At 50.4% G+C, this 143,310-nt stretch overlaps 1 protein-coding gene across 2 annotated transcripts; it reads left to right on the top strand.

Annotated features, from left to right (window-relative positions):
- Positions 1–31,342: 31,342 nt before the first annotated feature.
- CLNK (cytokine dependent hematopoietic cell linker) lies at positions 31,343–140,416 on the top strand. 2 transcript variants are annotated; one of them, XM_016128471.2, is made up of 19 exons: positions 31,343–31,479; positions 43,920–43,972; positions 73,687–73,758; positions 81,155–81,183; positions 89,274–89,311; positions 93,675–93,816; positions 94,970–95,076; positions 98,389–98,434; positions 109,706–109,731; positions 109,945–109,964; positions 111,021–111,131; positions 114,546–114,573; positions 117,073–117,091; positions 118,593–118,668; positions 120,714–120,754; positions 126,099–126,232; positions 127,700–127,777; positions 130,059–130,214; positions 132,606–135,697. In XM_016128471.2, the coding sequence occupies exons 2-19, from the start codon at positions 43,962–43,964 to the stop codon at positions 132,660–132,662; spliced, it is 1,191 nt and encodes a 396-aa protein (XP_015983957.2). In that variant the 5' UTR covers positions 31,343–31,479; positions 43,920–43,961; the 3' UTR covers positions 132,663–135,697. The 2 variants fall into 2 exon arrangements, with proteins under 2 accessions (XP_015983957.2, XP_015983956.2); XM_016128470.2 differs by lacking the exon at positions 132,606–135,697 and adding an exon at positions 137,459–140,416 and having other exon boundaries at positions 31,344–31,479.
- Positions 140,417–143,310: the final 2,894 nt, after the last annotated feature.

The raw sequence follows: 143,310 nt of genomic DNA, 5'->3' as shown, positions 1-143,310 counted from the left end.
CCCGAGGCCCTGTGAATTACCCCTTTACTTCTATTATCCACAATTTTTCGGTGACCAAGATCCAAACGTCCGCTCCCATGGCTTCCTTCTGTCCTCGGAGAGCAGCTTGTGCTAGAGGCAAACGTGAAGTCTGAGCCCGGCTCCCTGCTGGGACCCTCACCGATGCTAGTTTCTAGGCATTTCCCGGCTCCTGTTCCGATTATTCCGTCCTTCTCTCAAGCCTTACTTAATGTCTTAACGCTTTCGACCCCGATGCTAACTAAAAGGCAGCGCCAGGATCTGACGCCCTCGACCTACAGAATAAAGTCTTGACGTGTCACACACGGAGGGTGTGTCCGTGGCGACGAGGCCACCAGCAGCCTCTCCAGGCTCGTCCCTCACCATCGTCGGCCGCGCCTGTGACGACCCGAGCCCAGCACACTGCATAGACCTGCCCGAGCCCAGCAGTCCATTCCTCCCACTCTCCGCGCGCTTTCCTGGAGATGTGGGGTTTTTTTTCCCCCCACTTGGTTAAACTCCTTTTCATCCTTCAAATCTAAAATTACGTCACCTCCTCGAAGAAGGCGAAAACCACCTGCCTTTGACAGAGAGAATATGTGCATTTCTACCGTCCACGGCGAGTCTGTACTGACTCTGCTCTTTTCATGAATTTCTGTCTTTCCATTCACCACCTTTCCCCAGAGTTCCATCCAATTTTGCTGGCTTCTTCCAGGGCTATAAAACGACAGTCCGGAGGGCCCTCCTGGTTGCCAGACATCCTTAATAGATCGTGGTGCTTTTTCCTACGGAGCCTGCGCATGGTCTCAGGACCCTTTGTAAAGCAATGCTCCCTGCGACCACCACTCACCGGTATAAAACGGAAGCTGAACCTCTCTGGGCATAAAACGGAAGCTGAACCTCTCTGATCATCAGCAAAAGTGCGTGAGGACAGCAGCCGAGAAGGGGAGCCTTACCCTGAGGGAAGATATCTGTAATGTGCATCACGAAAGATCGGCATCCAGGTCTTATGGAGAGCGCTGACAGAGAAAGAAGGAGAAGAAAGGGCACCTGGATACCTTCAGTGCGGGAGGGAGGATTCCTGTGTTGGGGGAGGGGGAGAAAGCTCCACATGCAAGAACTGTTTGGTGTCAACAGCAGCTGTGAGTCAGCCTCGCGGCCACCTCGGCTCTGCTCACCTGCTCTGTCCCAGAGCCAGCAGACGCCAGGCTCCCGCCGGCGACCTCGCATCTTGTGAGTCGCCAGCAGGGACTTCTGCCTGATTCGGTTCTCCCTGACCACGGCACCCGTCAGCTAGACCAAGATGGTTCCAGACCAAGGTCCTGACAAGGACGCCAGGAAGGGATGAGCTCTCTGAAGGGCTGCCATCTTTCTTGCTGAATTTCTGTGTCTGCAATGGTGAGTCCATCGAAACTTTTCTTCCATTAAGCTTCCCTCGTCTGTGAAAAGGACGAAATTGGCAACAGACTGGTCCCCAGAAAAGGGGACCTGAATCAGAAAGGAGGAAAGGATCGGGCTGAGGGAGGTCAGGGTTCCCTCGCCTGATGCTGCAACGCTCCGTCTTTTGTTTCGCATAATGTTCTAAGAGCTCATAAGTGTTGGCTCAGACCGGAGCAGGGAGACTGGAAGATGCTTCGCAGACGGTCAGCGTCGCCGGCCGCGGGACGGGCAGGCCCCGGGGTCAGGCAGGTTCAGGCTCATCGCGTCCTAAGGCCGGGGGCAAGTTTCCTAACTTCTCAGACCTTCTGCTAACGTAGTCTCTTCACACAGCTGCTGTAGGGAGGCAATGAGATCAAGCCTGTAAAACCCCACTATGGTGAGGACATGGTCGATGACTCTCACAAGGGGCCTGTCCCCTCCCCTTAGAAGCTCTCCTAAGGAAGAAAAGGCGGGGAGAGGGGTATGATTACCGACGGGGCTAGTATTGAAAGCCGTAGACTCACTTAAAAACGCACTGAGGAAGTAAGCAGTGCCGACATGCCTCCAGAACTGACTGCTGAGGAGAATGCCGCCTGTGTGTGGCGGACATGCAGGAGGGTCTGCTCTCTGGGGTCAAGGACATCTCTCTCCATTCCCTGTGGCTGTCTAGCGCTTAGCTCCACGGCAACGCGAAGCTAATATTCTCTGAAAAGGGGTGAACGCGTCTTGGGACTAATATGACAGGCATCGGATAGACAGCCCCTCTGAATTAAGGGCCCAGCTTGAGAACGTGGGCGACGTGGAGCCTGGAATAGAGCAGAGACTCAGAATCAATGCGCGAATGAGTGGGTCCTTCAAAAACACGCAGAGGCAAGGTCGGCCAGGTGGCGGATCAAGATAGCAACCACAGACGGCAACATGCTATCATTCCTGATCTGCTAGGAACTTTGATACACTCATTGCTGCAACACCTAACCTGGGGGGGGGGGGGGAAACCCATTTCATAGATAAGAAGACTGAGGCCCAGAGAGGTCCCTGGCTAGCTTACCCGGCGCCGCAGAATCAATACATGATAAAGTAGGAACAGGACTGTCTCCAAGGCCATTTTTCTTGAAGCCTCAGCCAGGACTGATGGGGACGTACTCTGGAGGGACGGTGAGGGGAGAGGAGCCCGTTCTCAGGAATGTCCGGGGTGGCACTGGCCTACAGGGACTTGTTCCCCGGGGGACAGAGGGTTGTGCTGGCTTCAGGGCTCCCGTCGGGGGGAGATTTGAGCATATCCTGGCAGAGGCACGCCCGAGATAGGCAGTCGTGGAGTCGGGCCCCTGTGTCCGACACCTAGAACGCAGAGGGGGCTCTGAGAGGACAGCGCCTCAGCCGCGGCCACGTGTAAAAGGGGGTTCTCCGGCAGACGGTGGGCCCTCCCATTCGAGATGATTCGTCAGCTTTCCAGACCTAGGGGCGTGCGCTCTGAACTCTCCTGCAAAGGGATGGCCTAAAATGAAGTGTCATTGTAGCATCGACTGTCCCATTCGGTCCCGCCAAGAGGGAATGGCATGAATAATTCACACGATCCTTTTTAGGATCATGTCGGCGAAAATACATCCGCGGATATAATTGTCTGACACTTCGAGGAAGTGATGTTTCAAAAATAGGAACCCGTGGGGAGGGGCGGGGTGGGAGAGCAAACACCTGACTCGCTTCGCTTCCTGTGGCGATTTACTTCAAAGAGAGGCTTTTTTTTTTCCCTTTTGGCCTCGAGTTGCCGGTTTATTTATATATCTGTTTCTCATGTGCAAGACACCGTCTCCAGGCTCTTAATTTGTCAGTTCTCACCTCTTCTATCTGTCCCTAAAAAAAATAAAAATAAAAAAAAATAAGTCGGTCTTTCTCTGACTGTCATGGAATTCCAGGGTTGAAAGGGATTTCAAGGGCATGTCGTCCCCATGCAGAGCTTCAGTTCAGAGCCTCCTGAGTGTTGACCCAGATTCGACCAAAATCGCTCGGGGACGATGGGCAGCCGCCCACCTTCCCCGCCCTCCTCCCTCGCCAGGCCTCCCCCAAGCGCAGCCTGACCACCCCACCTCCGCTCTCAGACCTGCAGGGCCTACGTCCGGCATGAGGAAGGAGAGCTGAACGCCTTAGTGAACTCGCCCAGCTCCCCCTCGGCACAGGGCCTTTGCACATGCTGCTCCCTCTGCTCTCTCTGCATCTCATCAAGTCCTCCCGGCCTCCAGGGCTATGTTGGATGCCGCCTCCCCGGACCCACGGGGCTGACCGGTCCACATCCAGGGATGTCACGTGCTGTGTGTTAAGCACAGCTCGCATTCAAAACAAAACCACATCAACTCCCGACTGAGTTATGTTAAAACGAAGGGAATAAATCCTGGAAATGCATCGCTTCCTGATCATTTTACTAGAGTCCTACTTTCAAAGCTTTTCCCGTCCACCTTAATTGGGATACACTTGACACATGACTTCATGTGAGTACCGGGAGTGCCACACCGCGATCAGCTACACTTACATAGTGCGACGTGACAACCACCACAGCGCTAGCTCTGTCTCCACAATGTCACATAATTGCCAGTTTTTTCCTGTCGCCAGAGCTTTTAAGATCTACTCTCTCAGCAACTTTCGAGCATATAATAAGTACATTGTTGTTAGCCACGATCATAATGTTGTGTGTTAGATCACTAGAACTTTCTCCTCTTATAACTGGAAGATTTTACTTTCGATCTGTACCCTTCTCCTCGCCCCGTCATGCCCCGTACCCTTTAGCTCCTGGCAACCACCGTGAACTCTTCGTTTCTATGATTTTCCCCACAGAAGCGATGTCACACGGAATCTGTGCTCCTCAGGTCATTTCCGTGTGACGGAAATGCCATACGATGGCTGGCACTGCACCTGTCGTTCCCACGCCACGCTCGGATGCGCCTGCCGCATTCAGAGCCTGAAATCAGACATAGAAGGCTCGTTCCCCTCCCCCATCCCCACCGGCCAGAAAGCCAGTTGCTAAGCATTTAGCAGCACATTGCCACTCCAGATCACCTCCGTCCTCACGCCTCTGGGAGCCTGACCTGGTCCCCCCACTCAGATCCTTACGCGGCGTGATTTCAGAGGACTGCATTCCTTCCTTGTGAAGTCTTCTCTTTCCGTGATGACGCGGTCATAGGAAATGGCGCAGCTAAATACGTAGGTCCTACGCGCTACGAGAGCAGCGTCCTCGCCGGGTTTTGCACACCATGATGATGCCCCGGACGACAGAATGATGCTAGCTAGCTCTGAGAAAGGTCCCAATAATCAATAGTTAACTGTAGGATGGATTGCAAACTCAGATTATTGGAAATGCTTACCCCAAGTTGAAATCTTCAGCCCCTTTTAAGGGATAAACGTTTATTATCTTAACACATGACTGAGAATTCCTCTAAGAAGTTCTTTTGCTGTGACCTTGACAAGCTATCTGAGGTTAAAAGGAATGCCTCAGCATTGGGTGTTAGCCGAGGCACAAAGGATGTGGCTAAACCCCCTACGTGAGAGGAGGGGCTGGTGGCCTGATAGCCTGAGGCTGCTGCCCGCTGAGAAATCCCCTGTGGCTGGCCAGAGAGTGCTTAAGAAAAAGCATGTCTCTGTTTCATCTGAAGTTTTTGTGGATGCGAGGTAACTGACTCAATTTAGACTTCCTCCCTAACGAACCCTCAGTAAAATCTCTATACACCGGTGCTGCGCATGTGCACATGAGTACGCACTAAAGGAAGACCTGCATTTTTGTGCTTGAATCGATGCAGTAGTATGTCCATAACCTGAGATAACTGAACGCATATTGGAAGTGAAAACTAGAGACGATTCTAAGTAAGGGTAGGAAATTCGAGGAATCTTCCAGTTCATGAAGCACGTGAGACTTTGCGGTGGTGGTGGTGGTGGTGGTGCTGGTGGCTGCTTTTTCTCAGATCTTAAGGTTCTGGAAAATGGAGAAACATTTATTTCAATAGTGGTCCTGGTTCTAAACCTAGAGAACAGAATAGATTTTTCGTTTCTGGCTGAAAGTTCTTTCCGAGGAGGGGGAAAGGAAGAAGGTTGGAACCAGGCAGCCCTGTCTTTCAAAGCAAAATTAAAAATGTACGGCTCCAGTTCAAGACCATTATACTTACCCAACAAGAGCTAATGGAGGCGGAATTTACCGAGAGCAGAGAGAAAGGCGTGGGCAGATTTAAGATCTATTTTGAAGACAGCGCCATCCATAAGACCTGTTAATAGATTACTACTGAAGGTGAGGGAAACAGAGGAGTCATAAAATGACCCTCAGATTTCTGGCTGTAGTGCCTGAGGGGATGGCGGTATCGTTTAAAGAAATGGCGGGGGTTGGGGGGGCTGCAGAAATTATAATATGCAGTAAGTATATGGGTTGAAGTTTGCGATAAAAGTATGGCTGCATGGAATAACTGCTGCATAAAGTGATCAAACTTGGATATGTATTTAGTACACAGTAGAGAATGACATCATGTACCTAGGCCAAAATTATGAGGCGGGCTGTATCACAGACCGGGACTGGGGAGAGTAAGTCTGCGGCAATTAGCTGGTGGACGCGCCTGCTGACCAAGGCGGAGCCTGGGCGGGCGTCTTGCTTCAGGCCTGAGACCAGGTTTTTTTCTTAACATCAAGGTCAACTGCACAAATGAATTTATACCTTGTGTCCAACACTCTCACACTTTAGGGTGAAATGATGCTCCGTTGATGTTTCTTCTCCCCACAGAACACCTGATTCAAAACCTGCGGCAGGCAGGTATCCTCCTCAACACCATTTGGCGAATGTTGGCTTGGAGGAGACAAGACGTTTTGTGTGTGGGTGGGAGGGAGAGGTATATCAGGCTTTGTCGACGTCGTCTTTAAGGCTAGATAACTCAGCTGTGTGGGGACGTCCTGTCCAGCGTAAAATGTTTAATAGCATCCCTGCCCTCGCCCTCAAGATGCCAGGAGCCCTGCTCCAGCTGTGACCACCAAACCCATCTCTAGACATTGTCGAATGCCCCCTGGGCGGTGAGATCTCTTGAGAGTCACTGAACTAAACCCGAAGCTGGAGAAGAGCTTGAGAGACGTATCTACAGGTCCTTCACCCTGTGACCTGGGGCGATTTCCCAAGCTTTCTCGCTTCGGTCTCCTCGTTACTGAAGCAGGGCGGTGTGAGTAGGCGTGCCCGTGGGATTAGGGGAGAATCCAGCCAGGCAGTGCATGAGAAAGACGGACAACCACATCTAGCACGAGGTTAGAATTTGATCGACGCTGTGTTTATTGTGAGTTTTCTCTCTTATTGTGTCGGTTTGTGTAGAATCTTGGGTGCAGACAATTGAACGAAACCCACTTTTCAGGTGATGGCGCGATGTCAGCATACATAACGCTGAGACAAGGCTCAAAGCCTCTTTCCTTCCTCTTAGCCCTCATTCCTTCTCACGTGGAAGCCAGTCGTCAGAATGGGGGTCTCTGTCATCGAGTATTTTTGTGCATGTGCGTGCTTTTAATTTAAACAAATTCCGTTGAGCGGTCAGTCTCATTTTCTCTCTTCTTTTTTAACTCGAGACTAGGGTTTACTATCTACCCATGTGTGCCTCTATTTCAGTGGTGCTCAGCCTCGAGTGCACCCCCAGAATCTCCAGGCAGGCTTGTTAGAAAAGATGGTTGGACTCCACGCCCAGATTTTCTGATTCGTTAGGATGGGGGCGGGGCCCACGAATTTGCGTTTCTTACGAGGTCGCGGTTGACAGCGATGCTTCGGGTCATCGGAGTCCGGGCCCCGCAGCCTGAGAACCAGGCTCTCGCGCGCCTGCGCCTCTTCCAGTCCCTGCCTCATGATCCGCTATTTGCATCCTCAGCATTTTTATTCGTTCACTCCGCGAATGCTCCACGACCCGGCCGGCTCTACTGCTTTGCCCTCGCGATCAGCGCGGCATCAGCATCATCCTCACGCCTGTCCCCTGAGACACTGAGCGCGACCTTCCCCAGGTCCGCAACCAGGACCGGCCTTGCTGGGCTCGAGGGCGCACAAACGCTCTGACGCCGTCAGGACCGCCTGATCCAGCGCACTGCAGAATGGCCGAGCCCGGCGGTGCCTAAATAACTGTACGCCCACTTCGCAGAGGAGGGACCGTGAAACAGGAAGTGAGGTCACTGACCCCTCCCACCCCTGCCTTGAACGCGGGCAGCGAGCCAAGCGTTGGCGCGGACCCTGCTCCAGCTCCACCTGTCCTTACCTGCTTCGCAGCGGCTTTGCGCGCCGCCGCAGAATCCCCCACGGCTCTCAGGCTGATCTTTAGTATTCAGCTCGTCCATTAATGTGCTTTCTCGCCCTTCCTACTAGACCTCACTGTCTTAAGCTGGCAGAAACGCATTTCTTTTACTGAGAATTTTGCCAGTTAAAAGCACGAAGGCGGCTGGTTTCTATGAGCTGCGCGCCAGGTGAGGTTGCATCTCTCAGCCTGGTGAAATCCCAGTTTTTCAATGGCATTAAAGTAGTTTGCCGTGACACATTCCAAGGGAAGAACTCCAGACTCGATGCGTTGCTCCACAGATACCCACGGCATGTTGGCCCGTCCCTTGCATCTTAAGGACATTACCTCAGCGTTTGTAAGGCACCTTCGCGGCAATGGTCTCATGTGACCTTTATCCCCACCACCCGGCAATGCCAGACCATGCCATTTCCAAGTGGAAGGTGACGTGAGGTCACACGGCTCGTAAGAACTGGAGTTAAAATCCTGAAGCGGGCAGGTCCCTCCCGCTGTCCCTGACTCTGAAACACCTCCGGTCTTTGGCTTTTCCTGCACAAAATGCAAAGGTTAAAGAAGCCGTTGGTTTTTAATCTTGAATGATTTTTACAGCTGAAATCTTAGTCACACCATCTACAGGCTGTTTTGCGTCTCCCCAAAAGTCACACGTTTAAGTTCTAAACGCCGGTGTCTCACTCTGTGGCCTTATTTGAAAAATCAGAGTTTTGCAGATGCAACTGGCTAGGATGAGGTCACACCGGAATAGGGGGTTGCCTCCTCTACTAGGATGAGTGTCCTAAAAATGGGGAATTTAGACCCGGACACACCCATTGGACAACGCAGCAGAAGGCACGGAACCCCAGAGATTGCCAGCAAACCGCATAAGCTCGGGGAGACGCACTTCCTCACAGCCCTCAGAGGCAAACCACCCTGCTCGCCCGATTTCAGCCTTCTGGTCTTCAGAACTGTAAGGGAATACATTTCTGTCGTTCTAATGCCCCTGTTCATGGTCCCAGGAAACAAATGCGTACCCTAATATATTCACGACACCGAATTGGTTGGCCTCCTTCTTTTTAATTCTAGTTTCTACGTGTTCCGGAGTGTCTCCTTAGCAGGCAGTGGAGTGTGGGGGTTGGGGGCGGGGGGCGGAGCGGGGGAAGAGGGTAGAGCTTTCTCTTCCTACAGGTGCAGACTAAGCAAGAGAAAGACATGTATATGACCTACGTGAGAAATTTATATATATAACATAAAACCTTTATACGGTTTCCTTCCTAATAATAAGTAACTATGCCGAAAGCCCACCCTAACCCCTTTATCGCTGCTCTGAAATATTTCACAAAGCGTCCCACACCATAATTCCTGGACAAACGCATATAGCCCCCTCGTACACAAAAACGGGGAAGCCACACTGCCTTCCCTCCTCCCGCTCTCTCTCTCTCTCATTCTCTCTCTCCCCTCCTCCCCGCTCTGCCCATCCCTCCACCTCTCTCTCTTTCTCCAGCCCCCGGCGCCTGGCATTTTCTCAGGCTCAGTAGGATTTCAGGGAATACAGATTAATGTGATGTAACTGGAAGAAACACAAGAAGCCCGGCAATTTAATACTCCCAAACAAGCTATTTCAATAAACATTTATTATCTCCTATGTACCAGTAAGTAATACGTTGATGGCAGGCATGGTTAATATTAGCAGCCTTATTATCACTGTACAAGAGCCCCAAAGCTGGGAATAACAAAATGAACAGGAGCTAGACCCCGCCTCGAGAGAAAAAGGAAGCGGACAGAAACGCAGGAAAGATTTCCGCGTAGAAGGAGAGCGAAGATCTCCTCAGGGCGGCCCAGAGTCCAGGTCGTTCGCTGGGCACCATCCGCACGTTATTCCTGAGTCCTCATCTCGCTTCTGAGATAGGATCCCATTTCCATCCATAAAGTCCTAAGGAGAAAGAGATTCTGAGAGGTTAACAAGCTTCCCTGAGGTAAAACAATCAGTAAGTGGGAAAAGTGGACTTCAGCCTCTATCTGCTGGAGCTGTGAGCCCGCGAACACCCCCCGCTGGCATACGGCGACAACCTTTCTGACCCGGATACTTGAGAGCTGCAGGGACAGAGAGGACGGCCACGTGCTCTCCGTGAGGAGTGGCGGGAAGGCGCCCAAAGCTACAGAGCAGGGGGGCTGTGGGTTCGTTCTCGTGGAGGAAACCCATGCAGAGAACGCAGACGCCGTCATGAGCCTGACGGAAGGAGCAGGGGATGGGGAGGGAAAGGGAGGTCGGCCCGCCCCGCGAGAGTCAGGCTTGGGTTCCCTCCTGGGGCTCCTCGAAGATCCGTGCATGACTCACCCCCGCCCCCAGGCGGGTGAGGTATTCCCCCCTCCCGTTCTGCACCTGCCTCGTTCGGCGCCCAGCTCCGAACATTCGCTTCCTTTACGTAGCCAGTGAACAGTTATAGAATTAATGGCATCATATTTTTTATGCCAAACAACACGGCGGGACTCAGGGATAGAACAGGCACTTAGCAACCTCGGATGGTCGGTCGGTTGTTGGCCGGGTGGTTGGGTCGATCGTGTGTTTGGCTAACGGAATGTACCAGTGAATTACTGGAAGCTCCCTAAATTCAGAGGCCATGCCACGCTCATTCTTCCCTTCCCTTAGTACGTGGTATCATACCTCATCTACAGCTGCTCTCAGTAATTACCATTTTGAACAAAAAAAATAAGATAAACGAGTGAATTAAATGTTTGTACATGAAGGCGTGTATAAACGTATAAATGAGTGGATAAACTGGCCACATAGGTGAATGAATGAATGAATGAATGAATGAATGAATGAACGTGTCAATCCCCGCCCAGCTACGTCTTTCCCTGCGGAAAAGAGAGATTTTACCTGCACATATCACATTCTCTCTACACTTCTGTCAACCTTTTTTCCCCAAAACACAATCCGGAAGTGGCCCGCACTCCCGGGGAGAGGAATACGTCAGCGTGTTCTTTTTATTTTTAATCGTACTTTTTAAATTTGAGATCACTGTGGAATCTCATGCAGTTGTTAAAAAAACTAAAAACTAAAAACCAAAAAAAAAAAAGCAAAAAGCTGGAGCGTGCACCCGCTCAGTCTCTCCCAGTGGCGACAGCTTCCAAAAGTGCCGTGAAACGTCACCACCAGGACGTCGGCACAGTGGAGACGCGGGACATTTACGCCCCTGCAAGGAAGGGTGCCTCCGGCCCCGCCCGCCCCACCCCTGGCAACCACTTACCTGGTCTTCACGTCTGTAATTCTTCTCGTTTCAAGAGTGTTGAATAAATGACTCACACAATAAGGAACCTTTCGGAACTGGCCGTTTTCAGTCAGCATCGTTCTCTGGAGATTCGTTCACGTCGTGCACGTCAGTTAATTCGTTGCTTTTCGTTGCCAGCTAGTAGTGAATCGCATGGATGTGCCACCGATGGTTTTATCAGTCGCCCATCGAAGGACATGAGTGTTGTTTCCGGTTTGTTTGTTCGTCTGTTCGCTATTACAAATAATACCCTATATCTGCGTGCATGTTTTTGTGCAAACGTAAGTTTTCGTTTCTCTGGGATAAACACCCAGGACTGCAATTGTTAGATGTTAGTGTTTTTAAAAAACTGCAAAACCGTTTTCCATTGGCATTTTCACTAGCAATGCATGAGTGGCCGGCAAGGACCCGGAGAGGCCAGATCCCTCACGCGGTGCGCCGGGAACGTAAACTCTTACGGGCTCGCTGGCCAGCGACTCTCATAGGTGTGTGGTGACATCTTATCGAGGCTTCGGTTTGCATTTTTCTGATAGCTAACGGCGTTGAACATCTTTTCACATGCTTGTTTGCCACCTGCGAATCCTCTTCCGTAAAATGTCTGTTTCTGCTGTGAGACCATTTTCCAGTTGTGTTTTTGTCTGTTGAGTTCTGAGCAGTCTTAATGTTAGTTCTTTGTCAGATACGCGGTTTATAAATGTTTCCTTCCAGTCTGTACTTTGTCTTTCATGCTCTTCAGAGCCTTTCGCGGAGCAAAAGGTTTTCATTTGGATGAATTTCAGCTTATCAATTCTTTCCCTTATTAACCATGGTCGTGGCGTCAAGTCTAAGAGCTCTTTCCCTAACCCTTGATTCAAAGACTTTGTCCTGTATGTTCTGTTTTATAATTTTGCATTTTACATTTAAGTCTTCGATTCATTTTGAGCTAATTTCTATGTAAGTGGGAGACGTAGGTCGGGGTTCTTTTTTTTTTTTTTTAATTGCCTCTGGATATCCAGTTACACCAGTAACATATTTTGAAAAAAACATTCTCCATTGATGCATTTTAGTACCTTTTTGAATAATTCGTTGGGCCTCTTTCTGGTTTCTCTGTTCCATCTCATTCATCTGTGTGTCTGTCTTGTTCCCCAATGCCACACAGTGTTGATCGCTGTAGCTATAGAAGTCACATGATCGCATCAGCTGATTCCTACCTTTCACTCTTCTTGCCTCCAAAATCGCTTTGTCTATCCTAGTTCCTTTGTCTTCCTATATAAATTTCAGGATAATCTTATCTATAGCTACAAAAAATAAAATAAAATAAAATCTTGGTGGAATCTTGATAACAACTGTGTTCAGCAAGGATCCAGCATAAAAAAATATGAACACCATTGCGGACTGGCCTGTTTCTTCCTTCGTTTCTGTCAGGTCGGTCCTCATATTTCGGCACCTCTGTTTTTTAGTGCGTAGCATTTAGGGTCGCTGTGATTCTTGGCACATTGGCCCTTGTATCATATCTGGTACTTTCCTCTGTCTGACGCTAAGATTGTCAATCCTGCTTTCCTTCTATTGATATTTGCAAATTAATTAAAATCTAAAAATTAGTATCTTTTTCCATTTTTTACTTTCGACCTACCTGTATCACATCGAAAGCGAGTGTCTTGTAGACAGCATACAGCCATGTCATCCTCGTGAGCTGAGCTTTCCGTCTGCTCTGGCAAAATACTTCCAGATTAAAGAAAATCTGACCATTTATATTTAATCCACTTATTTATACGTCGGAGCTGGACACTCCCATTTTATGTCTTTTGTTTTTGGTTTGTTCTATTTGCCTTTCCGTTTTCTTTTGCATACCTTCCTGTGGGTTATTTAAACATTCGTTTTAGAATTGCATTTTGATTTATCCATAGTGCATTGGAGTGCACCGTTTTGAACAGTTTGTTCAGAACTTGCTCTGGTATCATAGCAGATAATATATAACATATGTAAATATATCTTGGTCTGCTGCTACTGTCCTTTGGTCAGTTTTCTACCAGTTCATGTAAAGTACAGAAACCTTTTACACCCCTCAACCCAACCTCGTTTATAACTGTCCTGGACATTTTCTCTACATACACTCAGAACACATGTGAAATCTTTTTTGCTTCAGCCAAAGAAAAAAGGTTTAGCTTACCTGCATTTGAGCTCACCCTGTTCTTTTGTCCTTCACGGTGTTTGAAGGTTGCTTCTTTTAACATCTCCTTTCTGCTTAAAACATTCGTTAGAGTAGGTATGCTCTTAAAAGATTCTGTTTTTCTTTATCTAAGAATGCCTTGACTTCTCCCACATTCCTGAAAGATATTTTCACCGCATAAAGTATTTTGGTTTTCTTTCTAGTTCTTTTTTTTTTTCGACACTTGAAAAACTGCCGCTTCCTTCTGTCCTCTGTGATTCCGGAGAGTAGCCCACTGCTCTCTGAGCTTGTCTCCCATACAGTGAAGGAATAAGTAGCTTCTCTCTCGCTGCTTTAAAGATACTGTCCTCGTGTTTGGTTCTCAGAAGCGTGACTACCCTGTGTCTTGGTGAGGATTTCTTTGGGTTTATCCCGTTTGGGATTCGCTTAGCTTCTCGAATGTTCAGGTTTTCACCTTTTACAAAATTGGGAAGTCATCCCATTTCTTCGAGTATTTTTTTCAGCCCTGCCCTCTTTCTCCTCTCTCTCTGGGGACCCTGGCGATGCAAGTGTCATGTCCTTTTGTTACGGTCTCACGGGTCTCCGAGGCTCCCTTCGTTCATTTGTTTGTCGTTCATTCGGTTTCTGTTTGTTTGTTTCCTGCTCGTTGTTCAGACTGGAATAACGTCTATCGTTCTCCTTCTAGTTCATCGATTCTTTCCTCTGCCCCTTCCGTTTACCATCGAGCTCATCCACTCAGGTTTTTATTAGTTATTGTATTTTCACTTCCAAAATTTCCATTTCGTTCTTCTTTACATCTTCCATTTCTGTGCTGAGACCGAGCATTTCTTTGCTAAGATTCTTCTTTTTTTTATTGGTTTCAAGCATGTTCTTCATCGCTCACTGAAGCATTTCTGCGAGGGCTCCTTAAAATCTTTTGTCAGAAAATTCTAGCATCTCTGTTATCTTGCTGTCGGCACTTACCATCTTTTTCTCATTAACCAGAACTTTCTGATTCTCGATGCGATGAGCAGTTTTCAGTTGAACATTTACGTTCTGGGTATTACAAGATTCTTATGTTTGAACCGGCTTCCTCTGACGCCACTCTGCCCAGGGCAAAGAAGACGCCGCCTTATTCCTCCCAGGGGCAGGGAGGGTGCAGATGCCCGAATTTGCCGCTTGGCCTCCGGGCTGCCCAGTGTGGTGTACCTTGCCGTTGTAGGCAGGGGTGGCATTCTTCTCCTCACTAGCCCTCACTCGTTCCTCCCTGCCTGGGGGTGGAGGCAGGAGCATTTTGCTATGACTCCCCACTAAGCCTCCTTTGACACTGCCCCCCGCCAAGTGTGAGGATGGGGGAAGAAACACCTCATTACTACCCAGAGAGGTGAGAAGCCAGGTACCCTGCATAGTCTGCTGACACTGTGGTGGGGAGGGGGCTCACTGCTGCCCAGCTCCCTCCTCCGACACCACCCCAGCAGAGGGCTTGGGGGACCCTTGTTACACCTGGGAGGGTAAAAGTTCGGGCTCCCCACTCAGCCTTTGCTGGCATGGATGGGTCACGATTTTTTTTGTGCTATTCAGCTACAGTAGAGCAGTGACTTTCTAAATGTCCTCTGTCCCTCCTGCCCTTTCTGCTCCTCTAGGTAGAGAGGGCAAGCTTTTGTTGAGGCTTTTTTTTATTTGTGCTGGTTGACATTTCTGGGTGGCTGGCCTCTTCAGCCTCAAGTTTTGGAGGTGTGAAGCAAAAGAAAAAAAAAAAACTCAGGGAACTTATCACCCTGCTTCTTGGGTCTAGAGGTCCCTAGCCAGTCTGGCCTTTTCGCCCACATTTTGCCGTTTCCTTGTGTTTTTCTTAGTGTAATGTGTAGGGTATTTACTCGGACCCTGGAAAGAACAGATCAAAGCAAATCTCTTCCATCTTCTGAAAAATCTCATGGTGTTCCCGTAGAAATATTAAATTGCTCCCGTACTTGGCCTCAAGTGAGACGTTTTTGTATTTCTTATTAACCTATTTACTTGACTTTACCAGAACTCTAAACCTCAAAACCAAAAGAAAAAAAAAAAGTGGGGAAAAAGGGGAAAAACAAAGATATAAAAATGTTCCTAAGCCAGAGTGTTCATGCTGCCACTTAGCAGGAAGATGGCTCTCGAGAATTCATGCAGTTGGAAACTTGCTTATTTTTCATTTAATACTGCTGAAACCTCAATTCTGCAGCGTTCATTCAGGAAGCCCCATTTTAAAAATAATCTCACAGGCTCGACTTTTGGTCAGCTGTCATTAAAAACCTCCCTACCTCTTCAAACAGCAGAGGCTCAGGAAAGGAATTCACTTTTTCTTGATGACTCAGACGCTCATTCTGAGCAGTGGGGGCAGCTTTCTCTGCCAGACCATTGCAGACTCTCCCTGCGCTGTCTGCAGCCTCCTCCCCACACCCCTCATGACTGCCCACCCCCTTCTGGGGCGTTGCAAATGAGCTCAGCACGCCAGCCCCAGCCCAACAGAGCTGCAGGGGAGTAGGAGTCAAATGCTCCAGGGAGGACCCAGGGCAGGTCCTACCTGGCAACAAACGAGCAGGAACTTTGAGTCACGGTGGTTTGGATAGTAATTTTAGTGCCGCTAAAGTAATGTCAACTTGATTGAAAGTCTTAGTTATATTCTGGGTGGCTGCAATTGCCAAACAAGGAGATGTTTAAAAAGTTGTTTAAAAGGGGGAAAAAAGAAAGAGAAACTAAGCCGTTACTTTGACAATCGTGGGTGCACCGTTATCTTGTTGGAAATGAATTTGTGGGGTGTCAGTATGAAGCACACTGGAGCCGTTACAGCCACCATGATTTTGAATATGGCCTACTTTGCAGAGTTGTGGTGGAGAATATTATCCAGCCTTTAAAATGAGGAAACTGGGGGCTGGAAAGGTGAGTGACTTGGCCGAGGTCACGCACACGGCAGGCGGTGAGCGGTGGAGCTTGCTCGGACCTGGTTTTGCTCTGATCCTTTCCCGCCTGACAGCACGGGGAGTGCAGGGCCTCGGGATGAGCGAAGCACACAGACGATAACCCCACCCTCGGGGCAGCTCGGCGCCTGGGAGAGCGCCTCTCGAACCCGGCAGGTGTGCGGAGTCCAGCCAGGTGCGTCTAGGCAAAGGGCTCGTGGTTCTGTGTGTCCAGCAAGGCCCCAGAGCGATCCGGTGTTCCTGGTCTTCCGACTACATTTTAAAAAGCAGAGGTCTAAAATATCCACTTCGATAATATTTGAAGGGTAGGAATATGGATTCGCTCTTCGATCAAAGGCATTTTAGGCAATTCATTGTTTTTTTTTTCTTTTAAAAAATGCAGTGCAGGTCATTATGATACTAAAGCTGGACAGAAATTTTGATTTAAGGCAGAGAAAGACATCATTTACTTCATCGATGAGTTGAAAGAAGACATTTGAGTAATTAAAGGAACACTAATTCCTTGCCTATTACCAGCAGTAACTGTTACCGGTCGCATGGGCCAGAATTCCTAGATCTAAAGTCAGGACATATGACATGGGGGTTTGACAAAAGATTAAAAAATGAAATTAGGATTCTGTTAAATTGGGTGACTTTCCCATTGAGATCAGGAATATCTCACTGTCGAAACCATTAAATAAATATGAAAATAAATCCTCCCCCACCCCTAACACACACACAGCTAGGAACACGTTATCTAAACTACTTTATATTAAAGAGACCTAAGGACCTATGTGTGCGTACATCCCAGCCACTGTCCTGATTTTTGATTTTTGATTCTGAATTTGTATTGGTCAAAACGATAGTCTTCTGCATACTGATCAAACAGAAAATAATGAATCATTTAAACAACATACGCATAAATATGTTCCAAATGGTTCTATTTTTCCTGGTCCTGCCTCTAGCCTCTCTTAAGTAGCACAAACTATCTCAGCGTTAGAAAGCAAGATCATTCACACTCTCGCTTTCCTCTTTAAAAAGTGCGTAATTATCTAAAAAACGATCTCGCAACCTCGATCCTGAGTCTCAGCTCTTCCCACCCGTCTCTCCCCGTGGGTGCTGCCGTCAAGGCAGGGGCTGGAGTCGGTTTTCCCTGTCCCGGCACTTTCTCCCGCCGCACCCCCAGGTTTGAGAGCACCCGGTGAAAGGAGAAACGGAGCAGGCGACAGGAATGTTCTGGTTTGGCCGATAATGTTACGAGCTGGCGGTCTGGGGTCGGCAGTGGTAGAAAGGGCCTTCAAGTGCCCAAGAGGGCCGCCTCAGACCCCTATCTCGCACCCCCGCTGTGGCGGCCTCGCCCTGCGTCTCTCGGATGTGGGAGGCACCCTCACCTTCCTCGGGTCCTACTTCTACATTCCCTGCCTTCCCTGGCAGAGGTCTCCAGCCCTCCGAGCCCCACCTTGGCCAGGTGCAAAGGTGACTCCACACCAGCTCCCTCCTGCTCTGTCTACAGGAAATACTCACTAACCCATCTTTCTCCCAGAGAAAGTTTTGGGGTGCCCACCCCGTCACCGTGCGTGGCTGATTGGCACATGTTTACTCTCTAGATTTGTCAGGGAAGACGTGGAATCCTGGGCCATGGTGCCCACGCCACACCGGGCTGGAGGCGGGGAGCAGGCCCCTCTGCTCTCCCCTCTTTGGGAGGTGTAAGGCTCTCAGAGTGCAGCAATATATTTTTCCAAAAATATATATTCCACAAAATTCTCCTTACTCTCTACTCTGCTGGCCCCTTTGACGCCCTGGACGCAGGCGAGACATCTAACCAGCTTCTGATCATCTGCTCTGAACCTTCTGCATGTGACCTAGCGTCTCCTGTGAAATACAGCACCCTTGGCTCCTGGAGTCTCTGCCGACGCTCTCCAATATGCTAGTGGACCTCCGGACCGCCTACGAGTATATCTGAAATTTTCCCTGGCTCCTAGTTTTTTCTTCATGGAGCGGCTCACAGGACTAGTGTGGAATGCTCCTTGTCTGTACTGAGGTAGGAGGCCGGCATCAGACGGGACCTCAGAAATCATCCTCCCCAGGTCCTTCTTTTGGGAGAGAAGATGATCTGGGCCCCGAAAGGCTCGCGGTGAAGTCAGGTCGCCTGGGTCGGGCTGGGGTGCCGGACCCGGGCTGGCACCCCTGTCTCTTCAAGGCCAGGAAAGAGAGGTTTCGGGATTTGAATTCCTTAAAAATCGAATGAGAATAAAAAGCTCCTTCCTTTTCGAAACGAAAGGATTCGGCGAAGAAAATACGAGCAGCGTGTGTTTCCAACACTGTCCATTCCGATCTTCTCTGAGACGTCTCGATGTATGGATTAACATATGCTTTTTACGTTTCAAGTGACTTGGCGGCTATTCCCTGGGAAAGAACGTTCTGTGACTCGGCGGCCTCGGGCTGGGAAGTCCTCCGTGAGATTAAAGACCCGAGCCGGGCAGCACTCCTGTTCTGCTGAGAGGAACCGACAATTTATGCTGCCTTTGGACGCCAGGCCCCAGAGCGTCTCAGAGGAGGAGCACGGCTCCCTCCCTGTCCCTCAAGCCCACGACATCGGTGCCACCCAGTTGTCAAGAGCAGGGTTGCTTGAGGGTTCAAGAAAGGTTTGGCCACTAGCTCGTGTGAGAGGCGAGTACGCTGCCCACAAATTCTGAATTCGTTCGGTTGGGCTGCAGGTTTTCCTCTTTGCTGAGAGGCCAGGACCCTTCACAGCTCGAGTGGCAAAAACCACCCGTGAGGCCAAGCCGGACTCTCGGGCTATGAATATCACTTCCTTGAGACGATGGTCAAAGGCCTCGAGCTGGGAGGAGGCGTTCCTACGGCATCGGGTCTCGCATGCGAAGCAACAGGCTCTCCCTCCCTCCTGGCCATTCTGCTCTGCTCTCTCCTCTAACGTTCATCTAGCTCGTATCGGGCAGGCGCCATGAGGAGGGGACCGCGTGCACAGTTAACAAGACAGGCCCTGAGTTTTAAGAGGTGACAGTAAAAGGAGACACAGACAGAACCAAGGATAGCAAGGGACAGACATGCAAGGCCGGAGCCCTTTCGGGTCTCTTCGAGCGCTTTCTTTGCCCGCTTTCTTTCCCCTCCACATTTTAACTGCAACCAGCTTCACTTCTGCCCCTGTCCTAGGAGGCTGGACGGCCACCTCGCTTCTGGCCAGGCCCTCTGGGTCCTGTCCCTCACGGCCACTCATCGCTCTTAGGCCGAGGAGCGCCGAGAAGCAGCCGCTCTCAGTGCCTGCTCCTCTGCCCAGAAGTCTCGGGGCCTTCGCACTGCCTGGAGCCCCGGCCCAGGCCCCTCCCGGAGCTACAGCCACCACAGGGAGAGAGGCCTGGGCTAGCCCTTTGGCTTTATCACATAATCATCACGAAGTCGTCTCCGTGGCATTTGGGAAGGCCCAGGTAGAATCTTGGTCTCTCTTGCTTGACAGGCTGTTCTCTTTCTGTGATCCTGTAAAGACTATAAATGAAGGCTTTCGATTCTCTTTTAACCAGTTTAAAACATCCTCCAATATCCTGAAACGGTAATAAATATGGTGCCTTCCTGAGCCACCCGAGGCCTTCCCATGCATCGTCACCAGAACGATCATCCCAAAACGGAAACCCGACCTGGGCGCACCCAGCCTTCTTTGGGCTCAGCGGCCTGTGGAACGAGGGGTGAGCCGAGCCCTTCGCATCCGGCCCCGGCCTGCGCCTGCGCCTGCGGCTGGGCGGTGCCCGCTCTGCCCCGCGGTGCTTGCCGTGTGTTCGGTGCCCCGTACCCGCTCTGGACCCGCCGGGTAAGAGCATGGCAGTGTCTGAATGTGAGCTCTGCTGCTAACTGGCACGTGGCCCGGAGAAGCTGCTTAAGCTTTCCGCGTCTGCATTCCTCGTCTGTAGAAGAGGGGACGTGGCAGCGTCTGAAACAAAGAGTTGAGATGAAAGAATGAATCCTTTAGCGGGGCGTCGAGGGACGATGGATGCCTTGCTGGTCATCGCACTGCGACGCGGCGCGATCGTCACCAAGGGCCGGGGCGTCGCGACTCCGCCTCCTCGGGGCGCAGGACGGCCACGCGGCAGCGGCAGGCGGCCCGGTCGGCGGCCGGCCCCGGCCCCCCGCTGTCCGCTGTGCCAGGCCCCCTCTCGCCAGGCCGTCCCCCGCACGGGGACCACCCGCCTGCTCTCCTCCGAAAGCGCCGGGGCCTCGCTCGCCTCCGCTCTGCCGCCTGGGAGCCTCGCGTCCCGTCTTGGCCCAGGGAAGGCCGACTTTGCCTTCGGAATTCGCCGCGGCTCTCGCTTTCCTCCCTGGAAACGTCTTCCCCTCGGCACACGGGCCCGGGTGGCTTCCCCGGGTCTCACACGCCCCGCGCCTTCCTCCGCCGGGACCCACGCTGTGCGTACCATCGGCCGCGCTTCTCCGCCTCCAGGCCACGAGATGCCCGCGGTGGCCTCCAGATCTTATTCACCCCCCTCTCCATGAATGAATGAATGAATGAGTGAGTGAATGCACGAACCTGAGTTGTGTCCGAAGAGAGCCTATGATCCCCAGCTCTCGACGAGGCAGCTCAGACACCTCCCGTAGGGAAAGGAGACGCTCGGCCTCTCGGCCAGGTGGACGGCCAGCGGAGTAAAACGAGCTTCGCTTTCTCTACCTGTACGAAAGTGACACGAAGACCCCTCTTGGGTACAGTTAAACCTTCGGAGGAGAGACCAGAGGAGAGATGGCAGTGAATGGGACAGCCCGTGACGTCCGTACAGATGCACGCGAGAGACGTAGCCTCTCTTTGCCCCCTGAGGTCCCCACAGCTCTGAGACTCTGGATATTTGCCCAGGAGGGACTGAAATAAAGTCTATCCCTTGCCCGGTCACACCCCGATGTTTATGTGGCCGTCTCTGCTCATTCATCAGCAGACCCTGGTGTGCGGCCACCGGCTGGGAACGTCCGTGTAGAGTCAGCTCAACACAGAAACGAACCCCAGGACTGTCCCTAGGTCCCCCCCTCCCACGTGGGTTCCTTCGGCCTTGAGTTTACAGCAGGAGACGCACAGCCCTTCGGAGGACACTGGACGTCCAGGAGTTCAGACCCTACGCTCGAGGACCCCACCGAGAAGCAGGGAGGGGGCGACCGTCCAAAGACACACTTGGCCTGAAGCTCTGCGACTCGGAGACCGTTGAGCATCCCCCTGTACCCGTCCCCTGCTTCCTTCCCTTTTCGGGGGTGATGTCTGGAACGTTCGCAAACATGCGAGTGTGTCCCTCCAGCGAGAGAGCCGGGCCAGACGAGGACACTGACCCGCCCACTGCTTCCTCCTCTCCCCACGCTGCTCCGTCTCCAGACGGGGCTGCGGACGCACAGGCGGAGAACGGGGCCACACAGCCCGCGGGCAAGGACGCTGCAGCCCGCGGCGCCCGGGGCCTCGAATTCTCCTGCGCCCCTCGGCCAGGGCCACAAGCGCGTGCGAGCTTCTGTGGCAGAGCCGACGGAAGGCCGGCGCACGGCCCGCGCGGTGTTTACGGCTCGACTCCCGGAGCCGATGAACGTGTTACGTTGTGTGACGAGGGAGAATGAAGGTCGCCAGGCGGTTGACCTTACGAAAGGGAGATTACCTGGTTGGGCCCAGTGCCATCGCAAGGGACCGTAACTGTGGAGGAGGAAGGCAGGGGAGAGGGGAGAGGGTCGGGCAGCCTGGAGACTGCGGGTCGGACGGTGCGGGACAGGGCCACAAGCCAAGGGACGCGAGCAGCTCCCAGAGGCCGAGAGGCAAGAAACGGATGGTCCCCTAGAGCCGCCGAAAGGGGCCACGGCTCTGCCCACACCTGACTTTCAGCCCAGGGAGACCTGTCCTGAGCTTCTGACTGACAGAACTGCAAGATAAAAAGTTGGCTTGTTTAAGCCGCTGATCTTTCTGGCACTTCGTTATAACTGCGAATCATGAAGTGATACAGCGTGTCTAAGTGTAACTGGATTTCCCAAGGTCGCTCCGCCTGGGGAAGGACGAACGGGCCCCAACAGTGTAAACGAGCGTCTGGTCCGTTTCGCTCCCCGTTTGCTGTAGAAAGCGTCAGCCTCAGACCCCGCCACCCGGTCACCCCCGGCGGTTCTCAGCCCGCGGGTCGAGGATGCTAATGCGGCCCAGACACGTTCTCCTCACTCTCTTCCTCCCCTTACTGACGCCTACGCCAAAGGCCACCCTGTCGTCTCTGCTCCGTGGAGGCATTCCCTTGCACGCACACACCTGCCCCTGGGCCAGACCATCGTGGGGTTTCTACGATTAGATGCCGCTCTGACCACGCTGGTCCCACTGAGGCACTGCAGCCCGTGGTGCCCACGAGGGGCACGCTGTCCCCTCCCCGCTGAGCCTCTCATCCGGCCCCCAGTGGACTCATGGCCAAGAACAAATCCGCACGGCAAATACTGCTGCCTGATGTAGGGTGCTCTGCTTTCTGACCCCGGAAACGTTTCTGTAGACCGACCGTATGTGCCTGACCCCCACGTGCACCTGGGTGAATTTTCTGGAAGTTTCCTCCATTCTTCACAAGACCAGGGGTCTCAAATCCAGAAGGAAATGTTCGGGACTGAATTTGAGAAAGGGAGGAGACTCAGCCAGCAGGGACCGGCTCTGCTTTGGTTTCTCTGTGCTGCAAACCTACTGTGTGCCAGGCATTCTACACCGCAGATAATCGTGTCACGTATCTTTCCCAGTTCAGGGCTCTGGGCCTCAGACAGTGAACTCTCCCCGAGTCTCACAGCCGAGAAGCAGTGGCCCCGGAACTCCAGGCACAGGGAGACCCCACGCCACGGGGACCAACGCTCCTCCTGCACCCGCCGCCCAGGGCAGAGGCGGCTCGTCCCAGCCCCAGGGGCAGGCCTGCCATCCTGGCAGCCCCCCCCCCCCCGCCCAACCTGGGGGCGGGAATGGGCCTCCCCCTGCATACAGCGAGGGGGGTGGGGAGGGGGGCTGAAGGAGGGAGGGGCTCGGGGCAGGCGGCCGACACCGAGCCGGCAAGAAAACATTTATTTTTAAAATGGCATGAGAAGAATTAAACGTACAGTCCTGTCATTTAGTAGTTTAAAAATCCAGAAAAAAAAATCAGGAATGAAAATAAATATGCTTCTGTTATTTTATTCCGAATTTATTTTTAGTGGCCATGACAACAGAATAGCTTTCACAGGAGTCGCTGCCCGAAACAGAAGCACGGCTTCCCGCATCGGCACTGCGCGGAGGCCGAACGGGAACCGCCGTCTGACGTGAGCCGGACGGGATGCGACTCACTCCGCTCACTCGGGGATCCCCCCCCCCGGAACCCCCAGAGTGCGCCCCCTCTCTCCCCCCTAGCTACCGCCCTGTTCCTGCTGCGCATCGTGCCTGAGCTCTTGCTTCCTCAGAGAGGTGTTTTTTCCCGGCCACTTCCTCATTTTAAGGAGACCCCGAGACACGTTCTCAGAGGAGATTGTGCTGTTTCTCCTTTGAACTTCCCGAAACGGCCCTCGGGGTTGTGTGCGTGTGCACGTGCCGGGAGGCACCTGGGGCACCGTGACACGGGGACCCGGACGCGACCCAGCTCCCCTTAAACGCGCAGGCGAGCAGGGGGGCAAGCCAGTCCCCGCGGGCCTCCCTCCGCCGATGCCGCTAAGGGACGCAGAACCCCAGAAAGCGACAGCCTTGGGGCAAGGACCGTGGGGGCGCGCAGCGGGGCGCGCAGTGGGGCGCACGGGCAGCCCGCGCTCGGACGGTAGGCGAACAGCCAGGCGCGTGAGGCTCCCTCCAGCCGCCGTCCGTCCGGTTAGTTCATTCCACGTCCCCCGCCCGCTGACCCAGTGCTGGGTGCCCGCCGAGTGCTCAATAAATGACCATCGCAACGCTTAACGAAGTGAAAAGCAGCCCTTTTCGAAGTGCGGGCCGTGGTGCCCTCAACGCCCGCGGCCACTGGTTCAAAGCCAAAGCACAGCGGATGAGCATTTGGACTATTATTACCACGAATGACCCTTCAAGACATATGGTGCCCCTCACCCTCGAGTCGGATTCCAAAGCCAACGAGTCGCTTTCTGTCTTCGGCTCACCCCTTCTCTGGGCTGCGTTCCCACTGACTCCGTCTCTGCATGGAGTGAAGGCGCTTCTGGCTCACTGAGGCTGACGGCCCCCCACTTCCCGTGGACCGATCCCCGCTCCTGCAGACCGCCATCTGAGCCGCTGCAGGAGAGCGGCTGAGGGTGCTGCCCACAGAGCCGGTCTACCTGGGTTCAACACTCAGGTCGCGTTCCTGCAGGGCGACCTCACGCAACCCGCCCTTCCGTGCCTCAGTTTCCCCATCGAGAAAACAGGGGTGCTTGGCGACCCGCCTCGCAGAGCTGTTATTGCAAGGACCAAGTGAACGACTCTGTGGGGCGCCCTTACGACAGCGGCCTGCGTGGCAAGCGCCGTGTGGGTTTGCGTCATGACCTACCCCTGCACATCGCCGAGAGCATTCCCGAAGCCTCACACGCGTCTCGATTTTTCCTTCGCCAGTCGACGTGCCTGGCCGCCGCTCTCTCGCCTCACAGCAAGTGTCTGGAGAGCAGGGACAGGGTTTTATTTGTCCTTCCAGCCTTTAGCACGGCACGCGGCGAGGAGCTGGAGCTCAGGGAGGGTTTTCAGGAGGTGGGGAAAAACGCTGGTGTCCGGCTGTGTCCTCACACTCGTAACCTGGCCCGCGCATTTAAGGGAGGACTCCCAGCCACGCTCGTCAGGACAGAGACGAGGGAAGGCGACATTCTAAGGAGGAGATTTCCGTTTATGGCCACAGGCAATAGACGCAACCAAGCCTGAAATAGACAAGGTCTGCTTGCAAGATCTCTGGCATGATTTTAAGCATTTCTTTGTCAATATTTTGACAAAGAAATGAAACAAATATATCTTACTCGTGGCCGGGGAAATTGAACGGTGAGAGCCCCATGGACATCTCTATAGAAGAAATGGAAGAATGAATCAAGGGCTTAGAGGACTTTTGACTAGGCCAAGGTTAGAGCTGGGGAAACCTTTGACAGACGCCGGAAGGGATCATCATTCTCCAGCAAGTTGAAATCATCCCGATTTGCTGAAGCGTTTTAAGGAGTATCACAGTTGAAAGATTTAATTTCTAAATATAAAGCCTCTATGTAATCGTATATACATCACTGTATACATCCCCCGATGCCATTTGCATATTCCAATTTGCCATTGTTTGCACAAAACCACGCTTCTTTCACTGTATGAAAGACATAGAGATTTTTTTTTAGGTAATTTTCCCCAGAGGTGCTTGTGGCCTTACCAGCTTATGCAAGACCCTTAACTCTGTTAGGAGCCAGCTCTGCTGAGTACGGGATGAAGTTCACGGCGTGCGGTCAGGGGGTCTGAGCTCCAGGGTGGCCACTGCATCGAGTTATGATTAACAACTCCCTTTACTTAAGTCTCTCCAGCTTCCTCGTTTGTAAAATTAAAAATAGTGCCTCCATCGCAGGCCAGATGCTGAGGTCTGAAAGGCATAATGCGTGCTGAGCGGCGGAGACTGCGAAGCCCTGGGAGTGAACCGTGCAAACCCGCCTGAGACTCTTGCGCAAACAGCGGGTCGCCCCAGGGGCTCTGTAAAGTCACGATGGACATTTAGTTGGCTCTGGCGTTAGATCGCCTTGGATTCCTTTTCGAACCCCGCGAACTAGAAATCTTTTTAACCACAAGACCCTCGGTTTCCTGTCGCATACTCATATTAATAGCAAAGCATCTACTGAATTATTACGATGTCCGATGTGTCTCAACGACCACCTCAGTTCTCGCTGTTCTTGCCCCGAAAGTCAGGGCCGTGGCCTCCACCTCACGCCTTAAATTTTGTAACTGGACATGTTCTCTTCCCCAGACCTGTTCCTTCTCTAATCCTTGTTGCAATGCAAATACTTTATATGTGAGTATATTAATTAGGATTCTCCAAAGATAAATAGATGATACATAGATAATAGATAGATAGATGATAGAGATAGATAGATAGATAGATAGATAGATAGATAGATAGATAGATAATTGGCTCACATGATTAGGAAGGCTAAGAAAAGTTCCAAGACATTCTGTCAGCAGGAGGGAGACCCAGAGAGTCAATCTGTCATTTCAGTCTGAGTCCAAAGGACTGAACATTTTAAAGATGGAAGAACCAGTGGTTAGGGCAGGAGACCTGAAAATTAGAGACCCGAGTTTGCCCTTGCTCAATGATTTACCAGCCAGGGATCCAGGCAAGACTGGAAACTTGACTTCTCCGAGTCTCAAAAACTATGCTGAGGGGTTGGTGCATTATAGGCAGAGAGCAAAGGACGAAAAACAAAGTTCAGGAAAAGACTCTGAACGTCGTCAAGGCACTCCGCTTATACCAGCATTTATTATTCCTATCTGCCTCCGAGAGAGGAAAGTAAGTTTGGTTTCCTTCTCCTTCCTCCTAGAAAAGAAAAAATTAGAAAGAAAAGGGGGAGAGAAAGAGACAGAATAAAAAAGAGAGAGCAGAAGGCGAGTCAGGGTCCCATGTTAGGTGTCAGATTTCACTTCCTCCCTCTCATCGTCTGCTCTGAGTCCTGCCTCGTCTCCCCGCCCCCCGCCACCCCACAGACAGTTTATCAATCAAGGACTCTTCCCGGGGTTAAGGGGTTAACGCTGTTTTCTTCTTTCGCACTCTGATTCTCGCTTCAGCACCTCGCTTCGACCTACGCGAGGACAGATGGTGTGGGGCCCTTTGCCCTGCCAACCCAGCGACCCTGGCAGGGCTCCGGCCCCCGTGTGGCCAGGTCGGGATTTTGCCCACATGGTTTAAAAATACTACAGTGTGTTTAACCTCCGGGAGAAGTGCTGGGCAAACAACCGACAGCAGATTTGTGTGTGTGTGTGTGTGTGTGTGTGTGTGTGTGTGTGTGTGTGGATGATGTCACATTTTTAGCCAGATTTGTCTAAACAAGGCTCTGCTCGAGATAAACAGCTGACCGTGGCCGCCATTTAAATGCAGAATGCTGGTCTGAACGGAGACTTGGCTCCGAGTCTGGAAGTGGGTCACGGTCTTGGTCCTTCCCCCAGCTCACCACGGTGGGCCGTCACCTCGCCTCGGTAGGACGCCACTTCCTCATTTGAAAGCCAGAGCTGTAGGCTCCAGCCGGTTCAGTTCGGTCGTTGCTGGGTGAGGCGCGATGGGTTTTTGGTGTGGCGACCGGTTCCGAGATGAGAAGCAACTGCAGCCAGCCTCGGAGGATTGATACCTTATTAAGGCATATGCGCCCCCAAGTTCGTGCCTTTCTCGGGACCCTCTCGTGGGGTGACCCCCACTGGGAAATCTCGTCCTGGCCGGGTCCTTGTCTTCACTCAGGCCTCAGCTCAGATGTCCCCTCGCCAGAGGCTCGACCCCAGACCACCTTGCGTAAGGAAGCCGCCTCTCACCTCACGCAGCCCAGGCCACCCCCGTCCCACTAGCCGGGGCTCCTCCCCATCGCTCCGCACCGTCCCTTAGGAATTTCTCTCTCACGGACATGTCACCAGACGCAGTAGCCTCCGCCGTCACCTGCGCCCTGGGCCTCAGTAGGACAGAGCCATGCACGGTCTCGAGCTGCCACGGTGCCGACGCGGTCAGGGGACACGAGGAAACGGGGGTGACGTGCGAATCCGCCCCCGGCGTGGCGAGGACCCGCTGCCTCCAGGGCGCCGCGCCCTCCGGCGCGCGATGGTGATAATGACGCCAACGCGGAGGCCCGACTGGGGCGGTCGAATCGGGCGTCTGCGCAAAGCGCCCCGGACGGTGCGCGAGCTGCCGGCCCCCCGCAGCCCGTCGGGGGGAAGGCAGAGGGAGCCTGGCAGCGGCCTCGCGTTCCGTGGACGTTTGGTCGTTGGCACGCCGCCTCCCACTCCTGGGAACAAAGAATTAAAAGAACCGAGGAAGGAAGCCGAGCGGAGATCTTCGGGGAACGCGCTTTCCACGCGCGCCGGCCTCCTCCGCCTCTGCAGTTCCCGGAGGACTTAGCAGAAAACCGGCGACACTCGGCTGGGACATAAATCCCGAATCAGGAACCACGTCGTGCTCAGGATGGCCTTTCGCCTCGGACCCGGAAGCTTTCACCCTGAGGCCCGGGTTTGCCTCTCCTGGGTCTGCCATCCTGTAGGTGCGTTAGGGCGGCGAGGCCAGGAAGCCGGGGCACCTGACCGTCCTTCCCGCAGAGCGCGAACGTCTACGGGAACGACCCCGCCGGCTAGTGTCCCAGACACGACCCGGATGTGTTTGAATGCCAGCTGTGTTTTTACGTTGGATTCCCCCCCCCCTCCTTCTCCTCCCCAGGAAGCTACTTCTTAGCAGTCGCAAATTTGTCCAGCTGGTGACGAGGACGCCCTTGAAGCCGAGCCCATCCGAAATCCGGCAGAGGACACGACTTAAGCTCAGGCCTCGCGATCTCCCTTTCGAAAGCACTGGAGGGACACGAGAGGCCACAGCTAACCGGGGGTGGCTCCCCACACGTTTCCTGCAGGAGGCCGGATACGAGACGAGGCAGGAGAGGCCATTAGTGTGAGGCGAGCCCGTCCCGGAGACCCGGAGTCAGAGGGCCCGAGGACCGACAGAAGCGGGTGCTAAGCTGTAATGAATCAGAAACGCTGCCGCCAATTAACGCAGGTCTGCATGCAGGAGCTCCGCTCTCACATAATGTATAAAAAAAAGAAAAGCGTAGATTTTGATCTATTGCTGGAGATGGCGCCCCCAGCTAGGGATGTGTAATGCAGACAGCACGCCCGCCGCGATAACGAACAGTCTCTTGTGTTTTGGGGGCGTGAGTCTGCGCGAGTTGGACGGGGCCACCCCGGGTCTTGACGCCCTCCCAAGGCCGGCTGTGTGGTGAGAGCGTGAACTTGGCAGTCCCCACCCCTCGAAAGGATGACGCTAAGCGCCACGGTGTCACCAGGCTTCCTAAGACCAGCAAAGTTTCTCGTCACCTCGAATTGTTTGGCTCAAAAAAAATTGCAGAAGGAGAGTGAGGGGAGAGAAAGGAAAGCAGGGAAGAGGCAAGCGTAGGCCGCCCTCCGCCCCCGCCACGTTTTCCGGGCTTGAGAGAGAGAGAGAGAGAATACGAACTAAGAAGCAAGTCTGTTTCTGCACAGAACGTTTATTCATAAATACCAGTTTCTCTGAGGGAAAGTGGGTGACGGGTGGGTACTCCGGGGCCTTCTCTCTATAGGTACTATTTTGGCCATTTCTCGCGAGTCTATAATTATTTCAAAAGGAAAAGTTTACAAATAAGAACATAATTTTTTCAAAGCACGGATAAAACGCTCGGTTTCCGCTCCTGCGTGCGCTGCATTCGCAGAAGTTGACACGATGGTCGAGGAGCTGTTCAAACGGGCTCCAGACGGCGGGCCCGTGGTTACGCCCACATCTCCTCGTCTACCTGGAATCCCAAGATGATTGTGTCATCTCGAGCCCCGGAAAGTGGGACGAGGTCGGCGGTGTCACGCTGCTCTGCGAACGTGAGAAATGAGAGTTAAGCGAGATAAGTCGCTGAGACACGTCCCATCGGAGAAGCCCGGGCCCCGCGAAGCCCGGCAGCCTCGCCGCTCGGCCGGCCGACCAGAGGCCCCAAGGCCACGGTCTTATTTTAACATGATCCGGCCCTAAAAGTCCTGCCTTCCGCTTCTCTGGCTTCTTGTGTGTGGCTTCTGTTTGTTTTGTTTGGTTTCGTTTTTGTTTTTGCCATTCTTCCACTAACCTCACCCAAGGGCTTCATACCCTGAGTGGAAGAGCCAGAAAGAGAAACCTGACCAACTCGCGGTGTCGAGCCGTGACCCCGAGACGTCCCAGCCGGACCCACAGGCGGCGTGGCACATGCGGCATCGCTCGTCCTTGACTCACGCGCGCGGTGGCTCCCCGGCCGTGCCTGGTGGCCCCATGTTATGCGTTAGTGGCGTGGGAGAGGGCCCCAGGGAAAAACGGAGGACCTGGTTGACGAGGCGCCAGGCACGGAACGGGGAGCTCCGTGGGCGGGAAGTGATGTCATCCTCGCCGTGACCCCTCCGCGCATTCTCACTCCCTTGTACGGAGGAGACTCAGAATGGCCGAGTCCTTTGCTCAAAGCCACGGAGCCTTTCAGCGATAGACCTGGGTCATTTTGACCCGGCCGCCAACACCTGGAACTCCCCAGCTTTTCCCAGCACCCCCTCCTATGCCTCGGGGCCCACGGGGCCCATAAACTACGCAGGTGGGAGGCGGGCCTGGGGGGCAGAGGGCGAGAGGTAAGAACCCAGGAAGCAACTAACACACAACGGATTGTCCCCCGGACAGAAGGTGAACGTGAGGGATTTCTCGGGCCGCGAGACGCAGGGCAGGCGGCGAGGAGGAGGAGGAGGAGGACGTGGGAGGGCGCGTGTGGCCCCGGCGCAGCGAGGCCGTGGCCCGCCTCTCTCGGTGCCTCCGGGCCGTGCTCCCACTGTTCCTCAGGAGCCTTTCACTCCGCGGAGCCCTGCGGCGCCCGCCCCCAGGCACCGATCGACGGCTGGGTCAGCACTGCCTTCGGCGTGCACGTCGGGTCAAAGCCAGGGGTATTTACCCCAGAAAATACGAACTTCTAACTGTGCATTTGTCTTAAGTGATATTGGGCTTATTATGGAGTTTCATATCGATTTACATAAAACTCGAGTGTCCAGTGGCCAGGACCGAAGGGGACAGACAGCAGATACTCACGGGCAGCGTAAATGAGCGGGGCTAAGGCAAAGCGGAATCAGGACGCGCTGAGGACCCAGCGTGCACCCCAGACATTGCCGAGTGTCCTTATTTACGCTGCGACGTCCATTTCTTGGAGTATCTCCAAAACGTAAATATGATTATTATCCCTCAGTCGTATACATGGAAACTAGTTGGGACGTCAACCAAAACTTGCCCAGGGCCCCATAACTGATCATTAACGCAGCAGGGATAAGCCAGGCGCGCCTCGTCCCAGTCACGTGACTCTGGGTGGACCCGGCCCCTGTGTCTCAGGAAGCCGCTGGCAGCGTCGGGTGATTAGGGCTCCGTGTGCTCGTGAAACAAGCCTAGCAAAGCCCCCCTTTCTCGTTTGAACGTCGCTCTGCAATCCGTGTCAGTGTTTTCTGGAAATCGTGGAGTGCCACACAAGGACACTGTGTGGCTTTAAGGACGTCCTTCGGGTTGGGAGCCCTCAGCCTCCGACGGCCTCCTTTAGCTCATTTACTGCATTTCAACTCGAGAAGAGGAAGTCCCACCAAGCACAGGTCACACCGCCCTCGGTCTGTGGCCGCATGTCACAGGAAACCAAACCTAAAACAGTCCTAGGAGGAGCTTCTGCCGAAGGACATTGTGTGGCATTGAGCGTCATTCAGTCTGCTGCCTTACGGATCGCCCGCTCCTGGCTGGAGTCCGCCATGCCGCCGCAGGCTCCCACACGGGACACCTCAGCACGGGGCCCCGGGCGCTCCGCACGCAGCTCAGGTAAACTAAGCGGGCCGGCTCCATCTGAGCAGGCATCTCACTGTCTAAATGATCATTCAGGGAAGAGCTGACCTCAGGCAAGAAAGGGTTTTGCAAATGTGGAATGCAGGGCCTGCTATAAAGCATCGAAATGCATGAAAAAAGGCCGGCTTTCTTCACTCATTGTTTAAAGAGCCTTTCATTTTGCTGGAAGAAAGGCTGGAGACACCCACCCACTCCATTCTCCTCTTTCCGGAGTTGGAACCCCTCCAGAACGTTGGCTGCAAAACTCTGGAGGCTGGGCCGGTCGCTAGCTTCCTTGGCTGCCCATCTCAGGGACAGCCCCCTAGGAGGGCCGCCTTGATTCAAAGTAGGTCACTTGAAAGTGGAAGTTACCTCCAGGAGCCCCTGTGGAGATGTGTATTTTTTTTAATTTTCTAAATCGCCATGGCTTTATTTCTGCGTTGATGTGACTATAGACTCGTGCAGATGCGGCTTCTGCTTCATGGGGACAAGGAGCCTGAGTGAGAGGAAGTGGGGGTGGCATGCTCACCCCGAAGGGTGCCGGGGGGCGTCCCCGCCAGGTTCTCCTTGGAGAGAGCAAACGAATGATAAACTGGAGTGAGACAGGAAAGAGGGCGATCGCCATCTGCGTCCGTATACTTAAAAAGATCCCGAGGCGTCAGAACTTTCAATACCGATTGTATTATTTTACGCTAATGTTATTTACCTAATCATCCTCTTTATCTAGCCTGTGGCACAGCCCCTCAGTGGTGTCGTTTGTCTGGATTCCCCGGGTCTCCTCGAACACCAGGGAATAGTTATTTCAAAAATCATGAAGACAATGGTAGGTTCATCTAATTGGAGGTCTAACAGAGAAATGACAAAGTTTCAGAAACTTAAGTTTGAGAAACTTAAGTTGAAATGTGCCCTGGAGAACCAGGAAGGGCGGCCAGCACCTGTCACTCTGCCCTCGCCGGCCGCTCTCCATGCACTGACTCCCTGCGTTCCCGACTCCCAAAGTCGGGGAATGCCCCAATGTATAGATGAAGAACTTGAGTGGCCAAGTAAACGGTCAAGGTTGGCCAGTCACGAATGGCACAACAAAGTCAAACCCGCAGCGATTTGCACCTGAGCTGACCGGTAGGGACGATGGCCAGCGTTCCTTGGCAGCTTCACGGTTATCTCTAAATCCGTTCCTGCTGTGGTCTTTGACACTGGCCATCGTCATGGTGACTTGCCTCTTCCTTCTCTCCAAGGAGCTTTCTCAGATGGCTCTATGAACGAGACCATTCTGAAACCAAGGGCTGTAGTTCTCTGCACCATCTGGCCAGCTCTGCCCTTACCGCCAGGAGACCCTGTTTCTAGCTCACTTCGCCATGAGTCAGGTGCTGCCTTGAAAAGACTGTAAAATTTGATAAATGACCAACTTATTCAGGATCCAAACTCTGCCTATTGGACCAGGTGTGTTACTTTATCTCTTCTGATCTTTGATTCGTACCTCCTTATTACGGATCACGTAACATTTGTACTGAAAACTATTTAGCCTCGATAATACAATATTCATATTAAAGAAAATACGTGCATATTAACATTTTAAATGTACTCAACAAACGTAGGCTCTTTCTCCATCCCTTTCCTTTCCTCGCCCCAAATCAGCTCTGGCCTTACTCCTAACTCATGCCCATAATCGCCACGGAATTTATTAATACAGATAAGAGTATGAATATTTTATTTTAATAATCTTATTAGAGAATAGCGATATATCTCAGTTGCATAGTCTTGTATGATCTACGGAGCCTTCGGACAGGTTTTCTTATTTAATGAATTTAATGATCTTAACGGCTCGATGAAGTTGGCAGAGTAATATTAGGTCGAAACCGGGGCTCAGAGAAGTGCGTGAAGGCGGGCTCCAGGGAGACGAGGAGAGGGAGGAGGCTTTGAGGTGAGGCCAAACCAGAAACGAACGCCGCGCGTGTTTGGCTAAGTGGCTTCAGCCTCTCCGAGCTCCGGTTAGCTGTCGTCTGTAGTGCCGCGTCATTGGAAACTGAGCGGAATAAGACGTTTCACGGGTTGCCATGAGGATGCGAGCGAATGCGCTGTCTCTGTTCGTACGCGGTGTCTGATGAGGCGGAGGCGTGCGGGAAACGGACAGGCGGTGGCTCTGCAGTGTCGTCACCGACGTCACACAGGGAGGGGCACAGGCGGATCTAGAAGTACCCCTTTAGGAATACCGGTACACAAGGCAGTTACGCCCGCCATTGTGGGCGACTGCCAGGGTCTACCTGCCTTCCGGAGAGTTACCCGGGCTGTGCCTACCCATCCTCGTGTGAGAGAGAGAGAGAGAGAGAGAGAGAATGTTCAAAGGGCTGAAATCATTAAACAGAGATAAGTAGTTGAATCTAAGTTATACGTGAGATTTTTAACGGATCGAACAAAAGCTGCTGGTGATTTTGCAAAGTAAGGTATCGATAAGATAGGATCAGGATATGCGGATCAAATATGAGTACGTAATAAAGAAAAATAACCGCGAATAACAAAATTGTGGGAAACAGCCATCATGGAAATATTTGTGTGGTGGTGTTGTTGTTATTGTTACTTTTTGGACAGAATACACTGGGAATTGTTATCATGATTATTCAGCTTAAGTTTAATCATGTCCTCCAAATAGCAACGTCTGGTAAATTATCATTAGAATAACTGATACATGCTGAACAAGGAATAGTAAATGGCTTCTCATTTTTTTAGATAAGCCTACTTACATTTAGTCTATAGAAGAGGATGCTGAGGGCCAGAGAGACTCCGTACACCGTCCATTTCACACAGTGAATAAGAGGGAAAGCCAGAAAAGAGACCCAGGTCTACCAGAATCCCAAGTCCCCACTCTTCGCCCAGCCCTCCATCCGTTCCCTGCTGGATGCGTTCAGGGTCACGACCATAACAACGCTTTCCCTCAAGCTAACCAGCTTTTTGGGACTCCCGGATAAACCACAAGCAATAGCAAAATATGTGTGTTGGATTTCGTGTTTCATTTGGCGATGTGAATTGAAACATTGTCTCCCGGGTACATAAGCCTGAGAAATGGAATTCCACCACGTTAAGTGGCCCCGGGCATCGCTGTCGGCTACGTGAGCTAGGATGAGCCAAACACTCTGGACACACCGTGGAAATTTAATATCCACGTGTCCGAGGGCACAGCCTTTAATCACGCCGGGTTCTCGGTTAAATTTAGTTTGAGACAAAGGGGAAAGTGGCTAATAGCCCGAGCTCGACCTCTGAGAGGACGGAGCTTTGTGGAGTCCCCAGGGACCGGAGTTTGGCCATCAACTTTGCAGGTTCAGAAGGCTCATGTCATACAAGGCACTCGGAGTTGTGGGGCCCATGGGTGTGGTCTCGCTCCAGCGTTCTGGCCCATACGTCCATGTTCTGTGACTTTGTATACTCAATTATGAGTCCCCCCCTCACACACACACACAGGAGGCAGATCTACACAGGAAACTTGACGGACACCAAGTCAAAGCTGCATCATTGCAAGACCTGGACCGGCCAAGCTCCTGATGGTCTGACGTATTGATAGGTGCCTAGGAGCCAGTCTGTCACATGACTACTTACTGACCTTCATGGATCAGGGCACCCTTACTCCTGGGCAAGTCTTGGATCTGCTGACCAGCTCCAGCTGTCTGGGAATTCCCGGAGAACACCCCCACTCTCTGCTTACCCCTACTTTTGTTCTCAAGCTCTTTGTAATGTACCATTTCACCCAGTCTTCGAGAAACAGATAAGCTGGGATGGGGTTCAGATCGTCACTTCTTAGCAGAATGCTTTGAAGCAAATTATTTAACCTTTCAGAATTCCTCAAGCTAACCTTTATAAAATAGAATTACAATACCTAACGTCTTAATTGGTGGTGAGAGATGAGATGCAATGCATAAAAAATTACATGTTATAGTATGTAGCAATGAAATGGTAGTGTAGATGTTATCATTTTTGTACAATTATCATGAGTTTAATTTACCTTCAGACAAACCATCGTTAGATTGTTTGGCCTTTGGTCCCTTGTTAACTATTTTGACCTAAAGAAGGTGATTTCTACAGTGAGCTAATCATCATCTCTGTATTTACTTATTCATCTATCAAAGCCTTAGTCGTGTCTTACAATTCCCCACGTGTACCAATCCTCGGAAAATACTAAGATTTAAAGAAAGTGATAGAAATGTTTTCAGAACATTTCCTTTCCCATTTCACATCCTCCGTGTCCTTCATGGTGCAGACAACATCGAAACTGCTCATGAATTACCTGTCGACCTGCACTTGCCTCACAGCTTAGAGTTTACGAAATGCTTTCGCTTCCGTCACCTCGTTTGGCCTTCAAAGAAGGGCGAGTGCTTCTCTCTCCATTTTTCAGGCTGGAGATACTGAGACTCAAGTCGTACAATGCAGCATCGCCGGGCTTAAAGGCCAGCCTCCCCGACAGCGCGCCAGGGGACCCCTCCTGAAGAAGGGACAGAAAAAGAGCTAAAATCATTGGGAGGAAGTTCAGTTCAGGAGTTAGGTTCTAAAATGCACTTGATCTTACAAATTAGGTGATGATCTCATCTGAATTCATACTGTGCGTTTGCTCACTGGGCAGATTTGGCTTAAGAGGACTCTTGCTGAACAAAATGACAGAATTGTTTAATATTGAAAACCCTGAGTCATCCAGATCGTTGCCTTATGGCAGGACCTAAATTAAACAGGATGTCCTACATAGGCTTCTGGCATTCGGTAACTAGTATTATTATTGTCGTTGTTGTTATCATCACCATCATCATCATTATATCACTCTCAGTTCATTCTTGGTTCGATGACCCGGTTTTTCGTGCCTCTTCTTTAGATTTTAAGTTTCTCTCGAATTTCTTTGAGGCCCTTCTCATCATGAAACGGCTCCTCGGGAAATGACGAGGATACAGCAGGTGCCTAGCAAATGACTATTGAAAGAATGGCGCTGGGCCTGCAGTGTTTGAGATGCCCGCGGGCGGCAGGGCTGGCCTCCGAGTTGTGGCACACGTATCTCAATCCCTGAATCTCCGTGTATTTTTCTTACACCCCCCTTTTTTTCCTAACACGCGCCGTCAGCACTGCCCCTCAGGCGTTCCTCAGCCAGGGGAGAGTCGGTCACCGCCGGGCCTGGCCTGCCAGGGCCTCCCCCATTCAGCATGGTCCTGCCCTGGTGTGAGAGAGCCCAGGGAAAGCAGGGGCCGGGTAAACAGGTAAACTTCCAAAAAAAAAAAAAAAAAAAGAAGAAGAAAATTTCTAATGAGGCTCTCGATCATTTTTTTCCCCCTACGGTCTCATTTTATCTGAACAGTAAAACACCTTTAATATCAGAGGACAGAAAGAAGGAAGAGAGGAAGGAGGAGGAAGATTGAGGAAGAAAGGAGGGAGGGGGGAGGGGAGAGAAGAAAGAACCTGAGGAAACAGAATGAATGAGAAAAGAGAGCGAAGAGACTCTTCACTGCAGAATGGAACAAAAGGGGAGGGAAAACAAAATACTGAGGAAAGGGAGCCTTGTCCGCAGAAGCGAAGCGGAGATGGCTTTTGAAAACAATTACCAGGAGTACTGAATTCCAGAACTGGAGGTTTCATCGGCTGGTTAAGGTTTTTTTGCAAAAGCATTTAAGATAAAACGTGAATGTACGCACACTTTGCCTCGAGATACTTAAGGGAAGTTACTGGTTACCAAGACGGTTGCAAAGAGAGAATCAGACGTATGCCGCATGTACTTTACATTCGGTCCTTTCCTTGTTTTCCTGTTTTAACGAGAGAAAGCACCGAGTCTTAATTTAGATCCTCTCTTCCAGCCTTGACCCAGTTCGAGCGACACAGCTACATCTGACCTTCCCGATTTTAATATTCTCTTCGGCGATTCTTTTTAAAAAATGCCCACACGTACTAGCAGAAAAACCGGGAGAGGAAAATAAATCCGTAACCATCCATTTGACTTCAGTGCCTCCATCCATCGGAAATCCAATAAAATTAAATGTTGTATTTAATCCAGTTTAGCTGATTGCCCTGACCAGGGTATAGAATTAGAAATCCAATCAGCGTATTTCTTTTTCCAAGTAAGAGCATCTCTAAAATGTAAGTTAATCATTTTGATATGGAAATAGGGAGAAATACGTAAAATTCTCACCAAATTGATAGATCCCTGAGAAATCTTGATTTCAAAATGTTTACTCAAAGTTCATCATGTGTGTCCCCTCTCTGCACCCCCCTTTCCCTCTCCCCCACCCCCTGACCCTCCATCCCAAATATACACACTTTACTAACTCCTTCGACTCCAAACAATATCCATCATTCTGGATTTGCTCGATATAATTGTGCAGAGAGAATCAGACGTATGCCGCATGTACTTTACATTCGGTCCTTTCCTTGTTTTCCTGTTTTAACGAGAGAAAGCACCGAGTCTTAATTTAGATCCTCTCTTCCAGCCTTGACCCAGTTCGAGCGGCACAGCTACACTGACCTTCCCGATTTTAATATTCTCTTCGGCGATTCGTAGTTAGCTCCCAGTCATTTCCTACCTCTCTTTGGGTAGACCGTCATGATTAGAACGATGGTTCTTAAACTTTGAAACGAAAGGGGCTAGTATTTCTATCAGCTTCATCTTCGAGGAATGTTTGAGAGCGAAAATATTTCCTGACTGGAAAGCATTGTTTTCCCTTCATGAAATGTTAATTTCAGATCGGGTGAAATGCAGCAGAAATATTTATGAGCAAATGCCTCGTTGCGAGCCCAGTTTGGTAGCGTCTGTGAATCCCCAGTGGAGAACCAGTGTTCCCCAGGATAAAACGAGGAAATGTGATGTGTTTCTTTGCATTCTTCCAGTTGTGCAAACCGCTAATGATACCATAAGGGTATTAATTATTTTCGGATTAAGATCCGCACTAAAATCCAATCTGTTTGCGAAATGGCGTCTTTTCTTCCTAACACGTCTGCCGAGACCTCGCAGGCGGGTCAGAGCTCGGAGGCCGCCGTCCCGGTTTTGACACCCAATGCGATGGACGACCTTCAGATGTCTTAAGCTCCCTCTCGAACTGGAGCACCCTCCGTCCTTTATTCTAGTTTTCTGAAATATTTATGCGTTTTAACCACCAAATTCATGATCTCGACAAAGTGCTTTTCAACTCACCAAGTGATCGATCGATCGCCTCCAGCACCATGGGCTCGTTTGGCTGAATGGGTGGTTGGGGCAGGAACCCCTTGCCCACAGGCCCGCGGCCACGCCGTGCAGCTCGCTCCCGTGGCCTTGGTCACAGCTGGAGGGGAGCGAAGTGAGCCTTACAGGGAGACGACGTAGGCGAGAGCAGAGCTTCTCAAACTGGGGTTCCTTTGGGCAGGCACGCAGCCCCAGCTCCTTACGGCCTGGAAGCCCTGTGGAAATGCCATCATCGCGATGCAAGCATAGACTGCCGAGCCAGACGAAACCGGGCGTCAGCGGGTTCTGGCCTTTTTGCCTGCGCATTACAGCCGCGTGGTTTTCACGCCCAGGTTGGCGTTTGTGGTTTGATTCGCATGGGCATCTGACTTGTAATACAGCGGCATTCTCTCTCGTTGCAGAAATGAACAGGCATCGTGGAAAGGGCTGGTCTCTCCCTGTGCTCCCCCGAGGGCCCGGGGTCTCCTCCCGCCCCGCCCCTCCCTGACGCTGGGCCCCTGCAGGCAGGGCCCGGTCTCCTCTTGAGCCACCGGAGTGTGTCTGCCAGTGTCCCCACAGCAGAGCCAATGCTGGAAAGATTAGCACCATTTGCACCAAGTGCCCTGCTGTGAGGGACAGATGGCCCTGAGCGTCACTTCGGCTAAGAGCCATACTTAGGCTTTATTTCTGTGGCTAACTGGGAAGAGAAGCCAAAAATAAGTGCCCCGGTTCCCATGTGCAGAACACGATGAGCCCGTGCCCACGCCGGGGGGCTGTCTCTCGCGGTCCCCAAAATCCTTTTTGATCTTAGGCAGTCTCCGGAAGTCCCGTGAAGAAAGACCTACAGGCTGGGGGCTCCTCAGCCCAGAGGTGATGCCTCTCACGATCATGCCCCAGGCAGGGAGCAGGCTTGCTCCTAAGAGGTGACTTCCTCTGCAAGGCAATATCACCTTTTGTTCCTCTGTTATTTACAAGTCCCTGTTTAATCTTCCTCAGTGCGATCATTTACAGCACTAGGGAGAAAACGCTCCAGTGCTATGAGGGCAGAGCCCTGCTCTTTGGTCTCTAAACCCTAACATCCAGGTGGTGCCCAGCACGTAGTAGATCTTCAGCAAAAGTCTGCAGCCTCCCCGGACCAAGCCGACCTCGATGACAGGTGCACGAGCCTGAGTTTTGCTCGCTCATCACCCGTAGACTAGACTGACAGAAATGGCTGCCCGGTGAGGTTAGACGCCATTCCCAGTCTCATCTGTATCGTAAATGTTTGGATGTGGTCCATTTTCTTTAAACGGTTCACTGAAAGTTAACTCAGAAATAACTCTAAATGTAAGGAAGAGTCTTTACGAGCAGCAGCGACGGTTCCTGAATTGTCATTGAGGATGGGTTTGGGACGCCAGTGCAAATGAGTGTGGTCCTTTGGTACTTTCCCTAAGACTGAGAAGACCTCAGTGAGTGGAGGTGGGCGGACGGGGATGGGAAGGACCGATACCTTCGCTTCCACTGCCTTCCGCCTTACTGCCCGTTACAATACCTGGGGCATCGAAAAAAATATCAGTACCTGGGCTGCATCCCAGGACAACTGGGTGGAACTTCCCAAGACATCAGCGGTTTTTAAAGCTCCCCAGTTAATTGTGAGGGACAGACAGGTACGAGACCCGCGCTCGCCCCGTGAACAACAGGTAGACGCTTCTCACTTCTGGAGACCAAACCCCGAAAGTTCTATGTAGGGCGCTTAATTCATCTGAAAGCTCAGGTCGTCGCTAATCGCTACTGCTCCACGTCTTAGGTATCTTAGGTTCTCACGCAGTCCCCGCAAGAGCCCTCTGGACGGCTGCAGTGTTATCCCCATCTTAGAGATAAGCAAACGAGGCTCAGAGCAGGTAGACAGTGGCCCTAACACGGACGACAACGTGTCAAGGCCGACGGTTGGCAGCACCAGTTTATTTATCCCACAGTGGATGTTGCTCAGCATCTGCGAGCGTCACGCTGGCTTGGTATAAAATAAGAATGACCATGCGGATCCTACGGGGTCGCTGTGGCAGGGGCAGGGGACACACAGCAGGCGCTGCAGGTTCATGCCACAATGTTTGACCATAGCACAAGGCAGAAAGGAAAGAGCCTGGTCTTTCCCATTGCGTAGTACCTTCCTAAAACGACTGAGATCTGATTTAAAAAAAAAAAAAAAGAAGAAGAAGAAGAAGAAGAAGAAGAAGAAGAAGAAGAAGAACAAGAACAAGAATAATAAGAACAAGAAGAAGAACAAGAACAAGAAGAAGAAGAAGAAAAGACAAGACTCTGATGCTCTTAGGTCTTAGAGATCCTGAGCAGAGCGGGGAGCTGTCTGCCTTAGAGAGAACCATTCCTCTGTCAGGCCGGCGACACCGCCCGGCTGTCTCCTACTCCCCTGTTGGTCACCAAAACCCCAAACTCTGCTTTTTAAATGCCACCAAAGTTTGGCCCCTCTTCGTGACATTTTTCAGTTCTTTTTACATGAAAGATCGCTCACATCTCTCAAAAGCTGCTAGTAAAATACCTTTTGTGAACTTCTGTGAAGATTTTGAACTATAAGCCTAATGTGCACGGAAGTTACAGATAACATAATTTGCCAAGGTGTAAGCGCGAGGCAGAGGGTCAGGGTCCCCTCCCCGCCTCCTCCCGCCCTGTCCCTCCCCGAGGTCCTGTGTGTTCGTGCTTTGCCAGAACCTTCTCCGATTCTGCTCTGCAAGGAAATTAGAGATGACAATAAAATACAGGAAACGTGATAACCTATTTGCAACTTTTTGAAACTATTTTCACCACCAAATACCAAGGGATTGTAGTTTTCTTAAATGAAACTTTTTTATGGAATCTTTGAGCTGAAAGGGACCAATGGGGACCAAACGGCTTGTTTTTCAGGGGACAAAACTGAGTCCCAGAGCGTCCCCATGCTTTGTTTGAGGCCACTCAGTGGGTGAAGGGGGCAGGGCCAGAAAACAGCTTCTCTGGCCAGCTCTCCAGGCCTCGGCTCAGATCCAAGACCGTTTAATCCCTCTAAATATCAATCTCCAAAAGTCAGTGCCAGTAAAACCCTAGATACCCAGGTATACCACGACCGACGTTAAAGCAACTTGCAAACTTCACTCCATTATACAAGTGATTGTCTATCCCTATTTCCACGGCACTTTACAGCTTGCAAGACATTTTCATATGCATCAGCTTATTTCGCACTTAAAACAGTACCGTAAAAGAAAGATTACGGATGCTCCCACTTATAAATGAGGAGAGACGAGGTGTTCACACAGCTCGTTAGTGACAGCACTGGAATTGAACGCAGTGCCTCGCCTTCCCATCCAGGACTCACGGTATCGGGTGTGCATCGTTCGGATGATGCTGGCTAAGATTCAAGTCCTCTTCTCGCCGAAGGAGGCCATGACTGGACACTCCGCACTCCGGCCAGAGAGGGTCTTCAATGAATGAGAGCCTCGGCGCGGCCTCCGTTTTCCCGCTGTCATTCACTGACCCGGAAGCGTAAGGCCGGGCACGTGGGGTAGTACACAGGATGTTCGGGGACCTGGAGCTGAGTCCTAGCTCGTTAGCAGCCTTCCTGCAGTTCCTGTCCAAGATCGCACAGCTCAAGGCCAAATCTCGCCCCCGGGCATGCATGGTCTTTGACAACTGGAATCCGGTGGACCTTCCCACGTTCTTTTCCACGTTCTACCAACATCCAGACTGCTGACCTCTGAGCGAAGCCCCTCTGGCACGCTGTGCATTTTAACACCTTCATAGCTTTGCACGTGGCCCTCCATGTGCCCAGACACCTGCCCTGAGTCTGAGCCTAGGACACACAGACTTAGTCCACAAGACCCAGCTCAGGTACAGTCTCCGTTCTGATGATTCCCCTGGCTCTCCGAGGCAGCGTTGGGCCGTGTTCTGTTTTGTCTTATGTGCATGTGTTTTCACAAAGCACTTTGATGACAGCCATCACGGGGGGAAATGGTATCCCCGAGATTTAACCATGCCTACAGGGCAGGGACTGTGTCTTATGGACACAACATTTCCACAGAGTAAGGTTTCAGGAAACGGCAGTTGGCTAGATGGCTGGGTGAGTGGATGGACAGGTGGACGCGTAGATGGATGGGAGAATGAGTTGGTAGCACCTAGAGCTCAGTGGAGCGCGATGGGGCGACCGGCTAGGAAATGGGATTTCTGAGTCCTGTGGGTCTGGGCTTGCGCTGCGGACGGCTGCTCCGGAGCACACGGCTTAATCTCCACGGGCTTCGTTCCCTTTAACGGCAGCATCTACTGTCTACCCAGCTGCACTCAGCCGGGAGCCGCAGGAGGCTGTGGGTAGATTCCGTGACGGTGCCTCCTCACCCCCGGCTGCCTGCTCCCTTTGCCCGATGGGGCACAGCAGCCGGAGGTCGGGGCCAGGGGAGCGTGAGATGGGGGTGTTTATTCCCTGCGCCGCAGCTCCCTTCCTGTGGGTCCCTAACCGGAAGCCACAGTCCCCTTTCCACCAGCTCTGTCTCTGTGCCTCAGTGGCTCACCTCACCCCTGCAAGACCGGGCACGTGAACAGCACCTCCAGGTCCTTCACTGTCCTTGGTGGCTTCCCAACGCCCTGTCCACAACTCTTAAATGGTCTCTTTATTAAACTCTTCTCAAATTACCTCCTTTGAGGGTGCCATCTGCGTCTGGCTGGAACCCTAACTAATACAGTGGGGGATATCCTTTATACCTCCCAAGGCCTTGGTGTGGATTAAATATGATCGCTGAGTGACATGCAACCCTTATGGACCGCTCCCGGGGGCTCCAATGCTAATTTACACGGTAAATGGGGCTCGCCATCTCTCCTCCGTGGCAGACTACAAGCCTCAAGCGAAATGCTGCGTCCTGTGCGGAGCGGCACATAAATGTAACTCCCAATAAATATTTCACGGCCGAGTCACACTTTGAATGGAAAAGCATCCCAGCTCCGAGAGCAGAGGCGGCTGAGGGCCCGGGGGAGAACATGCCAGGGTAAAGCGGGCTCAGGAGAGCTTTGCCCTGCTCCCCGGGGGCAGATGGGATGAATGCTGACAGAAAGAGGACAGCCCGTCAGCAAAGAACCCCCCACCTTCTCCCCCCTCCCCACCCCGATCCTGCTCCAGAAATAAACCAATTATTGACCTCGATTGATTCTCTCCCCGACACGCCTCCAGGCCGGCACCTGCATCCTGTTTTAACAAGCAGCAGCAGCAGCACGCTCACCAGAATTAAAACATGCCGTGCGCGGCGCACTGACGGGTCTGCTTTTGTCTCCGCAGGCTGAGTCGAAGATCCCTCTCATTTGCCGGGTGCCAAGAACAATGAACAGGCAGTAAGTACGTCCCCGTCGCCGTGAGCCCGAATCCCCTCACGGGAATGGGAGTCCGAGCCTGGAATCCCAACCGAGGAAGGACACCACGGTGCCCCTCGTGGGAAGGGCTCTTCCGGTGCCCAGACCAGGCCCGAGAGGCCGGGGTCCGGGATGTGTGCGCCGGGGTTCCGTGAAGACCTTTCTCAGTAAGGACATATTTTGGGGGGGCAGGCCATTTGTCGTCACAGGTATGTGGTTGGGGCAGAGACGAGATACCCCACCACAAAAATGCCCAAAGGGCACCCAGAAATACCAGCCATTATTTCACATTTCGGTGAAGGTAGAACTAAAAAAAAAAGAAAAAGAAAAGAAAAGAAAAGAAAAAGAAAGAAATTAAAAACAGTGGTTTGCACACTTATTTCCATAGCAGAAAACCTGGAATCCAACCTCCTCCTTGGGGACCCCCCAGTCAATTTAGGCTTTGGGAACTCCAGAAAAAAACATTCATACACGTTCTGGAGGGCAAGAGCCCCCAAAGCATTCTCTTTAAAATATGCCGAAAAGGTCTAACTAACAGTAAACTAGCTTTGTGTGTTCATTAACTACTTCTAGTCCTCATGGAAATTCTAGAAAATACACAAAAGTGTAAAGAAAACAACACTCGCCCACAATCCCGTTGCCCAGAAATAACCGCTCTTTGGCTAAAGATTTAAGTCATTTTTCTGTATTTCTGTGCAATATTTTAAGGTTTCGGGAAACCTACTTTCAAAACTCTTGTCGTTTTCCGTGGCTCATTCAGTAAAACTGTTTTACATTATGAGCATCGTCCCCTCTTCATTAAAAACTTCTTCAAAAGCACAGTGTTTAAAGGTTAGTATTTAAATAAAGTTCATGACCCTTTAGCCGTAATTCCAAAGTCAAAAGGTTTCCAAATACTGAAAGATTTTTGTAACTAATTTGACAACAAAGCTTGACCTGCAGTAAGGCAAAGTTGGGTACGTTCTTCACTGAGCCCACTGAGTGTGAACGTCCACGCTTCACGGCAGAAACACTAGTGTGCTTAATGACCAGGTGTTGTTCGAGAACTTACTGTGGCTGTTACATGGTGCCCAGTCCATGCACGATATTCCTTTTCTAAAACCCAAAAGATTCTGAACCCTTCCAATTCGGATAGAGAATGGCAGACCTGCATTTTATCCTGTGGTTTACATTACCTTGACCTTGGTGTTGGACATTTCAGTTGTTACCCATAAAGTTTTATGAGGTGGTTTTATTGCCGAGACTAAACTTAATACTCCATGCTCTGGAAGTATGAGAGTAGGCTGTGTCACTACGGTCCCCTGCGTGGGAAGCCATGTGGTCTTGTCACACCGCGATCATCTGTTATGACACAGGAGCACAGGTTCCATCAAATCATCTGGCAATAGCCTAGTTTTTTTCCCTTGCGTCGGGAAGCTTGACTTTTCTATTCATTAATTTGGGAAAGAGTTTTGAGGGTAAACAAGGTGTAATGACAAAGTAGTTTGAGAGCCAGGGGAGCCTCCGAGGTATGCAATTCAAGCATCCACGCTGGGCGGTAACTGGGTTGTAACCCCTTTAGCAATATCCGCGGGAGACAGAACGGAGACTTGCCGAATGCCCTGACAAAGGGCCCACGACACCCAGCAGTAAGTTCCTCTTTGCATCGACACCAGCAGAGTGGCTGCAAGTCGGTATCGCTCCTCGAGCCGTGCGCTTGGCTAAGCAAAAGGACGACACCTCCCTGTACCGCGCTCTCATTCGAATTCAGGGTCTAATCTGGAGGACGGAAGCGTCCAGAGAATGAAACATTCTACAGGCCGGACACCCTGCTAAGTCGCTTCGCGTGGGACTCTGAGCTCTGCTGCATCTCCACGCAGCACTCGACACCCTTCCCGAGCCTCCGCATAAACACCCACCCGACCTTGAGATAGCACTGTCTGACCTCAGAGCCACTGCTCCCTGATTCCAAAATCTGTGCCCTTTGCCCTGTACTGAGCTGCTTCGAAACAACTAAGGAATTCTCTTTACGTACTTCTCATCAAGCAAGGACACACCCCGAGCTGAAAGGCCGCTTTGCTTAGGAGAGGCGTATTCCTTCTTTGAAACCTCGCATAACAAAATTCACTCAATTGCTGGGTGAGGAAGGATATCGGGTCCTCTCAGAAGGACCCAGCTCGATGTCTGGCACACAGGAGATGCCCCGTAAATATTTCCCTCTCTACATGTGCATGATAAAACTCCTTATAAGCTCCAGGCCATTACTTTCCTTCATGATAGATGTGAACAACCCCTACTTTCGACCTCAGGGAGTGAATTCATTTTGATTTGCAGGAATTAATAAGTATAAATCCGATGGAATCTCGGGGGCAGCGAGAAGCAGAAATCCTGCGCCCAGCGGAGTAGTCAGTGGCTGCCTTCCTCGTCACCCAGGAGTCCTTACGAACCAAGCCTCGGGCCAAACAGACGCATCCTCTAGCGCTCTCGAAGTCGCATCGCTGGGACTCAGTTTCGTGGTTGGCTGGTCATTAAAAAGCTACCAGCTGTGCGAGAACACAGCCAAGACACAGGGCAAGACTTCTCCGGGGCTGCGGACGGGGCCGGTGGCCCCTTTGCGCAGGAGCGGCAGGTGCGTCAGCCCTGGGACTCGTGAACTCGGGTGTGACGGGACAACGGGGAATTTTGAGACAGCATTCCTCCTTCTTGTCATGGCAAGATCGTCAGCTGGTGATGAAACTAGCTGACTTAACTCACTTGAGAAACTCCCAGATGAACGAAGTTCTCCCCTGCTGACTGTCCACAAGCGTGGACTTTTCATGATTACGGCCTTTAAAAACGTCACAAAAAATAAAGAAGGCTGTGACTTATTTTAATATTTGAATTTTTCGTTATCATATGAGTACTGCATATTCATGTTAGAAAATTTAAAAATACAAAAAAAAATGTACACAAAGAAAAACTACCACTAATCAAAACACTAAAAAGTGGTCAGCGTTACTGGATATTCCTTTTTAGGCTTTCTTATACAATGGTGCACCCTCTTTTTGTTCTTGAACTTTAATACATCGTAAGTGTTTTTCCTATGTCACTAAAGTTGTTTTGGTAGCTATGCAGTATCCCATCATTTAGGCATCTCATGTTTTCTGTGAATATTTTTATATGCTTCTGCTACTAGAAAATCAGCATAACAAATGTACAAGCCCTATTAATATGATCACGTCTAAATGTGAAGATGCTGTGTTTTATTACCTGGCAATAAAAAAAACCCAAACACCTTGGGGAGTCCTATAAGCCAGACCAGCGTTCAAAAGACCTGACCCACGGTGACAACGTGTAACAATCGCGTAGCATTTGATTATGTAAACGTACGGAGAAGTTGGAAGTAAGGTCCCACATGTACGGCTGGGGACTCCACACCATCGGTCATCAGCGTGGTCTACTTTCCATGTACCCAACGCCCCTCCCCACCAAGATAAGACACAGGAGGAGAGGAAAGTTGACCTCATGAAAACCTTCGGTCATGTCCAAATGTACCCAATACCAAGAGGTAAAAAGGTTTCCAAAAGTTCGAGATGGATGTGACCTGGGGCCATTATCAGGAAGTCCTGGAAAACACGTGCATTAGAAAGAGAAAATAGGGTTTCCTGGAGGCCTGGCGCCTGGAACTTCACGATTCCTGGTGAAGAGAGGCCAGAGGTCACGACCAGGAGCAAAGCAGTTTTGATCGGGTACTAAATATCACGTAGCAGACTTAAGAGTATCTCCTGCTCAGTTCTCTATTCTTGCTTTCCCGTCTTCTCTATTATTTTGGGGTGGGGGGGGGAAGGATGTTTTTTAAGATGTATATTCTAACAGCTTAAAAGAACCGTGGTGAGTTAATCCGAGAAAGAAGGTGTCAAGTTTGAACACTTATTTAGCTCCCACGGTGAGGAGGCCAAATACCTCGGCGATGAAAAGCATGTGCTCCGGGGCGACCTAATGGGAGCGTCCGCTCTGCTGCTTACCAGCGGTGGCATCGCAGGCATTCATTGAGCCTCTCTGAGCTTCATCTTCTTTACCTACGAAACAGAAATAGCTCTTACCTCAAAGCGCTCCAGAGAAGAGTAAGTGACAATGACCACAGTAGGTTCTGCTCTGGACCTGGCACATCGGGAGCTTTGCAGGGAAGTTGTCACGGGTTTCGCCCGCTAAAGATGGCCACAGCAATACCACCCATCTCATAAGCTCGAGTGCAGCGGGACCCGGGCAGTCCCCATTCAGAGCAGAATCTGGTTCTCCAGCTCCTTTCGCTTGCATGGGCCTGTGGCAGTTTCGTCAAGTGAAGTAAGACAGAAGGGACATCGTGTAGTCTGGACAGAGGCTTTAGCCACCGGGTAGCTCTGCCAGCTTCTGCCAGTCTTATGCTATGACCGCCATGTGGTGGGAAGCCCGAGCCTCGTGGAGAAGCCCTGGGGAGACGGAGGGAAGCTGGCGGAGGGGCACGAGGTCCCAGTCACACAAGTCAAGGGCCGTCTTGGACATTCAGCCCGGTGCAGCGTTGATGTAACCATCCGAATGCAACAGCACGAGGGAGCCTAGGAGGGACCCACTCAGCTGAGACCCAGGAGAGATCCAAATGAGTCACTGTTAAGCTGCTGCTTAGGTGTGTTGGGCAGAGAGATGACCGGAACAGACACCATCTGTTATTTTTATCATCATCTCAGTTATTACTTCCTGCAGGACCTTCGCGGTTAGATATTCAGGATACATTGTGGAGATCCGTATCAGTTGATAGTCCACCTTGAAGGACGTCCGTGCTCGATGAGAGGGGCGATAAACCACTCACAGTGGGCAGGCAGGGGCTCGCCCATGCGGGGTTCTTTGTTCCGAGTGCGTGCAAAGTACAAGGGGACACAGAGGAGTGACTGGCTGTTCTCTTTGGGGACAAATCTCGGGTACGGGGATGGTGGTATTAGAAGAGACATCCTCACAGAGGAGGTGACAGCTGGCTGAGCTTGGGGACGGGGCGATGGGCTGCTACCGAGCAGCAGAGGTTGGAGAGAGCAGGGTTCGACCCTCTTTGCATAGTTACCGCAGCTGGAAAAACGCTGTCAGGGTGTGACGTGAAGGGTAGCACCGAATTGACTGATAATTTGAATTTTGCTGCTTAAAACTGGTTCTAAGTAACTGGAGAGACCATTTCTGGATGACTATGATGGATGCTGGAATTTTATTTCCCATATCTCTATCGGCAGCAAAAGGGAAGAGCTGTGATCTATAATTAGGAGGATGAAGGCCCGAGCCGGGGTCAGGGGCTTAAAGCCCCGTGTTGGTGTGAAGATCCTTTGGACGAGATGGCTATTAGAGGCGTTTGTTGCCATTGTTGGCTGAACAAAAGTGTCCTGAATCATAAAACCTCTGCGTCTAGATGAGCTCTGTGGCCTTTGCTCGGGATTCTGTCAGCAAAGATCCAGGACGTTGTATGAGAGAGGAACACGAAGTCCTTCTCTGCCGTCTTCGGCAAGGTTTATTTTCTCCATTTGCTTCAGTTGTCTTAGATATGGATTAGAAAGAAAAGAATCATCGCAAAATATGCATAAGGTATAAACAATAAAATAGTTCACACATAGTTCCGTTTTTAAAAATTACCGCTATTTTTGAAGTTTTCCTTCTTTCTCCTGTGATCACAGCTCCTTGCCCACCCACCCCCCCCCCCACCGCAGGGAATAATTGTCTTGAATTTTGTGTTAATCACTCACCTGCTTTTATTTTTCACGTTTTATGTTTGCTTCGTGAAAGGTAATGCGTTTAGTTTAGTTTTGCTCGTTTTTGAACTTTAGGTCAAAAGAATCGCACCCCAGGGTGTATTTTGCGCCCAGACGAGCTGGGTTTTGGTAACTGGTTCCGCCGGTGAGGAACTGGCATTCTTTGGCAAGTGAGTAAACGTCACTGCACCTGCTTTCACGGCTGCAAAACGGAGACCCTCGAGGTGCCTGCTGCTGGGTGTTCTTGTGAAGACTGCGTGAGCTCACTCACGTGAGACATCTCGACGGCGCCCGGAACGTAACGTAGGCTCTGTTAGCTATTATCCTTCTACAGTCTGTTTGATGACTGCTCCAAGTTGCATCCCAAAGACAACCCACGCTCTTGTGAATAGCCATAATTCCTTCATCTTCATGGCTAAATAATATTCCCTGATGTGCATAGGATGCCGCTCATTTATTTATCCACCATCTAGACCTTTGGGCTGTTTTCCAGAGTTGGCTTACACCAGTGCTGCTAAGAACATTCTAGTTTGCATCCTAGAGCATATATTCAGGAGTGTCTGTATGTAAGAGTGCATTCTCAGAGCCGAAATGTCTGTGGCACAGAGTGTGCGTAACTCCAACTTTACTGGACAATGTCACCATCTCCAAAGCCACCAAGACATCCAGCACCCCCACAAGCATGTGCAGGTGGCCCAATAGCTTCACGACCATGTCAACTCTTGATCCTGGCAGTTTACATTTTTTCCAGACGGATGGGTGGTTCTACTTTACCTTCGTTGGCTGTGGATGTGCTTAAGCATTTTTTCAGGTGTTTATCATCCATTAAGTCTTTCTCTCATCTGTACACAGAACTCGTTTGAGACTTTTGCCCATGTTTCTGTCAAGTTTTCTCATCTTTTTAAATTTTTTTTTGTATGAATTTGTATGGGTTATTTATTCTGTACACTTTTCTCAGTTGGTGACTTGGATTTTCATTCTCTTTTGATGGTTTCTTTGGGCGATCATAATTTTGAGGCAGATGAGCATATCATCCTTTTCTTTATGATTTGTCGATTTTGTGTATTGTTTAAAGAAACTTGGCTTACCCTGAGATCATGAAGATACCCTCCTACATTGGATTGCAAGCATCATAAAATTTGCCTTTGGCATTTAGGTCTTTAATCAACCTGGAGTTGATTAATTTGTGTATGGTATTAAGTAGGGAGGATCAACTGTTTTTATACAGATAAACAATTTACCCAGCACCGTATGTCAAAAAGTCCGTTCCTTCTACGCTGATCTGCAGTGTCAGCTTGGCCATAAACCAAGGTCCCCACACAGGAGGATCTTTCTCTGGGCTTCCACTTCTGTGCCATGAGTACAGCATCTATCCCACGTCAATTAGGCGAACCCTAATTAGTATAACTCTAGTAATTCGTGATATCTGGGAATTTATACCTCCCGGCTTGCACTTCATCAATGAACTGGCTCTCGAATGTTGACTCTTTAATGTAAATATTAGGATTGGCTAGTCAATAAATAAATACACACAAAGCCTTTGGGGATTTTGATTGGAATTACTTTGAATCTATAGATAACCTTGTAGAGAAATGGCATCTTTTTAATATTGAGTTTTCCAGTTCACGAACAAAATATGTATCTCCAGAGAGAGAAGGAAAAAGAGACAGACAGATAAAACAACAGACAGACAGAAAACTTCATCGACAGAATTCCATAATGTTTTATAGTTTTTTCCAAAGGACTGGACTTTAACCCCTTTTGAGAGATGTGTTTCTGGGAACTGCACATATGGTAAAGATGTTGTAAAGGTTAAGACATCGAAATCTCACGTTGGCATGTTTGCTGTCAGTGTGTATATTTTTATTCGCGCGTTTCATCGGTTCTAATGATTTGTCAGCTTATTCTTTGGGGTTTGCCAGGCAGATAGTAATGTCATCTGTAAAAAACTGGATTTCATTTCTTTCCTTACATTTTTATATACTTTTTTGGCCTAATGGCACTGGTTAGGACCCAAAACGCTGATAAATTAAGATGGTGATAGCAAGGCCTTTGTTCTTTTTAAATGGGATGCTCTCAGTGTCTCAGCGTGAAGCATGAGGCCTGTTTTCTGGTTTTGGTAAGCTTCGGTAAGCTTTGACCTTCAGGTAAAAGACCCTCAGTTGAAAGGTCCTGTGCTGGCTGCTGAGGCCCGAACTCAGTAATCCAGCAGAGCCAGGGGTGCGATGCACCGGCCAGGAAGCGCTTTCTAAGCCAGGGCGCATTTGAAGTGCTACAGGAAAGTGAAGAGCCTTGCGCGAGCATGGAAGGAAGGAAGCGCACCCACCCGTACCCGGGCAGAAGGCATGTGTGGGAGGCGGAGAGACGCAGAAAGTCTGCAAAGCTTGTGCCGAAGACAAAGGGGTTTTCCAGGTACCCGTAGAAGGAAAATGAGTGCCTAGCATGAGACTGCCTAGCGAGGTCTGGAAGAGAGGCTTCTGCCTAACACAGCAAAGGTTCTGTCCCCCGGGAAACCAGAACCACCTTGTCTGAGGGATGAACATAGGGCATTAGCAGGGGTGAGTAAATACAGCCCTTTCCGCCTCTCGCTCTTAGAGAACCATCTTCTCGATCCTGTGATGTCGAAGGTCTTGAGACATGAAGCGTGAGATGTCTCAGAGACATGTCCGAAAGGACTGGCGTTAGTACAGAACTACTAAGTTTTCTCAAGTTTTGGCAGTAGGGTCTAAGAGGCTTGGGACAATGGGGCAGCCACTGACTCAGGACTGGAAAACCCGAAGCCTCGCCCTCTCTCTGCCACCCACGAGCTCGTGGAATCCAGGCAAGACCTTCACTCCGTGAGTCTCAGACCCCTTACCTAAAAAAGATCACGGCACCAGATCTCAGCACGTTTGTTCGTGAACACAGAGAGCTGTGGCCGCTGCGGAAAGACATTCTGCGGAGAGAGAGACTAAGCCTTGGGATCGGTCTCAGTTCCGACCTTTCTTCCACCCCTCGCTAGACGGGGCTTCCGCGACGTAACGATGTAGATACACGGGAAATGGCTGGCATGAGGTGCCTCTTAATCGTTAGTTCTTTGAATTGAGGACTTAAGGCAGTAAGAGCTCCGGCCCTGAGTGGCATGAAAGCCTCAGATACACCACCGAGTTTCCTCAGCTTTAGAGCAGAGCCGTCTCACGGGATTGCGGTCACATGACGTCCCTCCAGATACTACGCGGGGAAGGTCTTAATCAGTTCAGTGGGACCAAAAGGGTGTGATATCTCATTACGTGGTAGTTTGTACAATGGGACGCATTGCTGAGAAGGTCAGTAACGAGGCGAAGGAGCCGGTGAGACACAGAACTCGGTGACGTCCAGAGAGGAGTCCCAGCAGAATAATCAGATCGGCCCAATTGGATGCAGTGAAGTGAGTGAGCTCTGACTTAGGGTCCGGTTTCCAGGCGGAATCGGACACGTGATGGCCTTCCGGGGGCCAGGGTAGGACACCTGTGGGCATTAAGACAGCTAACATGTCTATGTTCGTCATCCTTGCACTGAGTTACCTCGAACGAGTCTCATAGGGGTCAGCGGAGTACGTGCGTGAAGTGCTTTTTAATAGTTAACCACCTGCTCTGCGAAATTCTACCTTTGAGAATCACTAGGTTAGACAGGAAAAACCTCGCCTAGGACAGAGCAGGTGCTACATATAGAGTGCGACTCTCCCTGCCCTGCCGAGAAGAGGCTCACCTCTGCGTCGGTGGATTTGATATGGCCTTCTTCTACAAGTCCCACCAGAGAGCTCAGCAGCACGTCTATAAACTACGTGCCCTTCCAGCTTCCAGCAGGCTCTATCTTAAACTGCTGTTAGGAAAAGGAATATTCTTCTCATGGACAGCGAGTTGATGGTGGTGAGGTCAAGGCCAGCCGGGGATAAGCCATGGCTCCTGTGTATCACGCAGAGCCAGGACTTACACGGTAGGCGGCAATGAAGCCCCTGCCCCAGTCACCGACAGTCTATAGCGAGTCTGGGAGGCGAACAACGACAAAACTTCATGGCGAGCGCTGGGGTCGGCATGCAGACAACGTCCCGTGAAGGCAGTAAGAAGAGTGTAGAAAAATCTGCCTGAGGGTAGAGAGCACGGTCCAGGAAGACTTCCTTGAGGACCTTCTTCTTCGGCGTAGCTCGGTGACAAGAATCTTAGTACAGCAATTTCTTCATGTTGCCAAACCCATGACCTTGACAATAATTCTGGCCTTGACCCAGTTCCTGTAGAAACGTCTGCATAAAGTGGATCCGAGGGGGCAATAAATCGTTGGGAAGAGTGGTTTGAATGCTGGCTCTTTGGGCTCCTGTGAATCCTAGAGAGTTTTATTTGGCCGTGAAAATGCTCGGCGTTTCACTCAGAATAACAAGGAGGATGCGGGTGGGAGCGGCAGCCTCGGCCGTCACGCCCGCACGGCTCGGAGGGGGCGGGCCCTCTCCCCCGCTCGCTCTCGACCGCGCCAATGTCATGCTCCCTGCCCAGACGCTCGCCGGCCGACTTCTGTCTCCTCTGCTCGTCTTCCGCGGGCCAGGTTCACCGACAGTGACAGCTTCTCCCTGACAAAACGATTCGCCTGGGCACACGTGCTCTAAAGCGGGTCACGTGTCGCGGAAACTCATCGTTGGACCATTTCGCTTGGCACTTCAAGTTCGGGTCCATTTCCTGAGCTGACACTTACGTGCGCGGACTGTCTCTTCTTCCAAAGCTCTCTGGGTATAAAAATCAACCTTAACCTTGCAGAGTTCGGCCTCTAGTCCAGCCTCGCTTCGGGTTGTATTATAACAAAGCATTAAAGTCAGCAGACATGCAGTTAGAGTTTGAAGATTTCAAAAAGGGATTTCTATGCAACCAACCGCAGCGTGTGTCTGAGCGTGTCTGTGTGTTTGTCCACGTGTGAGCCATGTTTAAAGGCCCCCTGTGTGCCCGGTACAATCATATGTCACAGGATCATCCTAAGAATTAAACGAGGGTTAAATATATCATCGTCTCCAAAGTTAGAAGTTAAATATGTAAACTCGGTTACATCTGACTTCAGCGCTTGGGTCGCTTCTGCTTAGCAACGAGAATTTATGAGGTTCTTACCCTCAGAAAGGAGAAGCATCGAAATGTCAAGAGATGCGTAGGATCCTCGGACAGCAGAGCCGTGGGCCCCCTCGCGGCTCGTGCACTCACTCTGCGGCCGCCCAGCGAGCCCTCTGTTCCAGGCTGGGCACCGGCGAGACCCTGGAGACGGTGACGCGACCACACCACGGCTCGCCCCTGCGGCATGTTGTCACGCCGCGTCCTGAGCTGTCGGAGACAGCAAGCGCGTGGCGGAGGGCAGCGCAGGGCGCCCGGCGAGCGCGTGACGGAGGGCAGCGCAGGGCGCCCGGCGGGCGCGTGACGGAGGGCAGCGCAGGGCGCCCACGCCCGTCTCAGGCTGGGCCAGGAGCCCAGGGAGGCAGGGGACCACCCAGGCTGCTTCCTTTTCCGGCCGGAGGTCTCCAGCACCACTCGCAGTAGTCAAGCCATGGAAACAACCCAAACGGCCATTGACGGATGGACGGATAAAGTAGATAAACGGCTCGTGCAGCAGGATGTTATTCGCCCCGGGATCCACTGCAGAAAGTCTTGGCATAGGCCGCACTTCATCCCCAGGGCGACGGGGGCGCCCCTGGAGTGAGAAGGGTACCCACGGTTTACCTTCCGCCCACGGAAATCCTTGTTTTCCGTTGAAGCCATGCCGAGCCTTGGCGCGGGCCCTGGTTTAACCAGCGATGCAGACTTTGGGAGCCGTCTGGCTGTCTCTGCCCACCCCGAGTCTTCTGCTCCATCCCGTGCAAATTCAGTCAGGCCACTGCAACCACGCACGACCCTGTGCCCGCCATCCCCTGCCTGTGAAACCCTCCGGGGAGCCCCCAGCAAAGCCCCCGGCCGCCCACCCCAGCTGTACTGCGGGAGGCCAATCCTCTATTTAGATATTTAGAGGTTCACATCGGGCTTGAAAGCATGATCACCTTCCCCTATAGTTTAAGGACACCCAAGGCAAAAAAAATCATACGTTTTGATCTAATACTTGATTTTATTTTTCACTTGAAAAATGGCCCTGACACCCTTGGAGGTGAGGGGAAGGGGGGGCAGGCTTCCGGGCCCCCCCGCCCCCGGTCTGCCCCTGAAGCCGCAGTGAAGGCCCCCGGGCGAGTCCTCCCGCGGCTTTCACGCACCTGCTTTTCATCCGCCTCTACATGGGTTTCGCGTTGCCGTTTACAGTTCTTGTGACAAGGACAGTTCTCGGGGAAGCAGGAGCCTGCGGCGCTTGGGACAGGGCAGAATCATGACGCGGGAGGAGTGGGAACAATAGCTCGTCCTGTAAGCTCTGTGCGGGCCGCGTCGCGAGCCTCCCGAGACGGACCGATGGCCGAGCCGCAGGGCTCCCGACTCATTAAGGGGGCGAAGTGAAGAATGTTTACGCAGCTTGTTTAAGGCTGCAGAGCAGTGGGCAAGCAAGGGAAGACGATGATGCACGAGAGGTGCGTGTGCGTGTGTGTGTGTGTGCGCGTGCGTGTGTGTGTGTGTGCGTGCGTGCGTGTGTGCGTGTGTGCGTGTGTGTGTGTGCGCGTGTGCGTGTGTGCGTGTGTGTGTGCGCGCGTGTGCGTGTGTGCGCGTGCGTGTGTGTGTGTGCGTGCGTGTGTGTGTGTGTGCGTGCGTGTGCGTGTGTGCGTGCGTGTGTGTGCGCGCGCGTGTGTGTGTGTGCGATAGAGAGACCAAGACAGGGGCCGAGAAGCGAGGAGAGGCCCTTGAGACCGCCTCTAAAAGCTTTAGCCCAGATCCCAGTGCCCTAGGCAGAGGCGTCCAAAGACGAGTCTACTCACTGCTTCGCAAGTCAGACCCCAGGGTCGCTGACTCTCGTGCCCATAGGAAAGTCCCCTGCGTCTTCATGGGTAATGACCCGAGCTGGAAATGGGAGGCAGCGTGCCACAGTGGACGGAACCCACGCTTCAGAAATCGGGCCGTCTCAGAGCCGAGTCCCTGTCGCTCTACTTGACACGTGCTGTGGAAGGACCTGAGCGTCACGGGAGTCGTAGCCGTGACCTTCGTGGGGAGGTTCGGGAAGCCCGTGGCAGTGGCCCTGTCCGGCAGTGCTGTCTGGGACGGTGGACATGCTCAAAGTCCGGACTATCCAACGGGAAGGCCATTCGCCGCATGTGCACAGTGAAAATTTAAACGGTGACTGGCGCGGCTGAGAAACCGCATTGTTTTAAATCTAGGACGTATGTGGCTGCCGTATTGGACGGCGAAGATCTAGAAGCTCCCAATCCACGGTCGCACGCGCTCTCCGTGACGACGTCGCGCTATGAGATGCAGAAGGTCTCTTCTCGTTTCATTGACAGGTGCGCCCAGTCTCAGAGGAGCTCCCGCCGAGAACTCGGGGGGGGGGGGGGCCCTCGCACCACGGGCTGGCTCCCCGCGCAGGGAGCGATGGGCGGCCCCACCCGCCCGGCCCCGCGGGGCCCGTGCAGGCCCCAAGGCCAGCCGAGCGCGGCCTGAGCGGAGAAAGTGCTTCGCACAGCGAGCCGGAGCCGCCGCCGAAGCATTATTCACTGTGGCAGGGCTCAGGCGTTCTGTCGAAACGGTTTCCCGTCACCAGCGGGAGAGGGCCGGCCGGGCGGGAGGCTCAGGGCCATTCATTCCACCAGCGCATCCGGCCTCACTTGGCAGTGCATGAAAGAGCCTGGGAAAAAAAAAAAAAAAAATTTTTTTTTTTTTTTGGTGGCTCACTGGCGCTCATCAAATGCCTCTGTTTAAAAAAATTAATTTAGTCTCTAATTCCGGTTGACACACCGTATCATTTTCGTTCCGGCTGCACAACAGAGTGATTAGAGCCTAAAATGTGATGCTACAGTGTGCTTTGCATTGGCCAGAACTGACTCCAAGTCACCAGAGCGAAGACCATTTTCGAAAGTTCTTCAATGCAGTGAATGAGAAAGATAATATCTTCCCATGGGCGGGGAAGACATCTCTTATGGGCTGAATGGTGTCGGCACTCTCCAAATTCATATGTTGACGTCTAACCCTCAGCACCTCAAAATGTCACCGTATTTAGAGAGAGATGCTTTAAAGAGATAATTAGGGGGGAAAGAGGTCTTTAGAGCGGGTCCTCATCTGGTATGACTGGCGTCCTTATAAAAAGGGGCCGTACAGACACAGATAAACAGAGGCATGGCGGTGAGAAGACAGAGAGGAAGATGGCCATCGACCAGCCGAGAAAAGAGATCTTAGAAGAGAGAACTCTACCGACGCCTTGATCTTGAGCTTCTAGCCTCCGAAACTAAGGTAAAATAAACCTGGTTAAGCCACTGGGCCTGTGCCTCTCGGTTACGGCAGCTCAAACACACCAATGCAGCGCGAACTTGATAAATCTTCCCAGACGATTCTAGCAAGCAGCACAGGGAGAGAACCCCAGCGTTAATCCACCAATAATCACGCCAGTGCCGGCAGCGAGGATGACGGTAATAAATTAAAGCGCTATAGATTTCCGCAGTCGATGCTCCAATTTCACAGACAGTTTCACGAAGCTGTTGTCAGGATCCATCACTCTTCCCCATTTACAAATGAGCAACTCACCTCGGGAAGTAAAGGAGTTTGTTCAAGTTCCCGGTCCGTAATTAATAAAGCCAGATTACAGACGCCGGTTCCTGCTCCCCTCAATCCTGAGTTCCGCCACACCGTGTTACCTACTTCTCACCAAAACCGGCTCTGAGCAGGGCGGCCACGTGTCCCAGTGTGCCCAAGACAGTCTGTACTGCCTTCCTGGATTAGTTACGGATAGTGGCCCTGTCACTCTCAAATTGGATTTACACAATTTATTATAGGGTCCGCCTCCATATAAGCCTGCTGCGATAGTGAATGTTTTCCCGGCATGCTTTTGAATCCTGAAGAGAGAACGGCACCTGTCAGCACGGGGAACGAATGTCTTCGTGCAATCGGTGGGGTCACGGGCGCCACGAGTAGGTACAGACAGGGACCGGACCACGAGCCGTGGTGTAGATGACAAGGTGCATACATACCCTCAGCGCCCAGTTCAGAGACCGGTGATTTGATTTGAACCTGCCGCCGGTTTGCAGAGGGAGCTCAGGCAGAAAAGAGGGAATGATTTTGACAGCCCCGAGCAACTCTAGTGTAATGCTCTGGCTAATTAGCAAGGGCTTAGTATGCGTAAGCGACTGTGGACGGCGGTGGGCAGGAAAGAGGAATGAGAGCCCTGTTCTTCGGTGTCTGGGAGAAGAAGGACCTGTGTGCAATTCTGAGGTTTTGCCACTAAGCACCTGAAACAGGAAATTTGTTCATTTGTTGCAGTAACAACCAACCCCTAAGAAGATAGATTGCTATCACATAAATGTTCATTATTTTGTTCACACAAGCGTTAGGAGCAGGCACTTCTCCAGGGCAGAGCCTTCCCACTCGGTGGTCCAGGAATCCAGGCCTCGCACCTGTAGCTTTGAGACTGGATCAGGTGTCTGGGACCGGTGGGCAGAGACGTGGGGGGTGACGGCACACTTTCCTTTTGTTCACACCCCATTGTCCGGAACGGTTGCATGGCCCCGCCTAGCTGCAAAGTTCCCTGATAAACCCCAGCCTTCAAAGTTCAGTGCCAATCTAGTAATTGAACCTCCTGGCCTACACTCTCCTGCCTACACAGCTGAGCTCCTAGCTTCTGGTGGTTGCCGAGAATTCTGGGCATTTCTTGGCTCATAGCTACATCATCCCCATCTCTGCCTGCACCGTTACGTGGCCTTCCGTCTATGTGTCTGTCTTCACAGGGTGTTTTCCTGTGCGTCTATCTATCCCTCTGTCTCTGCTCTTACAAGGACACCACTCATATTGGATTAAGGGTCTACCCTACTCTAGTATGAACTCAACCAACATCCTCATTACTTCTGCAGAGACTCAACCCACCTTTCTTGGAGGACACAGTTCAACCCACACTACTGCTTGAGAAGTCTCCCCGTGCACCTTGGATAAGAATTACTGCCTCTCCTCTCTGGTTTCTTGTGCATCGCATGCCACATACCATGAGCATGGCATTCGCACCAGTGTGGGAGTTAGTGGTCTGCACGCCTGCCTCTCACTTTGTGGGCGGGGACAATGTCTTAAGTACCCTTTCCGTTCCCCTGGCAACACTTGGTGATGCCTGATGCTGTCTAGACAGCCCAGTCTGGAAGAAAGATCACAGGCTTCGGAGACATGTATTGCTGCTGTACCCTAACCCTGCCACCTCCGACCCGGGCGACCGCGAGAGAGGTGTTTAACCTATAAGATTTCCAACTTCTTAATCTTTAAAATGATTGTAACAACCAAACCATCTTTAAGCCACAAAAGGAATATACTCTCCCCTGAAGAATGCCCAGTGCAACAATGCGTTTTATCAAAGTTCCTTCCAGCAACTGTATTCTCTCTCTAATGACTTTCACTCATCTGAGTGAGCCTGAAGAGGGAAGTCACATTGTTCTCCTGAGCCTGCACGGGAAGGAAGCACAGAAGCTTCGGGAGGCTAAGCGACAGATGTTTCACAAAACCGAAGTCTGACTGGGAAGCTGGAGACGTGGGGGCGACCCGGAGAAGCGGTAGGGCAACTGAGAACCCTTAAAGTAATTAGCGCTAAAAACACAGTCTTTTGGAGAGCAGTAAGCCCGGTAGACTGAACCCGGGCTGCACGTAATTTTCTCTTCCATTAGATCAGACGTGAAGAGGTAGAAAGCATCAAGCTTGAGTTGCAGGGGAAATGACAGGCAAATGCAATAAATAGAGCTAATTAACTTGAGCTCCATTCCCCGGGTTACCGAGGGCTGGCTGCACACCGCGAGCTGGCGGGGAACCGTGGCTCTCTGGGCCTGCCCACTGATCCAGGAGCACCTTGTAAGACACCTCCCAGAGCGGCTGCCCTGGCATTTCTTTTTCTATCCAAAGCCTCTTGCGGGCCACGTTTTTAGGGCCCGTATTCAGCCTTCCTCCCTTAGTCTCTCCTCGGTGTCCCCTCTTTTCTCAGAGGCCTCTCCCGAAGGCCCTCATGGCGTCTACCTCCCTTCTCTGAGCTCCGGCCCCTTCAAGACGCAAGTGTTGGCCATTGAGCGGAAGTGCCACACAACAATCGGAGACCGGGCTCAGGGCGAGCCGGTCGGTCTGGACCCAGCTCTACCTGGGCGACCTTGAAAGGTACCTGATCCAGCCTGGGTCTCATTTCCCTTGTCTGTAAAATGGAAGTTCTCGTTCTAACCACCCCCGTTGTCCTAAGTATTGACAGGAACATGCGAACCCAAAACACAGCCGTCATCTCGTCCCGTGACGGAGCATCCAACTTTGCCCAACTCGTCCCGTCACCACCAACCTCAAAGAACAGACCCGGGGAGCAAAGGAGAGAGAGTATCGAAAGCAGAACGCTATCCGGCCCTTCTTATGTTGGGGTTGCCGATCCCGTTACCCTACTCTGTGGGGTGGATTCTTTGCATCTTTCCTCCCAGTTACGTTCCCGCTGTTTAGTATGACATGTAGCAGATGTCAAAGCATGGCGCAGGAAGATGGCAGACACTCGGTCCTCAAGGACCTGCAGACATCCAAGGGGGCACCATGGCCCAGAGGAAAGAGAGTTAGTTGGAGGGTCGGATATTCCTGGGCGAGGTGTGGCATCGCCATCAAGTTGCTTATCTCATTTCCCGCCCCTCCGAACGGCAATCGCAGCCAAACTTCCCACGTGGGGAATGAGAATTCGAGGAGAGAATGTGGGCAAAGTGTGAACGTCTCACCCAGCACGTAGGAAGTACTCAGTAAATGCTCGTTTTCGCCAGATCCTCCGAGGAAACCACAGCCCGCCAGCGAAGGTGATGAGGATGGTGCCCGGAATTACCAGCAAAAAACAGCCCTCTCCAGCTAGGAGAAGGCACGAGCCTCACTTAAGAATGTTTAACTTAGCTTTAGTTCTATAAATGAAAAAGAAGCTCCCGATTTAACATGCTCCTGCTGTGGGTGGCCTCGCTGTGCTTGCTTATCTGGACCCCAGTTGGAGGTGCTTTTTAAATATTATTTAGTTCGTGATATGTGATGAATGCAAAAGTAGCGTGAACGTGCGAAGTGGTAGAAATCAAAAGGGAGTTTTTATGTGAAAAGTGAATTAAAATGATGAACGTCGCATGGTTTCTGTGGCACGAATTTCTTAACAGCAGCAACGCTGTGGAAGATAAACAGTGAATCCGTTGTATTTGAAAAGTATGGTCAATGTGTACCAAAAACATTCGTTGATTGAAAGAAGAGGAAAGTAACTGCCAGGCACTGGGCTAGGCCCAGGGGTACATGGCACAGAGAGGGGCTCCCCGCCTTCGGGGCATCACAACAGGGTAGAGGAAGCACATATTCTACAATAGTCACACGAAAGCTGGGCATGTAAATGAGAGTTGTACGTTGGGACGTATATGACATGCTTCTTTCACGCGCCTTTACATGGGACCCCGATGAGGGCTTACGATATCGTCTGTACCCTTCACGGACCAGGTGACAGGCAAAGTGATGGCTGATGGTGGGTGTGGTGGAAGTCACAGGAAAAGGACTGGGCAGATCCAAGAGGGAGTGTGGAGAGAAACTCCCCAAGATCGGGGATGGCTCGGTTGCTCTGGGACGACCCCTGGACTCCCCTGCTGCACACCTGGGTAAACGAAAGTGCCAGTGATAAACCCAACGAAGCCCAGGGAGGTGGAGATTTGAAAGACAAGAGTTAGGTTTTTGGACGTTTTCATTTTGAGATGCTCGTCAGGCATTCCGTTGGAGAATGATTGATGCCGCCCTACGCAAGGACTGTCCATGCAACCGCCAGTAATACCGCAAGCCAGCCTGCAAATCGGGCGTTGTACATATTGAGCCCTCCACCCCCCAAAAGAGGCTAGGGGTTCAAATGCAAAGACCTCAGGAGCAGGCACATCTGGCCCCTTCCTCTCCTGTCCATTAGCCACGGGCCCTCTGAAGGACAGAGCGTCACTAACGCGTAGGAATAATTCCTGTGTCCCTGAGGAGCTCCGAGAAGGAAAAGAGATAGAAAACATTCTCATTCCGGGCGCTACAGTTCCACTGTGTCCCTTTTCCCTTCGTGATTTCCCTCTCTCTCTTCTATCGCCCTTTTCCTTGGTGACGGGGCTGGAGTGAGTTACAAAGACATGCAATTAAAGATCATCGAAATCGTTATGTAATGTTAAAAAAAAAATTATGTGCTTTACTCCAAGTTCCTGTTTCAGAAAGATGAGAGAGGTGGGGGGGAGAGGGAGAGAGAGGGAGGGAGGGAGGGAGGGAGGGGGAGGGAGAGAGGGATCAGGTAGATGCCGCGGGTGTAGACATAGGCCACATATTCTATTGTTTTCTGGCCCCCTGTAGTTGTGACCCTTCCTCTCTAGCCTTTTCCCGTCCTTTTTCTTCGTCTGAGCTCCTGAGGCAGAGGCGATGTCTCTCTCCTCTGCCGCCTGTCTCTGGCTTCCAGCCTTGCGCTTTACCCGCTGCTGCCCATCCTACAGCAGGACACGATTAAATGACAACCTACCGAGGACGCGTACCTTAGGCAGCCTGGAAATGCTGTTCGATCGATACGCTCCGGGCAGGGGTCACTCAGACAGTGCTTGTGTCCTGTAGACTTCTTCGGGAGCTGACCTCATCTCGTCGACCCAAAAATAGCCAGACACCGGGAGGAGGAGCAGAGGGTAAAGGGAAAGCCGGAAGAGAAGGCCAGCAGCATGCTACGACAGGAAACGAGAGTGGGCCGGGAAACGCTGGTTCCCCAAAGACGCCTCTGGCTCCATGGATGTGGCTTGTGAGAGAGGAGGGGGCATTTCTCTGTGTTTCTCTCCTCTACTTTTTGTAAATACCTGTCTGTCTCTAAAAACCCTTCAAGTCGGAAGCTCATTAAATCAAGCACTGAACTAATTGAGTTAAGGAGGGTCTCTGGAATGGGAACTGGGTACGGTATAGCTATTTTAATAACTTTATGAAGGTCTAACATACGTGATAAAAGTTATTCAACTGCATACGTGAAAGCAGTGAACTTCACAGTATAGATTATAATACGCTGTTGTCCTCTGGTTCCTGCCACCAAACTCTGACAAGCGGTTTCAATGCCAAAGTCACGCCATTGCTGAGCAGAGAGCTGGCGGAAGCCTCCGGCGTGTGTGGGGGAGATGTCTGAGCCACGATGTGAAGGCCCCTTCCTTCCCCATGGTATTTTGCCCGAGGGTCGTGCCGAGACCCTGTTCGGTGGGCTCGGGGCCCCGGCGCCGGCGTCACGAGCAGCCATGAGCTACTGCATTCGGTCACGTCTCCTCACGAATGGCGAGCTCTTGGAGAAGCCCAAGAAAAACCCAAGAAGGAGCAGTCACGTGAGTGTCTGTAGGGCACATGGCACTTCAGTCAGACGCCCCAAGTTCGCTTCTCCGCATCACCCCTTTGAAGCCGGGCGGCTCCAAGCCTCGCTTTTCCTAGCCTCGGAACGGGAATGGTATCTAGAACGAGGCCCCTCACGATTTTGTGGCATTTACCACATAAAAGAAGAGCGTTCAAGGACTTTCAAGTCATTTCTACTCCCTGGAATCTTGTGCGATGGCCAGAATTAAGGACTCCCCTTTGCAAACAAAAGCTTCTTTTCCCAGTCTCTAAGCAGCTATTGTTCCCAAACCGCTCTCGTTTATGACCTAGATTCCGCATTCCAGGCCTTGTTTTGCCGAGATGAAAGGTCACCTGAGACCCCTTCGGAGGTATAAGTTTTCTCAGCATCACAACCAAAAACCCCTGGGCTAAGTGGCTCAGCGCTGTGAAAATCAGTGGAGTGTTCAATTACCCGCAGGGGTGTTCGCCGGTTACCTGCGCCCCAGCCTCTAATCATGGGACGATAGCCTGCCGATGGGAAAGTCTTCCCTGCACACAAAGAAAGTTCAGCGGGAAACTGCGGACCCCAGACCCCAATTAGAGAGTGCCGTATCCTTCCCTTGTCATTACGTGATTATCTTTTTCTTGACATTTTGTTCTAAAACATCTTCCTGGAGAGGAGAATAATGCCAACTTACCTGACATTGATTTGGGCGATCTAAGAACAGAATGATTTCAAGGCCCGGAGAGTCCAGTGGCTAACGGTCCTGGGTCCTCGCTGGATGTGATCACTTCCGACGCGTGGCCCAACTCCGCGTAGCAATGACTACGCCCTTAACTCAAAGGACCCCATAACAGAAAGGCCCCCATGACACGTAGCTTTCTCAGATTGCGTTATAGACTTATTCATCCCCCCTTTATCCCACAGCTGTTTAATAAACATTGATTATGTCCCAGGAACTGCTCTTGGGGCTGAGAATTAGAAGCCAATGAGATACAGTGTTCCCGTCTCTCAAGAATCTCCCTGTCTCAAGATATATTGCTGCCTTCCTGCGCCCTCCAGGACTCTCCCAAGAGACAGACGGGCAAACAAGCCCGCAGCACGGTTTCATACATGAAGCCTTAGGAGAGAAGTAAGCAGAGACCCACCAGACCCGGGAGACAGCCGCCCGACGGGGCAGGCAGGCAAGACTTGCTCGAGGAGGCAGAACCGGGTCTCGGTTTTGAAAGATGACCGAGAAGCAACCAGCCGAGGCAGCGTGGGGAGCGCCACAGCCCGGACGGGAGAAACCCCACGGCTCCGAGCTGCTGTATGCCACGGGCGCGGTGGATGGCACGCCTTCACGGGAAAACGAAGCTGGCGAGAGCCTGGCCGAGCAGCTCCGGGCGCGGTCAACGGCGCTTCTGAGACGGTTAAGTCAGCGCCCGAGTGAGCGACTTCATACGTGGGCTTCTGGTGTCAGCGGACACCCTGGGTACAAAAAACTCATTAAAAAGGATAAAATAGTTGGTTCCCACCCAACCCCTTCCCCCGCCCCCACACCCAAAAAGTCACAGAAGTCCAGTAAAATGGTGCCTCCCGGGGACAGTGGCGCCTCTGGCCACTGCCTAAAGGCGGGACTGGGGTACGTAGCTGTCCCTTCCGGCAGGACCAGGCTCTCCTCACAGTGAGGACATGTGCGCTCTGAGCTTCTGGGAAAGGGAGCAGGTATAAGAGGTCGGAGGAGGAGCCCGGAGCTCTTCCCCTGACCTCCATTCACAGAATTCCCCCCTTGGCCATGAAAGCCAAAGAGGAGGAAGGAGTGTCCAGGCTAGAGAGTTCTCACATCCTCCTGTGGGAAGAAAACCAGGGCTAATTACCGAGGCTCCCTCTTTCCACAGCCCTGAGACCCGGCTGGCGACTATCCAGACAGGGAATCGGGGAAGAATCCAGAGCTCGAGCCGAACGCGAAGATGCTGGGCTCACAGCTCGCCCTGGTCACTGCGGGGCAAGGTGTTCCGCCTCCTTCAGCCTCAGTTTCTTCACCTGCAAAACGGGCCTCAGAATGCCAGCAGTCTGGGAGGGGGACCTGAGACTCTGCTGTTAAACGCCTTTTTTAATTCATTCGTGTTTTGATTGTGTGTGTTTGCCCGTTTTCTTGTTTCTGAAGATCACAGAATTCCATCCTGCCCCATTCATAATGCCGAACCCCGTCTTTCCTTCCGTTTTTATTGGCTTTCCTCTTCTTTCTCTTCTGGTTCATGCTCCGCCCGCCCCTCCCTCTCTCCTCTCCCCCCCCCCCACCCCCCGCCCCACACCACATCCCTGTGATGCCTGCAGAAGTGAAGCTAATTCTAGTAACCAGTGAGCCAGGCCATTGTCACACAGAGCAGCCGGGGTGCTCTGAGAAAGACAGCAGCTCAGGACGCTGCATTTTACTTCCAGCCGGCGCTTGACCACGTTAGGGTGACCCAGACGCAGTCCCGAAGGCTCCATCCGTCTCCCAGTGATGTCTATCCCTGGTTCGCTGGCGGCCGCTCAGGAGACGAATGGGTTTGAAAACCCAGAGCTCCCAAAACCAGAGCGAGTTTGCTTTCCCGGCAGGTGATTACTACACTTAACTCTACTTCAGCAGGAAAAGGCTCTGGGGGTTGCCTCGGGAGACAGCTGGCTGTTGCCAGAAGGAACCACAGCCCTCGCCCACAGCTACGGAAGGACCAATCAATCCATTATGATGGGTCCCGCTTTAGAGAGGAGAAACATGTGACTCAGGACACTAAGATCCTCGCCCTGCGTCAGAAACCCCGGGTCTAATCACGGATGTGCCGTGTACCAGCTCTTCCCGGCACCTAAGCTGGCCTCACCCTCCACGGGGCACCACAAATGGCGATGGGTCAGGGTGCATCAGCCTGTGGTGTTCTGGTAAATTTTATAAATGTTTAATAAACAGCTCTTCGGGGAAAAAATATGCGCGCGCGCACACACACACACACACACGAGTTGGTTATAAGCGTTAAAGATATAAAGGATGCACAGTATATAATTTTTAAATAACAATGACAGATGCAGCATTCTTTGCTGTAAATTTCTGTACAGCCCGTTGATTCTCACAGAATGATTTCGATTTTTTGCTGCACTCTTACGTCTGCCACCACACACAGCCCTCGCAGTATCACCGACTACGTTCCCTGCGCCTCACACCCCCGCGACCATTCGTAACCGGAAGTCTGTACCTCTCGTGGCCCTTTACCCTCCGCGCCCCTCTGCCCACGGCCCTCTCCTCTGACAGTCTGACAGCCGTGAGTCTGTTTCTGTTTCGATTCGTTTTGTTTTTGTAGCGTCCGCATAGAAGTGGTATTCGTCTTTCTCTGTCTGACTTATCTCACTTAGCATAGTACCCTCTAGGTCCATCATTCTCAGAGTCGACCTTCGTGTGACTGAGTAATAATATTCCATTGTGTATATATAGCAACTCTTTGTATTTTAAGAGGTTTCCGGGGCAGGGACACGAAGAACAGGTTGATTCTGTGCGCGGGTTGGGAGAGGTGGCGTGGGAGGCTGCCACAGAGTCTCAGCCGTTGTTACGTCCCCCGGGTGCCCCCCTCAGTGCCCCAAGCCCGAGGGCCCAGGGCCCAGTGAGCATCGGTGTCTGCTGAGGTTACTGCAAACCTTCCCCAGAGGTCTCCCTGCTTCGACCCCGCCCCACACAGTCCATCTACTCTCCATCCCGCTGTCAAAGAGGTCCTGTGGGGACATCACCCAGATCGGCATGTCCCTCCACCCAAGCCCCTGCCATGGCTTCGCAGTTCTCTGGAGCCCACGTCTAAGGCCTCGCCCCGCCGGAAGCTCCTGATCACCTTCCAGGTCCAGCTCTGGGCTCCCGTTCAGCCGCCCCGGCCCCCTCCCCGGGACTCGGCTCCCCAGCTGGGCGCCTGCTCCCTGGCTTTCCCCTCGCTGTCCCAGGGCCGGGCGCTCTTCCCGCAGGCGCCCCATCGCTGGCCCTGTGGTGACCTCCCCCTCCCCCGCTGTCACCTGCTCAGGGAGGCCTGCCTCGGCCACCCCATGGAAGGGTCACCTGCCCACACGCCCTTCTGTTTATCGTGACTGTCGGCCTTTTCCCCCCGAAGACAGAGATCCCTTTCTGTTTGGTTCCAGGCAAGAATCTTCGTTTCGTTCACTGAGGTATCCCGGGCGCTGGGAACAATTCCTGGCCTGCCCTGTGAACTCAGACGGGGAAATGACGTATCGTTGAATTAATTGTGATAAAGATTTCCAGCCCAAATATTTACTGAGAACTTATATTCCAAGCAGTGTTCTAGCCATTTTGCAAGCATTATCTCATTGATTTCTCACAATGCTCTCAAAATCTAGGAAAATCCCAACACCTCCCATGCCGAGCGATGCTATTCGAGAGCCCCTGGGAAGCGCGGATGAGCGGATGTGTTATAATGATTAGCTCCCTGGGTTTGGTTATTTTTTGATAAGCGCTTTGGAAACCCACGTCACCAGACAATATATAAAGATAGTTCCGCTGCAGCTCAGAGCTCATCAGGGCAGGAAGGCGACTGGGGGAAAAGAACGGCATCTAAGCCCTGAGGTAAGGCTGGGATCCTGGCCACTCTCTGTTTCCATGACACCCGCCATGATGCAGTAGAAAGAAACGGTCCTTGAGTCGGACGAGACGGATATTAATGCCCTCACAGCTGTGTGGCCACGGGCGATGCGTGTGGCCTCTCTGGGCTTCTTTTTCTCCATCCGTAAAGTATAACATACTGACAGAAATAACTGAGAAGAGTAGCTGACATTCTGCAGGCTCTTAGGCCGACGCGTCCATCACGCCAAGTTGTAGGGACCGATTGCAAGCTCATGCCTCTTCCTCGACGGTGACGTGGGACAGAGCTGGCGCAAAGTCACAGCTGCACACCCCGAGTCCCTCCCGCCTCTGCGGAGCCCTTCCTGCGGGAGGCGCCTGTCACTGCGAGCCGGGCACGCAGAGGCACAGTCATGTCCTCCTTCTACTGAGGGACGGGAGCAGGTTACGTGAGCTCTCTCGGCGCTCGGCTGCTGAGGGAGAGAAACCAGAGGCTCCAGAAACGAGAGAGCGCGCACTCGGTGTTACCCCGCGAGCCTCGTCACCGCGGACATTCCGAGATGCAGGGGGTGAGCTCATGCTGCTTCCTCCGCTTACGGGGGTAGATCTGAGGAACCAGGCCGGCCTGGAGTGGGCCGATTGCTCGATTGCTCGTGGCAGCTGCCATTGGGGTGCGAAGCAGGGGCCACAGAGAGCGAGCTGTGAGGAGAGGCGCCGGGGCCAGACCACGTGGGACACGTCCCGTGGGTCGCGGTGACTGCAGGTGGGCAGAAACGCCGGGTATTAGGAGGAGCACCATGGCAGAGAAGAGACAAGCGCCAAAGGCGCCAGGGGTTCCCAGAGCAGAGAAGGGGGGACCGGCACCCCGCCTCGCTGTCCTCCCCTTCTCCTCCCCGCCTCGACTTCCCGTCCTCTCTGTGGACCTTCTGGAGGCAGGCCGTGCTGGACCAGGAGGCGGGGAGAAGCACATCGCCTTGAGGGGCTCGCTCCTCCCGGAGCCCCTCCGACGCAGAACCGGGAGCCCCGCCCCCGTTCCCGCAGACCACAGGAGGCCGGCGACGTCCCTTTCGCTCTTGGGCTTCTGCTGGGTGTGTACTAACCGGGCACAAATCAAGGTTTTGTGCTGAGGCTTTTTTTTTTTTTTTTTTTTTTTTTTTTTTTTTAAGATACGCACCTTGCTTTTGCCATGTTTTTTTCCACCACGCTCCCAGAATCTTTCGGGCATGGCCATCTATAAATTAAATTCCACCGTGAAGAGATCTAGAGACCCAGAAAAAGGGGCATTCGCTGTCGTTATTGTATTTGTTTATTACGTACGTTAATGGTCTCTCAGAAGCTGCAAGCCCTGACGAGAAAAGCAAGCAGCAAGCTTTTGAAAAGATGGGATGTAAGGCTCTGGCGGTTCGTTTTGTCCTATTTTCGTTTTCTTTTTTGGTTCTTGGTTCATTTGTTTCCTTTTGCCGAACCCAAATTGAAACAAAAAAGGAAAGAGGGAACCATCCCCATGAAGAGTAACAAGACTGTGCAGTGTGTATAGATATCGAATTATAATGTTGCTCACCTGAAACATACAATTAAAAAAAAAACTCTTAAAAAGGATAGAGGGAAGACGTTTTCTGGGGTTTCTTGAAACCTGAACATAAAGGATTCAGAATTACTTTCTTGTTCTCTAAATTACGTTATCTATTGCCTTCCTTTACCTCGAGAAAATTAAAAAGAAAAGGGAGAATTTATTTAGAAAGACACACGAAAAAGACTTGTAATTGGAAGACGAGCCCTGGGCAAGCCAAGGCCAAGTGGCGGGGGCCACGAGCAGCACGCTGGAGCCCTGCCAGAACCTTCCATCAGCTTCCGTCCCTCTTCTCGGGGCCTTCGTGTCCTCGTCTGTAGAACTGACAGGTCTGAGCAGATGACAGCTACCTCTCCATCGAGCCGCATGCTCTGAGAAACTTTAAAACTCTAATTCTGAGACAGGAAGGAGCTAAATGCAGACACCGCCCTCTACTCTGCATCTGCAACCCGTAGGCAGAGCCGGTCTATTCTAGCACGTTCCGGATCCATTTTCTGCCTTAATAAACAAGAATTAGTAACGCCCTCAAGAGAGTCCTGCGTCCATCTATGGATCCTCTCATGCACAAACATTTTCTCTGCTGCTGTTCTGTGTAAGGGGCATGACAACAGCTCAGGTGGTACCTGTGCACACCAACGATGGCCACGCAGGTGGCGGTCCCTGAAAACTGAAGCCTGATTCATCTCAACAGAGAAGCTAGAGCCTCTCTCCGAGTCAGCAAAAGCCGGAGTAGGGGATGCAGGGGCCTGAAGGAGGTTCAGAGAGGGGCTACACCCTGGGCAGCGGCCAGAGCTGTGCCCACAGGGGAAGTCAGGACACAGCCAGGTGGGCTGCCCTGCAGCCAGGTAGCCATTCAGATCGGGAGGGAAGGAAGGTAGGAAGCTGTGGGGGCAAGCGGCGGCAGAGGGGGTGAGCCCTTCCTTCACTCACCAGCTTGGCTCCCTCTCGCGTGGCTGCCAGCCTCGTGCGAGGAGGACCGCTTGCATCTCGTCCACCTGCCTCCCCAGTCCCAACACGACACCCGGCACACAGCGGCGACTCGGAAGATGGCACCAGGCTCTGCTTCCCATTTCCAGTTCAGTTCAGTAAAGGACTCGAGTGGGAGAGGGCTTGGCTCGCATGACCAGAGTCAGCCTTTCAGGGGCTACTGAAGAGCATGGAGGATGAGGGGAGCCCAGGACGGGGTTGGGGGCCTGGGAAACAGGGCTGTCACCCAGAACACCTGGGCACCATCGCCTAGCCAAGCTGACACAGAAAATCAATCATCACAGGGTAAGAATAGGTGAGGGACAGCAATTAAAAGATCTCATTGCGGTCAACTCATTATTGAGTGGCCATTCCTCTCAAGTTCCTCTAGGAAGGGTCACCAGCCGGGGTCAGGGGCCAGTCACCTAACGTAAAAATGTAAGATAGCAGGGTGTGACTAGCGAGGCTTTATGAGCGTGAGCAAATGGGCCGTACGTAAATATACTCAAATTCAAACTTTAAAACAACCCAGTGGCAAGGGGCCTGGGTGTGCCCTTGAATTCTTCTGGGTTCAGCAGTATGGACATAAAAGGTGTCCAGCACCCAGCTACAGAGCATCAAGTCCCCAAGGAACTGGGCCTTGCTCTGGTGCTCGGGGACAGGGCTAAGCTCCCAGGTTTAGAAGAAGTTGTGTACAGGAATATACAGCCGGAAGGAAGTTTGCACACAGCACCCACGCAGCTTAAGGACCAATTGGAAAGAGCAAAATGGGACGCCGTTTGTGACTGCAGATGTACTGACCATTTTAAGGCGGTTCGAAGTACGGCATTCTGCTGCAAAAATGATTCTAATGGCCTGTCACACGCAAGAAGCAAAAAGTTGGAGAACCAAATGATTCTGGAATTTGCTGGAGTCTTCTGGAATGAGCTAAAAAAAAAAAAAAACTTTTGAAAATTGCTCTGACATTTTCAGGAGCCGTGCACGGAAGGTTAAAAATTTGGCTGCAGAAAGAGTCTAGCTGATTTGGTTTGGAGATTTGCAAAAAAAAATAATCATCATCATCATCATCATCATCATCGTCCTTCCGGATGTTGCTTAGGAGCCACCGCTGCTCACGCTTCCACGCTGAGGAAGCAGTGCGTGTGGCAGAGGGACTTGCGCATCTCACCTCCTGGTGCTCACGTCCCTCTCCTCACGGTGAGCGAGCCCGCGACGGCTTCGAAACAATGCGGGATGCCGTTCCCGCGACTGCATTACGTCCGACTGCAAACGTCCCTGTCTCCCGGGTTTGCACGTTTTCATGAAGCAAGTGGCCGTGTTAGGGGACGCACACCGCAGGCCAGGCACCGACCCAGGCCCCGCGGAGGCCACGGCCTGCAATCCCTGCCCTCCTAGAGACGGTAGATTGGCAGGTTTATCCAACAAGTTCCGAGTTAGAACAAAAGCAAAATCGCAGCTCAGACACATGCTGCGAAGGGGCCCGGCGCAGAGGTCGGGGAAGGTCTCGCTCAGGAAGGGACCTCTGCCTGAGCTCAGAGCCCAGGCTAGAGTAAAGGAGGAGAAGGAAGATAGGGACATCTCAGAAAGGGGGGACAGTGCCTGGAAGAAGGGGCGAGCAGAGAAAGCCCAAGGGCCAAGAAGCAGCGAGTTTGGCCCCGGCGGCGAGAGCCCGGGGACGGTGTGTCTGAGGCGCTGAGCAGCTGTCCCGAGACACAGGGAGGAGGGTCCCTCAGCAAGCAGCGGGTAAAGCTCGTCCAACGCCTACGAAAGAAAATAAAGTATATCCTAATATACAGCTAATTAAATGAACTAAGGTGCGTAATAGTGACGGTCCCTGATAACGTACACCTCGATGAATTTTAACAGATCAACTCAACGTAAAATAATTGAATCTCTTCACAGAAAATGCCGTAAGGCAAAGTGCCTAAATTATATAGGAGTTAAGTACTTATTATCTGAATCCAAGTGGCTATCGTTAAACAGCCTGCCTTCCTACCCCGGATGATGTTTGCCAGTTTGGGGTCAGATTCAACTAGCACAGGAAAGCGGCTAGAACATGCCGTGGCCCACGGGCACTGTGGGACAGCCTCCCGTCAACCCCGTAGTGAAGGTGTGATACTCTTCGCTTTACAGAGCAACGTCCCAGAGACTCAGAGGCGAAGGGGCCCTGCCGACGTGGGGCACTCCATCCGAGGAGTTTCTCCCACCCCGCGCCACTGCCCCTTGTGAAGTGAACTCTTACATTAAAAAAAGAAGAAGAATTTAAAGTAATTAAATTACTTAAAATGTGGATTTTTTTAAAACCCTAGTGGAAATGCTAAGAGAGATCTAGAAATATGTGTGAGACATTAATTCCTGAAATCTGACTGGCTGGTTGTTTCTAAGAAAGGAAGCAATTAATTCCACCACCACCCCCACCACTGCCCCCCAGCTTCTTACCCCGTCCTGACCATGCCGTTTCCTTTCTTCCCAGGGGCAATAGAAGGACCACCAAAGAAGGACCCAGCGACTGGAAATTCCAGAACTTCTCTCTGCCGAAAAATAGGTGAGAATATTTTGTTTATTAAGAGAGGAGTGAAAAGTTTGATTCTGTGGCAAATCAGCTGACCATCTCACACACACACACACACACACACACACACACACACACACACACACAAATGTGATACTATTGCTGGTAGTGATCTTAGTGGTTACATGGAGAACAAGGTCCAGAAGGAGAAGGGACTTGGCGAGGCTGACCGTCCAGCCCGAGTGTAATGCAGGTCCAGGCCGAGACGCCCCAGACGTCCACAGCACCTCAGACAGGGGCTATTTCCACCACTCACCCCAGTGTCTAAACAGCCCGAGAGACAGCTGTCTGGGAAGGAAGCTTCCGCTGGTCGGCGGGGGGATGGTTCAGACGACGGAGCATGGATGGATCGGGCCACAAGTCTGCCATCCGATGTCACGAGCAAGGAGGCTAGAGGGACCCACCTGCTTATATGGTTTCTTCTCTTTGTCCTTCAACTGAGAAGGACATTCACTGAACAGTTATGTCATGAAGACGGGCAGGGAGGGCAGAGATGGGACACAAAGCCCAGGCTTCACGCGGCTCTCAGCCAACTCTTAGCGCTCAGAACGGAGGCCCAGGCGATGAAATCGCTGACAGGAGACGGATCCCGGCGTCAAACCCAGCTCCGCCGTGGACCCGCCGTCTGACTCCGGGCAGCGCTCCGATGCCCAGGGCGGCGGCAGGGCTCCCCGTGCCCAGCCGGCACCCTCTCCCCAGCCCTGCCAGAGCATTCTCTGTGCCCAGGGGCACCCGAGGGTCTCTCTCTGTGTTATGTTAGTCCCCGCATCCCAATATACTTCAGCTCAAGTCAATCCCCAAACACTCTTCAGTTCCTACTGTGTGCCAGACCCAAGGAGCATCCCTGAGACCCTGAGATCCGCTCGAAGGTAACATTTTCCCTCCGTGAAGCGAATGAATGCCTGCAAGACGGAACTCTTGAAATATTTTCGAGACAGCATTAAGCAAAAGAAAATTTGGGACCGTTCTCAGGCTTCTTCGATGTTTATGCCACGTTTCAATAATGCACTTTGAGCTCCTGTTTCTTGTTTCTTGACAATAGCGAGAGACGGGAGAGGGAAGGGCTAGAAGCCTTCCTCCCGACAGAGACGGTCGCAGCAATTACAGGCATCAAAGCAACGTATGCACTTACGTTCGGGGAGAAGAAAGAAGTGCTTTTCTTCTGAAGTAAATTATTTCCAGATGTGTCACAGTGCGCTCGAGATATATTAAAAAGAGCACCGGGCGATGTCTCTGCAACCTGTTCGACACCATTTATAAACCCAACCTTTACAAGGAATCCTCATCTCCATACAAATCCCTGTGCCTCTGCGTATTTTATAACGAAAGTATGACATGAATATAAGTCAGTGTTTGAGATCTATAAATCCAGTCGAAATGTCCGAAGACTAGATATTTGGACCTGCTGTCTTCCTTTAATGGCTGCTACACCGACGTGCTCATCTTCCATACAAGTCGTAGTTCTCGGCGTCTGATGATGGCAAAGGTCAGTGGTGTCACGGGGCAGGATGCGTCCTCGGGGCCGGATTTCCACGTCGGCCGACCCGCTTACTGGCTGAGCGACCTCACTCGCCCGAGCATTTCCATTTCAGCGTCTCGTGTGTGTTAGAGAATGTCTGTGCACCATCGGCCCCCGGCTCCTACAGCAGCTCCCGCGCCCGGAGACTAGACGAGGGGCCTCTGCAGTGTGCCTGGGGCACCGTGGTTTCTCAATAAACCCGGGTGCCTCGGGACGCTGACCTGGAGCCCGGTATCCGGTGTGGTCCCTTCTGCCATGAGCATCTGCGGCGAAGCTTAATTCCAGGGGGACACAAGGCAGGCGGCTGTAATTGCTCAGGGCCCACGCAGGCCAGCTCTCATCCTTGGGGACCCGGCGCCCTGTTCTATTCTGTGCATGGAGGCCTCCCACTGGGCCTTCCCAGAGACAAGACAGGCGGCCCCCCCGCTGCTCGGCTGCCCTTGACCTCGCTGGTTTGCTCCACCTGCCCCCAGCTCCCCTGAGAATCCAAGGTGCTGAGAGGTCGTTAAGAATCACCCCTGCTCCCTCCAGCCCCACACACTACACAGAAAGTGGGGTGTCTCCCTGAAGGTCTTGCGAGCTGACAGCCTTTTGGGGCCCACAGGGGATGGTTCAAACCCAGTCCACGAGCTTTCCCGTGGTCGTCCACAAGAAGCTGTGACCCGGCAGACACTCGATGAACATGCCCGAGGGAGGGGAGGAAGGAGGGGGAGCAGAGTCGGGACCCACTCGGACTCACCAGGCTGCGTGAGCTCGTACTCTTCCCAGTGCCTGACACGTTCTAGACTCAAACAGGTAATAAAAGGAACTTTAAACAGAGGAAGGACAGGGAGAGGAAGGGGTAGAAGACAGAACAGGTAAGGCGGGGTCGGGAGGGTGGGGGGCGGGGTCTCGGGAGCTGACCTGCCAGGGGGGTGTGAAGCCTGACACAGCACACCTTCCTGCTCCGCCGCTCACACCGGTCCGCTGGACGACTCACCAAATGCCACGTCTTTCTGTTGTTTGTCAGGGACAGAGACAGCTTATATGAAAGGGGTTATAGGTCACGAGACAGGCTTTCTCTCCTCAAAGAACTTAAAATCTAGTTGAGGAAAGGAAAAAATATATATATATGAGAAAGGTTTAAAAATATGAGATTTAAATAAGGAATTCATTATAAATGGCCCTTTCACTATCTTAAGTAGGTCATTAGAGCCAGTGCCTCAGGAGCTCAGAGTTGGGGGAGGCCCCTGGGCCCTGGTAGGGTCAGATCCTGAGGCATGAAGCCCAGGGGCCCCGGGGTGTGAGCTGGTACCGTTCTGAATGGCACCAAAGGCTTTCCCAGGACCCCAAATATATATTTTTTTTTGTAAAATTAAATCGAAAAGAGATCACTGAAACTTATCGAGGATTCCTTTGACAAAGAACGAACCCACTTACTCGCTCCTGAAATACGAGCCTCGACCCAGTTCCGCCTCGGCATGAATTTCATCTGCTTCAAAGGGCTGCGGGGTTGGGAGACGCTCTCCGATGTCACATTTGCCATGAAAAACAACGTAGGGCCCGGACGGAGGGTGTTTGCGGGGTGGGGGAGGGGCGCGCCCACGTGGCACCGGCCCCCGCTGCGTGTGGCCACCCCGGAGCCTGCTGGGGCGGGACCCCGACTTGGGCTTCCTTGGGCACGTGAGCATTCACTCGCTCCGCCATTCAGACCTTCACGGTCACCCGACAGCTCAGTTCTGTGCCCGGGCGTGTTCCAGGCCCTGCGTTAGGCGCCTGGTCTCCCTTGCAGGAGCTGGGGGGGGGGGGGGGGTCTGGTGGGGCAGCTTTGAGGAGTCGCTGCGGATTCTATTCTGGTTTTATGAGTGCGGGCTCCATTGGGCTTCGGGGCCACATGCCCTGCCCAGGCCATCACGACCTCGTCCTCAGACTGCGACATCCCAGCACAGCCGCGTTCACTTTCTGCGCCGCGGCTCTGCGCATCCTGCATCCGCGGCCTGCGCCCCGCTCGCCCTGCGCATGCCCGACCTCGCCGCCCACGGCCCTCCCCCCCCCCCATGCAAATGCCGCCTCCCTGCGTGAGGCAGGGCAGGGGTCCCGCGGGGTGGGGGGTTCCACGGGGGGGTGGGGGGTCGGCGTGTCCAAGGCCACCGTGAGCTCCTCCAGGGGGCTCACCCCGTGCCTCGGTCAGCCCTTCTGCAAAGCGAAAGCGAAACCCACGGTTCGGTTCGTTCAGCACCGACGTCTCGTCGCATTGACTTAAAGGCACCGCCCACCGAGAACTGCCGTCCGGTCCGGGCGAAATAACCCACGCGACGTGCGGAGCCCCCGGCACCGGGCACGGGGCGCGAAGGGAGGCAAGAAGGGGTCGGATCCGCAGACCTTAGAGCCGCCTCCGTTTCCCTCTGGCGCATGTTAAAAATGACTCCAGCGACTCTTAAAACTGTCATTTGCCTTCCAAAAGCCAGAGGATTCCGCCCCGGAGCAGCCTTTTGGTCTCGGGGTGGCGTTGCTCCCCTCGGCAGCACCGATGCTAATTTCAGGGGCAGAATTTAAAGTGAGCCCCGGGGCCAAGCCGGTGAACCATGGAGGTTTAGCAGGAAGAGAGAGCCGCCAGCGTGAAGTCACCGCAACCGTGTCCCAAGGGTTTCACTGCCGCATTCTGGGCCAGCCGTGGGTGCCGGGGGTGGGGGTGCGCGGCTCCCACAAACACCGCGCTCAGGGGGCGGGGAGGAACTCGTCCCCAGGCCAGGAGCCTGACCCCTGGAGACAGGACTGAGCCTCGTCTCTATGGGACCGGAATAACACGCCATCCAAACTTCGTCCCCGCGGATAAGGGGAACGCGGCGACACGGTGCCCACCTCCTGAGCCGCAGCTCCCCCGGGCAGCAAGGGGGGAGGGGCGGGGGAGGGGAGGTCTACTCCAGCACCCGTTCCATGGCATATTACATGACTGAGAAGTAGTAAACATGTGCAATCATCCAGAAATTAAAACCCTTTATTTGCAACGAGGCTTAAATAGTTAAAAAGCCACAAGCGGCTTCTGGAGGTCAGCCTTGTTCGTTTCACATTCTGTGACCATCCCTGCCGCAACGGGGACACCTGCCTCAGCAAGCCAGGGGTACAGAGGAGGCCCCGCCCGGCTCAGGCCCGGATGTGCAAGGGACCGGGGCCACGGGAGGCCGAGGAGGGGCCGCCACGCTCTCCGACCCCTCCTAGCTGTGGCCCGTTCAGGCGTGGCCATGTTACCGGTGCTGCGGGCTGCAGGAAAGCAGGGTGCATGCTCGTAATTCCCTGGCGAGAGGCAGCTCGCTAACACGCGGGTGTTGCTTGGGCACAGAGACAGCGCATCACACCTCCATGAAGTTTGCTGGCAGCATCTTCCTTTAATCACCCTGCGCTTGTCCAGCTGCAAAGAGCGTCAAGGCGAGAGGTTTTTCACAGAGCTCGTCAGCTGCTGGTGTGGAGACGGTGTCCCCACGGCAGCCAGACATAACCGTGGAGCCGGGGACGCCTCCCTGGACCGAGACCTTCCCCAGGCCCTGGCGGGGGCGGGGGCAGGGGTGGGGGACGCTCGGCCTCCCTCTCTTCCCTCCCCACTCGGTGAGCTCAGCTGGAATAACAAGCCATTCCCCGCGTCTCCCAGGCCTCCCCTGCTAATTCATCCGGCTTGCACTGACGCACAGTGAGCCCTGGGGTGCCTGGTCCCGGAGGACATGACATGCGAATGAGCACCGTCGCTCTGGGACCCCACCGCGGCCGTCGGGCAGCCCACACCAGCGCCAAGTCCCAGGCGCAGGGCTCGCGGTCCAAGTGGCTGCTCTGGGCTGGTAAATAACAAGGGACTTAGAGCTGGACAGATCCGGCTCTGCCTGGGGCGGCCGCCACTGCAGGCGACTGGCTTCTCTCTCCTAAGCTCCCGTCTCGTCTGCAGAGCACGGAGAGTCGGCAGCCAGAGTCCAGCCTCGCTCGGGGTCCCCTTGCGCCGGGTGCAGGCGCCAAGAGACCTCGGTTCTGGAACTTGGAGCCGCCGTGGGGCGACAGTTCCTCCAACGGGCTTTCTAGCATTAACGGCCTTCGATCCTAAAAACCAGGAGAGGCCAAGATCTTTTTTAAAGGATGGAACCCTAATTGCAAAGCCCAAGTTCTCTCCGGGAGCCCTAGGAGAGTGCACCCCGCATCCCGGAACGGGGGGGCACCGGCCTGCGAGCCACCTGCTGCCACCGCCATGCCCACAGGGAGCTCCCTGCACCGTCGCACACGCACACATCATCCCCGGTCCGCGTGCCACGAGCCGCAGGTCCGGGGACCCTCGAGGCCAACGTGTCAGGGCCAAGGCCGAGTGTGTGTTGAAAGCGTCAAGACAGAGTCTCAGGCTGCCAATCAACCACCGGCTCCTTCTCGCTGATCGCCTGCAACTTCTGCAGAATCTCAGGCAACTGGAAAGAGTGCAGTGGGGGGCGGGGTGCAGGGGGGTCACCGCCAGGGCTCCCCGAGTGGCCAGCGCCTGCAGGCCCTGGCTGGGCTGGCCAGGGTTCAGGGTCAGGCAGGCTAGTGTCAAGCCCCTCGCTCTCCGCGGGGCTGGGCAGGCTATGGGCTCTCTGGACCCGTTTCTTCACCTGTAAACTGGCAGCTCACAGGGTCACGTTGTGTTATTACAACGGTGAGCAGAAGGCAGCAGCCTGAGCTGCAAGTTGGACTCGTGGGCTGTGGTCTCCTGGTTACTGACGCCTCCCGGCTTAACTGTTCTGCGCCCAACGTCCCCGCCGCCAGCCGGGCCTCATAAATATTTACACCCGGCGTGTGTTGCGATGCTCAATTAATTGCCCCTGTGACGCACTCTGGGAGCCTCGGAGGAAAGGTGACGGCAGAGCAGGGATTCTTAAAGGCACAAACGAGGTGGCTGGAGAAGCAACACCTTCTGGAGCGTTCCATCGCCCAGGGCTTCAGATTGGTGCCCCAAATCAGGGAAAAGGTCCTTCCAGAAGCACACTGTCCAGGAGAAAGTGTGGGGGGCGGACAGGACCTCCCCAGGAGATGACAAAGACATGTACAGATAGCTTATCACGGAAAAAATGCCGATGGCCCAAAACCATTTGGGAAAAAAAAAAGAATAAAGAACAGTAAGAATTACTCGATCTCACTCACCATCAAGGACGTGAGACCGAAAATAAGGGATCGAGTGCCAAGCGGGCGAAGTCGGTCTAAAGGAGGGGTTTATGGTAGTGGGACACAGGGAGACGGTCCCCGCCCACCGGTGCTTTAGCATATAAACGGGTGCAGCTCCTCCAGAAGGCGGCTGGGTGACATGCCACCAGGGGTCCGAAGGCCCCCGTGACCGGCCCCTTCATTGCACCTGAGGGCATCTTTCCACGGAAATATTCAGCAGTGCGGTTAAAAACGCAAGCATGGATGGATGCACACTGCAACATGATCAACAAAAGTAAAAACCAGCCAGGACCTCAGCGCCCCCTCCGAAAATCACACGGCCCATATATACATTTTCGAATAACAGTTAAATATATGCATTTTTAACACCAAGATCCTACACTTCTTTTATGCTATGTTCGTACATATACAGGGAAACATACGCGTACACCCTCATTCACACAGGCACACGTGACAAGGACACTTGCCGAAATATTCCGGCGGTGTTGACAGTTACCTTCCCCTGCGTGCAGCCCTCTGTTTCCTGTACTGGCTGTCATGAGATGTCACTTTAGGTCTTTGCATTTAGAACACCGTAAACATCAGGCCAGCGTCCTGCAGGCTGGTCTGTGACGTGGCCTCTGACGGCCCCCCACGCCTTTCGGGGTGGCCGGTGAACTACATGCAGCTGACACTCACCTGGGCTCTCTTCTCTGCCCCTAGGTCCTGGCCTCGCACCAACAGCGCCACAGGTGAGTCGGGGGTCCTCGGTCACCTGAGCGGCGGGAACGTCGCCGTGGGGCCGTGGGACCCTTCTTTCTATCCTTTTCTCTCTTTCTTTCTTTCGGTAAAAGCTGTTGGAAACGACGTGGGCTACTTACGGACTTTCCCTGCGGTTTCTCCCAGGGGGCAGCCTGGCCTGCGACTTCCACGAGCGGTGGAAGCTGGCGGACCAGGTGCGAATCCCGGCTCTGCACTCGTTAGGTGTGCGGCTTGGGTTGGAGCACAGGTTCCTCGGGGCCTCGGCCCCTTTGTCTGTACAATGGGCGGACCTGCCCCTCATCTCAGAGCCTGGTCCCTGCCACTGGGCATTCAGACGGAGCCCCTTCGAGTGTGACTGAGAGGACGTACTGTTCGTCTCGGAGCATGACTATTGCAAGGGGAGCCCCACAGAATTTCTCTAGGGAACCGGTGGTGGCTAGAAATGATGCCCGGAAGGAGACGGAAAAAGAGAAACGGGCAAGAGGAAGTGTGCGAAGAGTCGGGAGGGATGTAACCGGCCAACGAATGCCAAAGGTTGCTCCCAGCGCATGTCGGAGCACTTAACCAGCCTGCCCCACAGAGCTGCGAGGAGAGCAGGGGAAAGCGAGGTAAAAATTGCAAGTACGACTCTAAATAAGAAAGAGCATCTGGCTCCGATCCCCCTACAGGGCAAGTTTGTGTCACGCTTCCCAGCCAGGCCTGCATCGTGTTCTCGCAAGCAGACATTCCCATATTATACTAGATTCTTTGGTCTCGAGCACACGCCCACCAGCCGCTCGCCACCTCTCAGCCCAGCCCACCCCACCCCCCGCTTTGAGTCCTGGGGGGGCGTTGCCTGGGAATGCAGTTGCTGTGGCTGCTGAATGATGACGCCCTCCTCCTTCCACCCGGCTCTCCACCTTCGTTAAGACAGAGAATAAAAAACAAAAACTAACAGGTGTTCCATTTCATTAACAACATCCTGGAGACACAAAATAAGCCCCTTCCCCCACAAAAAAGTCCGAGGAGATCCAGCCGCTCCCACAGCGCCCTCCTGTGCCAGCTCGCGGCCACACCCAGCGTCTGACGTGATCGAGGATGCACGTGATGGCTGCCCATCACAGTGACACTTACAACGCTCCTGGACACCGCTCGGCCACCTGCGGCTTGCTGCCACGGGATTAGCTGAAAATACGCAAAGGGGTCCGTGAGAGAATATTAGGCGGCCGTTAAAACGGATGTGGAAAGCGATTCGCCGGCATGAATACCTTACGGCATGCGCATCCGTGAGAGGGCAGGCGGGGGACGGTGTGACTCGGCGTGAGCACGCGGGCGTATACGTGGGTGTGCGTGTGAGTGATTTGACGGTCATCGAGACTCACAGCGGCGGTCTTGGCATGGAGACGTTACGGTGACTCTTGTGTTGGGTTTTCTTTTGCTCATCTGTATTTATTAGCACATATTTTTATATGCTGAATATGTCCAAAAAATATATATTCCGACCTGGAGAAGATAGCTCCGTATTCAAACTTGACAATCTGTTAATACCAATACCTTCCACGAGGCTGATATGCAGAGAACAGTGTCATGATTTTCCGTAAAATAAACTCAGGAGTTTTTCCCCTTCCACTGAATAAAGAGTGAAATTGGATGAGATAGCCCTATTTAGAATGGAAGTCAGCATACACTATTAAAAATCCAGATAATGGTCTATATGTTGGTTGATTCAATTGCACAGACGAGAAATTTCATTTTGTCCTGAAACACTTGTTTTTTTCTTTGCGGGGGAAAGGTTAGTTTTCTAAGAGAAGAGGTCTTGAAGGTTGATTTTTCCCACCTTTAAAAGAAAAATTATTACGGACTTCAGAGCTAGAAGGCAGGCAGGGACGGAATGTGTAGGCAGCTGGCGCCCCCTGCTGGCCCTTTCTAGACTTTGCAGCACGTGCATTGACTTAGCAGAGGCTGGCTCTCTGAAAGACGCTGGGGAAATGGGTGGGAAAAAAAACAAATTGAAAAGTTGACCGTTGAATCGCTGAGCAAAGGTGTTCACCCCGTTCTTGTAAGAACAAACCAGGATTTCAAATTATCCAAGATTGGTAAACCCAAGGATTAAGAACTGTCTTCAAAATTCAGCGCCTATCAGAATCACGACCCTTAAAACCACACCTTCTGGAGCCCACTGCAGGGTTTACACTTTGGCAGGCCTATGGTAAGAGCTGGGCATCTCTACTTTTAACAAGATAATTGCAATTCAGGTAGTTCTAAGACAGTCTTTTGAGAATCACTGGCTGAAGCCAAAAAAAAAAAAGACTGCACCCCCAAGAAGTTTCCATCTATTATCTGAACGGTGACTGTCTCGGAACGCGCCCCGAGACACGGCGCGGAAGGCGACTGCCTTGCCTTCCACCACTCATTCGTTCACCCATCCACGCGTTCAAGCAATTGTGGCAGTTCTTCGTGTGACAGATGCCACGACCAGCTCCAGGCAAAGGTATTTAAATTAGAAAATGGACTTGGACTAGTCCGAGAGTCTAAGAACATGCTTTACAGGGGAGGAAATGAGCAACTAGAGAAGGGAACTGAATTTCCCAGGAAAGACCTGTTCTCCGGGCTCACCCATAAATGTTTTCCCATGTGGCTATTTCTGCGAATTTGGACAATCTGTACTTGAAATTTAGAACTCATAATCTTCACGTGAGGAGCCTGTGGTTCAGCGAATAAACTGAACAGAGCTAGATGACTGAGCATGTAGATGTTAGATAATAGATAGATAGATAGATAGATAGATAGATAGATAGATAGATAGATGATAGAGGACAGATAGAACATATATAATATATAATACCATAGGTATATGTAACATACATATATTATGTGTGTATGTGTGCGTATCTTCTACCTCTATTTCTCTTTCTTTTCCTTTCTACTTCCCTCTTTTCTTCTCTCTTCTTTCCAAATATAAGTCATATAGTCAAGGCTCATTGGACATCACGATCCTTCACTCAGTGAGAGTGAAAATGGATACCAAGGAGTTTGCTCCTGCCTGTCCTTCAGCCACAGATCCATGCCAAACTAGATGGTCTGAAGTTTGAAACCCGCCAGGGCACAGGGTGCAGACTATCCTATTTCTCATCTTAGGGACAGGAAAGGAGGCAGATGCTCTGTCCCCAAATACCACTGATTTCCTAAAAGATAAAAACTAAGAAAGTCAGCACATGTAGAGGAAAATCCTGGGCCTGTCTAGAGGCCAGAATTCGAATGCCGGTTCTCTCGTGACACCGGTGAGCCCCAGGGCCTGAACGAGAGGAAGCGGAAGAGTACTAACATACGCAGAGCCCCCAGTTTGTGCCGGGCATTTTGTAAATGTGTGTTACTTAGCCACAGGGAAGCGATCTATTATATTCACTGGATAGGGGAACAGAGCTCAAGAGATGCTAGAGGACTTGTAAAGAAGTCAGCAGAATAGAGCCCTAACCCGTCGCAGTACACTTGGTGTTGTGTGCCAAACATTTCTGGCCTCGGTGTATTTCGTCTTTAAAACGAGGAGGTCGACCAGATGCTGGCGGCCCCTGAAGCCTGGAGCCCCGCAGCTGGAACGCACCCCCGTTGAAGGAATCCCTTGTGAAGAAGAGACAGGTGCATGCCAACAGAGCTGAATGTTGACAAGGACACACGTTTGAAAGTGAGCACTAAATAACGAACACGTTCCCACTATGGGTCTGAAAACAGAGAATATGGGTCTGGGTTGCGTGAAAAGATTTGGTCACAAAGTCGAACTCGAAAAGAGATGAAACAGAACTCGGCAAGTTGTTAGTGGGGCGCTGAGCTGGGGAGTTACGTTTTTTAAAACTTCTCAAGAGCTCTTTGGGGTAGACAGCATTCTTCCCATTGTGCAAGTTAATCGTAGTTGACCGAGGCTCATAAGCTTGCCTGAAGTCCCCTTGCCGGAAAGTGAACGGGCCAGGATTTGAACACAGAACTTTTCGATCAGCTTCCGTGAAATCCACGTTTGTGCCTTTGATCGGAGATTCTGCTATGCCCCCGGTGAACTCCGAAGCTGATAAAACATGAAAGGCTGCAAGACACATTTCAAAAGAAATCGTGGGGCTGAAACGTGTCGGGCGTTCGTTTTTATTCTCATGTAAGCCAAGTGCAGAGGTCGGCAGCCCGAGGCTGTTTAGCAGTTGCGCTGGAGAACCCCTGATTCCTCTGCCCCCCCGACCCCCGCTCCCTTGTATGAGCCTCGATCCCGTTGCCCAAAATAGTGATATCTGTGCTTCAGGCAGCAGGAGAACCAAAAGAAAGAAAAAGGACCAAACAGCGCCCGAAGATTCCTCTTAAGAAAACTTCCTGGAAATCGTGGATTGACGTTCCGCCTCTTCCATCGACCAAAACTTGGACTCATGGCCACATGTAGCTATGTGGACGATTAGGACATCGTGGAACAAGGGCTTACTCCAGGCAGCCATGCGCCCAGCTAACCTTCAGGGGGTCTGGTCCTGAGAAGAAAGGGGGCACAGGCGGGGGGAGACACCCCGCTGTCTTGCTAGGAGCACGCAGCGGTGGGCGTCTGGGACTCCCTGGCCCCTTGCTTCTCTCCCCACATTCACGAGCAAGTCCCTCTGGCAGCCTCTGGAGTTGGAGGTGACCCTAGCCGTCCCCCATCCTCTCTCCCCATCCCCCTCCCCCTGAAATCTTGTGAAGAAATGAAAACGAAGTTGGTTTTGCCTGGGTAATTTTTTTTCAAATGTGACTACAGCATTGGGGGTTGGGCCAGCTACCCTGTCCCTATAAAGGCTCTGAAAGGGGCATAGACAAGGCACCCACCAACGTGGCACCCCAGGGCCCCCAGTGCCCGGAAGTGTTCACAAGCAAAGATGGTCCAAGAGCCTGTAACTTCATCTAATGGAAGGGGTTGGAGCTTCAGAGTCAGAAATTCAGACTACAGTGTGAATGGCTATCACCCTAGTGGCTTGTGTGCTGAGTAGTCGGTTTGTACTGGGGCCCCAGTTTCTCTTGATGTCCCTTTTTTTTTTAAGCGCCCACGATGAACATGATCAGGGAAACCTCAATTTGGTGGGCATTGGCCACACGCCTTTGTCACACCCCCGTGGGCGTGAGCAGAGGTGTCCAAGCTGATGGCCCAAAGCTGGGGCGATTGCTTTCTGCCAGCCAGAAAAGCCCCTGAGCTTTACATGACACGTGCTTATATTCACTTCCCTCTTAAAAAGAACGTTCAAGGGGAACATTGTCTTTTGTAAAAAGACACTTCCTTGAGGGGCTCGCCGAAGGCGGCTGTTCTCTGCGGCCGCCTGGGGTCGGCGGGTGATGGACGACCCTCCACAGATGTGAGCGTCACTCTTCCGGGCCGGCGACGTGAAAAGCAAATTCCTTTGTCTTTTTAGAAAACGGTTCCCCCTGAGAAGCCAACCTACCCTTCAGTTCCACGAAGACGCAAAGACCTGGAAGCATTTGGGGGGTACCACTTTTCTGGGGACCAGGGGCCCAGCAAGAGGAAGTGTCAAGCTCAACTTCACTGGGCAATGGAGGAAATCAGGTTCAGCTCGAAGTTCTGTCACTGGTTCACAGTTCTGGGGTGCTCCCTCTGCACCCCTCACTATAACTCAAGCCATGGCTGCCCAGTGCAAGGAATGCTGGGAAACGCATGCCACCCGGGCACCCACAGGGAGAGGTGAGCACAGAGCATTCTCGCCGCCATGCCAGAAGCCCGAGGTGGTGAGGACGGGGCTGGAGAGGTTGCTCCTTAATTTTTCCCCGAGATCAGTGGTCAGGGACGGTGATTGTAGTGGGCAAGAAGGATCCAGGCAAGGGCAGAGCTGAGGAAAAAATGACCAAGGCTGAGGAACGGCGCGTGCGAAGCTGCCGCGGGAGAAGCAGCGTGGCGTCCCGTACAGACCGGAAGAGAGGCCCGGCTGGCTGGCGCCCAGCGCCGAGGAAGAGCCTGGCCAGGTGCGATGCGGGAGGCGCCGAGGCCGGCCTGCGCAGGCCACGAATGACGTGAACCGATTCACAGGTTCAGAGCTGTGCTTTTAAAATTGCATTTCCCAAACCCCGCATTGGTATTCGCACAGATAGGTGCTGTGGGAGACAGAGAAAAAAAGACAATTCCTGTCCTAAAATAAAGGTGGACAGTGTACGGTTCACAGCAAGCGGGTGATCAGATCCTGCCTGTTTTTATTTAAGCGTCACTGGCAGGTGAGACAGAAAACCATCCTCTAACACTCGAGAGATAAGAAAGGAGCCTGGAGCATCCGCAGGAAGTTCCAGGAGGATCTCAAAGGACACCGAGCGTCTGGAAAGCAAAGCAGGGGTAGGGGAAGGGCGAAGAGGCAGGGAACTCCAGGTGGGGTCAACACAAAGACCCAGAGTGCCATGCAGTGCGCGTGGGGACCCCAGGAGAGGGCCAGGCTGCAAGGCCGGCCTCTGCTGCGAGAAGAGAGCCCACAGCTCTCCGTCAGGATGTCGCCATAATAACGACCACAGTCACCGAGGACAATCGCCTGACATGAAATGATGCTGAATCAGACAGCGGAGTTGCTTTCCGAGGGCCCGGCCGGAGCCGATCCCCCGTGTGCCTGTGACCACGCGCTCCTTCTGGGCCGGCTGGCGTGCAGGGAGTCCCCTATTATTTTAACTCGCTTCATGAGAGACAGTACAAATTGCTACTCTGAGGCCTTGGAACACTGGGTTTCTCTGCCAGGGATCTCAGTAGGGGGTGTAATTGTGCTGGGACAGGAAGGTGTCATTAGCACCCCAGGGTGGTGAGAGCTGCTAGTCCCACCACCCCGCGGGCTGGGACCGGTGGCAGGTGCAGACAGGATTCTGCATCTCCCAGCTCATCCCCTCAAGGAGCTTCGCTTCGGCTCCTCAACGCCTCCCCTCACACTGGCCCCGGGCTCGCTCCAGAGGCAGGGTTTCCACGGAGCCAAACGTCATTAATTTACACATTCCGCCCTCCGAAAGGCGGAGCCCTGACACAGATTCGTGAGTTTCATATTTCGGAATCGTAAAATTCTCATTTTGGAATGAGAATTCAGGGTGAGAAGGTACGTTTTAGAAAATGCTGAAGCCAGAGCAAAAAACGTAGAAATACAGACCTTACCAGGCTCCCCTACACTCCCTGGGTGCAAGCCCGACACTTGCCCTGAGATTCTCAGCAGCCGAAGGAGGAGAGGAAATATAATCTCGTATGGAACTGGGGTTTCCCATTAAATGGAAGCAAAACGAATGCCGAGCAGCACACAGCTTCTGGCCCTGAGACCTGCTGGAAACTTCTCACACGTGTACTAATAAAGAGAATGTGATAAGAGCATCTCTGCTTCTAATGCTCCTCAGTGCAGACTAACAGCATGGCACTGCCGTGCAATTTGGGAGAATTAACTCTAGGAAGAAGCCGAAAAAAAAAAGGAAAAGAAAAAGAAAAAACCCTGCAGGCCATGCGAGCAGTCCTTCGGTGGTTTTGCATAATCTGAAGGTAAAATATAAAACGCAGAACCTTCAGACAGTCGTTTATAAAACAAGTCCCAGTGAGGGAGGGGGATGTTAAGAAGCTTCAACTGAACAATATTCAGTCAACAAACGCCTGCGTAGAGCGCATCTTGTCAACACTTGGCGCCGTGCCTGGAGCCAGATGACCTTGCCCTCAAAATACTCATGTGCAGCCCGTTCAAGAGGACGGACGTGTGGAATCACGACTGTAACTGCAGGACACTGTGCTGCGAGGGGGAGAGGGACGCAAACCTCTCCACCTGCCGAGTGCTGCCGAGTCACCGCTTCCTGCTTCCTGTGCAATCGACAGGGGGCGGGGTCTTCCAACGAGTTCCTCTTTAGGTGAGAACGTTAACCTGGCCAGGGAATGAGGGGTCCTTGCTCGTTCAGGCTCGATTCTCTTTCCTCCTTTTCCATCGCGTCTGTTTTGCGAGAGCACCAGATAGGATGAGAAGTATAGAAATCTTCACTTCATTTTGAGCAATTACAGTCAAGAAAAATTAATTGGAATGAGCACGAGGTTTCTGGAGGGAAACAAGGGCCCCGTCTTTCCGCGTTTCGCATTAACGTTTTGGTCTGTTTTCCTTGGCAGGCCAGCACCAGACTCTTAATGAGCCTCTCCTGGAACGCGTAAGTCAGCCGCTTCCTTTACCTGCTTTCTCCCGTCTTTGATATTTACAAAACAAGGGACTTTTTTTCAGGTGCTTGGCAAATGAAAAGCGAAGAAAAAAATTTTTTCCAGATTTCCTGTCAGGGGAAATTGCATTTCAATTCCTGGTCATAAAACCATAACCCAATTAATCGGCTAAAAAACAGACATAAAAATTAATTTACATGGCCACCAGAAAGACCGAATCAGGTAAAATACCAACACACAGTGCTGGCAAGTGTGTGATGAGAAAAGCACTTTAAAACGCTTATTTTTTTTCTGGAGAGAAACAAGGAACAAACCTTCCAGAAAGCAATTTCGTAATATTAACTAAGAAAGAGAAAAATGTCCATTTTCTTTGGCCCAATAATTCTGTGGTTGGAAATTTAAACTAAGAAGCTAATCTAAAATTTGAATTAACATTTAAACACACTCATTTCTATTTTATAATAATATATCTTAAATGGCAATGCACTGGAGTCACGCTATTCAATAATAGAAGTTGACTATATTATGATATATTCATATTATGAAGCCATTAATAATATATACAAAGAATTTTAATGGCTAAAGGAAATTTATAACAGAAACTAGGTACCTAATATTTATAAATAATTTTATTGTTAAATTGTACATGAATATTATTTAAATAGTTTTAACTTACATCTATAGATGATGGGTAGAATGGATTGGATGGATGGATGGATGGATGGATGGATGGACGGACAGACGATAGACAGATAGATAGATAGATACATACATACATACATAGATAGATACATAGATACATAGATAGATAGAATCTGCCTGTAAAATCATTGGTTCTTTCCTATTTTAAAGACCTTTAAATAATCTAATTAAAGCTATATATCTTTACCCTAGGACACATACACATAGACACACACACACACGCACACACACACACAGACCATCAATCAATCGCAAACTATTTTATTAATTTTGAGTTTTATGAGTAGAAAATACTGGATTTTTTTAGTTAAGAACCCCTGAGATGAACAGTACATAAATAATAGATGGGTTATAATAGATAAATAGATGTAACTCATAATTTTGTTTTAAAAACTCTCTTTCTCTTTCTGGAAAGAAATAAACCAAAATACTTCTGTTGGGTCCTGGGGGCCATGATTCCCAGGGTTCGATGTAGATCCTCTTCGGATGGGGCCAGGTGGCTACCGCTCCGCCTGGCGCCGCGCCCCGCCCTGTGCCCGTGACCCGGTCCGGCAAGGCAACTGGAGGATGGGCTGTTCCCACACTCGCAGCTCCTCAACTGGTCCAAGACCTTATCAGAGAGTCCGCCCTGAGGGAGTCTTCCTGTTGACCGTAACGGTATACAAATAGTGCCCTTGCCACCCACATCCACCTGTCAAACCCCCAAAGCCTGGGGTCCTGCCCAGAACTCACTGCTGTGCAGTCCCAGAGAAGAACATTCCAGCCACCTTCCCCCACTTTGCCAGGTCAACTGCGAAACCTCCTGGAGTTCACCTCGCGTCAGCTTTTCTCTGGGCACCGGGCGCCACCGATACTGTGCACGTCGATTAGAACAAAGGGATCCAGCCTGTCCTGAGCAGAGGCCAAAGCACAGCCTTTATGCACCTTGTGCTCAGTTCATAATCTCTGGCTACGACTTTATAAGGTGGGCTTAACCCTCTCCAGTTTACGGATGGAGCATCTGAGTCGGGAGGTTGAGGAACCTCTGTGTGGTCATCGAGTTTGTCCACAGTTTAGATCTAGGATGGGGTGGTGCCATGCTGGGACCAGGCCTCCCCCAAGCAGGCTCATCGCGCCCCGTTTCCCATCTGAGGACTCTCGGTCTGAGCCCTGCTTCGCTCCTGAGGCCAGACCGAGGGGGCGGGGCTTCGCGGCTGCACTGCCCGGGGGTCGCCGGGGCCGCGACATCAATGCCACCAAGCAAATGCTCCTACTCCAATCACGCGCCCAGCGACCGGGCTTTTTCCTTTGGGCCGCCAAGCCCCGTCCTCTACCCTGCGCTTGCTCCTGGATCACTGTGTTGGTCCTTGGTCCTTTGCACCTGACGTCCTGGAATCTGATAAATTTACACTTCATAACCTGCCTGATCCCTCGGCTCATGTAGGATTTAAGCCTTGCTTTCCTTAGGGAGCCCTTGCGTGGGAATCAAGGCTTACACATGGGAAATCAACACCGTCGTCTTGGGGGGGCCCTCCTCCTCCCTTCTGCTGTCCTGCGGAGAACCAAATCGCATTCTGCTCCCTCGCATCAAATGAGCGGAGTCGCTTTAAGCCAAAGCGGAGCCCCAAAGCCCTTACGGAGAGTTCTCACACGGGGGCCTGGCGAGTCCCCCCACCGTGCTATCGCCCTCCTGGATCTCGGACTCATCGCGTAACTGGTCTTCACCTCTATCAGACTGCTTGGGCAGAGCGACAATAGGAAAAGCCTTATACGCTTTCAGGCTGGGGGCTAGTGAGCAGCTCGCCCAAATGCTCTGTTGGGTAATGCAAAGCTGGAATTCAGCCTCAGGCCTGATCCCGAGTCCTTCCACTATGACGAAATCACCTCGGATCCTTTGAGATAGAGCACACGAAGCACCTAGCACACGTAAAGCGCTTAACCACTGTTCGAGGGACTTTAGGAGGAGAGGACAACGTGATGGGCGGCCTCCCCTTATCCGCGACTTTCTTCGATAGTTCTCTTAGCGGAGCAACCTCCCCAATGTCCGCCACTCACGCTAACTGAGCGCTGACCATCAGGCATTTTGCTCCAAGTCTTACATGCATCGTCTCATTTAAGACATTGCTGGTTGCCAAGCTCACTCTGGAACGGTGCGTGACGGTCTTTACAGTGTGTGCGTCCATCCGCCTAATGCAGGGGAAGGGTTCCCGTGCTCCCCAGTCCGCGCAGAACGGCCGTGACTGAGAGGACATGGCTGCGCCCTGCCGAGCAACAAAGGAGCCCGACGTGTCAGGGTCCTGGCCCGGCTTCCACTGCAGCCATCGCGTGGTCCACTCAGCAGTCAAAGCTACGGATGCTTCAACACGAGGCACGCCCCAGGGCCCTGCCCTGCATTTTCAGGGTGCAGGGCCATTTTAAATACCTGGCCCTGGGTACCAGGGGTATGGGAAGACCTGGTTCTCCCCATCGATGGCACCTGGGACCTGAGCGGCTATCAGAAGTCGCCAATCCCAGTTTCTAAATTTGTAAAAGAAGGATAGAGGTTGTTCATTTAGAAGGTCAAATTGCGGGACGTGCATGAAAATCCCTTGTAATTGGGCCTGTGATTCGTAGCCACGGCCTTTTGGGATCTTAGCGGAAACGAACACGTGAAAGACTTTGCCGGAGCGTGTCCCAGCCCTCTCCAGCTGTCAGCTCCCCTCCCGGCCCTGGAGCGTGATGAGCAGCCACACGCATCCCGTGGCCGGTGTTCAAAGGAGACAGGTCAGAAGACGGAGACCGAATCAGCATTCCGGGGCCACCTTCACCTCTCATTTGGAACCGCCTGTCACCCGCTTCTGAGCTCTCGGCGTCACGTGATACTCTGCTTAGACCTTTCGAAACTTTCCACACACTGACCCCATTACCCTGTGCTGCCTGGATTCTCTCTCGAGCCCAAATAGAGACAAAAAAGTTATTTCTATCAACTCAGGAAGAGGTGAGCATTCTGAGGTCCAGGAAGGAAAAACGGTCGCTTGGTTCTGTACCATGTACGAAAGGTCATCAAGGGTAACACGGCACGATGCTGGCTCCGGACGCGACGCCTGGGCGCAGGCTCCGGCTTGTCTGTGATGACAGTTACATCTGTCCTGCACTGGTCCCCGGTCCTGCCATGGCCAGTGTTCAGACTCAGAGCTCATTACGGGTACAGCACAGAAATTCAACTGAAATACGTATAGCGATCACGTACCCTGCCTCCGGGCTAAACTGTTCGTTAGTTCTAACAATGTTTTTGTTTGGGGTCCTTGCGATTTCCTATATCCAAGGCCGTATCACCTGCAAATAGCTCCCCTTTCTGCTTTGAAGGGCTTATGTGATTACCGTTGGGCCCACTCAGGAATCCAGAATAATCTTCTGATTTCAAAGACGGTAATAGTCATCTTAATCACACCTGCAATGTTTCTTCACGAGGGCAGCTAGATAATTATCTGACTGAATAACAAAGGATTGGAAGGTTGGGGACACCTTTAGAAATGTGCCTACCACGAGGATTTCCCTGCCCCAGACCCCAGATTCTGAAATCTTTAACTCCCGGCTACGGGCATCTATACCATTCCCCTAGTTAGCGCCGAAGCCTGTAATCTTTATCATGATCGTACCTTCCCTTAGCTCACGCGAGTGTTCCCTCCTGCTTAGGAAAGGAACTTCGCTGCTATCCTGGATGGAGCAACAGACTACAGGGATGACGACTACGAAGACCTCAAGCATCACGTGGCGGAGGCGTGGCCATCGATGAAAATCCTGCCAGCCAGGCCGATAAGGGAATCCGAATATGCAGGTAATCGCTGGGGTCTAAACCCCGAAAATGCACACTCATGCCGCAGGACGGCATGGTAATCAAAGCGGCAGGTTCTGGGCGAAATAACTCTAGGGTAAAATCCTGCCTCCATAGCTTTCTAGACGTGTGACCTGCAGCCAGTCTCTAAAACTCGTCTTCCCTACCTGAAAACTGGGTTCGTGATAACAGAACCTACCCCGAGAGTCCTTCGGAAGATGCCACGTAGGAGGTGTGTCAAGCGAGTTCCAACAGGAGGGCTCGGGGCCACGTCACAGCCCCGCAGCTGTTGGTTTATTATTGTCGCGATGCTCTTCTTGAGTCCCAGGAACAGCTGATGAGCCTGCCAGACGGCGGGTGGGCAGGCATGCGGGCCACACGGCAAACGTGAAGACAAGGTGCTTTCTGCCTTGCTGGATCCATTTTGCAGGTAGCCGGCATACGCGTAACGCTAGAGCACGGCATGCGAGCTGAACATTTCAAGGGTAACAGAGACCTGAATTCACTCCCGCATTTGCTGCTCCTTCCTGGGGCACGCTGGGCAGCTTCGGCAAGCTCCCTGGACCTTAGGTGTAGGGAGAGAAAAAGGCGTGCGGGCCGGACCCACTGAAATGAATCTACAGAAGTTCCTTTGGAGAGAAGCGCCTTGTAAATAAGGGTGATATCCCTTCGTTCATCCATGCGCCAAGCACTGACTGAGTACCTACTATGTGCCGTTGATCATGTTAGGACTGACCAAGAGACACGGAGGTGAACAGAGCATAATCCACGTTCTCAGGAAGGTCGCCATCTCGTGGTAGAAACAGAAAGGTCAGCAGTAAACGTGAGAGAACCATATGCAAAGGCCGTCCAGGGCTGGGCGCAGGAGGGTGGGAGCCGGGAGGATTGGCGAAGGACACGCCGCAGCCCCAGCTGTGCAGGATGAGTAGGATTCCCCAGGTGATGAGGACGTTCGAATCCAGACTTCGGCATTTGCATGTAGGGAGCAAGAGGACTGGCTTCTCCTCTCCCAGGCTCGGTCTTCTCACCTGTTAAGTGGGACTAGAATTGCTCACCTCATGCTTTCGTCGTGGTGACTCAATGAGTTGCAGACATGCGAATATTTTGTAAGGTGAGTCCACGCACGAAACGACTTTAACTTGTTCTCTTTTCACAGACACGCGCTATTTCAAGGCCATGGGGGACGCTCCCCTCTGCTTAGATGCCAAGACGTCTGTCCCCACGGAGGGGCCACCCTGGAACACATGGATGAGGCTGGGAGACGTGAGTAAACACTTGACCTTGTGAACCAAACGCGAGTCGGGCTCTTCCAACAGCCAGGAGCTCGCACGTCTCTCACTCCCCACGCGCCTCGTAATGAGACGGTCGGGCTCGGCGAGGTGCAGGGAGCCGGTGGGTGTGGCTGCTGGAAGGCAGAACTAAGCTTTGCGAGGATTCTCCGGAGCCAGGCATCGGGCATTCGCACACATCTCACCCAAACTCACTCCACCCTCCCGAGGCAGAACCCGAACTGAGGCCACTTTGGTAATAACATGTCATTCTGCCCAGCTCCCAGGCCCCCTCTGGCAACCGCCACCTGGGCGGTGACACGTAAGTCACACAGCCTCTCCGAGCCTCTCCGTGACCTCGTCTACAAAACAGAAATAAAAATCCCTGCCACGCTTCCTTCAAAGGCAACTAGCGACCACAGAGATCATCTCTGGGAAATATCTTGTAAATGCAAACGCTCTAAACACTCACATAGAATTTTACCTTTAATAACACTTATGCTAATGTTCAATTTTCTTAATGCATAAATGCATAAACTACAAATTAATCACCTGTGCGTTTTAGTGCGTTTCCTGTCAGCGTTTTCTGTGCAGATACATTTCGTGCAAGCAACGTGCATGCTGGTTGTGGGGTAGACACCCCGTTTTCTTCTCCTTTCTCATTTAATTCTGCTTATGAAACTCTTTCCCATGTGGTAAGCATTAACGAGCATAATCCTTATAAATATATCAGAGCCCATTATGGAATTTCTAATTATTTTATTTAGCCGTGGAACAAAAACATTTTCAAGGCTTTTGATCTATATTGTGAAATTTCTTTCCTCGAAAATTATTTCAATCGACCCGCCCAGAAGCCCTATATGAGAATGTCCACCTCATAGAACCAAAACTGGCTATGAGTTTTTTAATCATTTTTTTAAACGGTAATTTCACTTTTTTTTTAATTTGTACCCTTTTTATTAGTGAGCGTGAACATGCTTTTGAATATTTATAGCGCATTCTTCTCTGTGCATTATTTTTTCACATTGTTTACCTGTTTTACTTGAGGGTTTCTATTAATACTGATGAGAAAAGAAAACTGTAGATTTTGCCAAGCGATGTCATTGTCACAGAACACATCCAGCAGAGACTGGGCCGGCAATTGGGCCACCAAAATTTTAGAGCAACTTCAGAGGGACGAAATATTGAACACTTCCTCTTCACACAGATACCGCGCCTCACGCGTTAGTCATTCACTCAACAAATTCGCTCAAGAAGCACACGACCAGACACAGCGATAGGCTCTGCTCTGCAGGTCCCCGCTCTCACAAAACTTACCTACTAATGGTTCGAGAGAGGGACAAACAAATAACAGACAGGTAGACAATGTGTCGGCGATAAGTGCTTCGCAAAAATCATTAAAGTAGGGGAAGCGAGGAAGGTCCTTCTAAGTAGAGAGAGAACGAATGAATGACTTTGACCCTTATAATGATAACCATGCAAGGTGAACGGCAGATTCCCCGTTTTGACAGCTCTGCCTTTTGTGAGCTCTGCGCCGGGTACTTAACCTCCCTGAGGCTTTATTGCCTGAGCTGTAAAATCTCGTAGCTGTCGCGATAATACATACAAAGCGCGGAGCCTGGCACAAAGCGATCAGCCAAGAGAGGACATCTCCTCAAGGACAGGGACCGTTCCTGGCCGGCACCCAGCACGGCGCCCTCACACACGAAGCTCTCGCATAGTGGTTAAATGGATGGAATGAACAAATAAACTCAATCGTTTAAACTAAATCTTGAAATATGAACAGCTATTCAACAGAAAGAGAGACCGAGTCTTTCTCCAGATTGACTTCTATTCACGGGAAGCCCTTTTTCAGTCTATCCTTCGAAGTCCTCATGGGACTATCCGCTACTATCACCAAGATCTGCAACTGGGACAGCCCCGTGGGGGGCTGTGTGACAGGGACAAGGACATTTCAGGGCACTCATCGCTTGAGCAAAAAGCATAGTCGGGGAACAGTAAGAACTTTCGAGCAATTGGACCAGTGGCTGAAGACACAAATTCCGGCCTGGTTATAAAGGAGTCGAGAACGCTGACCTAAAACGCCAAGCTTTCCTTCCCCTAACGGTCACTGATTAATCTCCCCGTACACGTAAGTCCACCTTTGTAAGAAGAAGCTTTTTAAGGTAATTCTCATTTGATTTTTTTTAATGGAGACCAGAATTTAAGCCTCCATCCTTATTATTTTATATTCCTTCAGATTACCTTTGTTATAGAGTAAATTTCTTCCTTTCTAGACCCCTTCACATGTGGAACTATAACCTCGACATAGTAAGTCAAGTGGAATCATGTGAGGAAAAGGATTGCAAGAGGCATGGGCGCAGTGCTGGCCAGGAACGAAATTGTCTTACAAATGAAAGAAGCGCTTGCCCTCAATTCAGATAAAGGGAGAGTTGTAGTTTTATAATCAATGTTTGAATCATCAAGTTTTTATGGCAGCCAGATTATATTTTTACCATAACTTCCTTCTCAGGAGTTGATTCTTATTAGTTCTGCATGTTTAGGTTGAGATGAAACCATCCGCAAAATAGATCTTCAATAATCCTTAGAGAAGCCGGCATTTATCCAGACTCCTTGGTTGGTTACAACTGTCCTAAACCACTAAGCCCCTGCCCCTTTCCCATGTATTGAACACGTACTGCCTCCCAAGCACTGTGCTCAGCCAGGGTCCACAGTCTAACGGAGGAGGTGGGGGCCCCACCTGGCAGGAACAGGAAGTGCTCAGGCAGAGCAGAGCCCAGGGTGCAGAGAGGCCTGACCCGCCCACCCCCATCCCCCGCCCCCAGCCCAGCCAGAGGCTTTTAGGGGGGCTTCTGGAGAAAGCGATGTGAAGTGTCTTGGCCCCCAATAACACGTCGCGTTATAACCGGGGCGGGGCACTCTGGCCCGCCCACTGAAACACTTTCGAGGGACTTGATCATGTGTATCCTGTAAAGTATTTTGCATATCATAAACATAAAAACTCTAAGGCTCATGATATGCTAAGCGCCTTTCCAGAGTCACACAGCAGAGAGACAGGATCAGAATTCAAACCCAAGTATTTTTAGGTCGAATACCACCAAGGCAACTCCACGCGGCGCGGGCGGCGCGGAACGCGATTTTCACGTGTTGACCGACTGCCGACCACAGGCGTGTGGTGATTTCTGAGAACGAAGCGCACAGGGACCTAGGTCTCTATCCTCGGGAATCTAGCCGCGCAGAGTGGTAGGACAGTGGGTGGTATCAGAGCCACAACTGAAGAGATAATGGTGGCCCTTGTCTTCTACAGGTGGACAAACCCATTCCCAAGGACTTCGGAAGCCAGCGTGTGAAAGGTAAAGTCAAATCACAAAGTTTGGCGTCTAACTGCGTACGTCTCTGCTCCCAAAATCTTGCATTTTCGTTTGTGGTCACAGAGTTTCTTAAACAAGCTGATCCATTGAATTATCCTTTACGAAATAACTAATTTTAGAAAGACTCTCACATTTCGTGCCTTTTCGTCACCTTACCTTATTGATGAAGAAATTGATTGCAAAAGCTCATATTCTCTGTTGTGCAATTTTGAGAAGAAATTGTTTAAGAACATACGGATTGCATTACATGTATAACTAAGTTGTTTCTCTAAGCATACCCCCAGTAAAATCGCAACGAGAAAGAAACCTAATTTTTTAGCATGTTGATTAATTAATATGAAAACAGATTTCACAGCTTCAGGCAAAGCAACTCAATTTCGAGAGGGAGCTGCAGGTAGGAGGCAGAAAGGGACTAATCAATTTCAGTGGAGCCGGAAGCACAGGGGACAGACAGCCAAAGGAGCGAAATTGGATCGTATCCATTCTAGCTTCTCTCATTATTTTCTTCTGCGTCCCCTCCTCTTGTGAATTTGGAGAAGATGACAGTCCTGTGATTTATATTCCCCCATAATTTAAATATATCAAAATCACCTTTGATGTTTTTAATGTTATATTCTATAACATTACTAGCACTGTATTTTTTTCTGTGGGAAAGTGGACCAGTTAGGGTCTTGGCAGGAAACAGATGTCACGACAAACGAGCCAAATTTGAGGAAATGTATTTTCAAAGGAACTATTTCCTGAAGCACATAGGGAGTAAGGGAAGAACCGGGGATGGTGTAGGAACCAGGGCTAAAAGCAGTGGCTCTCTGACCCCTCCGGCCCCAAAGAGACAGGGGACAGTTACTGAAAACCGGAAGTGGCACGCGACCTTCAGGGTCGCGACCACCAGCCCGAGGGGACCTCGCAAGGTGGAAGCCATGAGAATACAAGGCCAACCTTCCTCTCTAACCTCCCCCTGATCTCCTGGGACATCCCAGCACCTGAACCCACCGGAAACCAGAGGACAGGACAGTCCATACGTGGTCCACACCGGCTGGTCCCCCAGATTGGAGAGTGGGATGGAGAAGGTGTCGGGTGAGCAAGGAAGAGACGTCCGCAACAGGAAACGTGGTGGGCGGAGCCCGTAGAGGAGCTACAGCCCAGGCCGTGCTGTGTGACCTTAAATAAGGCCCCTAACTCATCCGCGTCCTAACTCCCTCCTCTTTAAAATGTGAAGGAAGCGGGACTTTCAGGACTATTCAGTTCACCGGAGGCAAGAAGGATGGTGCCCGGTGGGAGCGGCAGCTGTCCCCCAAATCCCTCGTCTCTACCCCGCAGAGCCTCCCAGATCCCTATCTTCCATCTCTTCCATTCCTGCACCCCCAAATGTGAGGGAGCTCTCATATCAGTGCTTTTGTCCTTAAAGGTGGCAATAACTTCGATGTTATTCTCTGGTCCTTAGTCTACCGAACAGCATACCTGGTAAACTCTTAAGTCCATTCTGATCCTAATTTCAATGTGTGGTTTGCCCCCATCACTACCAAGCGATTCTCAGACAATAGCTGGGTTCCGTACACGTCTCGTCTACTCGATTCTGACAGCATCTACCCAGAGATAACTTCAGATTCCACAGGCCGAGGGCTCAGGCCCACGAGACTGCCCCAGCCCTCCACGGCAGGTGCCAGTCTCAGTTCCGGATTGCCTGTCACCTGTGCTTCTGACCAACTGGCTAGAGATCGGAGGTTCCCACAACCCCCTCGCTGGGCTCAATTAATTTGCTAGCGCAGCTCACAGAATTCAGAAACGGCTTGGTTATAAGAGAGCCAGTTTATTAGAAGAGATGCATAAGGCGCCGTACAGGGGAGAGACGAGGTGCTTCCATACTTTCTGAATCTCCCTTGCATTCCCCAACCCGGAAGCTCGCCCTACCCCATCCCTTGGGGTTATTGTGAAGGCTTCACTACACAGACAAGACTAATTAAATCGTAGGCCCTTGGTGACAGAGCTCCGTCTTCAGCTCCTCTCCCAATGCCAAACTTCAGTGGGACTGAAAATTCCAACCGTCTAATCACGTGATTGGTTCTCCTGGCAACCAGCCCCCCTCCTCTGCAGAGACCAAAAGTCATCTCATTAACATAACAAAAGACACCTTTATTGCTCTCATCACTTAGGAAGTTCCCAGGTTTGTAGAGCTCTGCTCCAGAAACAAGACAAATACCAAGTATATTCTTCTTTATAAACCACAATATCACACTTATCCATCACTATATTAATCTACACTTTTATCTCACAAAGATATGGGAGTAGTTATAAAAACTCACATAGTAAAGTAGAAGAAAGTAAAAACCGTAGAAAAAATCTAGATAGACTATATGACACAGGTAAAAGTCAGGATCCTAAGGCATGCATCACTACATTCTATTGAAATTAAGATGCTAATTTGCCTCTGAGCTTCCCAGTACTCTAAGCAAAAAGGAGACCATGCTTCTTTATGTGGTATTCGTGGCCCACAACAAACAAAAAGCAAACCAACTCCTCAAGGGGAGCAAAGAGGACTTATTTTTCAGAGCTAACTAAGTTCGTGCTGTTGATTTTATAGGGACGTTGGCTGGGATATGCTCACCGTGGCTACAAAAATATGACCGTTTTTAAAAAGTAGGTCCCAATGAAAACTGAGGCCATAATTGCAGAGAGGACATTAGTGGCAGTAAGGCTCACAACCGCTGAGGCTTGCAGGGAATGAGAGGAGGGAGTATGGAAAACTTCAATGAGAATTATTTTCTTTACATCTTCCTACACTTCCATAATTGATGGTTCTCTATTACCACCCAGAGCTCTAAGGTACAATATGGAGAAGGAAGTCGAAAGAGGAAAAATTAATATGAATGCCTATGTTTAGGATCAGGTATCTTGCTAAAAAAAAAAAAAATGTTTCAATGATTTATGTGTTTATTACAAACTTCTGTGCTTTTGATGCAAACACATTCTCAGATAATTTATTCATTCCCACAAAATGTCATTAGAAAAACATATTGGGTGGTTCAGTAATGGCAGAATTTCATGGTGATATTTCTCATCAAGTGGAGCAGTTACGGATTTATGTTAATGTACATTTCATGCCATTTTTTTTTTTGCAATCATATTCTGACAGTATCCGGAAATGGTCAGATTTCAAGAACTTATCTTCCCTAAAGCTCAATTTTATGTTCGTTTTTAAAAATGGATAAAAGTGTTCCTTAGGGGCAAAGAATATAAATAGTATAAGTTGTTTCTGATGAACCATTAGCAGTAACCACAGATGCAGAAGAAATCGTCGTCTTTGCAGATAGGAAAGCCAAAACACTCAAATGCTGAAAATAAAGGAGGCGAAAATAAATTTCTCTCTGCCTTAGACGTAAGCGGAGTGCAAACTCTAAACCGGTTTCCTTTGAAGTGACAAGCACGCCATACGCAAGACTAAGTTTATCACGAAATACAATGAACTATCCAAGGAAAAGAAAGAATTATGCACAAGCGACTGAACTTGTATATACAGGAGCACCAGCTTGGCTGGAAAAAAAAAAAGCGAAATAGAATTCCACGCAACGCTATCAAAAGACCTTTCTATTAGCTGGCTTTTTTGACAGATTTAGATGCCAAAGGAATTAGAATGAGAAACGACATTAAAGCGAATCTGGTTTAACTCCTCAGTTCACGTAAGGCTCAGGGAGAGAAGTGAGGAGCTCAAGGTCACCGAGCCAGGAGTCGGAGCCAAGACCGGAACCCAGTGTTTTGGCAACTATGGCCCTGGCTCCAGAGCTTGGGCTGTATGTGCTCGTTTCTAACATTTATTGTGCAAACTCCGCCTCCTGCTCCCTCACTGAGATCCCACTCGGCACCCAAGGCGTGACCCGGTGGGTGATGCTGCCCCCTGGTGGCAGAACGCAGCAACACAAAACCTCACCGAGAGGATGGCATCTGGCCTCTCAGGGATTATATCGTCAACAAAAATAACCAGCCTTCGGCCACAGAGACGGTCAGACCTAAATTAAAGATCATTCTCCCACCGTTTTAGATTTAAATTTATTTCTGACACAACCCGGGGCTTAAAAGCAACAGAGGCATTATACAATCCGTATTCGGTTCGAAGATGACGCAGACTTTGTAAAATCCCTCCTTAATGAGACTGCTTCATCACCCCGCCACAGAGAAAATAATAAGGCTCAGGTAAAGGGAAAGGTGTCCGATTAACTGCTCGATGTAGCAAATATGTTTTCTGATAGAGACGTAGAAATTAGCCACAAATGGGAAAACTTAAAAACGAAGCAGTCACGACCCCACACGATGACAGCCAGGGTAGAAGGTCACTTTAAGATTGTCGAGGCTTAAAATTGCTTTGTGCCAGGGCACTGAGTCACGTAGCACCTGAGACCGCGAGGAGCCCACGGCCTCGGCCGTCCTCTGCTACGTGTGCGGGAAATAAAAATACATAAACAGTACAGGAAGGCTGTCCAGAGCAAGGGGCCTTGGACTGAGGTAAGGGACGGAGACCTGGGGGGAAACGCAGCATTTTTGATGCGCAGATGTAGCCAAAGTGCGGTTATGTGACTGTCGGACTGGGGGACAAGGAGCCTCGGGTTCGAATCCCAGCCGTACCGCCTCCCAAGTTCAGAATCGTCAGCAAGTGTCTTCCCTCTCTGAGTTTAGGTCTCCATGGCTACCAAACGGAGGTACCAGCACCTACCCCGCAAGGGATCTGTCTCTCTTAAAGGCACTAACCAGCACGAAACCTCTGGCAGTTATTGGCTCATTGTGGCCTCTCGGCAAAGGGACATTGAACTAATGACTCCCAGAATTCTTCCCTCTCTCCACGTCCGTCTGCCTCTCCCTCGGCACCAGGGTGTCTCCCGACTCTCTCCAGAGGCTGACACCATCTCACGCCCTATCTAGTTTGATGTTCACCATACAAAATAACTGTTCTAGATAAATATTAAGATAAGTTGAACTCCTCAATCCCAAAACTGCAGTTTAATCAGACATTGCTTTCCCTACAACAAACGCACAGCACCGTGTCGGGCACATGGTGAGTGCATAGTAAATGTTTATTAAAGTAACTCTAAAGTTTGGCTCAGTTTTAATGGAGTAATAAATAAGCATTGTGGGATGTCATCGGACCACCTGGAGACAAGCCTGTGGCCCCCGGGCACACAGTCCCGTGACGTGGGGCCTCAGAAGGGCAAGTCAAATAGCCTGAGTTGCGTCTGGCCCATCTCTGCTCCGCTTTTAAATTTAGGCAAATCATATTCCCTCCCCGGGCCTTAGTAGCCGCCCACAGACGCACAGAGGGACGCAATGGTCTCCGAGGGTCTCCAGCATTTTGCAAATCTGTGAGCGTGGTTCAAACGCACGAACCCGCTCACCCAACCGCCCATGCCCTCACCCTGCACATCACCTCACTCCGGCTGCCCAGACACACCGGGCCCGTGGGAAAGACGTCTCCCACGCCGGTGCTGGAGAGATGTTTTCATCCCTCGTCCCTCGCCGATCCCCACAGGGAGCTGTTGAAGTACAAATTCAAGTACGTGAGCCTAAAAAATTGTACTTTCTGACTTTACCTGAGGAGCCGTCAAAGCGAGCAGGTCCCTCCCGCACCCTTGACTTTGCCTAAGTGAATCCCGTGCCCGTCAACCCAAAAGTTGGCTTCAACAATTTATATGCAGAATTAATTTCTGCAAGTTCAACAGACTTGGAGAGTTTTTCTCAAATAGGCGTTGTCAAATATACATAAGCTCCTTGAGTTGTAAGTTACTTCTTATTACTCATTCATAACCGATCAGCAGGGCGCAAAGCCCTAATGGCTCCCATTCATACATCAGTACTCTTAGGCATAATAAATACTGTCACCGAGCCCAAGTTTTATACAATTTTGTCCTAAGTCTATTTCTCTAATCACAGAACATTACACTGATGGTCTGTTTCTGAAACTGTTGATTTTTCGTGATCACATGTCCTAGATAAAGGGTACTGCATATGGTCGGCATGAGTCTAATGGTAGCCACGTGAAAAAGAAGTACTGTTTAATTTTAACCATCCGAGGAACTGCACATGGTTGCCAGCATTTCACGTGGAACTCAAAGCTCAGGACGTTTACATAACCTGCCCGGAGTTACTCATTAAGTGACAGAGGTAGGATCAGAACACAACTCGAATGGCGTCGAGGATCCCATCTGTGACTGCTCTGCCGTGTCCTTGTCCCTTCTATGGAGAAACGAATTCTCGCGTCTGACATATCCAGCCTTTCAACTGTTCACATCACAGCTGAGGTCGCCCAAGCTCAGGGGGGCCGGACGATTCGCATTCAGTCGGTCGGCTGATGAGCGGTCGCACCAAAACCATAACACAAACAGCAGTAAATATTCAATGACAGGATCTCTGGGAAAAGATACGTGAGGACAAAGTCTGAGGACTGATGCGGCTCGGCTTCAAGGCTCGCTATGCAGCTTTCGGGATCAAGACGGTGAGAGAGCAAACGGATCTGCGGAAACGAGCAGAGAGACCAGAAAGAGACCCACGCCGATCCCTGGCAAAGACGGAAGAGCAACGCGAAGGAGCAGAGACGGTCTTTTCCACAAGGGGCGCTGGAACCACTGGACGGGCTCACGCAAAAACAAATAAATCTAGACACGGGCCTCACGCCTTTTACAAACATTAACTCAAAATGGAAGTCTTAAATGAAAAATCAAAACTGCGAAACTCCCGGAGGACAGCACAAGAGGATTCCTAGATGGCCTTGGATACGGCGATGACTTTTTAGCTGTAGCACAAACCACGAAAGAAATAATTCATAAGCCGACTTCATTAAAACAAAAACTGCTCCATGAAAGACAACGTGAAGAGAATTAGAAGACAAACCACGGACTGGGAGAAAATATTTTCGAAAGAATGCCTCTGATAAAGGACTATTATCCAAAATATACGAAGAACTCTTAAAAGTCATCAAGAAGAAAACATACAACTTGATTAAAAAAAATGGGTCGAAGACCTTAACAGATGCCTCACCAAAGATCAACGGTTGGTAAATAAGCACGTGGAAAAGAGGCTCCGCATCACATGTCACCGGGAAAATGCAAATTGTAATGACAAGACGCCACTGCACGCCTCCGGAAGGGCCCAGATCAGACGCCAGCGCGTACTGATGAGGGCGTGGAGCGATGGGAACTCTCATTTTCTCAATTTTTCTCCTGTCACAGTGGAACAGCGCAATACACAGCCGCGACACTTCCAAATTTCATTTGCTTTACTAACATTTTCTGCACCCCTCGCGTGAGTCTCAATAGGCAGCAGAACAATACATCAAGTCCCGGTGTGTAACCTTCGCCACCCTTTGCGGTATCGATACTTCCGCTGTGGCAGATTTCAAGCTACCGACGTGACAGTTAAACGTGGCATTGGGAAGCGACTCTATTTTGTCGTATTTCCACCACAGACGCAGCGGAGTTCAATAACTTCGACCGCAAAAATAATGGCAAATGTAATGACATCGTTAGGAAGCCATGAGTTTTGACCAGGAGCTACCTTTGTTTCTGATACGACCTACGTGTAGGTTAATATGATTTAATTTTAAATAATGGCTGTGTTTAACGACCGCATTGCAAAACTCCTGGAAATGTAACCTCTGCTAAACCGGCACAAGCTGCTCCAACACGCCAGAAACAGGGCTCGCCACACTTTCTTATTCTCCGAGAGGTTTTGCTGTGACTTCACAGACCCTGGTTTCACCCTAATAAGTTATAGAGGCAATGGTCAAAGTGGGTCCGACAGAGTCTACAGCCGTGCTCTGTGCGCCTCATGACACTCCTCGCTCAAGAAGCAATACATTTGGCAGCCGAAGGGCACTCTATCTTGTCTGAAGGGCAAGTGAGGATGCTCTGCTCAGGCGGCGCTAATGATGCTCTTGGCCACCAGGTGGCAGCATGCCAGCCTCCTCCTAGCGAAGCTGCCTTATGGACGTTCAAAAAGAGAAAGGCCTGGAAGAACAAGTATTTGGGTCTTCTTGTGTGACAGACAGGAAACTTGTCATAGCGTTTGAGAATATTGGTGTACTGCCTCAGGAGGGAAAATTCCCATTTCCCTTGCACAGTAATACTAGTCACGGGGGTTTGCCACAAAAGCCATTCCACACATGAATTCCCACGAAGCATGAGTAACTGTTCTTCACCTTTCCAGACGAGGAAACTCGATCTTTCCTCAATCCACGTGTTTTTTCGTAAATCTTTGTGGAGCACCTACGATGGTACCCACAGTAGATAGCAGAACCAAGACTCAAACTCGAAACACTCAGCTCCAATAGTATCTCTTCCATTATCCCAAGTACCGGAGAGGTCATTACTTTATCACACAAACCGTACCCCGTAAGGAACTTGTTGGTTGGACTTTATCTGAAGCGTTGTCAAAGCCATACGAGCGTGGGACACGTTGCTTCCCCTGCCGCATCCGGTTCTCTCACTTGCGGAGTGCCGGACATTTATCCCTGCGTCTCGGTTTGTAAGACTTCGGTTATCTAAGTGATGACTAAGAGAAACACGATGGCATGAACTACGGCTCGTCGGCACATTGATAGAGAGAGCCGAACCCCTCAGGGATTTTTCCTACCGTTGCTAATATCGTACACAATTTTTTTTTTAAGTGAGAAGGACGCCAAGTTCTTCTCACTTAAATGTAGAGGAAGCTTTACATTGTAATGAAGACCCAGGACACATGGGCCACGTACCAAAAAGATGCACAGCCTACGGCCTCGCCCGATCCCGTCTGACCTACAGCCTCACCCTGAACACACCCGACCCCGTCGGACCTCGCCAGCTAAGCAGGGTCGGCCTGGTTAGTACTTGGATGGGAGACCAGGTGCACTCTTCCCAAGCAGTACCAGCCCTTGGATGGGAGACTAGGTGTAAAAAAAAAAAAAAAAGATGCACAGTGGTTCAGGCAAAGCTCCTCCCACAGCCCATGAGACACGTGTGATCAGGGCACCCCCCCCCCCCACCGTCTCACCCCGGGGCCTTTGCATTCGCTGACCCTCGGGTCAGGATAGGCACAGGTGCGCTCCCTCGGTTCCCCTGGCCTCTGTTCTCGACACCGAACCAGAGGGGGCTTCTGGGATCTAGTAGCAGTAGCCCCGCCCCCCATCTCCCTCTCCACGCCCCCACCATCTCCCTCACCCGGCTTCGTTTTCCACCCCCCCCCCCCCCCCCGTCATCACACACCTCCGTTTATTTGATTTCTATCCCCTGCTGCTGAAATGTAAGTTACGTGAGAATAGCGGCTTTCTTCCCTTTTTTTGTAGGATAGTCCCCCAACAACTGCATCAATAAACACATTAAAAGTGAATCCATGCCTGGCACATGCTCTGTGCTAGATAACAAGTCAAAGAATCAAAGGAAGATGGATGTCTTTCTGTAAACTCGCCGCCACTGAAGCGAACGAGACAGATATCTCTGAAACAATCAATGGGCCGTTGCTATTGACTTCCAGACTCTCTGTCTCTTTATTGAATTTTATTTGCCAGTGAATCGAATTGATCCCCAAGAGATGAAGTGGTAGCTACGGAAAAAAGACCTCTTAGGAAGCCAGCATCTAGCTCCATGGGTAAAGTCCTCGCCGTGAAAGCCAGGTCATTCCCTGGGAGCTCCGAACTTCATAGGAAGCCAGGGCAATAAGAGGAAGTTAATCTTATGCTTTCTGATTCCCTGACTTAGGAAAGCGTCGTGCGGGCTAAGCTTTCTGTTAATATCATTAAAAGAACCAAAGATATAACATTAGCCAGACGGCAGCCATTGTTGAAGTACATCCTGGGTCATATTCTGTGATTTGACAATGCCAAGAATATCTATGATTCCCGTTTTCCATAGGCATTGGAATTCATGCAGAAAAGTCCATCCCAGCTGTTTAAAAAGCATTTAAAAAAAAAAAAAAACAGAGAATGGTACATTTTTTTTTCAGTGAGATAGTAGTTATTTTAGACCTAAAAGAGCCCTTAAGATCACCCAGACCAGTAAATATTGTATCGGGCTGGATTGGGTTGTACCGTTTGGGGACAACCGGATCTTTCCCCAAAAGAAATGTTAAGAGGAGATCCAGCAGGAAGTAGATCAAAGTGGAGGCCCCTCGGTGACCGGGGGTGATGAGCTGGAAACAGCCCCCCAACCCCCCAGAGTCCTTAGCCGTCCCCAGGAGGAGCCTGGGGATCGTCCGCCAGCTCTCAGTGGCGGTCTAAGTCTCCTATAACAGGAGACACGCATTGTCTCACTGACTCCCCGCACAGCCCTATAAAACAACATTTCTTAAGGCCACATCCGCTTTTACAGATAAACCAGCCTTGCTTTCTCAAGGAGGCTTCTCTGACGCCCCAAACTTAAGTCTCCCACGTCTTCCTTTAATGCCACGCCCTCCTCTCCTTAAAAATTCTCATCGCACTTTTAATACTGTTCTCGCTGCTCGTCCATCCAGTGTCTCTCACCTTCCCCATCGCGTCCCAGAACCTAGAACGTGGCCGATGAACAGAGCTGTGACCGTGGAGGGGAAGGATCCCGTCATATCTGTCTTGTGATGCCCAGTGCCTGGTCCCGTGCTTAGCTCAAAGCAGAAACTCATTGTCTTTGACTTGGATCGAGTTGTGGACATAAAACTATGTAGAAGTCAGGAAAACCTTTTCCGGGCCTCGTTCAGGCTTTTCTAGGCTTGGGCGGTCTCGAGCGATTGTCCTGCCTAGTTTGTCCTTTGGTTGGTCATCTATGAAATAAAGCATTGAGAGCCTGGGGTATGCAATTTTATCTGGAAAATTCTGTGATGCTATATGTCCCTTTGCTTGGAAATGTTCAGTGAAGATGTTAGGCTGGAATTCGAATTAACGACATGACTATATATATATATATATTTTTTTTTTTTTAATGCTAATTCCAATTAAGAATCAGTGGTGAAGAGGGGATCGTAGGCATCGCACCCGCACAATGAAATCCCCTTCTACGGTTTACACCTGGGCGGCCGAAAGGCACCTCCACGTGCCTCGTGCCTCGGTTTCTTCGTTTCCAGAACAAAACAGTGAGGATTCAATGAGATCACGTAACCAAAGAAGTTAGCATGGGGCTGGGCACCTAATCAGATAGTAACAAATGTCAATTGACGTTATCATCAAGATTATTCAAATGGGAACGAGCTCCGTGCAAACGAGTATAAAAATAGCTTGGCGACGTGGTGAGTGTCCCGTAATCTCACTGCTGTTCCTCTCTCACGCTCTAGGAGACAAACCCGCCAAGGGAAGCAAGGTAAGAGGAGCCTGACGCCTTTGTTCCTTCCCTGGGTATCGGAAGCAAAGGAATGTGGGCGGGATGTGACGCCTCAGGCAGATCCTGGAAAAAAACATATCCTGGACGTTGGGCTGGGGCTCGTAGTTTCTGTTTGTAAACCGAAACGTCGTCAAGCGTTAGCTCCGCTCAGAGAGCGACAAATTTAACTTCTGCTTCTCTCTCCTTTTTCAGACCCCTTCGCCACCTCCTCGGTAAGACACGTCGACCGTATTCTGCTTGGCTATATCCTTCATTAGTTCCGGAGTTTGAAAAAGCGCCAGATTTTATTTTTTAAGAAATAGAGAAACACGGAAATTTGACACTGAAACTCGGCTGGCCGGTAGATGAGATTGAGCGAGGCTTCGTCATTCGCTGGGCCGCCCGGGCGTGCGCGGCCGTCTCCCCAATAGACCCGACTCGTCGCCCCCCGATCCACACATCGCTTTCCGCTTCCTCCCTGTCGTTCTCGCGCCTGTCGGCACGGAAAGCTGTCAGACAGGACTGGCCCTGGGAGGCACCCTCGAAGACTCACACACGTACACGTTTAGATCAATGCACACGCACGCACGCAGGCACACGCGCACACACGCACACACGCGCAGAGGTAAGAGAGACAGACTCAACGCCACAGGCTCTGCCGGGGCAGCCGCTCGGCTGTCCCCGGGGCCCCGTGAGCGCTTCCGCCGTCCCCCCTGCTGGCGAGCTCATCGCTGCTCTCTCCGCCCAGCCGGAGGGACGTGTCTGAGCCCCGCACTGTGCCTTTTTCCCGCCTGCGTCTCCAGCATCTTCCACGGTGCTTGGCAGACGTTGTCAATGAGCGAGTGAATGGCTAACGGGTGGGCAAGCGAGGCGTGCATAGACTGTCAAACATTTTCCTGTTTCTTCAGGGGAGTTTAAACAGCTCGGGCCCTCCGGTCTGAGATAAACGAAGGCTGTTGTCATAGTTTGTCCCCAGGCCTCCTACAACCCGAACAGGTTGTAGCACGCCGAGGAACAAAAGACAACCTGTAGCAAATTACATCAGGAAAGAGAAGCCAGGCCAAGAGCACCATGCAGGGTGCAGGCTCGGGCTCCCTAGAGCTTTGGCTGTCCGATACACGAAGCCCCCTGGAGGGGCTCGGCCAGCCCTGCAAAGTGTCCACACCTAGAAACGGACGCCTCCGACCCAGAGCTGGGGACCCTGAGGGCAGGGCTGTGGGAACTCTGGGTCTGAGGAGCCGCCTGTGCAGACAAACCTTCTCAGTTCCCTGCTGTGACTCTTCCCACAGGCCACCTGTCACTCTTCCCAAGAAGTACCAGCCCTTGCCGCCCGAGCCGGAGAGCAGCAGGTGGACCCCCCCGCAGAGGCACACCTTCCCCGAAGTCCAGAGAGGGCTCAGGTGAGAGACGGCTTGTCGCTGCTGTCGAGGTGACCAGGGAGGTCGAGGGCCGGGAGGGTGACGGGAACAACCCACCGAGTCACCTCTCAGAAGAGGCTCCCCGATGGGGTGGGGAGCCAATGAGACCTTGAGGGAAACCGGTGTTAGAAACTCATAGTTGAATTCTTTCTGGAAAGTATATCTTCTTTGTAATAAAATGCATTATTGAAAGAATGGTTCACTGGAGACCTGACTTAGTTATTAAAGAAAATGTTGTTAAATGACAGAACACAATCTGGGCTTTTCATGTAAAAGCCAAAAGGTGGTTCAGACGATCCGGGAATCGGTATCGGTCCCCAGCTTGCCATCGCCCAGGCCGGAGGAATGTAGCCACGCGTGAAAACCCATTTGTCAAAACCGTTATTGCCTCCTTGACAAATAGGACAAATGCAGCCCTCTGGTATTAAGTGCGGATGACGAGCCCCGCTCCCCAGCGGATGGGGATTTTGGCGGCCGGCTCCCGCCGCAGAACCTGCCGAACACGAACATCGTTTTCCCCGAAGGGGTAGAATTCCCAAACTCCCCCGACCGTGGGAGGCGGAGCGGGACGTGCCCTCGTGCCCCCGCACAGAACGAAGGATGTTTCCTCCCTCACCGCAACCTCGACTCGCTGGGTCGGGGCACAGGCCGTCACTGAGTGCGCGTCCTCCGTGGACCCAGAAGCCCGAGTGACCCGGCTCGTTTCGCGCGTCCGTCGCTGGCTCTGGCGGGGGACGTCGGAGAGCCTGAAACGCCGCTTGCCGGCTTCATTTCCTGGCGAACGTCTCTTCGTCCTTTCGCCCTTCACGCCTGCACACAAACGCGGGTCCCGCCGGCTGCGGCCCCCGCCCCTCTGTCCCCCGCCCTTTCCTGCCTCCTCTGCGCCCTCCTCACGGCATGCGTGGGGCAGGGGGCTTCAACCGGGGGCGACTTTGCCCCCGGGGGAGTTAGCGGTGTCTTTGGTCCTTCTGGTTGCGACAGCTTCTAGCGGGTAGAGGCCTGGGACGCTCCTCGACACCCTGCGGTGTGCGGGACGGCCACCCGGCAGGGCCGGGGCCTGAGGGGGCAGCAGTGCGACCTACACTCCTCCAGAATAGAAAAAGTTCAATTTGAAAGAAAGCGTGACTGTTAAGGAACGTTCCGCAGAAGTCGAGTGTGATTTTAGCCCAAGCGGCTTTCGCATGTTATTTCGTGAGAACCTTAGTCGACCCTCCTTGTCACCATCTGGATCTACTCGTTTTCCAGGTGGGAAAACTAAGCTTCAGAGAGGAAATTTCACTTATCGAGGGGGACAGAGCTCATGGACGACAGAACAGGGATTCAGGTCCCATTCGTTTAAAACAGAGCCCCAAACCAAGGAAAGCTCAGGGAGGGCTATTTTTGTAGTTAAAAGCATTATCCCGAAATACACGCCAAGTACCCATTATTACATGCAGGAGAGGAGGCGGGAAAGCCTAAACCACGTCTCCCATGACCATCTCCAGAGACAGACACGTGGGCAATGCACCAGCCGCAGGGCGCTCTCTGAGAGGCAGTGGGGTGCGGTGGGGAGCCGGCCGGCTCTGCCGTTCCCTAGCTCTGTGCAGGTCACACAGCAGAACCCACCCCTGCTACAGCCAGACGCCTTTATTTTCCAGGTGAGGGGAGAGTCTAGCTATCAGACTCTTGTCAAAAGGGCCACTTCCACACCCAGAGACGGCTGTTAGCCACAGAAAGGACTGCTTGCGATTACTTGAGTTCGCTTAAAAAAAAAAAAAAAAAGTTAAAATCACCAGTTCTGAAACCTCACTTTCCTAAAGCCTCGTATTTCCGTCTATAAAGCATATTGCTCTATTTACAAATCTAGTGATTTTATCTAAATGGACAGACAGTCACTCTTGCTTATCACAAAGAGGTTAAGGAATCTTAGACAGCAAGACCTATTTACAAACTCAGTTAAATCTCCCTAGACATTTGAAATGCCTCGCTACATTTCACTTACTTGATTCTTAAGTATTTCTCATGCCGACAGGGCGGGTTTAAACCCTGACAGGCAAAATGTTAACAATTAATTTTTGTAAATCTAATCAATGTATAACTGCAGAAAAGTTCAAGTTCTCTTAGACAGTTCCAACTCTTTACAAATGGTGTCAAACATAGCTTGACTCCTGAAACTTAAAATCGTAAGACTAAAATCAATTACGCACTTTACATTGAAGCCACGTGGCCGATCTGTCAGTATTCCTAAAATGCCAGAGACCCTGGAACATGGAAAACTCTGAGATTGGCCTCAATTTACCACCCAGGTAATTACTGCAGTGGGTGTTTGTTCTCCTTTATTACATCTAATGATATTTCTTTTATCTCCGCCTGCCCCCTGAGAAGGATGGGTGCAGAGGTACCGGCTCAGAAGGGCCGATGAAACAGGCCAAGCGCTGGGGCCTCGGTCTGGGTACCAGCTGCTCGGAGATCCGAGACCCAGACACAGCATCTGTGCTCTGCTTGCTTCTGGGAGTCTCACCTGATACAGACGCAGCTGCAGCCGTACGGCTCAAGGTCAACGGCCTTCAGCTGAGGCTGGTGTCGCAACCTCCTTAATCTCCTCGCATTTCTTCCCTACCGGTCTTTTCCCAGACAGACGGGGGCAGGGAGAATGTGCACATCCCCACCCCTCGCCCCTACCCCCTTCAGAGCCTCCTCGCCTGACCGCAAGCACATTCCAACAACAGCGCTCCCAAAAGCCCAGCGATTTCGTTTTTATCTCTAGCAATTCTAAACAATAATCTTCTGAGAACACCTTTGCGGCCATTTTGCAGATGAGACAAACAAGGGTTGGAGACATTAGTTAATTTGTCAATATAAATGAAAGGCTTGGAGTTTCTTCCAAGACCTGTCGGGTGTCCGCGTCAGCAAATTCCAGGCTGAATTCTTTCCATTATTCGGTTTCATGTTTTTCTCTGCCTCAGATCTCCTGTCATTATCGGCAGCCTTCCTGAAATATCGCTCTACCTGACAACGTCCTATTTACAACTCTTTATACGTCCTCAAAGCAAAAAACTAAGAGCTTTAAAATCAAGGTAATGATAGCAAGTCTGACTTGTGCTAAAGAAATTTGACACAGAAAACCAAATGTCAGGAGAACGGATGATATTATTTAAATTCTAAAATGAGAAGCAACTTTATTCACATCCTTCCCATCACCGCCTTTTATATTGGCTCCTAACTTATTTTGCTTAGAGAATTATGAGAAAAATAACCTGACTTTAGTTCTATAGGATGGTGATAAATATCACACTGGACTATGGGCTATGCATTTGGCAAAAAAAATGTAATCAAAAGTTTTAAGGGCTCAGAATGATTTTATTTTGATCCTCATGAACTGTATTTTATGTAACACTGTATTTCTTTTTCTTGCAGACAGATAAGCTTAAAGAATTTAAGCGAGGTAAGTAGAAACTGTGTCCTGGGAAAAAAGGGAAAGTTTTGTGCCTTAAGTGTCCGCAGTGGGCAAGACACTACTTGCTTCGGATACTCTGTCGCGATTATCGTCTGTGCTCGATAAGGATTATCAGCCCCGCTTGAAAGATGAGAAAGCGAAAGCCAAAACCAGGTCCAGATTTCAAGCCAAGATCCCGTTTTGCCACCATACTTAGGTGTGCATTTTGCCACCAAACTGGTACCGGGAGGAGAAGAGCGTGCCTAGTTCCCACAGAAGACAAAGTTCGTCTCAGAGGGCAAGTGCCATGCTTGAATGTATGTGACCAGAATCTTGGGGACCAGAAGCCAATGATGGTCGACCGAGCCCAACTCAAATTCACAAAGCACATTATAGTTTGCAAAGAAAGTAGAGACTCGTTGTCTTGTTTAATTCTCACGAAACCCTAAGAGAACAAAGAACCCTCGGAGGGGTGGAGGGAGAGAGAGATTTGCCAAGGTTCCCACAGCTGGGAGAACATGGGGCCAGCCCCTGAAAGCTCAAAGTCCAGACCTTCTCCCTGACCTATGACCTTCGGCCTTGCGAAATACAGGGACACCTCTGAGCTAAAATACCAAAAGTTAAAAAAAAAAAAAAAAAAAAAAAAAAAAGGAAGCAGAAAGGAAGAAAGGATGGGAGGAAGAGAAATAATAAAGAAACCATTACCATTTAACTTGAATGTTCATAGTCTAACAACAAAAATAGTTAAAAGTAGAGAAACTAGAGAGATTTCGCTCCACTTTTCTAATCTCATTCGATTTTAAATTCAGTGCCCTCCAGCAAAAAGTTGACTGGGTATCAATTAAATAAAACAACTGGTCCCCAGCTGGTCGGCTTCTCAGCCTTCCGTAGAGCTCAGCATCCCTCTGCTCTGACAAGCCTGGGAACCACAGCGAATTCTGATAGAGCACTTTGAACTGCCAGGTTCAAAGTCCTGGGGAAGCCTCAGTGCGGAGACTTTCGAACCACTCGTTGGAATGGATTCATTACCCTTTTTCCTTCGCCTATAGATTTGCCTTGATTTGCTGTCTGTGACGAAATGTATGCCCTCTTTCTAGAACCCCGAGGGACGCCAAGGTCTTTGAAACAAAAGGGCTTGTCTGTCGGCTAGCTTCGGATAACACCTGCGATGATACATCGCCAAGCTGTTTATTGCTAAAGCTTTCTTGTCTGTGAAGCAAACAGGAGTCGGGCTCCAGGGTTAGCTCAGCTGCAAAAAAAATAAAACTGGGAATCTGAGGAAATGGCGCCATTTTGTTTGGACCTCATCTGCAGACCGCTGGCTTTAAATTTTTCTTGGATATCAGACCCTTTTGAAATTTTGATGTAAGACATACTAACCCTTCCTAACCCCCAGGAAAAAAAAATATGCACACATTTATAGAGGAAAAAAAAACATTTAGCTCTTAATTTCAGAAGCTTCTTGGACACACCATTAGGTCACCTGGGGACCTACCTCTTCCATCCCCCAAGTTAAGAAACTTTCGTCTAAATGATACCTGTGTTCCTTCCCAGCTGCGCGAAATGAACTTTAGAAAATTATCTGCAGTTAAGGAAATGCTTCAGCAGATTCTGTACTTCTCGTAAGGCTTTTGCTTCTTTAAAAGCAGTGTGGGGCCCCAGGGTGCGAGACCAACAAGCACACAGATTTTCATAATGAAAAATAATCAGGAGTTCTCTTACTATTAAGGAAAGGAAGAGAAGCGGATGTCTGGAAAGATAAACGGCTACCTTTAAAAAGAATAAAGTGAATATTTTCACACTCGCTTTTTTAAACAAAGAAAATTAACAACAGCCTCATCGCTTAAACACAACCTCTGTTAACATTCTGTCGCATCTCTTCAAGTCCCTTTACACACACATACACACACACACACTCGCACGTAAATATGGCATAAGCCAAATTTTATCCTGAACCTTTTATGTGACATCGAGGTGTACTTACGGTATAAACTTATCCCACACTCTACATAAATACTTACATTTGTAATATTATAATACATATATGAACACAACCCCAAAGTTTATGTGATGATTTCCTCTTAGATGGTCATGTAGAAGGTCTCCAGTGTCTTGAAACTGTAACCGATGATACACTGAGCATCTTTGTATGTGGCATATGGCCCGGATTTTAGGTTGCTTTCTTAGAAAAAAGTCTCCTCCACGGAATCACTGGCATAGGATGAGAGTATGTCCAAGTCTCCTGACAGCTATGGTTAGATTGCTTTAGAAGAACCAAAGCAATTCGTAGGCCATCAGCAGACTGTATACTTGCCTATCACACCACGCGGAGAGAATTAAATTTTGATATTTGTTTTGTCTTTTGGAGTATGACTTTTTTTTTTTAATCTCTATACTAATGAAATTCTTCCCTCATTCTACCGACCAATTACTGTAAAAACATACATAACGTAAAGTCCTCTATCATCACATTCAACGTGTTTTTTTTTTTTTTTTCTATCTATACAGGTCCTGGGAACAGAGAGAGGTAGGCAAACTGTTTACATTTGTTTTCATACCCTGATACCATTAGGTTAAGTTCTGTTTACAATGCCAGCCATCTGTTAAAGGGATTGATGGTCGTTACGCCTGGGATGTATGAGCACGTGTGTGTGTGTGTGTGTGTGTGTGTGTGTGTGTGTGTTGATGTGACCCGGATGACCCAGGACCTCCGAATCTGTTTAAGATTCCTGCTGTCTACAGTGGGTGATTTAAGTTGGGGCTGGGCTAGTGGTCTTTCTTCAGCCCCGGGCTACTGACCATAAGGAAGCTCACTGTCACCCCTGCCAATTCGGGAAGACTTGCTGGGCCCCTGCTTGACAGAAGCTCTTGGTCTATCTTTGCACACACACACATATATCCTCATCTGAACACACACACGCACGTGCACACCGATGGTGTCATTGCTGTGGAAGCATGCGATCCAACACTCACTTGCTGGCCGGCAGGATGCTAAGCAGGTCATGACCTCCTCTCACCTTTTAAATACTGCTCACCATTTATTTAAAATAATGAACTATGACCAGAGCCGGAGGGCCTGAGCCAAGGTCCAGAGTTAACACAAGCAGCGTAGTCAGAGGAGGGAACAGAGGCCTCCCCCAGCTCACTGTGCGGCCTGGGCCGTTGTTTCTGCAGGTCCCGTGTGCGCTCTTCCGTACACTGAGGACGTTAGACGTGAGCGAGGCCTAATCTGGCTTTGTGGATTACCAAGGGCCCGGATGGAGGATTGGGAGTCTGCTGGGAATTCCAAATAAATTTAAGACCTAAAGAAAACCGTGCCCTTTGTCACGCTGAAGCTCAACTTTCTAACTCAAGTGTTCAGGCATCGTGGTATTGGCTTGGATGATGGTCAATGTGACAATGTGACATTGCTCAGCTCCCAAGGGGCAGATAGATGCTGAGGCGGCTTTCAAAACCTGAGGATCACAAGGGAAAAACTGAAAAAAAAAAATGCATGCCCAGCGGTAAGCAGGGGGCATGCTGTCCACACAGAGCCCTGGGGCCCTCCCGCCCTATCGCGGGAGGGGTGCGGAGATTCGGGGTGCAGGCCAGCCCTGGGCGTCCCCACTCCCTGCGTTGCCCAGATAGTTCTTAAGTTCCGCTTTTTCGTTAAGGTTTTTATGTACCTTTTAACCGAAATGCAGAATTCCACTCTGTCCACTTTCCCTTCAGGCCCTTCCATGCCAAATACCTTCCTCCAATGTAACGTTCTGTGTTTCGAGAAGTTCAGGGATGAGTTCCAGATTCAGCATTCTTGAAAATAGTATCGAACATTCAATATTCAAAGCAATTTTTGTAGCCTCAAGGGGCAGCCACGCCCGGAGGCCAGGGTTGCTGCTAAAAACGTGGGTTAGAGTGTGTGCTGACCACCAGTGCCCGTTCCTAAGCATCAGAGATGACTGGACAAAATCGTACTCGTTCTCATAGGCCCCGAACGGTCCCCATTTTCCTTTTGCAATCTGATCAAATCATGTGACTTCCTTACACAGCTCCTCATCACCAGATGAAGCCTGAATCATCTCACCTGTCACAAAACCAGAGTGCTCCGGGGATGCCATCGGCCAGGTAAGGAGCTGGGAACCCTTCCCCGGGTCCCAGCTTGGGGGTCGGGTCATATGTGGTGCGAGATGACAACTTGCCAAGGTCCCTGAGAAACGGGAAGTCCTTGGCCTTCGGTAAGGAATCACAGCTGTTCTGGAAGCCGACAGCATCCTTCTTCCCGAGCTTTGTGAGCGACTGAGTGAGTGTAAGAGAATCGTGAGAGAGTCGGACACAGCATACCAACCAGACAGGACGGGCTGGAAGCGTCTCCCCACCCGATCCGTTTCCAACTCCCAAAATTCTACGTCCAAAACATGCCTCGAATCTCTTCGCTTCCCCAGCTCCCAGCACCTACCGGCGGCCACCGACCTCGCCTGGCCTAGCACAACAGCCGTCTAGTGATACTCACCTCTACGCCCGACTTTCCATCCAGAAGAAACTATTTTCTGGTCTCTTGCAGAACGAGCCATGTGTGTTGCCTCGGAGCCTTTGCCCCGCGGCTCCCTCTGCCTCGCCCCTGGCCCATCTCCTGTCCTCCTTTCGGAAGGCAGCTCAGTTAGCGGTGTCTCCCCCAGGAAGCCTGTGCCAAGACTCGGAGCACCGAGGCCTGGGCTATGTGAGCTTCTGCTACCGCAGGCCCTTCTGCTGCGCATACACCTGTCAGAGCAGTCATCTCACGCTGCGATTGTGAGACAGGGATGTCTTCTCTCCAGAAATAAGTGCTTCCGGGCAGGCGCCGTGTCTTATATTTCGTTTTATAGTCCCCAGAACATACCAAGTGTCCAGTAAGCACTCGACACGTGTTAGTGAAATAAAAGAATCATTATTTTTATTTTATTTCGTGAGGTGTTTTGTTTTGTTTTGTTTTGTTTTGTTTTGGGGGGTGTTTTTTTTTTTTTTTTTTGTTTTTTTTTTTTTTTTTTTTTGGGTTTTTGTTTTTTGGTTTTTTTTTTTTTTTTTTTTTTTTTTTTTGCTTCACTCTTTATAAGTTCCATACTTAAGGCCTAGAATATCCTCAGAGGATGTTCCTATTCTCACAACATTTCCTAAAACTCTTGACAATTTAGGGCAGAGAAGTTTTGCTGTTCAGGATTTTTTTATCCAGATGTTCATCAAAACCATATACAGGTTCCTAGGAATGAGATCCCAGTTTTAACAGACCCGGAGTCTTGGGTGTCAACAGAGGTCTGACGAGGGACGACCACGGCGCGGTGGTTGAATGACCGACCGGCCGGCATTTTGATGTGCGAAGCCAGCAAGCCCCGAGCCGGCTCCCGTGGAGATGACGAAGCCCAGAGAGACCCTCAGTTGACGTCGCCAGTGCTAGAAAAGCCAGATAGATGCTCAGTTGACGTCGCCAGTGCTAGAAAGGGCTTAGAAGCTTAGATCGCATTCCATGAACCCAGAGGCTCTGGCCAACAGCAGCACATCCCTGGCGCAGAGGGTGAGCTAGGCAATCAGCTCTAACCGCAGTAGCACCTGGAGCTTACGACGACCGTGCGGCCACAGCACAAGATGAGCCAGAAAATCAGAGCGGACGCCAACTATAGCCAAACGCGAAGCAAAGCGCTGATGAGACCCACCGGTGAAAGTCTTCGTACCAGCGTCCTTGTGCTGAGAAACGCATATTGGGGTTGTTATTGTCTTTTATCATATTTTTCACAGTCCCTTTTGCTTTATGGAGTTTCTCTCCGTCATCTACACAGTTTTCTCACAGGTAAATAACTGCTGTGGAACGGGAGGCCCAACCAGGCACATATCATTTTCTATAGTGTCTAAATTCATGACTTTCAATAGTAAAAAATCGTGATATATGCTCACCGAAATGACATGGAATGAACTTACATGAGTCAGTTTGTTCCATATCTGACATTCGTCTGTGCTGGGAAAGGAGAGAAAGACCAGTCTCTTCTTGCCTCGCAAAACAGACACTTCCTCTAGCTCATCCAGTAAGACATAAAGTGCTTTACAAATGTGACTCGGGCTGTTACTGTTGACTGCGCCTCTGAGTGGAATTATACCCAGAATGGGAAATAGTAACGTTCTTTCAATTCTCACATTTCCTTTAGCTCTTCATTCATGACGAGCAACCACAGCCTGCAAAACAGAGGTAAGAACGCTTTATGTAAGAAAATAAACAGCTAAATCATCACACCACAACATTCCTGCAGTGTGACTTAGCTTTTGTAAACCCCAGAGTTGCTGAGATGATACATATAAATGTAATTGGCTTGTTCTCACTGATAGATACCATTCCACTGTGTTAATAGAACAATGTGTATCCATAAGTAAATATAATCACTTAGATAATTTCCAGTTTTTTCCTTCTTATGAACATTATATTATGAGCAATTTTGTAGATCTCTTCCCATACACATAATGCGTACATATTTTCCCATGTGAAAATATAAGTTCCCTAAGAGTAAAATCTCCAAGTCTTAGGATATTCCTGTCTTCACTCACACTAGATGAATTTTCCAAAGTAAGAATATCATTTAGTTTCGCCAACAACTTAGGAGTTGTAAGTTTCCCCCTTCCTCTCCAACCTCATCAACAGTTGTTTTGGACAAAACTTATAACTTTTGAGAATGCATTGAGTCTAAAATAGATTTCTCTCAAGACTGTGAAATGGAGAAAATAAAACGAACCTCTCTTACTAATTGTAAAAAAGAAAGTCAAAAGGACACCACATCTGTAGAGCTTTCTAGAGCAGCGTGTAAATATAGTGTGTTTATATTGGTGTTGGGATTTGATACGATTAGTATCAAACCAGATCTGTCCCCTCTGAGCCGTAGGGAGCTTAGGCCTAGAGGAAGCAGACCCCAGGAAGTAGAGTGGAAAGACTGACCTGGGCTCTGCTGACCTTGGTTCCAATTCTGCCTCTCTCCCTACAACAGCGTCACCTTGAACGAGTTAATTCTGGGAACTTCAACCTCCTCCATCCATAAAACTTAAATAATGTTAACTCACAGCGTTAATGCGCATACACGCACACACATACACACACGCACAGCCCTCTGCTAGACACATAGTAGAAAACTGACACATTTTAATGTTTTTTTCTTTTTTTGGCATTTCCTTTCCTTCTCCAGGAATTCATTACCCAGTTGAACCCAATTAGATCAACACTTTCCTCCCTGGCCTCCATCGAGTTTTTATATTGGATAAGCTAATATGGAAAACACATTTCCCCTGATGCACACTTTGCTAATAAGAGGTTCCCAGGGGAGGACTAGTTTTTTAAAGGAAGGTGGCCAAAGGGGCCTGTGATTAACCTGATGTGTTCAATCCCTGGGACTCAAATGTCAGGAACAATTGTCCTGGAGGCCAGATCTCAGTGTGTGAGGATGGAGAGACTGGAGTGTCCAGAAGGGAGGTCCAGGGAATGAACAGGCCCAACAGGGCATGACTTAGTGAGCTTCTAAGACTGTGTCGCAAGGATGGGGACGCAGAATCGTAGCCTAAAGAGGAATCCAGAGTCTTGAAAGACAGCATCTCACACGAATAAGAAGGAAAGAGCAATGGAGGAATGGAGTAGCGGTTAGTGACGTGGGTCCAGGCCAGCACCCTGGGGCCAGGCGTAGATTATGCATACTGGGGTCTCTAAGGTTGTTCTCTGCACATCTCAGAGGTTACGAGGTTACTTAAAGAAATAACCTGGGATGGACAGGGGAAGTGTCCAGGCCTCCAGAGAACTGCAAACACCACTAATTCCTCCTGTAGTCAACAAATAGCCACCAAACACATAGTTTATACCCAAAATTGGGCCGGGCCCTAAGAATGCAGAATAGAGACAGCCCTGTCCTTCGACCAACCACAGTTTAAGCACCATGATGCCCCTCCATCAGCTTACTGAATGACTGTGATTCTACTAGGTGAAAATTCATCTCGGAATCATGGGCTTGGCAGAAATTAAGTGCACAAAAATCAGCACGCAGCCCAGGCTCTCACAGAGTTCCCCGTCTGGCGGGCTCTCTGACGCCTACTGGTTTTAATTTAAATGCCTCAGGTGCTGCAGGCAGCCCTCACCATGCAGAATACATCTCTGTCGATGTAGATATTACCATCTTTATCCTACAAGAGGGAAGATTTTGGAAATGTTCGGTTATTCTTGACAGTTCAACTACTACTTGGTAGACAGCCTTCTCTCAATTCCCTGATAAATGATTTCAAGCTAAGCTATTACAAGCCTAAGCAGATAGCTCTCAGGACAAATATATATATATATATTTTGGAGTATAACCAAACTGCCTGGATATTCTAAAATTTCTAGAATATCCAGGCAGTTTGGTTATACTCCAAAAGAGTGATATTACTCTCCAAGTCTGGGATAGTGGATGATTTGTTTTTTGCTGTTGTTGTTTTTAGTTTCTCTTCACTAATGTTTTCTTGTACTCTCTGCATTTTGTTCTTTAAAATATATGGCTTTTTTCTTATAAGGTTATTTCTTTTAATTGTATGTAGGGGAAATTAAAATGTGCTAATAGGTATAGATACTTAAAATAAGATGCTTTTATTATCAGTTACAAAAGAAAGGTCTAAGCTGTGTTTCTGTAATTATGTTAATGCTAGCAGTAGCATTTATTGAATGATTACTATGTGCCAGGCGCTGGGCTAAAAACTTTACATGAGAATTTTGAAATAGTAGCAATTATTGATTTCAGTATGATCTTACAACACATACCATTTTTACTAGGCTGTCCTGCCTCAAATTTTATTGACCATCTAAGTTCCTCCACTAGTCTGTCAAGCTCCTCATTTCTGTAACCCTCCATTCTCCAAGCAGGAGAGTCATCTTTCACCGGGGTATAAAACTCAATCGCAATCTCTTATGTAAAGAAAACTTTCCAAAGATTAGCTACCCTTATTTAAGAACAGAATCAAATAAATACTTACAGTGGATTATAAACACGGAATGTTCTTTATTCATTAAGCAAAGACCCAGCCAGGCCTTCAGGGGAAAATTGCGTGGCCAAGTTGTTCCTTTGTTTTGTTTAACTCATTCTCTGAATAGACTACGAATGCGTATAGCTGTTTTCCAATGCTCTGTCTCAAGCAGGGCTTTTTAAATATTCAAGCAAGGCACTCGGAGATCAAATATAATAAATCAGTTGCCACGGCATAATGAAAAATTCATAATTGCTGAAGACTATTATGTACATGGGTAGGAAATGTTGATAATGGTGATTTTCTTCTCTCAAGTGTGTTCTTATTGTTTCAATCCATGTTAAAAAGACAGTAGTGGCCCTTTCGATAAGTCTCTGTGTACTGCTTCGCTATAATTTAAAATAAAGTTTTTAAAAGTCTTTTTTTTTTTAATAGCTCTTCTAGCTTTCTCTTGGTTAGAATTTGCCTGGTACACAGTTCTCCATCTTTTCGTTAGTGATTTCTCTGTGTCATTTTATTTTAGGTTTGTAATTAGTGCAAAGTTTAAACCAATCTGCATCTGCTTTTTAAATGCTGAGCTTCCACCTGTGATATTAATTGTGATTACTAATATCTTTAATTTGCTTTTATATTATTTTGTGCCTCCTATTTGCCTTGCTTTTTACTGACTTTTGGCTTCTTTTCCTGCAGATCCTGGGTTCATTTCTTCTTTATTCTTTTTTCTTTCTTGGAAGTTATACTATTCTCCTGTTGGTTTTAATTTTAAATAAAAGCATGGTTGAATTTTAAAACTCTAAAGTTTACATCATCTTCCCAAACAGTACAGGACACATTTCAAATAAAATTTTAAAAGAAGTGACGTCTTTGGAAATATTCCCCATTTTAAAGTCTTAAATTAGTGAGTGAAAGTAACTTACTATGATAAATACAATTTAAGCTTTAAGTGATCACATGGCTCTCTATAACAAATGTTTTAATATGCATAATTCCCTATAACAACATTCTTAGACTTGATGTTAAAAGCCACAACCCTTGGAACCATTAAAATAGAACTTTCAATGTTTTGGGAGCACTGTTTCTTCTTCTTAGTAAACCTAGAGAGATACGTGGCTTTTTCATAAACAGAAGCAGAAAAAATGTGCACATACCTAAGTGTTACCGTAACTGGGACGTAAATATTTGCTAACATTTTATATAGTATTCTGCCTCAAAAGGTACTGTGTTAAAAGTATCCTATTCTTATTTCTTGTCAACCTATTAGCCAAGACTGTAACTTTGGTTATATTTTCTAGAGCAAATTAAGATTTTATAGCTTATGATTCTGCCTGCACACTAATCAGCCCTCTTCCATTTTATGTTATTATTGTCCAGTGTTTTATTTTCAGTTTTTCTACCCTTGAGGCTTTATAAATTTTTTATAGTTATTCCTTGTTTTAAATTATTAAATTATTTATAAATATTTTTGTTTACTATCCTTCCTAATGCCTTCTTCCCTGTGGCCTTAATTTTCTAGAATTCAACTTTAATTAGCATTTATTGGAATGAAATGGCATGCAGTAGAAATATGTTATTTTCATCGAAGTATATAGAAAAAAGACCACATCAAAACTTGACAAATGGTAGGATCCCAAAGCTTAGGTACCATGTGAAATGAATATTTTAAAATCTATTGTTCTATCCTCGCTTTTAAAGAATCTTTTACCCAGGCATGATTTTGTAGCATTATACATTAGTCACTTGGAAAATAATGATTCATAGACCTGAGCAGATCTTTCTAACGTTAATGTGTTTCATTACAAAATATTCTTTAAATCACATTTCTAAATACCATCACCGATCTCAGAAAAGTCTAACCTTTGGGATGCCGTTATGCCAAGATGGCAGATGCAAGTTTTCCCAAATTCCGATCTGCGTTTGAAAAGTCTAACTTTATAACTGGCAACAAATACTGCCAGTAGTTTTCCAGGAAGTAACAGGCTCACTTCGTTCATTTCTAATAAAATATCTACCAAATGCCTGAGTCTGGATAACCATAGTCTGTCAGTCATTTTTCAGGTTAAAAATGTGATATTCCATTAAAACAAAATGTTATTCTTTCAAGTTACAAAAAAAAAAAAAAAATAGTGTTTCCTGAGTTGGGAACAAGCTTGGCTTGTGTAAGAAACTGAACAAAGTTCATCATGGCCAGAAAAAAATGAACGATGCGGTGCGGGGGGTAGATGGGGTGGCTGGGTGGGTGGATGGATAGATGGATGGACAGATGGATGGATGATGGAGAAATCATAAGAGAAAGCTTATTCAGGGCTTTATCGACAGAAGTCAAACTTTCGGGTTTTTTTCCATGTTTACAGGAAATTATGGAAGAATTTTTACCAGTGAGAGTAGCAAAATCAGAATCACCTTTTTTAAAGATGACTCTGGATGCCCCAGACAGGGAGAAGGGCCGGTGGGGTGACCGCGAAGGCTGCCGCCGGCACAGGGAGGGGGACAGGCTCCAGCTCCTCGTGGGAGGCAGCCAGTCTGAGACAGGAGCAGCGTCATATTTTAACACGAATTTGTTTTCCCAGATCATAAAGAAAGCTTCCAGTCGCTTCCTCCTCCCGCATGTCCGTCTCCCGCCAGCTACAGCCCTAAGGAAAATTCAATTTGCTATAAAAACGTGAGCTGGAGGAAACCTTTCCTCGCGAGGTCTGATGAAAAGGTAAAAGACACTTCTCTGCTTTGTCTTTCTAGACAAACTCGGCCCCTAAATAGAGCTTTACGGATGCCTCAAAGGGGATCACCACGATTGACTTTCATTTTTTTTCCCCTTCTGGCTACATATTACCAAGTTTTAGTATTTTTAAGTGTTTTGCTGTATAACATTTTGTGTTGCTCTTTTACCAGATTCTTTCATTTGCATACCATACATAGTCCCTTCTATTCATGAGGGGTACATTCCAAGACCCCCCAGTGGATGCCTGAAACCACAGATAATGGCAAACCCTATATACACTATGATTTTCCCAATAATACCTACCGATGATAAAGCTTAATTTATAAATTAGCACAGAAATTAACAACAATAACCAATAACAAAATAGAACCGTTGTAACAATGTACTGTAATACAAGGTACAGCAATTTCCTCCAAAGGAGGCCTCGCATAGGGGATGACTTTGAACCCCATCCTGATGGATGAGAATGGCAGAGCTGAGGGTGGGGTGAGCAGGAGGGACTCCCGGCAGCAGGGCCAGCCCGGGCGTGTCCGCAGAGTGACGAGCACATCTGGCTGGCCAGACCCTCGACCTCAGGCCGGGTGGTGTGAGCGAGGTGGAGTGAGGCCACAGGGTTGGGCGGGAGCTGGCTCGTGGCACTCACTCGCGCTTGGTGCGGCCACCATCGGAAGAGTCCGCTTTGTGCAAAGAGGACCAGAGACTCAGACTGAGAGACCAAAGACCTGATGTCACATCCCTGGCACTCGCCAACCAGGTGACCGATGTTGACTTCCTGAGCGCCCCCTGTCCTGACATGCCTGCCTCACAGGGCTGTTGCCGAGATGGATTGGGATAAGGAGGAGGAGGGGTCATGTAGGGGACTGTTAAATAACACGGTCCTCGGGAACTGCAGACCCACTGTGCACCTGACCGTCCTTCCTTTTCTCTGTGACGGCAGATTTTATGATCAAAAGAAATCAATCGGTATAAATAAGAGTGTGGCATGAGGATAAAGCCAGGCAGACGAGGGTTCAAATCCCAGCCCCACCATTTGTGACCTTAGGCGGGGCATAAAGCTGTTCTCAGGCTGCACCTGTCGGCCCCTCCCCCGGCTGTTTTCGTTATTACGGCAGCATCGGCTTCACAAATAACATCCCACCTTGGGCAGGTGAAGACTAAGAAAGCAGGACGCTGAAGCCTTTATTCTCCATCTGAGCATGGCACCTAAAGCCCTTTCCTGGTAGATGGAGAGAAATTCCTGGCTACTTTCAATGGCAGGCAGACTCTGTCATGCCAGTTTCATAATTCCCAAGTGGCAGCGACTTTTTCTGTCCCCAGATGCAGGGACGGAGTTTTTGAACTGTCAATCAAACGGCAATTTGGCACAGGCGGAACGGAAGTCAATTCTCATTGATTAACAGTTAGGACCTCCCCTTTACTCCCAAAGAGTCACCATGTGACCTGTCCTTGCAGGACATCCGCCACAGCGAATGGTACATCGGAGAGCACAGCCGCCAGGCGGTGGAGGAGGCGCTGATGAAGGAGGGCAAGGTGAGGCGTCCAGTGCCCCCCCACGCCCCCACCTCGCAGCCCCGCCCCGCCTCGAGTCTCTCCGCTCGAGGGAGGTTGTCATTGTCGAGGGAGGTTGTCATTGAAAAGGGCATTTCAAACAGAGCCTTAGATCCGAGACTTGGTCGTGTCCCTTTCCAGCTGCGTGACTTTCACATGTTCCTCGACATCGTTAGGTGTCGGTTTCTTGGTTAAAAACCAACTCTTAGGAACCATTTTGAAGATCGGATGGGGACGGTGGGGGTCGTAATGGAAGACGCCTTCCTCTGTCCGCTTTCTTTGCATTTCCTGTCCTCACAAAGGCACGGCTGGGTCTTTCTGTCTCTCTTCTTCGGAGAAGGAGCCGGGATTGTGAACGCTGCGATAGTCAGGGTGTGATAGGTTATGCTGCAGTAACAACCCTAAGATCTCAGTTGCTCAGCATAGTAAAACTATATTTCTTGCTTGTGCTGCACATGCAAGATGGGTGTGAGTGAGCGGGTGGGTAGACCCAGAGTGCTGGAGGCTCCGTCTCAGTGCGTGCCCACACGAATCACACACTGGCTCCTAAGACGGCCCCTCAAAAGTAACATGCTTCATCTCTGCTCGCATGTCTTTGGCCAAAGTCACATGACCAGACCTAACTTCAGAGGGAATGAGGAAATACAAACCTACCATGTGACCAAAAAGAGAAAAACTGGGATATCTGCAATCAGATCAAATGACTACTATAACCGTCATCACAAAGAGCGATTAGCTATTACACAACTATATACTACGTGCAGAGAACTACACTAGACTGTCTAGAAGGAAAGCCTCTCAAGGCCATGCAAACCTGTCCTCAACTAACAAGGACAATGGTCATTGCTGAAAGAGAAGATGTAAAAATGAACGGCTTAGTTAAATAGTGGATGGGTGGGTAAATGATAGGTCCCCCATAAATTTAATAAAAGCTAACTCTCAGAATTGACATTATAAAATCCAAGAAAGTATGTGTAAATTGCTATGAAAAATAGAATAAAGCCCCCCACAAACAAGATGTCCATGCCCTGATCCCCAGAACCTGTGAATATGTCCCCTTACATGGCAAAAGGAATTTGCAGGTGTGATGAGGTTAAGCATCTTGAGATGGGGAAAGTACCCTGGATTACCTGAGCGGGTTTAATGCATCAGAAGAATCCGTATAAGAGGGAGCAGGAGTGTCAGAGTCAGACATGGGGGACCACAAGTTAAGGACCACTGGTGCCCCTGGAAGCTGGAAAAGGCGAGGAAGTGGACCCTCTCCTAGAACCTCCAGAAGGAACTCAGCCCTGCTGACACCTTGACTTTAGCCCAGGGAGACCCAAGTTGGAATTCGACCTCCTGAACCATAAGAGAATAAAAATTTGTGTTTTAGTCTAAGTTTATGGTAGGAAATGAATATAGTTGCTAACAGAGTCTCTTGAACCTCTTAGAAATAAATTGAACTATCTCATTTTCTAGATGGGGAAAGTGAGGCTAAGTCAAGGTCTCAGTCACATTCAAGATCAGCGCTCTTCACAAAATCACAGCTGCCTCTAGCAGCCAGCATCGTCCTTTCCATTCTAGTTGGGAACCAACTGATTAGCCATGCCCCGTGAGGGGAGCCACTTAAGGAATTAGACCGTAATTCCCGCGCCTATAAAATGCGGATAAAACACCTCCTCGAATTTTATATAAAGGTCAACCATTGCCATCTCCCCACAGAGAAGCTCAATCTATTATGCTAAAAGCCTCTTCTGCTCAGAGCCTCCTACTATCTCCAGAAGGATCCCTGAGTACCAGGTAGAACAGGAAATAAGCGAACGTGGGCAGGTGAAGGGCAGCAGGTGCAGGGAGGGAGGCGGCTCCTCCACGCGGCCCGCAGGCAGGGCGGTGCCCTTGGAAACGGTGCCAGAGCCCGGCTCCGGGGGCCAGAGACTGCAGGATGGACACGGATAAGCCCCCAGCACAGCGTGGTGCATGCATCCACGAACGCCAGGCCAGGTCGTGGGCGTGACACTGAGGACAGTGGGGGGCGGGGGGCGTCGGAAGAGGTGGAGAAAGGGGGACCATCACTGACTGGTACCCTTCTCAGGAAACAGCGAGAGCCCTCACGCAGGCCGGCACTCCGTGAACACTCGCTGGGTGAGGCTGAATCAAGGACGGCTTTGCCGCCCGCCGAAGCCGTGGGGGAACCTCACACTCGGAGCGTCGCCACGGCCACCGCGGCCAGGGTGGGGCGCCGGCAGCCCCGGGAAGTAACCGCCCTTCCCTTGCGCTTCAGGACGGCGCTTTCCTGGTCCGAGACTGCTCCGCGAGGTCCCGGGCCGAGCCCTACGTGCTGGTGGTGTTCCACGGGAGCAAAGTCTACAACGTGAAAATCCGCTTCCTGGAGAGCAGCCGGCAGTTCGCCCTGGGGACAGGGCTCAGAGGAGACGAAGTGGGTATCCCAGCGCGGCGCCGCCTTTCCGCGCCAGACACGAACGGGGGGGCCCGGGGGGCGTTTGGGGTGGCGGGCCAAGGCATCTCCGCATCCACCCCCACGGTGGCGGGAGGCGGGGAGAGAGTGCCACCTGGGGGCCGAGGCATCTCCGCATCCACCCCCACGGTGGCGGGAGGCAGGGAGAGAGTGCCACCTGGGGGCCGAGGCATCTCCGCATCCACCCCCACGGTGGCGGGAGGCGGGGAGAGAGTGCCACCTGGGGGCCGAGGCATCTCCGCATCCACCCCCACGGTGGCGGGAGGCGGGGAGGGAGTGCCACCTGGGGGCCGAGGCATCTCCGCATCCACCCCCACGGTGGCGGGAGGCGGGGAGAGAGTGCCACCTGGGGGCCGAGGCATCTCCGCATCCACCCCCACGGTGGCGGGAGGCGGGGAGAGAGTGCCACCTGGCGCTGGGGCATGGAATGAACCCTCCCAGCCCCTACCCACAAGCATCTCTGCGCATGACTGACATGCGCCTCAGCCCGGGGGTAGCAGCCAATCCTGACCTGCCGTGCACCCCGCTATGCGGTTCCACCATTGAGGGAAACTCACGCCGCAAGACGTCCAAATTCTGCCTCCCAGGCAGCCTCCACCGGCGCCCACGCTAATGCAGCATTCTTCGCCACCACCCCACTGCAGGGACTTGTGACAACATCCGTTAGCATTAGGAATCGGTGGGGTCGCGCCCCCAGTCCGAAGGTGGGGTCATCCACAGCGCTCAGCGCTGCGTGCAGCGTGCCTGGTCTCGCTGCAGAGGGGCCGACGCGGGGCTAGGCGACGGACCCGAAGCTTTCGTTCGTAGCTGCATCAACGAGTCACAGAGAAAGGAGATTGGTGTCCACTGACTATGCTTGCGCTGGGCCTGGCCTGTCTGCCTTGTCTCATTTTCAGTTTCCAACAGCTCTTTGCCATAACGATCGTTCCAGTCTTGGACATAGGGAAACGGAGGAAGTGGAAAATTAGCAAATGGCTGGAGACGCACGGGTAGTACGTAACCGGGCGAGGACAGCCTGCTCCTTCATCTCCTCTTCTCGGAAGCAAGGGAGGCAGGGAAGGAGGGAGGGAAGAGCAGGGCTCCCTCTCTGAGTCACCATTTGCCGAGTGCGCGAGCTCCTGCCAGTCTCTTAACTGCTCTGCGCTTGACTTTCCTCAACACAAACGTTCTTTTCGAGTCTAGAGTCCTATAATTCAGGGATTCCCTTTTAGCCTCCCCAGACCCCAGTTTTATTGGTTGGTGTGTATATATATATATAATGAATTAATCGTGTCCCCCCGCCACCCCCTCATTTCATATATTGAAGCCCTAACCAACCCGCAGTACCTTCAGAACGTGACAGTATTTGAAAATAGTTTTCAAAGAGGCAGTTAAGGTAAAAGGAGGCCATCGGGGTGACAGTGTGACTGGTGTCCTTATAAGAGGAGGAGGTTGGGACACAAACGCTCACAGAGGGACGACCACGTGAGGTCGCAGGGAGAAGACGGCCATCTGCAGGCCAAGGGGAGCGGCCTCAGGAGGAAGCGGCCTGCCCACGCCTCGGTCTTAGCTAGACTTTGACCCTCCAGAACGGTGAGAAAACGAATGTCTGTTCTTTGAGCCCCCCATCCTCCCCCATCCAGGATGCTCTGTTATGGCCACTCGAGCAAACTAATACAGTAAAAAAAAAAAAAAAAAAAAAAAAAAAAACAGAACTTTCTCCAAGTATCTATTGTTCTTCAATAGCTATCAAAATCAGGAGTGTTGCCACGGCCAACCAGATGCTTCGGGCAGTTGCATCTGTGAAAATCCTTCCAGCGGCATGTGAGGGTTCCAGCTCGAACCCAGTGTCTGGCTCAGGGCACTTTTCTGAGAATGGCATGTGGCCGGAGAGGCGTGGTCAGCACCGGCCAGGCTGCCATTGGGGTCAGGTCGCCAGCCTTTGCTCCGGCCCGGGCAAGTCTGGGCACAAATGAGAGCGTGGATGAACAGATAGATCGGCACACCGATCTGCCAGACCCAGCCAGATTAAGTGTTACATCAAAACTGAAGAAAAAAGTAGCCAGCTCTTCTTCGGTGATGAGAATTAGTAAGTTAATTAAAAGATAAAAAAAAAAAACGCTCAGAGACTGCCTGGAACACGTCGAGTCCACGATAAGGGTTCGTTATTATATTTTCGTTATGGCTGAGTCATCTTGCGAACTAGGACATAGTTCCTGTCAACTAGATGCCAAGGGTTAGTGGACTTCCCAGCGCAATAGCTCTTTCTCTTTCTCTTTCTCTTCTTTCAGCTCATGAAATTTCTCATTTAAAAAAAAAAAAAAAAGTCGAATGATTTTTAAATGCTCGAGATTAACGACTCGTTCCTCTTAGAGAACACGGAAAACAGAAATCACGTGCCAGCAGAGCCTTCCGTGGACTGCCATTTAATTTGCAATCTCATTCGATCCTCAAAAACTTCTGGAAAAGAGCCATTATTGAGCCCGCTTACGAGTGAGGAAACCTGACGCCTGAAGATGCTACAGCTTTTTTTTTCTCCCCAACAAGCCAAACTCTGGTCTGCTAATAAAAGAGACGGCACAGGAATTCCCTGATGGCCTCCTAGGATCAGGCTGTCACCCGGCTCACGGCTGCCTCAGCAGGTAGACAGAGTAAATGGCCAGCTTCCAGGTGAGCTGCTCTGATGACTGTCCACAGGGATCTCCGAAGGGTTCAAATGCCCATTTTCAGAAGACCGTATTCTGTTACTGAGGCATGTTCTTCCGTGCGTCCTCAAAGGAAGAGTTTGCGTTCTGGGTGTTTACTTAACGCTTACCTGTGTTTACTATGCACAGGCGCCGTTCCGTGCGATGAGTGATGATTAACTAACTTGATCGATGTCATCCTCGTGGCAACCCTGTGAGGCAGGCGCTGCCGGCATCTCCACGGAACAGACGGGGACGCTGCAGCGCAGAAATGTCAAGTGACTGGCCCACAGTCACAGCCAGCACTCGGCAAACCTGAGGTTCCACGTTGTCAGCAAAAACACTGACTTCCTCAGAGAATCTCAGCTGACGCTATGACCAAACATCAAGAATCCACAGCCTCGAGCATCGCTCGAAGGACCGTTCCATTCACGAGTACGTGAGGCTTACTGTGTGCCAGGAGCCGGGTATTCCCTCCTGCCTTTCCTGTGAATGAGCCGTGCCCCAGTCTGAGAGTGAGACAGCTTAGACTGCTCTCAGTTCCCTCGCCCCTGTCACCATGAGAGCCCTTTGCCTTGCTGGGGAAGAATCCCCATCTTGGAAAAAAGAAAAGAATCGAGATCAGTGAATTCCATACAGCAGGGCTCTGCTAAATGCAAGGTGGCTGGCTACTAGCTACTTCGTCTGCTGCTTGAATAGAGAAACAGCACCTCATTCTGACCCTGCAGGGCGCACACAGTGAGACGCGGGGTCCGAGGGTAGATTTGATGTCGCGTGGCTGTTTGGCTGCCTTGCACACTTCAGAATTTCACCACACCCACGCTGCAGCAACACCTGCCTCAAGGGAGTTATTTCGAGTGTGAGATGAGATGGTGTAAAGAGAGCACCAGACACGCAGAGGCAGATGCTGGACAAGTCTCGTTTCCACCTTCGATGAGTCCTGAAAGCCCTTTCGTTAGACCCGCGGGCCCTGGGCACCGGCGGGCACAGGCTCACACAGGGGCCGTGAGAGGTGCAGAAGCGGCCCGACGAGGGCCCCCTGTAGGCACCGCGGTGGTACGACGCCTCTCACAGGCACAAACGGCGAGCGACCCACATGAGCCGCGAAGAATGAATAAGTCTGGGAAGGTCCGTTTTGCTGCATATCGGCTGTTTGGGTCATTCTGTTAGCCACGTGGCTAGAAGCGTGTCAGAATTCAGATTTAGGGAGTACCCGGTGTATTAGTTTCTTGTGGCTGCTGTAACAAAGCACCACGAACCCGGTGGCCTAAAACAACAGAAGTGTCTTCTCCCACAATCCCGGAGGCTGGAAATCTGCAGTCGAGGTGCCCGCTGGGCTACGTCCCTCCTTGAGGCTCCAAGGGAGGGTCGTTGCCTCTTCCGGCTTCCGTTGCCCGTGGGCAATCCGTGGCTTCCTTGGCTTGTGGCCGCACCACTCTAATCCCTGTCTCTGGGGTCACACTGCCAACTCTTCTTCTCTGCTTGTCTTACGAGGATACACGCAATGACTTTTAGGGATAACCTAGGATAAACTCCTCCTCCCAAGACCCTCAACTTAATCCCACCTTTGGTCATGTAAATTAACAGTCACCCTGTTGATATACAAGGTAATACTCAGATTCCAGGGACTCGGATGCGACATACTTGGAGGGACCACCATTCGGCTTCCTACACTCCTTTCTTCAGTTCTTGGCCAACCATTAATTTGATGCCTACACTGTGCTAGGCTCCGTGGCTCCATTCTGGAGACAGAGAGCAGAGTAAGAGAGATTCCCTGCCACCCAGGGGACACCAGTGAATCTGTGCCTATCCATGCATGCACCCGAGCAGGAGACGGGTTGGAAATGTTTAGCAACTGGTAGAAAGAAGAACTCCGGCCCTGCCGGCCAGAGGGCACCGCCGCTCACGACCTGCAGAGTTCCCGGCGCTGCCGGCATCAGCCCTGCATCCAGGTTTAAGAATCAAGTCTCGACACTTCTGTGAAAGCTCATAAACATGAGCAGCCCAGTCTTCGGGCCTTTCTTTGTCTTGCAAACGCTCGTGATCAGTGGCCGAACATTATGACAGATGTTTATTTGATAAATTAAACTTTGAACACGAGAAGACATGGACAATTAACCCATGGCTTCCTTCTCACTTCCCCTGTCTGCTTCTTGCCTCTCTCTCTCTCTTTTCTCCTTTGACTCCCACGTGTACACCCACACAGATTTATTTACCTCTCTGGCAGCGCGACATCGCCCACCGTTGGTACATAGGCAAACACAGAAGGTTCACACACATCTTAAGATCCAATATTAGGATGGCATTTGCTGTCCTCCTGAAAAAACCATTTAATATAACAATAAAACCTTCATTATAATCTTCTTAAAAGTCTCCTTCGGGCACTATGTTAGTTGTCGGTCTATCACCACAAGTCAGTAATAAGAAACGACAGTATGATTGATTGCTCCTTCCTAGCATTCTTCTTACTACTTGTTAGAATGACAATTTCATATAAAATGTCATCCACGTAGTAGATTATTGAAACAATTAGCATCGAATCCATTACTTCAGGACCCTCCCAAAGGGAAGACGAATGAGAACATGAAGCAAGCATTTTCCCTCTGAAGATCAATACCAGGAAAGAGAATTTCCTCTGCGACGTGTGTGTACACCAATTTTATAGAGGAATTCTACATGAAAAGTGTTTTCTTACAAATCATTTCTCGTGTCGTCAGGTACACAGAAAGAAAACTCTGCCCTTACTTTATAACCGGACATGAAATACGAAACTTTGCTTTCTTCCTAAGGGCTTACAGTGCTGATCGATAAACTTGTCTCGTGATCTCGCTGCTCTTTCCTCACGTTCTTGGCGAACGCAGGAGGGGGACTTAGCGATGCTTGACCTTTACCGAGCGCTCGCGGTACCCGGAGCTGCCTTCCGAATGCTGTGTAGGTGCTACGTCAGCTCACTAACCCTCACAGGGGCCCTCGAGGTGGGTGCTAACGACACCACCCCAGGGACAGAGAATGTAAGAAACTTGCCCGAGGACACACAGCTGGTGGGTGAAAGAGCTCCGCTGGGAACCCAGGCTTTGGGGCTCCCCATACTCTTCCCTCACGACGACTGTAGCACACCAGTCACGGTCCGACTGGACCACCACCCAACCTCGGCATCGGGCAGGAACTAACGTTTATGGTACCGCGACTGTGGTGGACAGACAGCTCATCTCACTGAAGACTCTGCTAGATCCAGTAACAGGCCCAGACGGGCAAGTCGCTTACAGATTTAATCAGAAGTCTTTCAGTGGGAGAAGATTAAACCCAACTCCAATGAGCTTAGCGCGGAGGGGGGAGGGTTGTTGGCTCTGTCACGGGGAAGAAGAGGACCTGAGGACTCATCACAGTCAGGGGACTCAGCATCCACATCTCCTTCCCCAAGCAGACCCCGCTGTGGCTCCCTCCCCTCCTCCACCCGCCTCATCGCTGCTCCCCTGGCCTGGCAGGGCACCAGGGTCACAAGCCACAGGCAAAGCTGTGTCAGGAAGGAGCTGAGCCGTGTCTGGCCGTGCCCTGCAGCTGTGTGACCTCGGGGCAGGTCAATCCCCTTCTCTGAGCCTCAGCGTCCTCGGCTCTTCAGGGAAGGTCGCTCGCTGCTCACCGCGCGAGGTGGCTCCGGGGCACCGAGGCTGTGACACGTGGAAAGCTGGCCACGCGAGCCCGTCCCAGTCATCATCCCGCAGTGTTCCCTTGCCAGGACTCATCCCCGCTCGGCTCCTCCACGCTGTCCGTGCCGGTGTTCCCAACCACCTTCCTTCTTCCCCGGCTCTTACTCTCTCTAAACCCTCCTTGTCCACTTATCTAGAATCACCCAGAACGAAGAGCCCATTTCAAGTCTTTATCTCCCGCAAAGCACTTCCTGATCCCCTGAAGCTTGAGACCACTTTACTTTCCACCGCGTGACCACGGCACGTCCTCTGCACGTCTCTAGAAACACACAAGTGCAATGGACTGCTGCTCATTTCACAAGAAACCCGGGGAAGGAAGCCAAATTGGCTAAGAACTGCCGGCAGCCCTGTGGCCGCCGCCCGTCACCCATCTTTCTGATCACACCAGGATTCCTTAGAACGAGAGCGCTCTACGGCCAGGCCTCCATCGTCTACCCTTCGGTGGCCACAATCGTGGGCAGTTAACTCGTCTAAGTCACCTGAAAGGCTTATAACAGGAACCCGTGATAACGACAGTGACACTTGACCCTGTGACTGTGGGACCGGATCCTGGTCAACGCTCTGGTGGGAAGCCGAGAGAGCGGCTGTGGGCTTCGCCTCTGGTCTCCCCAAGTGCCTTTCTCTCTCCTGCTATCTAATCTTCCGGATAGGCATCCTTGCAAGAGCTCGGACTGTCACGTCCATTTTTTTTTTTTAAATCACCTTGACACATCTTTACAATCCACAAATATTTTAATGAGTTAACGTCTTTTCTGAGTAAAACTAACATCTGGACTTTATCCTACAGACGCAAAAGATATCTAGGTTTTCATTCACTTTCCTTTCTGTGTTTCAGAAGTTTGATTCGGTGGAAGACATCATCGAGCACTACAAGTATTTTCCTATCGTACTAATTGACGGGAAAGATAAGACCGGGATCCACAGGGAACAATGCTACCTGACTCGGCCGCTGCCTCTCCACAAACACTTCTCACCTGGGTAGCCTGGTCTTTGTTTTTGTTTCAGTGCAGGGGATCCAATGCCTCTATTACTTTTCATTCGTTTATTTCAAAAGATTCTTTTCTGTGGCTTTGAGGGATGACTTCTTTGACTTCATAAAAGAGAAGAACATTCTATACTGGAAACTGGAAACTAGATCATGGTTTTGGAAGTGCAAATCACAAGGGAAAGATTTATAAGATGCAAAAATAAAACCTAGAGCTTTTTAAAAATATCTTCTAAAGAAAAAACTATAAAGATGGTCTTTATGCTCGTGTTACGGATGAGCAGCAAAGGTTACGAGAAGCTGATGCTTAAGTATTTGCTGCTAGCATAGGACAAGTGAGATTCTCAAATCTATGCTCTTTTATAGGGCCCGGTGTGGCCTTCATCTCACAAATGTTTGGACGTGTAAATTGGCAAGGTTTTCATGATTCCTTCTGCTAAAGATGTGGGTGAATGTCGTTAGCTCTATTTTATTTGTAATCCTGGAAATTCAGTTATAGGGGGAAAAGGTGGGCTAGAAAAAAAAGAGCACTTACGAATATCACTTCAAAGACAGAAATCAGACATGCTTTTACTATGGCCTGAGCTGGCCAGTCTCCAGTATACTGTTTAGAGTAGCTTTGAGACAAATGCAATTAGCAGCCTTATAATAAGAGAGTACGCTTAAGCTGAGGGAAAGTACAATTTTTAAAAATTCCATTTGTGGACTTCCATTCAAAAGAAAAGAAGAACTGCCCTTGAATTAGTGATACCTTACAGAAACTTTGCACTTGTCATGATATTGTCCCACTCAAGGACAAAAGGGTCTAATTTTATCCCTGTTTCACAATACAAATGAGGATACAGAGGCTCAGAGGCGTTCTTGACCTTACTCGATGTAAGAAGAGAGCACAGATTTGTATCTGTTTTGCCTGGCTCCTTACCAGCACGTCTTCCCGGGGACACTCCCTGCATGATGAATTTGACAATCAAGTTGAAAAGCTAAATTACAAAGATAGAGGGAGGGAAGGAAGGAGGGAGCGAAGGAGAAAGAGAGAACTTGAAAATACAGATGTGCCCACCTTAAAATATATGAACTCATAGCAGATAGCAGGGTAGTTTTTTGTTTTGTTTCGTTTTGTTCTTTCGCCTGAAGATTTCAGGTTAAAATTAATGATACACAATGACGTCAAATGTTTCCAAAACGTGCCTATGAAATTCATGGAGTATTTGCATAATTGTAGCTTTAAGGCAGAAGACCAAAATAGAATTAAAAGGCAAGAGGTGACAATGAAAATAACATAAACAATGCCCAGTGTTATCTCTTGTCCAAAGTAGCGGAGGATGAGACCTCTAAGAGGACCTGTTAGCATCTACCAGCAATGGAGCAGGTGCGCAGCCTCTCTCCTTCCCAAGGTCAGTGCGAAGTGACGAATCTGAGTTAGATGGGCAGCATTTGATGAAGGTGCTTCTTGTAAAGCTGGAACTCTTGACACCCAGCTGAGCCTATGGGACATCTAGAAGGCACTGCAGCTAGAGGCTCTCAGAGAACGTGGTGATCAGCAAGTTCTCCTTTCACGGGAGACCCAAGTGGCCCATCTCCGTGTCTGCCAAAGCGCCATTCCGGTTCTCGGTGTTCACGAGAATGACATTTTGCTTGCAATAGATTCCTAAAGAATAAGGATATATGAATTTTAATTATACTTGATTCTTACAACAGTTCTGTAAAGAGAGAAGGGCAGGTATTCTCAGCCCGTTTTACAATTGAGGAAACTGCCTCTCCTTGGCCAAAATCTTAGAGACATGATCATGGCTGGAACCAAGGCCTTTATACAGCTTTCCACTCAGCGTCTAGCTGCTTATTGGACCTGCAATTAAAAGGTCCGTGGTTTGGGCTCGGCACGCCCGAATTCCGAAGGGATTTGATCCTCTGCAACCATTATTTCATTTCAGTTGAAAAGCGTCACTTCATACCCAGCCTCAGCAGAGCAGTAGAACTTTAGCCTTATCTGATTATAGCATCTATGCATCTAAGAATGGTTCCTTTTGACTAAATAATTCTCATTTGGATCAATTTGTATCTTCCTCGTCTTCAATAATACCTTGTCATAAGCACTTGTTTGTGTATGGAAACATATTTGTTGCTAGGCAGTCTTAGAGATGTTGGAATTCCAGCAGTGGGAAAAACAGACAGCAAATAAGTATATAGTAAATAAGATCATCTAAGTTGTATTTCCTGCTGTATTTCCATGTCAACACTTACCACGGAATGCTTATATTGACGCTCATGTTAGGTATCTTGCTGAAGCTTACTTGAGATAACTTTGAAAAGTTTTTATGTAGAAAATTTTTAATTTTTCCAAATTTACTTAATAGAAAACTCCCCACCCCCTTCAGTAATGTAGGGGGCGGGGGCCAGGAAGTATGTGTTTGAGTAAGCACATGATACCTGAAATCAATTAAGTGTTCTGTTCTAATTGCTGTGGAAGAATCATATTTTACCCATTGTCAAAGTTAGCCTATTGCCGTAATGTACACATACACATATTTTGAATAAGTTGGTCTCTTTGATTAGCATTATATTTGTGTACCTATTTTTTTTTATCCTGAGTAATATTTGTTCTACCTAAGCACATTTACTTTTTTTGAACATTCATGGTTTATAGCTGTACTGATATAAATTAAAACGAATATGTAATTAAATGTCATAATATCTCTGTAACTGAGCATTCGGAAGGAAACTCAGACTATGGCTTAAGCTTGCTTGTTTCATGCCCTATTATTCCTAAAACTCTTTTGAAATGATATTTAGAATAAATTTATGACAACATTTCTCGAGTAAATTTTGACATATGAGCATTAGCAAATGCCAGACTTGGGGATAAAGATGAAAAAGACCTGATAATACCTGTGGTTGAGGGCTAAGAGCCGGGCAGCCAAGACGCACATGCAGTTAACAATGCAGAATGATAGATTTGGTCATTCTCTCCCTTGTACCACCACTGCATCAGGAGGCAGAAAAGGGTGTGTGGGGGAGGGTGGAGTCAGGGAAAGCTGCTGGGGGAGGAGGGAGGGGGAGGAAAGCGGGGTGGGTGGGGGGTGGGGGAGCAGAGTTCAAGCAGAGATTTGAAGGAAGCCTCTAGAATACAAGCTTTAGAAGTACAAATAGTCTGTTCTTGAAAGCTCTTATTTTTAGGACACTGTCTGAGGCTGTTCTGGTAGCTAATCAACCAGAGAGAGACCTATCGAATGGACAAGTGAACCCACTAGTGGCAGCAGCATTCATAGGGAAAGGACAGGTGATTTATGAAGTGGTTCTGGGGAAACTCACTCACCATATGGGGAAAAAATACAATCATGCCTCTACTTCGAATCGTATCCAAAAATAAATTCTCCACGGATCAAAGAGCTAAAAGTCAAAAAAGCAAACTTTAAATTGAGTCTCGTATTTTCTTCTAATAATTTGTATGACTTTGGGATAGGGAAAGTGTTCTTAAACAAAACTAAACACGAATCATAAAGGGAGAGATTGATAGGTTTATGATGCCAGAATTTAAGATGTTTGCAAAAGCCAGAGTCAAAAGGCATTTAAACAATCTAATTTATGTATGACCAAAGGAGATGAACAAGCAAAAAAAGAAAAAAACTTAGCCCTAGAAATTTCGAGGTCCAGCCTTGCTATCGTAAATGAACAGTGACAGAATTGCCACAAGGATGCCAAGAGAAGCTGTCATGGAATGAAGCTGTCTTTTTGGACAAATGAAATGGAGCCACGTGGAGCAGAGCTGGAGACGCAGTATGTCTTCTCTGATCACCAGCCCCACAGAGCTGAACGGCGCACCCACACGGAGAGAGCTTTTAGCCAGAAAGTTTAAAGAGAGAGGCAGGGGGAGTGGGCGACCCCCGTGAGAACGGCAAGCCGACTTCCTGTCTGCCCAGGAGATGAAAGCAAAATGGGCAAATGAACCGTAACCCATTGCCCAGGTCTTCCCGAGAGCCTTGCCAAAGCAAAGGGCGATGACCTAGGAGCCTCCCAGCATACCCAGACTTCACGCTTATAGAAGCTTGCAGCTACCTCTCCACGAGCAGCCAGAGAAACGCTAATTAAAATAACAATTGTCCAGCACACTTTGCCCGTCAGATAACTCAAAATTAAGGGTTCTGATAATGTCAAGAACTGGTGAGGATGTAAAGAAATAAAAATCCTCATCTACTAGTTGGAATATTGTGCCTGACAGCTGTTTCGATTATAATGTAAATGCCTGACATCAAGCTTTGACTGCTGGAGCATCCATTTCAAAGACGCCCATCTCAAATAAACACATTGCCAGCTATACAACTAGAGAAAGAGCCAGGCCAGCCTGCCTGTGATGTTCCCCTTTTTAGAAAGCCCTGGGTGACCTAAAAAAAAAAGGACCCCTCTCGTGTTACTGCTTTTCTTTTCTCTTCCTTAAACTCCCATTCTTAGGTTTTAAATTCACCAATGAAGAGTAAACCCGAAAAATCCTCGGTCCCCCACCCTCATCCCCAATGAAGGCAGAATCCCCGGTCCACACTCTCTTTATTCTCAGCTTCGCTGTGTGGCCCTGTGCACACAGGATTTGTGAGTAATAAGCCCTGTTTTCACAAAGTTCCCCGATGATCGATACTATGTGTGCCTAAAAGGAAAAACAGACAAAATCACAATGATACCTGGAAATTCAAATACGTATCTCTCAGAAACTGATAAAGCAAGCAAGTGAAAACGAATAAAACTATAGAAAATTTTAACAACACCATCAACTAACTAGACATAATTGTCACATAGACACAAAACAAACATAGAATGTAATTTTTTTTTCTAGTCCACATAGACCATTCACCAAGAAGGACCATTTCCTGGCACCTAAAACAAGTCTCAATAAATTTTAAAGGACTAGAAAAATACATGTTATACTCTCCAAGCAAAATAAATAAATTAGAAATAAAAGTCTAGAAATTCTCCAAATATCTGGAAAGTAAGCAACGCATTTCTAAACTACTCGCGGTTAAAGGGGGGGAAATATCTAAAAATATTTCAAAAAGAATGATAATGAAACACAACATACCAAAATTTGAAGGATACAGCTACCTTCAAATATAATGATTTCATATCAGCATTTATAGCTTAAAGGCCTTAAATGCTTACGTCAGCAAAGGAAATTTCAAAATCAAGTACCTAAGTTTCCACTTTCAGCTATTAAGAAAGCATAAAGTAAGCTCAAAGTAGAAAGCAAAAAAATATTCAGGATAAGAGCAAAGTTAAGGGAAAAACAAACAATATGAAAACCAACTAAGCCAAAAGTTGATTCTTTGAACAATTCAGAAAACTAATAAACAGCTAAAATAATCAAAAACATAAGCAAAAGAAAACGCAAATTACTAAGAAGGACTAAAAGAGAAATCTCGACAGATCCTACAGACATTGAAAGGCTGGTAAAGGAATATCAGCAGCACTTTTATTCTAGAGAAGTTGAAAAATACAACTCCATACATACGAGACTAATACAAGAAGAAACGAAGTCTGAGCAGCGCTTCATCTGTAAAAGAAATGAGAAACTTTCCCACACACACGAAAAAGCTCGGGATCATGGTGGATCCTATCAAACACTTTAAAAAGCGATAGTACCAAACTTAACATCTTTTTCAGAAACCAAGAAAGAGAGAACATTTCCAGCTCTTTTTAGAAGGCTGTCGTAAACCCGA

This window comes from Rousettus aegyptiacus, unplaced genomic scaffold (genome assembly GCF_014176215.1).
Source record: "Rousettus aegyptiacus isolate mRouAeg1 unplaced genomic scaffold, mRouAeg1.p scaffold_m13_p_10, whole genome shotgun sequence".
Taxonomy (NCBI): Eukaryota; Metazoa; Chordata; class Mammalia; order Chiroptera; family Pteropodidae; genus Rousettus; species Rousettus aegyptiacus.
Note: the sequence above shows the minus strand (reverse complement) of the source record. Positions and strands in the feature narration are given on the sequence as shown.

Bases quoted from the DNA above. Each gene is read 5' to 3' on its own strand.
- CLNK (XM_016128470.2), top strand. The intron at 93,817-94,969 runs GTAATCGCTGGG...CTCTTTTCACAG, and splicing joins AAGGGAATCCGAATATGCAG to ACACGCGCTATTTCAAGGCC. The intron at 109,965-111,020 runs GTAAGACACGTC...CTCTTCCCACAG, and splicing joins ACCCCTTCGCCACCTCCTCG to GCCACCTGTCACTCTTCCCA.